The sequence below is a fragment of the Gossypium hirsutum genome, chromosome D05 (assembly GCF_007990345.1).
Source record: "Gossypium hirsutum isolate 1008001.06 chromosome D05, Gossypium_hirsutum_v2.1, whole genome shotgun sequence".
In the NCBI taxonomy this organism is placed as follows: Eukaryota; Viridiplantae; Streptophyta; class Magnoliopsida; order Malvales; family Malvaceae; genus Gossypium; species Gossypium hirsutum.
In genome coordinates, this window is record NC_053441.1 from 65,479,422 (window position 1) to 65,617,027 (window position 137,606).

The 137,606-nt window shown below is 33.5% G+C and overlaps 6 protein-coding genes and 1 long non-coding RNA gene across 17 annotated transcripts; 2 read left to right on the forward strand and 5 right to left on the reverse strand.

Annotated features, from left to right (window-relative positions):
- Nucleotides 1-8,479: 8,479 nt before the first annotated feature.
- LOC107931719 (receptor-like protein 9DC3) lies at nt 8,480-15,820 on the reverse strand. Its single transcript, XM_041092853.1, has 5 exons — nt 15,718-15,820; nt 14,885-15,064; nt 14,650-14,742; nt 10,099-12,006; nt 8,480-9,903 (listed from the first exon to the last, which is right to left on the reverse strand). The coding sequence occupies exons 1-5, from the start codon at nt 15,818-15,820 to the stop codon at nt 8,480-8,482; spliced, it is 3,708 nt and encodes a 1,235-aa protein (XP_040948787.1).
- Nucleotides 15,821-39,023: 23,203 nt separating this feature from the next.
- Nucleotides 39,024-44,982, forward strand: LOC107931700 (uncharacterized). The gene is made up of 2 exons (XR_001693291.2): nt 39,024-39,376; nt 44,748-44,982. It is a non-coding gene; the product is annotated as an uncharacterized lncRNA (long non-coding RNA).
- Nucleotides 44,983-46,352: 1,370 nt separating this feature from the next.
- On the reverse strand, nt 46,353-49,589 carry LOC107931720 (receptor-like protein 9DC3). The gene has a single exon (XM_041092854.1). The coding sequence runs from the start codon at nt 49,587-49,589 to the stop codon at nt 46,353-46,355; it is 3,237 nt and encodes a 1,078-aa protein (XP_040948788.1).
- An 8,928-nt stretch (nt 49,590-58,517) lies between these two features.
- LOC107931697 (receptor-like protein 33) lies at nt 58,518-94,066 on the reverse strand. 9 transcript variants are annotated; one of them, XR_005913219.1, is made up of 5 exons: nt 68,702-68,862; nt 68,511-68,581; nt 68,293-68,368; nt 59,968-61,659; nt 58,518-59,109 (listed from the first exon to the last, which is right to left on the reverse strand). XR_005913219.1 is itself a non-coding variant. In XM_041092554.1 (4 exons), the coding sequence occupies exon 4, from the start codon at nt 64,983-64,985 to the stop codon at nt 62,907-62,909; it is 2,079 nt and encodes a 692-aa protein (XP_040948488.1). In that variant the 5' UTR covers nt 64,986-66,067; nt 68,293-68,368; nt 68,511-68,581; nt 68,702-68,856; the 3' UTR covers nt 62,665-62,906. The 9 variants fall into 9 exon arrangements, 3 of the variants coding, with proteins under 3 accessions (XP_040948488.1, XP_040948489.1, XP_040948490.1); XR_005913221.1 differs by lacking the exon at nt 68,511-68,581 and having other exon boundaries at nt 68,702-68,871; XR_005913218.1 differs by lacking the exon at nt 59,968-61,659 and having other exon boundaries at nt 68,702-68,847.
- LOC107931723 (xylose isomerase-like) lies at nt 87,063-89,676 on the forward strand. Of its 3 annotated transcripts, XM_041092557.1 has the most exons (6): nt 87,063-87,153; nt 87,786-87,837; nt 88,010-88,054; nt 88,145-88,200; nt 88,885-89,400; nt 89,485-89,676. In XM_041092557.1, the coding sequence occupies exons 1-5, from the start codon at nt 87,130-87,132 to the stop codon at nt 89,056-89,058; spliced, it is 351 nt and encodes a 116-aa protein (XP_040948491.1). In that variant the 5' UTR covers nt 87,063-87,129; the 3' UTR covers nt 89,059-89,400; nt 89,485-89,676. The 3 variants fall into 3 exon arrangements, 1 of the variants encoding a protein (XP_040948491.1); XR_005913224.1 differs by lacking the exon at nt 87,063-87,153 and having other exon boundaries at nt 87,613-87,837; nt 89,136-89,400; XR_005913223.1 differs by lacking the exon at nt 87,063-87,153 and having other exon boundaries at nt 87,613-87,837; nt 89,203-89,400.
- LOC107931724 (receptor-like protein Cf-9 homolog) lies at nt 92,209-95,548 on the reverse strand. The gene is made up of 3 exons (XM_041092855.1): nt 95,150-95,548; nt 94,043-95,053; nt 92,209-93,474 (listed from the first exon to the last, which is right to left on the reverse strand). Exons 1-3 carry the CDS (start codon nt 95,546-95,548, stop codon nt 92,209-92,211), a joined length of 2,676 nt encoding a protein of 891 aa, XP_040948789.1.
- A 9,627-nt stretch (nt 95,549-105,175) lies between these two features.
- On the reverse strand, nt 105,176-108,804 carry LOC107931725 (receptor-like protein Cf-9). The gene has a single exon (XM_041092558.1). The coding sequence runs from the start codon at nt 108,723-108,725 to the stop codon at nt 105,456-105,458; it is 3,270 nt and encodes a 1,089-aa protein (XP_040948492.1). The 5' UTR covers nt 108,726-108,804; the 3' UTR covers nt 105,176-105,455.
- Between the last annotated feature and the right edge of the window lie 28,802 nt (nt 108,805-137,606).

The following is a 137,606-nucleotide window of genomic DNA, read 5'->3' on the forward strand; positions in this document are numbered from 1 at the left end:
TTCTTAGTATAATTGTTGGCATAATAATTATCTAAATATTTCTGATAATATTGTTATTAATATTATCGTCGCTTCCGCAACAATTGGTATCCGAGCCAAGGTTTTGTAGTATGCTCTGTGTTTGCAGCTTAGTCTAATCTTACACATCAGAAACATTTCCGAAAGCTTGTGGGTATTCTGCATTTGGTGGCTATTAAATAGAAGCTATGGAAAAAATGACAGAAGAAAAACCATCCATATCAACAACTTCCACTTCGTACATTTTGTCGAGGGTTGGAACTGCAAATACGGGATTTACAGTGGAAATTTTTGATGGAACAGGTCATTTCGGCATGTGGCAAAGTGAGCTTCTAGATGCCCTCTTTCAACAAGGTCTAGATATTGCCATTGAGGAAGAAAAACCAGAAGGGGTTGATGATAAAAAATGGAAGACCATCAACCGATTGTCATGTGGTACAATTCGATCATGTCTTTCCAGAGAGCAGAAGTATACATTCAGTAAAGAGACTTCTGCAAGTAAATTGTGGAAAGCATTGGAGGAGAAATTCCTGAAGAACAACAGTCAAAATAAGTTGCATATGAAGAAAAGACTGTTTCGTTTCAGTTATGTTCCTGGTACCACGATGAACGAGCACATTACCAATTTTAATCAGCTGGTGGCTGATTTGTTGAATTTGGATGTGACTTTTGAAGACGAAGACTTGGCGTTAATGTTGTTGGGATCGCTTCCAGAGGAGTTTGAGTACCTTGAAACTACTTTACTTCATGGAAAGTCGGAAGTAACTTTCAATGAAGTAACTGCTGCATTGTATAGCTATGAACTACGCCAAAAGGATAAGTTGAAAGGTTCAAGTGAAGCAGCAGTGGAAGCATTGGTATCAAGAGATCGTCAGGAAAGTCAGACTAAGGGGAAGAGAAGAAAGTCCAAAGGTCGAGTTGTTGCCAAAGATGAATGTTCTTTTTGCAAAGAAAAAGGACATTGGAAGAAAGATTGTCCAAAATTGAAGAAAAAAGGGAAGACTCCGCAAGATGCAAATGTTGCAGAATGCAATAGTGAAGCAGAGTCAGACTTTTCTCTTAGTATGACATCTTCAACATCACATGCAGATGAGTGGATCATGGATTCTGGTTGTTCCTATCATATGTGTCCCATTTGGGAATGGTTCTTTGAATTTCAAAAACTAGATGGATGGGTTGTTTACATGGGTAATGATAACACATGTAAAATAGTCGGGATAGGTTCAATTAAACTGAGGAGTCATGATGGATCTACTAGAATTTTGCGGGATGTACGATATGTCCCAAAGTTGAAGAAGAATCTCATCTCTTTGGGGTCGTTAGAATCTAAAGGCCTAGTTGTGACAATACGAGATGGAGTTCTTAAAGCAACTTCAGGAGCATTGGTGATGTTGAAAGGCATAAGAAAGAACAATCTGTATTACTACCAAGGTAGTACAGTGGTGGGGACAACAGCAGCAGCAATTTCGAGTACCAAGAAGGACGCTGAGGCAACACAGCTGTGGCATATGCGTTAGGGCCATGCTAGTGAAAAATCCTTGCAAACTCTAGCCAAACAAGGATTATTGAAAGGTACAAAGACTTGCAAACTTGAATTTTGTGAGCATTGTGTTCTGGGAAAACAACGAAGGGTGAAATTTGGCACTGGGATTCATAATACTAAAGGTATTCTGGATTATGTGCATTCTGATGTATGGGGACCGTCTAAGACTCCATCACTTGGAGGACGACGTTATTTTGTCACCTTTATTGATGATTTTTCCAGAAGAGTTTGGGTGTTTCCTATAAAGAACAAAGATGAGGTGCTTGAAGTTTTCCTTAAGTGGAAAACTAAAGTTAAAAATCAGACAGGAAGGAAAATTAAGGTTCTCCGATCAGACAACGTTGGAGAATATAAAAGTGATCCATTCCTGAAGATATGCCAAGATTGTGGCATAGTAAGGCACTTCACCGTAGGTGGAACACCGCAACAGAATGGGGTGGTAGAGCGTATGAATCGAACGCTTGTGGAGAAAGTTCGATGTATGTTATCTAATGCTGGATTAGATAGAAAGTTTTGGGCTGAGGCTGTGACGTACGCTCAACATCTCATCAATCATTTGCCATCATCTGCTATAAATGGCAAGACTCTTTTGGAGAAATGGTATGGAAAACCTGCTACTGATTATGACACCTTGCGTATTTTTGGTTCTATTGCATATTATCATGTGAAAGAATCAAAGTTAGATCCAAGAGCAAAGAAGGCTCTATTCATGGGCTTCAATGCTGGTGTTAAGGGATATCGTTTGTGGTGTCTAGAGGCAAAGAAGACAATAATTAGTAGGGATGTTACCTTTGAAGAATCTGCCATGTTGAATAAGGTAAATCCAGAAGGAGTGAGTAGTACTTCGCAGCAGGTGAAGTGTACTCCGCAGCAGGTGGAGTTTGAGCAGAGAGTGGTAATTCCAGCAGAAGGTACCACTAGTGATTCTTCATTGGCAGATGCAGAGTCAGATGAGGAAGAGGTTTCTACCCAAGAACCTCAACAGCAATTAGAGCCAATTGCAGTCAGAAGGCAGAGACGAGAAATTCAGAAACCTGCTCGTTTCACTGACAAGGTAGCTTATGCACTTCCAGTTGTTGATAATATTCCATCCACTTACACCGAAGCCATTCAAGGTTTAGAGAATAATAGATGGTTAGGTGCAATGGAAGAGGAAATGCAATCTCTAGAGAAAAACAAGACGTGGAAACTGGCACAACTACCAAAAGGGAAGAAGGCGATTGGTTACAAATTTGAAGACACTATTGAAGTTTGTGTTATGAGAAGATGTTCAAAGATGTGGAATATCGCCAAGGTGGAGATTTGTTGAATATTGGCAATATCCCACATTAGGAAAAGATAGAAAGGGAGGGGGTTTGGTTTGTTATATATAGAACCCTTCCCCCTTAGGTTTTATCATCCCAAAAATCCAAGTAGCTAATTGTAACTTGGTGTTGATCTTCTCTATTGTAATATTTCTAGAGGAAATATTAATTTGGTAGTGTCCGAGGACTTAAGCTAAATTGGCCGAACCTTGTTAAAACTCTGGTATTTTATTTCTTATTTGTTTGCTTATATTTAATAGCTTTATGTTGGTTATATTTATTTAGTTATTATTGCTATAAATATCTAAGTGAGTTCTGTCTAGTTGTTGGGTTTTAAGCGGGATCATTTGTGACCCCTCCAATTTAACTGGGAATTTTCTTAGTATAATTGTTGGCATAATAATTATCTAAATATTTCTGATAATATTGTTATTAATATTATCGCCGCTTCCGCAACTTAGAGACCAATTTTTAACAGTAGAAATGGATGGAACTTGTAACAGAAGGGCTGGTTTGCTTTTTAATCTAATTTACAGGGATTAATTTGTCCATTTTTTTAGTAAAGGGGTGAAATGCAATATGACTCCTAGTATAAGGGCCTCCATGGTACTTTTACCACTATGACATACTCTATAATGCTTGCCATCCTGATATTTAGTAGCACCCCTTGATAGCCTATATCGTATACAATGGTTAGTGTCCAACCTTTCACAAACAGGATCAACATACTGCATAGCCAAAAACAAAATAATTATGAACTTGCACAATAATAAGCTTGTAAGATTAACAGTAGAAGTAGTATTAAAAGTTAAGGATAGGCTGTTATATGAAAGGTCGAGAAGTTTTAGAGTTGGAAGGTTTGAGAACATGCGAAACTCTATGACACCACTAAGATTATTTGAGGATAAAACGAGGTGGGTAAGATTGAGAAGTTGGAATATTGAAGATGGAAGAGGACCTTGGAGTTTATTATTCTCTAACTCTATCGATTCTAGTGATTTGGATTGGAATTCTTTGATATGCCCACTGAATTGATTTTTAGAGAGATCTATTGTTTAACCACGTTATTTTTTTCAGTGACGGATCCAGAAATAAAACTTAGGGGGAGCAGGGGCGAAGTTAGAAAATTAGTTTGGGGTAACCGAAATTAAATTATATATTTTTATGATAGTAAAAATATAATTTCTTCGTTTTAATAGCCTATATCTTTATAATTTTTAGAGGATTAAATCAATTTTTTTATCATTTGGGGGGCAAAGTGCAATTTTACCATTATTAATTTAAAATTTTATAAATTATAAATGGCCTAAATGAAAAAAAATTCATTTTAGGGGGGCTACAGTTAATCATCGTAAAAAAAAAAAAAGAAAATCTATTTCATCCCCTCCCATATTCCCTTTTAAAAAAATCTACTCTAAATGAAACAAACCAATTCAAAATCCATTTAACATCCTAAATTCTAAAACTAATTTTAATATGAAGTCTCAATTAAATTCAAGCAATAAGGTTTTTTAATATAGTTTACACTACTAACTTCTATATGAAAACAACGACCATTTCCCATGATGTTTGCGGCTTACCAACAAATCCTTGCAGATTTTCAACGTAGAACAAAATCATGAAAAGAAAAAAAAAAAAAAAAACAACTCTGGTTGGAATTTGTTTGATATGGAAAACAGAAAACAAAACTTAAGTTTGTCAAAATTACCAACTCACTGCTGACAACATTTTTGTTGTAACCAAACATTTGGAAGAAAATAAACACAAGAGCACGCCGTTGACCTGTATTTCTTTTATTCTTCAATTCTATTTCATCTTTAAGCTGTAACCAATGATAATCAAATCTTGACTTGCATAAAAACCAAAGGAAAAAAAATGAATGCAGCAGAATTTTCTACTACAAATGAGTAGTAATTTACAGATAATAAAATTATCGAAAAACTATTGAGAGTCGAATTTCATATTAATTGTGGTATCCATGAACTAGAATGTATTAAAAAAGGGATATTGACCTTGGGACTACTTGCAATTATCGTAGAACCGACGGAGACATGAATCATATGTTAATTTCTTGTCCTAAAGGATGTTAATGCTAGGTCGACCATTGGAATTATATTAATGTAGTGTCTAACGTATCAATTGTTGAATGCTTCATGGTCCTTATGGAGCATTGTCCTTGAACTGGTTTAAAGGATGTGGCATCATTGGTGGGAGAGGAAGGAGATGGTCTAGAACAGCTCTGGTTTACATGGTTCAATCATCATAAACTCAGGTATTAGGAATTTAAGGGAGTGGCAAGATGCACAAGCTGTTGGCCCTCTGTATGGTGGCGTGAATAGCTTCAAATGAGATCATGACTATGGGAGGAGGGTAGTGTTGTTGGGTTGATGCATCATAGTTCGAAAGGAATGGGAATGATTGTTCAAAAAAGTGAGGGTTCTTTTATGAGGGCCCTTGCATTATCATCTTTTGAGTTTCTAGGTTGTGGAACTGTTGGCATTAAGACAGAGATTAAGGTGGGGGATCCAAAACTTTGAGAGTGAAGGGACAATCAATATGAACGCTAAAAAGGTTTCATTTGCGACTCAATGGAGGAAGATTGGTTGAATCATTCTCGAATGCGAGGATCTCCTACACAAACTTTAGGTCATCAAAATCCAATGGATTCAGCGCTCAAATAACATGGAAGCTCATAAAACTTGCTAAATGCTCTCTCTTTTATTTATGCTATGTTGCACCAACTTGTCTTTCTCGATTAGTTATTAATAAAAGATGAAGGTCTTATAAATAAGTGTGAGATATAAAATATAAATTAATGAGTAGGTTCAATAAAAAAAATTAGGAAAAATAATTGATCTAAGTCGAATTGTTTGAAAGATTTTTGGAACACAAATATACAAATTAAATAATCATAGTTACTCGAATAATATAAATTTTGTATTTGATTTATAATTATTTTAATATTTTTATGATGAAAACATTTTATATAAAATATTTTAAGAAAAATATATCAAATTGAGTAAATTGTCAGATAAGCCTAAAGATATTAGATTAGGAAAAGCGGTTACCTCATCTGGAATGGAACCTTCTAAAGAATTTTTAGATATTCCCAAGTATTCCAGCTGCATTAGGTTTAGAATTGATTGTTAGACACCATTTTTTTTAAAAAAATGGGGGTCGACTTGGATTTTAAAAATGAAAATAAATACAGCAGTCGTCACCAATCTTTTTTGATGAGGTGTGATCGGGTCACCTCAAAAAAAATTGTTGTTTTTAATAAACGATTTGGTTTTATTAAAACAACAATTTTGGTCCACAAAATTCAAAAAAATGGGTTCGGAAGTCGGTTACGTACGAGGAAAGATTAGCACCCTCATAACGCCCAAAAATTGGTACCTAGTTGATTAATTAGTGTCCTAATGTCGAAGATTGAAAATTTTGAAGAGTTTTAAAAATACGATCCTAAAAAAATTTCAAATAATATAGGTTGGAATTTAAGATGCTCTTGTTCCGAAAGAATATCACATCTAGCACGTTAGGATACGATACTCTAAACTCTCGGAACCAAAATCACCTTATGGTTTTCAAAACCCATACTTTGAAATTTTAAGAGGATATTTGGCTATTTGGTCAAACGAGAAATCGAAACCCAGCACGTTAGGGCACGTTTTCTCGAGTTTTCAAACGCAAAATATTGCTTTATTTAGAAAAATTTTCCTTTTTGAAGTAAAATTTTCAAATAATATGGGTTGGAATTTAAGATTCTCTTGTTCTGAAAGAATATCACATCCAGCACATTAGGATACGATACTTTAAACTCTCGAAACCCAAATCACCTTATGGTTTCCAAAACCCATACTTTAAAATTTTAAGAGGATATTTGGCTATTTGATCAAATGAGAAATCGAAACCCAGCATGTTAGGCCATGTTTTCTTGAATTTCCAAATGCAAAATATTGCCTTATTTAGAAAAATTTTCTTTTGATGTATAGTGTTAATATGCATAACGGAATAACAAATATGATAATGTAAATAAAAATAAGAGCAAAAACGAAAAATAATAAAGAACAAATCAATCATGTATATACAACAACAAGTAAATAAAAAACTAAAACATTAAAAAAAATATGGACATATAAATAAATGAACATCACGTAAAACAATAATAACAATAAAGAAAATAGATAAAAATTATAAAATATAAAAATATATGTGTATGTATATATATATATATAAAACAAAGTTTGAAATAAAAAGATACAAATAAGTAAATAATAATATTAATATATAATAAGACAAATATATTTAAAATTTAAATAAGTAAATAGAAATAGAAAAATAATAATAATAATAATAATAATAATAATAATAATGATGAATTCATTAATATTAATAATAAGGTAACCGGAATAACAAAAAAAGGGTAAATTGAATTTTAAAACAAAATTTGGGGTCAAATCACAAATGAATAAAAGAGAAAGGGGCAAACTGAGGACTAAATGAGCAATAATCCCTCACCCTCCAAAACGGCATCGTCCCAGCGAGGACTAAACTGAGATCGCGAAAAATTTAAGGGGTAAAATTTAAAAACAACTAAAAGTACTTGATTAAAAAACCATTAAAAAGCTGAAGGGCTAAAAGCGCAAATAACCCTTCCGCTACAAACACGCGGATCCTTCTAACGGGTAGGGTCAGCCGGATCGGGTAGCTTAAAACGACGTTGTTTTAGCGTTTTAAAGGGCTGAGCAAAACGATACCGTTTTGCTTCCCTATTTAAACCAAAATTTTTTTCAAAAAAATTAAATTTTTTTCTCTTCTTTTCAAAAAAATTTTCAAAAACACTCTCAATTCCTCTCCCCCTCTTCGGGCACCGGCCCAAGATCCTGCCATTGGCTACCACGCCGGCCGCCAGTCGCCAGCGCCGGCGCCGTGCATGGAGGAGGAGAGTCCAAAAATATCCTTTTTTTTCTCACATGTAGATCCTCGGCCTCCAAACACTCCGACGACGGCTACAAAGGTAAAAAGGCCTCTCATTTTTTATTTTTATAATGCTTCGAAATAAAAAAATAAAAAAATAAAGAAAAGGGAAAAAATCACCTTTAAAAAAAACTGATTCCTGTTTTTTATTTCTCTTTGTTTTTTTTTCCAAAAGAGAACCCCGTTAATTTTTCATCTTTTTTAACCCTTAAACCTACGTTGTTTATCAATAACCTTAAGCTTACATTGTTTATATGATGAAAAAAAAAATATTTATTAACTTTGCTAAGGTGCATACATATGCAATTTATTTAAATCTAAAAACTATAAAATATCTTAAAATTAAAACTAAAAGTTTTTAAACTATTTGATTGCTCCTTTCTCCTTTACTGAGCAGTAGCAAAGACAATCGAGACTAAATTGAAATCCATGAAAGAAGACATAAAACACCTCTATACAAAGTGTCACACTCAAACAAACCATTACAGATAGCACCAAATGCAATGAAAGACGGAGGAATTGGTACAATAACAAAGACAGACACATACCAATGCAACCCTTCACCATAGGCAAAACGGTCTACAAAACAAGAAATTATGAAAATGCAACACTAGTTCTTGAACATCATTTGCAGTAATTAGATCCTTCTTCGTCCACTGCTGCGATTGCCTTTCTTTGAATTTCTTCTTCGCCTCTTCTCATGTTGGTTTTCAACCAAATTCACCAACCATTTCGGCTTTCCAGTTTGGAAAACAACATATCCCACCAGCATTCCGAACACTACTCCGCATCCATAACCTATCAACACCACTTTCCATTCAAAAGCAATGTTTGATTTTGAGCCATCTTTTTCAAGCACATTTAGAGGTGCTGGCTCAATGATGTTGCAACCTTTCGAGACCGGAAATCCACATAGTCCCTTATTTCCTTCATATGAATCATTTCCAAATGTGTTGAATTGTTTTCCTTGAGGAATCTGACCATGGAGTTGATTTTCAGAAACATTTAAGGACGAAAGAAATGACAGATCTGCCAATCTATTTGGAATCGTCCCAGACAACCTGTTTGAAGATAGGTCCAACCATTCAAGACTTGTCAAACTCCCTATTGAGGAGGGGATATCACCATTAAGGTTATTATGAGAAAGGTTGAGCCCTTTCAGTAAGTTAAGCTTCCCAATAACCTTTGGAATACCCCCTTCAAACTGATTGTTTGATAGATCAATGATCATCCACATGGTGAAAATTTTCACCAATTCCCTATCTTGTCCTTTCATGACAATTCCAATGGAATAGGTATAGAAGCCACTACCTCGAGAATCATTCACCCCCATGTACGACACCGTACTACCAATCTTCTCTAGATTTATGATAGCCTTGAAGCTGTTGATGTATCTCACTGGTAGGGGTCCAGAAAAATAATTACTTGAGAGGTCAAAAATTTGGATTTTAGAGAAAAAAGGGCTAGACTTGGAGCTATTGACACGCAATGAACCATGCATATGATTTGACTTCAAAACAAGAACATGCAAAAATGGAAGACTTCCCAACCAATGAGGAAATGTATCATTGATCTTGTTGTTACCAAGATCTAGCACTTCCAGACCATTACAATTAAGGATGGATGGTGTCAAAGGCCCTTCTAACAGATTTCCATTTAAGTTGAAATTAGTTAGTTGGCATCCCTTTGCAAATGTTAGAGGAATCGTCCCATAGAACTCGTTCTTCTTCAGATTCAAGACTTGAAGGATGTTGCTCAGATTTCCAAAACATTGCGGAATTGTTCCACTCAAGTAATTGTGGGACAAATCAAGAATTTGAAGATAAGTGGCATTGCATATTAAAGAAGAGACCTCTCCATTGAAACTGTTATTTGAGATCAAAAAGACATTGATGGTCGAAGCTGGAATCGGAAGATTTCCACGGATCAAATTGGAGCTTAAGTCAAGAAATTCAATATTCTTCCATGGAAAGTGCTCAACTTCTGTCAAAGAGTTGTGAGATACGTTTAAGTAAGTCAAAGAGTCATTCCCCACCTCTTGCATCCACTGTGGAATCTTGCCTTCAATTTTGTTTTAAGAGAGGTCTAACATTTCCAAACTTTTAAGCCCTTTTAAAAACTGGGGGAATTCACTAAGATTGCAAGATGACAAAAATAAGCTTCTAAAATTAACAGTAGATGTAGTATTAGATGTTAAGTATAGGCTGTTAAATGAAAGGTCGAGATATTTTAGATTTGGAAGGTTTGAGAACATACGTAACTCTATGACACCACTTAGATTATTTGAGGATAAAACGAGCAAGGTAAGATTGAGAACTTGGAATATTGAAGATGGAAAAGGACCTTGGAGTTTATTATTGTTTAGATATAAATGTTCTAGTGATTTGGATTGGAATTCTTTGATATGCCCACTGAATTGATTTTGAGAGAGAATTATAACCTTTAAGGAGGGAGCAGTATACAACCATGACGGAAGTGTTCCATTGAGTAAATTGTCAGATAAGCCTAAATATATTAGATTAGGAAAAGTGGTTACCTCATCTGGAATGGATCCTTCTAAATAATTTTCAGATATTCCCAAGTATTCCAGCTGGGTTAGGTTTAGAATTGACAATGGAATTTGTCCACTCAATTGGTTCTGCGACAAGTCTAAATGAGTGAGTTGCAAGAGGTTCCTCAATGATCTTGGAATTTGTCCACTCAATTGGTTCTGCCACAAGTTTAAATCAGTGAGTTGCAAGAGGTTGCCCAATGATCTTGGAATTTGTCCACTCAATTGGTTCTGCGACAAGTCTAAATCAGTGAGTTGCAAGAGGTTCCCCAATGATCTTGGAATTTGTCCACTCAATTGGTTCTGCCACAAGCCTAAATCAGTGAGTTGCAAGAGGTTCCCCAATGATCTTGGAATTTGTCCACTCAATTGGTTCTGCCACAAGCCTAAATGAGTGAGTTGCAAGAGGTTCCCCAATGATCTTGGAATTTGTCCACTCAATTGGTTCTGCCACAAGCCTAAATGAGTGAGTTGCAAGAGGTTCCCCAATGATCTTGGAATTTGTCCACTCAATTGGTTCTCACACAAGTCTAAATAAGTGAGTTGCAAGAGGTTCCCCAATGATCTTGGAATTTGTCCACTCAATAGGTTCTGTGACAAGTCTAAATAAGCGAGTTGCAAGAGGTTCCCCAGTGATCTTGGAACCTGTCCTGATAAGTTGGAATGGGAGAGATCTAAAACCTTCAAGGACACAAGATTCCCCATCGAGTCAAGCAATCCTCCAAAAAAAATTGCGCCTTCAAGAATCAAGTACTCCAAAGATGATAAATTTGTGAATGAGACAGACAATCCTTGAAAGAAGGAATTTCCTGAGAGATCTAAGTACTTTAAGGCCTGTAGATTTTCAACTGAATCAATGAATTCTGTAGAGAAGGACACGGACGATAGATCCAAATGTTCAAGATTGCTGCTCCGATTGAACTTCAAAGGATCAAGATTGAGGTTTTGGTTGCCTCCCAAGTTGAGGAGATTGAGGTTTGGCAAATCAAAAATGTTTTTTGGGAATTTTCCTTGCAAATCACAAAAAGCAAGACTGAGAGACCTTAGAGAAGAGGATAGATTCATGAAGACATGAGCATTAACAGAAGACATGTCCATTCCATCCAAAAACAGATGTCTGACCTCGGTTAGGTTGTGAACAAGTCCCTCCAGAGCATGTTTGTCAATTGTTTGTGCATCAGCCCAACAGGAGAGATCAAGTGAAACCAATTTTGACAGGTGGGAGACTTGGGATGGGACTTCTCCTGCAAACCCTGTATTGGAAAGGTTGAGGTAGAATAGGCTTGTAAACCGACCGAACTCGGATGGAATTTTGGAAAGATTAAAATCATTGTAGGCAAGGTTGAGTTTTTGAAGGTGAGGAAGAAGGAAGAGAGTGGTATTGGAAGGGAAGTTGCCATATATCCAACTGCAGCTCAAGTCAAGGGCAATAACATGAGCATTTAGGTGGTCACAAGTGACCCCATCCCATGAGCAGCAATCTGTATCCTCCTTCCATGAATTTGTCTTGGGATAAGATTTAAGGCCAGCAAAATCATCGCAATAAAAAGAAGCATTCTCTCTTATGGAAAAAGAGTTCTTGAACTGGATTAGTGAAGAGCAGGAGTGAGATCCTGAAGAAGAAAAAGAAGCATAAAGATAGGGAAAGAAGAGGAATAGGCAGAGGAAGAGATAGGGGGCCATGTTATGTTTGTAGAGGAAGATGAAGGATAGGAATGGTATTTATAGGCAACAAAAAATACCACAGTGTTACAGTCTTTTTTTTTTACATTGAGAAGCTGTAGACATTAGATTTTCAAAATTTTTGTATTTTTCACAATCATCGACAACGACTTAGTCTTCTTTTTACCATATATTTTTCATTCTTAAAATTGGATATTAGATTTTCAAAATATTTGTATTTTTCACAATCATCAGCAAAATCTTGTATTTCGTTTGAACTGTCTAAACAACTAAAAAAATTAAGATTGATGAGAGTACAAAGTAGATTGACTTAGTCTTTTTTCTCATAACCCTTAAAGAATGTGTGTATCTATTCACTTGCAGGTCAACCAAAGCTAATTAATGTGGAAATTCTTTTTCACAACAAAATTGTACTCTATTCACTACGTTTGAGGAAGAAGACTGTTGGAAATTTAATCCACTGATTCCATAAAAACGTGTATACTTATATATATATATATGTATAACCTCATATAAAATCTGATAAATTTATTTGGGAATAGTTATTTTTCATTCGTTAATTATTTCTCTTTTAATCAAGTAAAAAAATTAAAACTAAAAAGACATTATGATTTATTTGGCATTTTTTAACTTCACAAATAAAACGTCATTTTAACTTTCTATTCTTTTTTTTATCTTTTTAGCCTTGAAACTTATATGGTTCGTTAAATCACTCATTGATGACATATTAACCTTTGAGTTAAACTCAAATTGCTCTTCTCTTTGTTATAAATTAAGAGTATAACTAATTTTGATAAAAATGGTTACTTTTCATTAACTCAGTTTAAAGGACTATAACACGTAAAGTTTGGTCTATTGCAGAATTCATATGTAATGTGGGACATTTTTTAACTTTACAAACAAAAATTCATTTGCGCCACAATGTACAATACTTCCACACCATCTGCAGTATTGCTACGTTTACTTGAGGGAAAACAAAGACATGAATGCTGGAAATTTTAACTAGTTTGTACCGTCAATAAAGCTACCTACCTAAAAGCCATTTAGGATATCAATTCCTGTAATTGGATTAATCTCATCGTTGCTGTAATCTTTTGACAGTGTAATCCAATCTTAAATATGTTACTCTGCAGTGCTATCGTAAATATTACTCTTAAAATTGTCGATAGATATATAGGTTTGGCACAAAATTAAGAATACACAAAGGCAGGATGAATCATTCCATGTTTGAACATCTGCAACATAAATGCATATGGCAAAAGGGCTCAAACCATACCATATGCAACTCAAACTTGAATAATTGAATCTTTGGTAATTCTACATGTATTTTTTTTTATGGTGAGCAGTATAATGTTTACTAAAAATTGAAATTCAAGAAAGAAGCCATACATAGTTGCACCATACAAGATGTTACACTCGAACTAAACCCTTACAAATAGTACAAAATGCAATGAAATACAGAGGAATTGGTACAATCATAAAGACAGACACATACCAATGCAACTTTTCACCATAGGAAAAACTTTCTGACAGACTACTAAACAAGAAAATATGAAGACACAGCAGAAAGGCTTTGTTGGTGCTGTAACTGGAACTAACAGATTCAGTGCAGACTTGTTAAGCAAGTCTCGAGACTTGCTAAGCAAACAAGAGAATTTGAGCAAAAGAAAGGAAGAAAAGCTAAGAAAAATGAAGAGGAAAATTGATGAACAAACTGAACTTCATTCATAAAATGCATAATGGCACAATGCCAATACATAAACCAAGCACTAAGCTTGTCAAAAACAGCAAATAATTACCTAAACATCACCTACCTCCACTAATGACATGGAAACTTGAAATTTTGGCTTGTAAACTTATACAAAGTTGTGTTTACAGCTCATACATAAGCTAATTTCATCAGTCAACAACCTAACTTAGTTAGAAATGAACTAAGATTACATTTCATTGACTAGGAATTACAAAATAAACAAAATAAGCTTGCATCAGCAGCTCCTGCATGACTTGGTCTTCATGGCCTGCATGCTGTCGAGTTTGCTGCATGCTGAACCAACTTCATCACTCCTCCTTGGTTTGCATGGAGCAAACACCTAGCTTCTTTCTTAGACATTCGAACCTTGTGACACTAAGGGCTTTGGTTAAAATGTCTGCAAGTTGATCCTCTGAATTACAGTGGATCAGCTTTACTTCCTGAGCTTGCTCCATTTCTCGAACAACATGCAACTTGATGCTGAAATGTTTTGTTCTTCCATGGAACACTGGATTTTTAGCAATTGCTACTGCAGATTGGTTGTCACAGAAGATCTCAGTAGCTTCCTCTTGATGCACATTCAAGTCAGCCAATATTTTCCTTAGCCATATGGCTTGGTTGACAGCACTTGCTGTTGCCACATACTCTGCTTCAGCAGTAGATTGAGCTACTAGACTTTGGTTCTTTGAGCTCCAGCAAAACATGGCTGAACCAAGGTTAAAAGCAGACCCTGAGGTGCTTTTCATGTCATCTATCGAGCCAGCCCAGTCACTATCAGTGTAGCCAACCAGCTTCAGATTTCCTTCTTTGCTGAACTTCAAACCATAGTTTAAAGTGCCTTTGACATATCTCAGCACTCTCTTTACAGCTTGGAAATGCTTCTCATTGCAGCAATGCAAGAACCTTAAGAGCAATCCTACAGCATACATGATGTCTGGTCTAGTGGCAGTCAAGTATAGCAAGCAACCAACTAGACTCCTGTAGGTTGTTTCACAAACTTTCTCAAAATCACCTTGGCTCGATAGTTTTTCTCCAATAGCAACAGGTGTTTTAGTTGCCTTGCTGTTTGGAGAACTTTGTCAGAATCTTTGTGGCAAAGCTTCTCTGGCTTAGAAATATCTCATTCTGTACTTGAGACACCTCCATTCCAAGAAAATAAGACATCTCCCCAAGATCAGACATTTCAAACACTTTCTGCATCTTGGTCTTGAAATCAGCCAACACTACTCGATCTCCTCCTGTCACCAGAAGGTCATCAACATACAGGGACACAATGAGTTGTATTTGTGTCCCTTGTTTCTTGACATACAGTGTTGGCTCACTCTTGCTTCGATCAAATCCTAGATCAGTCAAGTAGCCATCGATTCTGCTATACCAAGCCCTTGGAGCCTGTTTTAATCCATATAGGGCCTTCTTCAGTTTGTAGACCATATGCTCTCTGCCAGCTATTTCAAACCCTTGTGGTTGATCAACATAGATGTCTTCATTTAAGAAACCATTCAGAAAGGCTGATTTCACATCAAGTTGATGAATTTTCCATTCGAGCTGTGCTGCTAAGGCAATCAGCAGTCTAATGGTGTCGAGCCTGGCCACTGGTGCAAAGGTCTCCAGGTAGTCCAAGCCATACCTCTGACTGAACCCCTTGACAACTAGCCTTGCTTTCAGCTTGTTCAAGGTACAATCAGCATTCTGCTTGGCTTTGTACACCCATTTCACCCCAATCACCTTCCTTTTGACTGGCCTTTCAACCAATTCCCAGGTCTGGTTCTTCTCAATCATGCTGATCTCATCAGCCATTGCCTGCTTCCACCCTTGCTGAGCCTCAGCCTCTTCAAAGTTGCTTGGTTCAGCTATGGCTACATGAGCCCTTTCATAAATCTCAGCCAATGACCTTGTTCCTCTGACTGGTTCATCATCAATATCCATTTCAGGGACATTTTGGTCTGGCTCAGCTTGGTCTGCTGCAAGTTCTTCAGAAACTTCTTCAGGTTCATGTTTTTCCCAGTTCCAACATGACCTCTCATCAAATACCACATCCCTGCTTACTGACACTTTCTTTGTTGAAGGATCTAAAATCCTATAGCCCTTCTTAACAGTGCTATACCCCACCAAAACACCAGGTCTAGCCCTTTCAGACAATTTGTCCCTTTTAACAGCAGGTACATGTGCATAACAGATGCATCCAAAGACCTTCAGATGAGCCAGTGATGGCTTGAAGCTAAACCAGGCCTCGAATGGGGTCTTTTGATCTAAAGCCTTGGTTGGAAGTCTATTTTGAATGTATGTTGCAGTGTTAACTGCTTCTGCCCATAGTGCTTTAGGCAGATTCTTCTGAATCATCAAGCACCTGGCCATATCCATCAAACTCCTATTCTTCCTTTCACTTACACCATTCTGCTGAGGTGTATATGTGTTGGTAAGGTGATGTTTGATGCCTGCCTTATCACAGAAGGCTTGGAACTGAGCTGAGGTGTACTCAGTCCCATTATCAGACCTTATGGTCTTCACCTTGCAACCTGTTTCAGTCTCAGCAGCAGTTTTGAACTTCCAAAACACAGTGGCCACCTCTGATTTCTGTTTTAATAAGTAAATCCAGCAATATCTCGAGAAATCATCAATGAACAGTATGAAATACCTGTTTCCACTTAATGACTCAGTCTTCATAGGGCCACACACATCAGTATGCACCATTTGGAGTTTTTCAGAGGCTCTCCAGGCTTGATTCGAGGGAAATGAGAGTCTGGCATGCTTTCCTAGCTGACATACTTCACATACACCATCATGGTCCACTGAGTTGATGAAGTTTTCAGCCAGGTCTTCTCTGATCATTCGGACCATCGATATGAAGTTGGCATGTCCCAGTCTTTGATGCCACAGCTTGGATTCATCTGAAGTGGCTGTGTAGGCAATGTCTGACTTCTTTGTCCAGTCAACCACAAAGCTCTTATCAGCCATGGGGACTGCCATCAGTTTGGATCCACTTGGATCACTGATTTGGCACTGGTGATCTTTAAACACAACTGAATAACCTTTTTCCAGCAACTGAGCTATGCTGAGTAGGTTTCTGTCAATTTCAGGCACCAACAGCACGTTTGAAATCACTTTGGTACCTGTAAGGGTGCATATCAGCACATCACCCTTGCCTTCAGCTTGAATAAAATGACCATTTCCTATCTTGACTTTAGTTCTGCAGCTTCTGTCTAAAGACTTGAAGATTGCAGCATCAGGTGTCATGTGGTTGGTGCATCCACTGTCTAGGAGCCAACCAGATGAGGACCTTTCCTGAGCAGCTGAGCATGACACAGCAAAGACTTGCTCCTCCTGATCACTGTCCTCCTTAGCTACTCGAGCCTCAGCTTTCATCTGTTGAAACTAATTCTGCCTCGATTTGGTCTTACTCTTGTAGACTCTCTCAACATGACCCTTCTTCTTACAATGCTGACACACAGCATCTGGATTGAACCAGCATTTTTCTTCTGAATGACCAGCCTTTCTGCAGTGCTTGCAAGTCTGACCTTCTCTCCTTGCAGCATCATTCTTTGGCTTGTCTCTCCAGGCCTTCTTGCCTTTGTAGGCAGTATTTGTTCTTTCCTGAAAGGCACCTTCTTGGTGCTCCTCCAGTCTGCTTGCTCTCCTCTGCTCTTGAGCATATAGAGCATTGATCAACTCTGTCAGGGAGATGGTGGACAGATCCCTTGAGTCCTCGAGGGATGAGATTTTTGCCTCATACCTCTCAGGCAGAGTTGCTATAACCTTCTCCACTATCCTAGCTTCATTGAACTGCTCTCCAAGGAGCCTGATGCTGTTAACCATAGCCATAATCCTGTCAGAATATTGCTTGACAGTTTCTTCTTCCTTCATCTTCAAATTCTCGAAATCTCTCCTCAAGTTTAACAACTGTTGCTGCCTTGTCCTCTCTGTCCCTTGAAACTCTTCCTGCAACTTGTCCCAGGCCTGTTTTGGTGATTCACAGGCCATAATCCTTGTGAAAATCACATCAGACACTGAGTTTTGGATGCAAGACATAGCCTTGTGCCTCTTGGTCCTTTCATCAGCATGCTGCCTGATCTGAGCCACTGTTGGATTAGCTCTAAGTGGCTCTGGTTCAACATCAGAGTTGACCACCTCCCACAGATCGAAAGCCTGCAGGTAGGTCTTCATTTTGACCACCCATATGTGATAGCCTTCTCCATTAAAGACTTGAGGTGCAGCTGGTGAAAAGCTTGATGAAGCCATGGATTTGTGTAACAGATCCCTTAAGAAATAGGCTCTAGATACCAATTGTTGGTGCTGTAACTGGAACTAACAGATTCAGTGCAGACTTGTTAAGCAAGTCTCGAGACTTGCTAAGCAAACAAGAGAATTTGAGCAAAAGAAATGAAGAAAAGCTAAGAAAAATGAAGAGGAAAATTGATGAACAAACTGAACTTCATTCATAAAATGCATAATGGCACAATGCCAATACATAAACCAAGCACTAAGCTTGTCAAAAACAGCAAATAATTACCTAAACATCACCTACCTCCACTAATGACATGGAAACTTGAAATTTTGGCTTGTAAACTTATACAAAGTTGTGTTTACAGCTCATACATAAGCTAATTTCATCAGTCAACAACCTAACTTAGTTAGAAATGAACTAAGATTACATTTCATTGACTAGGAATTACAAAATAAACAAAATAAGTTTGCATCAGCAGCTCCTGCATGACTTGGTCTTCATGGCCTGCATGCTGTCGAGTTTGCTGCATGCTGAACCAACTTCATCAGGCTTTAACTTCATTTGCACCAACTATATCCTTCTTCATCCATTGATGCGATTGCTATATTTTGGTTTTCTTCTTCGCCTCTTCTCATGTTGGTCTTCAACCAAATTCACAAACCTTTTCGCTTCTTCTGAGCCACCATGGGTTCTCTGCATCACTCACCAACCTCATCAGATTCGCCGGGTGCCATTTGGCCATCTCAGGTCTCAAAATAGTATCAAAATGCACACTAATCATTTATTAATATAAAGAACAAAAACTAAATAAAAAAACAACAAAGATATCTAAATTGCTTGAAAATAAGCTTTTAAGTGTGATGGAGAGCCTCATTTAACATATCAATTTATAGTAGATCATAAACATAATTTGCGGAACATTGTTAAAATTTCAAATTTCTTTATTAGTTTTCTTTCAATATTCTGTACGGTACATTTGTAGTAATATATTGTGCAGATCATAGACTACATTGCTTTATTAATGTTCTATTGTTAATCTTTTATTATTATTATTATTATTATTAACACCACTTCCATTTTATCATATAATTTTTTTTCATAAAAATGAAGAGTTGATTTACCAAAAAATTGTATTTCATTTGAACTCCCTAAAGAAAGAAGTGATGAGATTAGAAAGTATATTGACTAGGTCTTGCTTCCTTTATATGTATGAATGTGGAATTTGGCATAATGCCAACTTATTTTCCACGCAGAAGAAAATGGTGCTCCATCCACTCTGTTTAACTTGACAAAATACAAGACATGTGATCCACCAATGAATGTTTGACTATCTCCATCTCACTTTTTATTAATCAAGGAATAAAAACTTAACATTTCAACATTTCATAAGCAAAAGCTAAAATATTGACCTTTGAACTACATAATAACATAAGTTAAAACAAAAGTTAAAACAGCCTTCAGTTCATCTACATTCCACATCAAATCTGCAAGCATCAAATATTGACCTTTGAACTCCATAATAACAACACCAATTTCTAACAATTCCAGAAGAATGTCCAGTAACTCCACACAAATTAACAACAATTTGCAGCATCCACTACATTCATATCAATTCCACACAAATTAAGACTGCTTGTTTATAAAGCTACCTACTGCAAATTTTGTATTGCTTGCAATGAATTGACCGTCATTTTCTATTACTTGCCACAAAATTGGAATTCTGATAAGTTTAATTTGGAATATGATCAATTTTGGTTAAATTGGAGTGAATATTACTATTTCTGTTTTAGCAATTAAAGCAACCTATATGTACCCTTTTACACTCTGCATTGTTCCATGTTTCAATTCATTACATCATTCCTTCAACTCTGCTATATATTATCACCGTCTCAACATAACCAAACCTTTTACTGCTAACTTGTAAAAAAATTATGAAAATACTGTCGAAACCATTTTTTTATTTGAAAAATGAGAGTCGACTTTAAGAAACAAAAATGAGAGTCGCTACCAATCTTTTTTGAGGTGTGATCATATGCGCAAGAAAATTTGCTCTCACTTACTCTCGAAATTTACAGTAGGGGCTTAGGCTACCAATAAATTCTCAATTAGATAATGAATCATCTACGAGCAACGATTCCAAACCACAATGAATCGAGAGCTCAAACTAGCTCTTCCTCTAACTCATAGAAGGCTCTAATGAATCCGAGGCTTCACACATGACAATCACACAATACTCACAATCAAATGACAGCCAAGGACCCAATTAAACTAACCAAAACACAAGCCTAAGCTACCTTCTCATGTAACCAAACCCTTTAGCATGATGAAATTAAAATGCAAATATATTGATCTACACTTAACATTTTCGCATGAAACAAGTTTCATTCATCCCCATATTCATCTATAACTAAACTCCAACCTTTAAACCACACAAAACTATACATTTCAAGGTATCGACATTTTTCGACAAGTTTTGGCTATAATAATGAAAATTCATTAAAACACGAGAAATCTTTAATAGAACTTAGAAGTAATTTTAGAAACCTTCTAATCAAGTTAAAACAAGTTGAAAAACACTTTTAAATCACATTTTTATCCACAATCTCAAATTCCACTATTAATGACCCAATTTTTGGGTTTTAATTAAAACATGTCAATTTTAAAATCTAAATAACATTAAAAATTAATGGTAAAGTAAATGGTTACTTTTGATGGGAGATTAATTGAGTTTTGACGTAAATTTGAAAAACGAAGAAGATGATGAAATCTATGGCATTTTTGAGTGTTTTTCTTAGAGATTTATGAAGGTAATTGACTTGGGAGTTATAAGAAATCAAAGTATTATTGTTTGGGAATAAAATAAATAAATTGAAAGATGAAGGGAATAGCAAAGGACGGCAATAGCAAACTTTGGAGAGTAACCATCGTGAAATAGCACTGGGATTGGGGTTTATTAGGTTCAATTTTAAAAATTGGTAAAACTTCAATCTAAGTGCTCACTATTTTAACTTTGTTATAAATTATTCCTTTTTTCTAAAATTTAGAAATTTAAAACTCATTTTCAGAAATTGACTCCATTCCCTAATAGCCATTGTAGAAAACATTATCAAATACTAACCTTAAGAAATTTGAGCGCATATAGGCTAAAATTCCTAAAATACACTCGAAATTCTTAGACCCTATTTTGGAGTGTTACACACATGGTCATGATTCATGTTGAATTAATCCATCATTCACCGTAATAAGACTTGTCATTGTAATAATTTATTTTGATACGTATTATTTTATGATGCATAAACATCATAAAATTTTCTATTATGCAATAATAGAATTAGTTAAATCATCTAATATCTAAAAAATTATTATTATTTTAATAAAATCATTCATCAAATTCCTGTTTTCAAATTTCATACATGAAATTAACAAATAAAGATAGCTCTAAATAGCAAAACATGGTAGGATGGTTTTGTTGTGCAAACTTAGGATTTCAATTCTCATCAAGGAACTTGCAAGCCTATTATAGTAGAAATGTTCTATCCAAATGATAAAGATGTTGATGCAACATTTTAGATTGCAAATTCCTTGATCACATTTGGAATCCTAAGTACAGGGACTTGCAAGCCTCTTAGCTCCAGGAACTTTAGATTGTACCTGTTCAAAACATTTTTCAAAGAAGGAACCATAGGCGTCTATTCTGGTTCATCTCATTGAATACATCAAATGGAGGATCAATACGCTGAAAAAGGGACAACGGAAAGAACTTTAGCCAATAACTTGAATTTTATAACTACTCCTATGCCAACCAGCAAACCATAACAACACAAATGTTTGTTCTGTTAAGGAACAATACACAGACATATTCACCTACCCTTGGTGCTGACAGAATATGCCCATTCACTTGGGTGAAATTAGAGTTGATATTAACCCCACAAGATTTCTGCACCATAATTACTGCTAAGTAAAACCTGCACATCAATTTTCATTCTTCACTAGAAACTGAATCTAGTTTTGTAAGTAAAAATTAGTTGTATTCATTGTTCACATAATTGATCTTTTGTTGTGGAAGTATTGTATTTCCGGTAATCCATTAAGTATTCAGTGTTTGATGCAATAGATTTGTATTTTATTATTTTATTTTGTGGAAGGATCCTTTATCTATTTTGTTTTTTACATTTCTGATAAGTTTACATTTTTCAGTAATTAACTTATGTTGTTTTTGCCAAACTTTGTAGCGTTTCACTTTTGGTAAAATTTCATCCTTGGTCCCTTTAAACTCCTTTTTGCTTTAATTTGATTGCTTTCTAGCGTTGCAAATTACATGACACTCTTCAAATGTCTTACTAAATTCTCACTTCTACGAGTGCTATGATAATCAAATAAAGTTCAATTCAATTTTAAGTTCCATACAACACTTACAAGGCTACAAAATGTGTCCTCAACCACAAACAATCCAAATTTGCAGAGAAACCACCCATTATATATAGGTTTGCCAATGAGATGGCAAGAAGACTGCTAGCTAGAAATTCATGCATCTTTGAATCACCAATTCAATTAATAAGCTTAACTAGAGGAAATAAGGACTTTACATCCACCAATTAAAGCAACCTATATGTACCCTTTTACAGTCTGCATTGTTCCATATTTCAATTCATTACATCATTCCTTCAATTCTGCTATATATTATTACCGTCTCCAGATAACCAAACCTTTTACTGCGAACTTGTAAAATAATTATGAAAATACAACAGAGATCATTGAGACATTGTTGAAGCTGGCTTGCATGAATGCCAAGCTGTCCGAGCCATGCAAGTCGCGGCTGAAGCTTATGCTGCTGTTTTGCTACTTTCAAATAGATATTTTATTACTCAGTTAGATATGAACTAAGTTTTTGATATGCTTGATGTACTTAGGTGCTGATAGATTGATAAATCAGCTTTACCAAGTGTACAAGCAATGTTTATAAAAGAATAATATTACATAACTAAACTAAATAACTAAATTAAATAATATTATAAAGTTAAGAGACCAAAACATAAATTTTCTAATAGATTAGTACTTGAGGTGTAGTTTACCTTATAATAAATAACTAAACTAAATTTGTGAATCAATTGCATAATTAAATTAAGATTTTCAAGCCTTTTGTGATTGGTATTGGACCAAACCAAACTTGAAAGGAGAAAAAGATTCATGAAACAATCCACTTTTAAAAGCCTTTCACTTTTCCCAAGTCCAATACACAAATTCACAAGATCCCACGCTTTCATTTATCCTCTTCAGAAAGCAAGGTCCACAACAAGAGATTAATTTAGATATTAATTATTTTATTTTAATGGGATATAATTTGATATTTTGTTTTTATTTTAACTAAGTGAGTTTAAATTAATGATATTTGTTATAATAATTAAGTTACACATTCGGGAAGGTTGATAATAATGTTCACACCATAGATGTTGTGAAGAGCCACTAAAAGTGACAATTTATCTATGCTGAAAAGGTGTTTGAATAGAGTATTGGACAACGTCCTACCTCAAGACTCAAAAGGGATGCCAATTTAAGATCCAAGGAAGCCTTTGACTTATCTCACTTGTGTAAGGAGCTACAGTTATCTCTTTACTATTAACAACATAATCATATTCTATAATTCACCTTTAAGCTGTCTTATTCACTTGCTTAGGTCAACTATACCAAATTCACCTTTAAAGCATTTTATTTCGCCAAACCAAAATTGTCATTTGCCATATAGGGATCGCCAAGCCTGTAAAAGCCAAAATCTTTTCAAAGATTTGCCTCGTTTAGCTCGATTCTTCAATTTATCTTCTCAATCTCAATTATTAACGTTGTCTCTCCAACTTGCCTCCTCAAATTTAATCATCAAACGTGCATTACGTGCTCACCATACTACAAGAACATAAACTTATTTATTTTCAAGAGGATCACTTTATAAATTTTCATCAATTAGGGAAAAATTATTATACCTCTATAACTATATTTTAAAATATGGCGATATTTCAAGATACCACCTATCACATTTCAATAAAACTCGTTATATTTCTACCACCATCATAATTAAGTAATAGGGCATCATTCTATATGGACACACATTAAGCTCATTTCCTTTTATGTAAAGTCCTCTACATAACTTAAAAGGGATGGAAAACATAGAGCAAAACTCTATATATCCATTCTCTCCTAAAGCTTTCAACTCACTCTTAACAATACTACCACTACCATGTGAATCACCCTTAACTGTTAACCTTTTAAAAATAACTACTCTGTTAATGCCATGTAGCTATTTTGATTAATGATTTCGTTTAATTTGTTTTCCTCCTGACTTGGAAATGTCGACTTGACAACAAAATGAAATTTGCGCATGACACCTTAATTTTGTGGTTGGTTTTGTTGGAATATTTTCAAATATTTATAGTATCCCAATAACTATAAATGAATGGGTGTAATTAATCAAAAGATAAAACTTTTGGTCATTGGTCAAAAGTTATATCATTTGATTTTTTAAAAAAGAATTATAACTATTCAAAAAATATTATTTGAATAGTTACAAAATTAAATGAATAATTATTATTATTTATTTATTCATAAAGACACCTATTGAAAGATGTCTCTATGAAGAGACATGAAAATTCCTATAAATAGGAATAGGATGTCATTTGGAAATCATATCAACAAATTCTAATATTATTTCTTCTCTTCCTTCATTTTCTAATATTATTAGATTATTCTATAAAGTATTGCTGCAGAAATCCTTTGTAGAAATTGAGTTTTTGTTATACATTACTCAGTGCATAGTGGACTATTCTCGTCAGTGCAAAACGCAAATAGTCATTGGCTTCATTGTATCCTCGAGGTTAATTTGCTTGGAACTCGTTTGCACACTGAAGATAAGTGGGGGCGAATATAACCTTAAAGATAGTGGCTTGATACACGCCTTGGAGCCTGTCCTATTTCTTCTTTTTCTTTTCGAGTTCCGATCGTGTGTTCAAGTTTTTTTCTTACCGGAGTTTTGTACTAACAATTTTAAGGTTATATTTCATGATGACTACCACAACACATGAAAGTGGAACACTAAGGGAGTTGGCTTCCAACTTTGTTAAACTTGATCGTTTTGATGGTGGCAATTTTCGACGATGGCAGAAAAAGATGCACTTTTTGTTATCAACTTTGAATATTGCTTATGTTTTGGATACTCCAAGACCTGAAGAGAATGAAAATGAATCTGTTGCTTCAACCCGAGAAAGACAAAAATGGGACAATGCTGATTACATGTGCATGGGCCACATATTGAATGGTTTATCTGATGGTTTGTTCGACACCTACCAAAACGACGTCACCGCTAAAGAATTATGGGACAAATTGGAGGCAAGATACATGACCGAAGATGTTACAAGTAAGAGATTTCTTGTCAGTCGTTTCAATAATTATCAAATGGTTGATGGTCGTTCTGTTATGGAACAATTTCGTGATATTGAAAAGATGCTGAATCAATTTAAGCAATATGATATGAAAATGGATGAAATGATTGTGGTATCCTCCATAATAGACAAACTTCCTCCATCTTGGAAAGACTTTAAAAGAAGTCTAAAACATAAGAAAGAGGAAATATCTCTTGAGGCTTTGGCAAATCATCTTCGTATTGAAGAAGAGTATCAAAAACAAGACCAGAACCTAAATTCTGAAAATGCCGAAGTACATGTTATGGAGGAAGTACAGACTACTAAACCATTCAAGAGAAAGTTCAATCAGACTGATAGAGCACCTAAGTTCAAAAAGAAACAAAAGGGCTCATGCTATCATTGTGGAAAGCCGGGACATTTCAAGAATGAATGTCGATTTTTAAAGAAGAAATCATCTTCTAAGGCTGATAATAACGAAAAGTTCGTTGCAATGATATCTGAAATTAATATGGCACAAGATGATAATATATGGTGGATTGATACCGGAGCAACCAAACATGTGTGCAAAGACAAAAGCATGTTCACAAAGTTCACACAATGTGAAAATGACAATGTCTTGTACATGGGAAATTCTTCCACCGCAACAATTAAAGGCAAAGGGTCTGTTGAACTACAATTCACTTCTGGAAAGGTTTTAACCTTAAATGATGTATATTATGTACCAAAAGTTAGGAAAAATTTAGTGTCTGGAAGTCTGTTGAATAAGTTTGGTTTCAAACTTGTTTTTGAGGCAGATAAGTTTATTTTGTCTAAGGGAGGAATTTTTGTGGGAAAAGGGTATATGTATGAAAGCATGTTCAAACTTAATATTATTAATAAGAATAAAAATACTATTTCTGCTTATATGGTTGAATCATTTTGTTTGTGGCATTATAGATTAGGTCATTTGAATTATAGAAAATTGAATGACATGTATAAATTAGATTTAATTCCTGTTTTTAATAATAATATTGAAAAAAGCAATACCTGTATGTTGACTAAAATTACAAGAAATCATTTCCCTAAGGTTAAAAGGAAAACAAAATTGCTTGATTTGATACATAGTGATTTATGTGACTTGCATAATACTCCTACATTAGGTGGAAAGAAATATTTTGTTACTTTTATTGATGATTGTTCTAGATATTGTTATGTATATTTATTGCATTCAAAAGATGAAGCGCTTGATAAATTTAAAGTTTATAAATCTGAAGTTGAACTTCAGTGTGAATCATTTATCAAGTGCTTAAGATCGGATAGAGGTAGAGAATACTATAATCCAAGTTATTTTGAACTCACTGGAATTGTCCATCAAGTTTCAGCCCCTTACACACCACAACAAAATGGTGTAGCTGAAAGGAAAAATAGAGTCTTGATTGAAATGGTAAATTCAATGTTATCATATTCAGGTCTTGGACAGGGTTTTTGGGGAGAAGCTGTTCTAACAGCTTGTCATATATTGAATAAAGTTCCTAATAAAGAAACTAAAATAACCCCCTATGAACAATGGAAGAAAAGGAAACCAAACTTTAATTATTTAAAGGTTTGGGGTTGTAGAGCTTGGGGTTGTAGAGCTATTGTAAAAGTTCCAACACCTAAACGTAAAAAGTTAGGTGAAAGAGGAATTGAATGCATATTTATAGGTTATGCACATAATAGCAAGGCATATAGGTTCATAGTAATTGAACCAAATGATTCAATTTCAATTAATACGGTTATTGAATCAAGAGATGCTATTTTTGATGAAAATAGATTTAATTCTATATCAAGACAATTACAACCACAACAATTGATTCATTCTTCAAATGAGAATGAGATTCCATTGAAACGAATTGATAATAATGATGAATCTTGTCAAGAATTAAGAAGAAGTAAGAGGATTAAAAAGGTCAAAGATTTTGGACCAGATTTCATTATGTTTCTTGTAGAAGGAAAAGGTGAAAGTATATGCAATAAGATACCTTATTGTTATAATACCGAATCTGATCCTATTACATTTGAAGAAGCAGTGAAATCTCAAGACTCTGCTTTTTGGAAAGAAGCAATAAATGATGAAATGGATTCAATAATGGGAAATCAAACTTGGATCTTAGTTGATCTTCCACCAGGTTCCAAACCAATAGGTTGTAAATGGATCTTCAAAAAGAAAATGAAGGTCGATGGAACCATTGATAAATTTAAAGCAAGGTTGGTAGCAAAAGGTTTTACACAAAGACAAGGTATTGATTCCTTTGATACCTATGCTCCAGTAGCAAGAATTGCTACAATTAGACTATTAATATCACTTACCTCTATATATAATTTGGTTGTTCACCAAATGGATGTTAAAACTGCATTTTTAAATGGTGAATTGGAAGAGGAAGTGTACATGGAGCAACCGGAAGGATTTGTTGTTCCAGGACAAGAGCATAAGGTATGTAAGCTTGTTAAATCTTTATATGGGCTTAAACAAGCACCAAAACAATGGCACCAAAAGTTTGACAAGGTTGTTTTAGCTAATGGCTATAAAATAAATGAATCCGATAAGTGCATATATAGTAAATTTGATAATGGAAAGGGTGTTATAATTTGCTTATATGTAGATGACATGCTCATTTTTGGCACGGATTTGGAATAAATAGAAAACACAAAGAAATTCTTGTCAAACAACTTTGCTATGAAGGATATGGGTGTAGCAGATGTTATTCTTGGGATTAAAATAACCCGAGATGAAAGCACTATAGCTTTATCACAATCACATTACATTGAAAATGTGCTTAAAAAGTTTGATCTTTTCAACTGTATACCAGCATCTACACCCATGGATCCTCAATTAAAATTAGTATCTAATGCTGGTAGGAAAATTGATCAATTGAAATATGCAAGTCTAATTGGTTGTCTTATGTACATAATGACTTGTACAAGACCAGATATTGCATATGCTATTGGAAAATTGAGTAGATACACAAGTAATCCAAGTAGTTTGCATTGTCAAGCTTTAAATAGAGTACTTAGGTACTTAAAGAAAACTATTAACTATGGATTGTGTTATAATGGATATCCTCCAGTTTTAGAAGGGTATTCGGATGCTAGTTGGATTACAAGTTTGGAAGATCATGCATCTACTAGTGGGTGGATCTTCATTCTTGGTGGAGGAGTCATTTCTTGGGGTTCCAAGAAACAAACATGTATTACTGATTCCACCATGGCAGCAGAATTTATTGCATTAGCCGCTGCATCTAAAGAAGCAGAATGGTTAAGAAATTTGCTTTATGATGTACCTTTATGGCTTAAGCCAATTTCACCTATTTCTATCCGTTGTGATAGTGAGGCTACTCTAGCAAAGGCATATAGCCAAGTATATAATGGAAAGTCTAGACACATTGGATTAAGACATAGTTATGTCTGACAATTAATCTCTGATGGAGTGATCACTATTAATTATGTGAGGTCAAGTGAAAATTTGGCAGATCCTTTGACAAAAAGTCTTGCTAGAGATGCAGTAAAAAGGACCTCAAAAGGGATGGGACTCAAGCCTATTAATTAGAGTCACCCATTATGGAAACTCGACTCAACGCTTGGTATAACGTCAAGTCTTGAGTTCAATGAGACAAAGTACATTATTAGTATGTGACTGTTAGCACTATAAATAAATCCATCCTAAGATTAAAGTGCTAGGTACCCGTAATGATAAGGGAAGGATGAGTAATGTACTCTTAATGGACCCATAACATAAATATGTTAAAGTGTTATAATTACGGGAACACTTTTGATGGGATCTACCTATGTGAGTGGAAGTGTGGCCGCTTCTAGGAGCTTAAGGGCTTGGCTCTGACAGCACTCATGAAAAGAGGACATAGACACATGGCTATAATAGTGTCCCTAGATACTATGCATTGACTGATGTTGAAATCATTGTGTGAGATGTGTTCAGTTAATCAAATGGAATAGTTGGTTCAAAGCTTAGTCTACCATACAATTTCGATTAACTTTAACATGTTTTCACTAAGTGAAGGTTCAATCGTAAGACACCTTTATTTATGCAAATTGATTTCCAAGAATATCAAAATCTAAATATTTTGAAAATGGGGGAGATTGTTGGAATATTTCAAATATTTATAGTATCCCAATAACTATAAATGAATGGGTGTAATTAATCAAAAGATAAAACTTTTGGTCATTGGTCAAAAGTTATATCATTTGATTTTTAAAAAAGAATTATAACTATTCAAAAAATATTATTTGAATAGTTACAAAATTAAATGAATAATTATTATTATTTATTTATTCATAAAGACACCTATTGAAAGATGTCTCTATGAAGAGACATGAAAATTCCTATAAATAGGAATAGGATTTCATTTGGAAATCATATCAACAAATTCTAATATTATTTCTTCTCTTCCTTCATTTTCTAATATTATTAGATTATTCTATAAAGTATTGCTGCAGAAATCCTTTGTAGAAATTGAGTTTTTGTTATACATTACTCAGTGCATAGTGGACTATTCTCGTCAGTGCAAAACGCAAATAGTCATTGGCTTCATTGTATCCTCGAGGTTAATTTGCTTGGAACTCGTTTGCACACTGAAGATAAGTGGGGGCGAATATAACCTTAAAGATAGTGGCTTGATACACGCCTTGGAGCCTGTCCTATTTCTTCTTTTTCTTTTCGAGTTCCGATCGTGTGTTCAAGTTTTTTTCTTACCGGAGTTTTGTACTAACAGGTTTGACGGTCATCTTGAAGCATATATAAAATTAAATGATTGAATTATTGAAATCATGAAATAAAATAATTATGAAATCAGAATTTAAGGTTAGAGGTTATTTTTAGAAATTTAACTTTTTAATTAATTAATTTAGCACAAATTTTATACAAGTCATGAACTTAATTTCATCAAATTATATTATCCAACTTTTACTGTTAATAAATTAAGCGGTAAAAAAAAACACATGTCTTGATATAAAATATCAAAATTGATTATATTGAAGGTGGTACAAATAATTGCAAGAAATTGTAATTATTAGGTAGTGATTATAACCTCTCATGATAAATTTTGAAAATAATTAATGTTAATTATTCACGTAATTCTTCTAATTTTCAATTATTTCCTTAAAAATTAAAAAGTAACAAAAATATATATATAAATTATAATGGTTAAGAAAATATGTCATAAATATGTAATTATAAGTAATTACATCAAAATTTAATTACTACTGCTTTCTAAACACCCCTAAAATTTAAATATAATCATTTCTTTGTTTAAATATGCTAAAGATTTCTATACTCTTTTAAAATTTAAATTTTAGTCTCCATGCTTTAATTTTGAGACATTGAGTTCTTATAGTTTTTTATTTAAAAATCTTGGTTTCTCCATCTAATTTTGCCATTAAAATTAATGGTGTCAACGGTAAAATAAATTTTTAACCCTCAACATATATTGTGCAGATCATAGACTAAATTGCTTTATTAGTTTTCTATTGTTAATCTTATTATTATTATTATTATTATTATTGTTAACACCACTTCCATTTTAACAACACCAATTTCTAACCATTGCAGAAGAATGTCTAGTCATTCCACACAAATTAACAACAATTTGCAGCATCCACTACATTCATATGAATTCCACACAAATTAAGACTGCAAATTCTAACTTGTTTATACCCTCAATGAAGTTACCTACTGCAGATTTTGTATTGCTTGGAATGAATTGACTGTCATTTTCTACTACTTGCCACAAAATTTTGTATTGCTTTAAATTCAAACAGGAAGAAGAAAACATGAAAAGATGATGAGATGAGCATGAAGATTGCTATAAATTTGATCCACCAATTAATAAGCTAACTAAAGGAAATAAGGACATTTGATCCACCAATTAATGTTTGAATTCACTATAGTACTATGCTTTTTACTGTCAAAATCTTGGATGCAGAGATTATTGGGACTAAAAAATGAGAGTCATGAAAGAAGACATAAATAGTTGAACCATACAAAATGTTACATTTAAAACAAACCCTTACAAATACTACGTAATGCAATGAAATATAGATGAATTGTTACAATAACAAAGACAGATGCATGGCAATGCAACCTTTCACCATAGGAAAAAATTTGGACAGACTTCAAAACAAGAAATTATGAAGATACAACGTACACACTTGAACATCATTTCCACTAACTAGATCCTTCTTCGTCCATTGCTGCGACTGCCATCCTTTCACTTTCTTCTTCGCTTCTTCTCATGTTGGATTTCAACCAAATTCACCAACCATTTCGGCTTACCAATTTGGAAAACAACATATCCCACGACCATTCCAAACACTACTCCGCATCCATAACCTATCAACACCAATTTCCAACCAAAAGAGATGTTTGATTTTGAACCATCATGCATCATTTACTTTGCAAACAATTTCACAAGTAACCAATCATCATCTTTATTCAGTCCTACGTATCAGTTGTAGTAGTTCAACCACTTCTTATCATTAAAACATGCCATACATACACTAAGGGTATTAAAAACATCAATCAAACCTAGAAATAGGCCCAGTTGCAAAATTTCTAAAACTGTTACATAGGTATTGATACTGTCCTAGGGCTATCCATATTTTTTTTAAGTGGTATTGATATCACATGGAAAATCAATACTAAACTAGCATTCTATCTCTCACCAAATATCAAAACATAAAAAATTATTGGTACCTTTCGCAAGGTATCAATAAACTTACCCGAAGTATTGATTCCTGGGCTGAAGTATCGATACCAAATACATATTTTGTTTCCCTGTACCTTCGAAAATGCAAAGATACCCTTTTTAGAAAATAAAATATCGATACCTCCACTACAGGCTATAAAATCTTAGCATACTCCAACATTAAAACCATTCAAACTTAATCCCAAACAACATGCTTCATTCACATAGTTAAAGAACAGTGTAATCGAATGTTAAATATGTTACTCTGCAATGCCGTTGTAAATATGACTGTTAAATTTGTTGATAGCTATACTGGTTTGGCACAAAATTAAGAATACACAGGCAGGTTGAACTATTCCATGTATGAACCTTTGCAACATAAATGCAGATGGCACAAAGACGCAAACCATACCTTATGTTCTTGAATTCTCATCATCACATGCTTATAAATGCAACTCAAGCTTACCTAATTGAATCTTTTGGTAATTCAAAATGTATTTTTTTTTGTAGTGAGCAGTACAAGGACATTAGATCCACCAATTTCTGTTTGAATTCATTACGTCATTCAGCTCTGCTATGTACTATTATTTCCAAAAATCTTGAAAGGAGACATCCTCCAATTTAAAAACAAGAAATGAGAAAGAATGGCAGTGAATAAATAAGGAAAAACCATGTATATTCAGAACCACAATAAAACAAATATTTTATATGTATTTTCTCAATCGTATTAGTGAAATGCTATAAATTTTGTAACAATTTTTTACTAAATATAAAATATTAAAGTTAATACATATGGTGATATTGGATATACAGAGAAGACCCAAGCATGAAGTTTGAGCGGGTCCTTGTACTCTGCAATCTTGTGGTAAATCCTTGAACTACATTTATGAATACTAAAATATTAATTACCTCACTAATTGATGAATCCTGAAAGTGCTCTTACGTTTTCTTATAAAAGAACAAAGATTACCTTGAATATTTGAATTCATTACATCATTGAGCTCTGCCATGTTTTATTACTATGACCATATAACTTCATCCTTTAAGCTTGTACAGCTAATTGTCGATTCACTTCACATGCTCTTTTATCCTTTCATGGTCGGTCCAACTTAATCTACAAGCAATGAGGAAATTCGGGGACAATTACAGCACAATTCCGCACAAAATAACAACAATCTGTAGTATTGATTACGTTGACTTGAGAAATAGAGAGGAAAAAAAAACATGCTTGTCTGTACCGTCAATGAAGCTACCATATGAATGCATTCCATGAAGCATAAGCAAACATATGTACGAGTACCCAATTTAAGTTCAACTTTAAGATAGATTAATTAGTTTATATGTAGCAATTTTACAGCTGAAAATTTTCTGAACATTAGAATTGTCCAACATATCTACAATGCTATTTGTACATTTTTTTATCAGTAACTACTGCTAAAATAATTTCCTGTAAGGCGAGATTACGGTTAATTTAAATTAGCTTAAGTTCGATTTCTCAACATGAAAAAAACATAACAAAATCCCTCTTATAACATGCCCTTCGCACATTGAAGTATTGACTATGCTTAGTGGAATAATGTAGAGATACAACCCCCAATTGCATCTTCATTAAAGCCTACTTATAGGAAAGTAGGGACATGGGATCCACCAATTGTACCTTAGCTGCTGCCCTTATTTCACGTCAATGCAAGACTACTGTTGTCAGACAAACTTAATCAACAAACCGTGAGAAAATTTCCGGTCGACATTTACACCACAATATACAATAATAAAAATTTTGCTCATAATGTTTACGCAATTTGATCATAATTCCAAAAATTTATATATTCTTTTAATTTGATGTAATTCTAAAAATTATAATAAAAATGAAGTTCGAGCTAAGAAAAGCTCTTCTAATAAGGTTCAAGTGACAAGGGGGAGTGCCCACTACTTTGGACACTACCCATCACGGGAGGGTGAAAATAAGATTCACAGTTACTAGAGAGATTGAATCCCTTGCAGGATCCAAGAAATATAAAGGCAAGGTTCTTGTTGTAGTAAAATCTAGCAAGAAAAGAAAGATTTTGTTGGACGATTCCTCGCTTCTGAGACAAGTTCGAATTCATCATCCAAGAGCGCACCTCTTTGTGTCATGCTACAGCCTTAAACAAAGCATCCTAATGTTCTTGTTCTGCTGCAAAAAAGAACAAAAGGATGAAACAAGTTGGGGTGCCAAAATTTTTTTCTGATGCAACTACATCAACAAGAAAGCAGGAAGAAAGAATCCTGGACTAGAAAAAGAAACTTTTCCTGGATCCGGACTGCTCCAATTCCATATCTTGTCCTTTCATAACAATTCCAATGGAATAGATATAGAAGGCACTACCTCTATGGCCATACACCCCCATGTACGACACTGTACTACCGATCTTCTCTAGATTTATGATAGCCTTGAAGCTGTTGATGTATCTCACTGGTAGGGGTCCAGAAAAATAATTACTTGAGAGGTCAAAATTTTGGATTTTAGAGAAAAAAAGGGATAGACTTGGAGCTATGGTCATGCAAGGAACCATGCATTTGATTTAACTTTAGTACAAGAACTTATAGCTGTGGAAGTGATACATGATGGGATGAAATTTATTAAATTTCAATCACCAACGCTGTCAATTTTCAAGCTTGAGAAATCAGCAGACTTGCGACGACTTGTTGTGTGGTATCCTGGAATTTTTGGGTTGAGATTTCAATGAAGTTGGAAGATCTGTCTCTTAGCTTCGAAACGTATTTTGAATCACTCAATTTTGAGTTCGGGAGCTCAAGTTATGACCATTTTAGTGAAGGCTGCGCAAGCAGAATTTTTGAACGGGATTATGACGGGAATTACAAATTTCGGGCTTTTAATTCGAGTTTAAATCATATTTGGTTCGGTTGTAGGTTTAATTTTTATTATATATGAGACCAATATTGTATTAATCAGCTCTTATTATTCTATTATTAGTTTGTTCTAAATTTTTTTATAATTATTAAGTATTTTAAGTTATTTAGGAGTTTTATGTTAACAAGAAAGTTTAATTTAAAACTATTTTTTGTTTAGATTAAATTAGAGTTCTAGTATACTTAAAAATTTTATTTAGATTTATTTAGCTAGACTATATATAGGCCTTTTCATTGTACACAATTCATTATTATTCTATTTCTCTTAGAGTTAATAAATTCTCTCTAGATTTTTCTTTTCAAGAATTTCTCTTAAGTTTCTTTTAGAAGAGTTTTAACAATCTTTTTAGATTGTGGAGATCATCTTCAAACTTTTTTTTACCAAGATTTCTATCCTGGAGGGGAAATTAGAGTTGTTTGAAATGGGTTGTAGATTCTTTGTGTTTGCAAGGCTTCTTAAGACTACATGTCACGTTCTATCTTTCTATTTATCTTGGAAGAGAAATTAGAACTGCTTGAAGGGGGTTTTGGATTCTTCGTGTTTCTAAAGCTTTTTAGGACTTCTATACGTCACATTCTATCTTTCTATTTATTTTCTTTATTCATTTCCTTATTGTTCTAATATTTGATTTATTTTTTTATTCTAGTTATTTATTTTAATTGTTTTATCTGATTTCGATTTGATTTCGTTTTAGGTTGTGTCAAAATCTAAATTTCTTTCCAAACGTGTAGAGCCCTAAGTCAAATTCACGACTTTGACAAACTTTACGATCCTCTTCTGTGTTCATCCGTCTCATTTTTTATCAGGAAGACTTCCCAGCCAATGAGGAAATGTACCATTGATCTTGTTGTTACCAAGATCTAGCTTAGCACTTTCAGTCCTTTACAATTAAGGATGGTGTCAAAGGCCCTTCTAACAGATTTCCATTTAAGTTGAAATTACTCAATTGGAATCCCTTTGCAAATGTTAGAGGAATCGTCCCATAAAACTTGTTCTTCTTCAGATTCATGAATTCAAGGATGTTGCTCAAATCTCCAAAACATTGTGAAATTGTTCCACTCAAATTATTGTGGGACAAATCAAGAATTCGAAGAGAACTGGCATTGCATATTAAAGAAGAGACCTCTCCATTGAAACTATTATTTCAGATCAGAAAGACTCCGATCGTCGAAGCTGGAATCAAAAGATTTCCACTGATCAAATTGGAGCTTAAGTCAAGAAATGCAATATTCTTCCATTGAGTAGATTGTCAATTAAGATTAAAGATATTAGATTAGGAAAAGCAGCTACTTCATCTGGAATTGAACTTTCTAATGAATTTCTAGCTATTTCCAAGTATTCAAGTTGCGTTAGGTTTAAAATTGACAATGAAATTTGTCCACTCAATTCGTTCGATGACAAGTCTAAAAAATTCAAGGACACAAGATTCCCCATCGAGTCAGGCAATATCCTCCGCAAATATTTGCTTCTGAAATAATCAAGAACTCTAACGATGATAAATTTGTGATTGAGACAGAGAATCTTTGAAAGAAAGAATTACCTGATAGATCTAAGTACTTTAAGGCCTGTAGATTATCAACTGAATTAATGAATTCGGTGGAGAAGGACATCCACGACAGACCCAAATGTTCAAGATTGCTACTCCGATTGAACTTCAAAAGATCAAGATTCAGGTTTTGGTTGCCTCCCAAGTTGAGGAAATTTAGGTTTGGCAAATCAAAAATGTTTTTTGGGAATTTTCCTTGCAAATCACAACCAGAAAGACTGAGAGACCTTAGAGAAGAGGATAGATTCGTGAAGACATGAGGATTAATAGAAGACATGTTGATTTCATCCAAAAACAGATGTCTGACCTCGGTCAGGTTGTGAACAAGTCCCTCGACAGCATGTTTGTCAATTGTTTGTTCATCAGCCTAATAGGAGAGATTAAGTGAAACCAATTTTGATAGGTGGGAGACTTGGGATGGGATTTGTCCTACAAAACTTGTATGAGAAAGGTTGAGATATACTAGGCTTGTAAAAAAATTTAAACTTTAATCGGTTAGCATTAAATATGTCATTTTCTATTAACTGCAAGAAAACTATCCTGTAAACTGCATCTTCTTCTTTAGATGAAATTTTGTAAAAAAAAAAAATTTGACATTATCACTTATATGGTCCTTCAATTTTTTTTTAAAAAGTCATTTTAACTCTCCATTTAATTTTTCGCCTCTTTGAGCTTTTAAATTTGCGTTATTTATCAAATCATCCCAAAATAGATGAAAAAGTTAACATTTGTTAATTCTATTGACGAGACATACATATCGATATCAAATAAACAATTAATTGATTTTTAAATTTTAAAAATTTTAAAAATAAAACATATATTAAAGTTTTCTAAGAAATGAGGAAATTGGAACCATGTACAGAAGAATGTCCAATAATATAAACGCAACATTTTAGTTATTGTCTACTGTCCAATAATGCCATGTGTATTAGTACAAACATTCATTAAACCTAATTTAATTTTAGCCCTTAATTTAATTTTTCATCTTTATTAGCCCTTAAACCTACATTATTTATCAAATAACCCTTAAACTTACATTGTTTATCAGATGAAAAAATTAACATCTATTAACTTTGCTAACGTGCATACATATGCAACTTCTTATTTAAATCTAAAAAATCTAAAAATAATTAAATATGTATAAATCTAAAAATATCTTAAAATTAAAACTAATTTTTTTTAAACTAATGCAAATTTTTAGTATTTAAAAAATCTTAAAATTTTCAAATTACATTCCATTAGTTTTCCACCGTTGAAGAACACCTTCAATCACATCAACAATTTCATTCTGTTTTGCCTAGAAATTGTTTTGCAAATTTATTTTGTTTTATTTATTTCTAAACCCATATTTCTTTGCTATAACTCCAATTATTAGATTGTTTAGGGTTTTGAGTAACTTTTGGTTTTAAAATTTTAGATGTTTTAAATCTAAATACGAAGTGCTCTTCTTCTTCTCCAAACCCACAATTTTTTTCTGCCAAATTTCAACTCAAGGTTTTACTTTCAGCTATAAATAAAACATATATTATATTTATAATAATCTAAGAATAGTAGAGTCGACGCCAATCTACATGAAAAAGGAGGGAAAAAAAACAGGCAAAAAAAGATAATATGAAGTGAGCATAAATCAATAAAGCAAATGAAAAACGAGTAGAATTAAAGTGAATGGGTATTTAATATTTTTTGTGAAAGTTCAAAGACTGATTATTTATGAGATTCGATGTGGAAAAATTAGTGGGAATTTTTTTTTCTTGCACAAATTGATTTTTTATATAAAATTTGTATTTATTTTTAATATTTTTAAATTTAGTTACAATTATTTTTATGAAAATTTGAAAATATAAAAATACTTTTTGAACTATAATTCAAGGATCAAATTAGCTATTAATCATTTGAATAAATAAAACATACACATGGGCTAATTAATTAATCGACAAGCAATGTTGGACATTTTCATAATGCCAAATTTCACTTCAGATTTAGTTACCCATAATCATATTTGGAGTTGATCAGATGTTTCCCCTCAACATTAGTGTATAGGATTTCACAAGTGAAGAGAGTAGGGGTTGCCCTTTCAGCCTTTTGGACTAGGTCAAAACATATTCAGACTTTGATACAAGGATACATGCAGCACTAGCATTCATGATTGAATAGCATAGCTTTTAGATATGGATAGACTATGGATTGTAGGATCATCATCATAAGTTGCAAACTCAATTGAATTGCAATTGTATGATTCATACCTTTACTTAGAGGTGAAACTGTTTTGCTTTACTTAGAAGCTGTATTCGGTTTCATATGCATTTAGGTTCAATTTTTTTTAAAGAAAAGAGTTGAGTTGGATAATTTCCGGAAGTTTTTTATTTGTCCTTTAGACTATTAGATGAAAACGTATTGCTGTACTTAGTATTGTTGTAGATATTATTATTATTTTGAATGCCATTTTCATATATGTCATATATGCAGAAGTTAAACACGTTGCAGCCGATTTGGCAGTGCATGAATCACAAAGCATAGGTGAAATTGAAACCGCAGATGAAACTGAAAAACCGGCTATGAAAAGGAAGAAGTCGTCATCTAAAGAAAAGGAGGGAATAAAGAAGTTGAAATCCAAGAAAAGAAGCAAAAATCAAGAACATGACATTGCTGCAGCAGATGATGCATAGATAAAATTATTTACTTGCACTGAAATGCTGAGGTTTCAGAACTCAAATATATACACTATGATACGGATGGCATGGTGAAGGTGTTGTTCCAATAGGGTCGGAAGCGTGTAAATTATTGTACTAAAAAATCACACAAAGTTCAATTCCTAGGGAAGAGAGGTGGATCACATGGATCTCTTAAATACCAAGTCTTTCCTTAGACAGAATATCCCTTCTATAGTAATTTAATAGCACAATTAAATACTACTATTATACCCTCAAATATTGAAAGAAAAATAGGACAAGAAAGAACACAAGAGATTTAACGAGGTTCGGTAAATTATACCTACGTCCTCGGGCACTAACACCAGATGATAACTTTACTATCTCCAAAGTATTACAAACAAATAGAATTCCTTAAGAATTCTCAAATGGGAGAAGAGAGAAAACTAAGAGAGAAAGATTGGTTGGGATGGTTGAAATGAGAAATGGTTAGGCCTATTTATAGTTGAGGTTCAGGGACTAACTTGCAAATGGCCTAAAAAATTAGGGACCAAAATTGCAATTATCCCATTCAACTTTAAACAACTTGCCTATCACTTTTTTTTTCTTTCGGTGCCACTTGCACCTCCCATTTTTGACTTTTCAACCCCTTTTTAATTTGACTTATCAACAATCTCCACCTTGAAGATTTGATTAGGATAATCACATCTTCACACACTTCCTTCAACTCCCCAAATTCGATAAAGCTATCTTTTGTAGTGCCTCCAAATACGCTCTCGAGCGCCATACACCTAAAGGTGCTCAAATTCTCAGGATGTTAATCAAGTTCAAACAATGATTAAACTTGATTGTTGTTACCACCTTGGTCATCATATCTGCGGGATTATCTGCTGTTGGAATCTTCTGAAGTAGAATTTTTCCTTTTTCAAAGACTTCCCGCACAAAGTGATATCTTACGTCGATATGCTTGGTTCTTGAATGATAGACTTGATTTTTCGCTAAATGAATAGCACTCTGACTGTCACAATATAGACTAATGTGACTTTGAACAACTCCCAAGTCTTTCAATAATCTATTAAGCCAAATAGCCTCCTTAACAGCTTCTGTAATTGCCATATATTCTGCCTCTATAGTAGACACAGCTACTGTAGACTGTAAGGTAGACTTCCAACTCACTGGGGCTTTCGCAAGAGTAAACAGATACCCCGTAGTTGAACGACGTTTATCTAAATCACCAGCAAAGCCGGAATCAACATATCCAACTACAAACTGACCAAGTGCTTCATCCTGTTCAAAAATTAAACAACATCTACGGTTTTTCGAAGATACCGTAGAATCTATTTCACAGCTTGCCAATGTCCTTTTCCAGGATCATGCATATACCTGCTCACAACTCCAACAGCTTGTGAAATGTCAGGCCTCGTACACACCATCGCATACATCAAACTCCCAACTGCATTAGCATATGGGACTTTCGCCATATATTCTCTTTCATCTTCAGTCTTCAGAGATAATTGAGCACTAAGTTTCAAATGAGAAGCAAGTGGGGTACTTACATGTTTTGTGTTTTCATTTACACCAAAACATTGTAATACCTTTTTCAGATATTGCTTCTGATTTAAACAGAGCTTGCCTCTCGGTCTATCTCTACTTATCTCCATGCCGAGAATCTTCTTGGCCTCACCTAGATCTTTCATCTCGAACTCTTGATTCAACTGAGCCTTCAGCTTATCTATCTCATTTTGGCTCTTTGAAGCGATTAACATATCATCAACATACAAGAGTAGATAAATGAAAGATCCGTCATGCAGCTTCTGCAAATATACACAATTGTCATATTTGCTTCTTGTGTACTTCTGCATTCTCATAAAGCTATCAAATCGCTTGTACCACTGCCTCGGGGATTGCTTCAATCCATAGAGCGATTTGTTCAGCTTACAAACCCAATTTCTACCACCAGCATCTGTGTATCCTTCGGGCTGAGTCATATAGATCTCCTCTTCTAACTCACCATGCAAGAAAGCCGTCTTAACATCAAGTTGAGCTAGCTCCAAATTCAACTGTGCTACCAAGGCCAACAAAATTCTAATGGAGGAATGCTTCACAACAGGGGAAAATACATCATTGTAGTCAATTCCCTCCTTCTGAGCGTAGCCTTTAGCTACCAATCTTGCCTTGTAGCGAATATCCTTCTTGCTAGGAGATCCATCTTTCTTTGCGAATACCCACTTGCATCCGATTGCCATTTTAGCTTTCGGTAATTGCGCCAACTCCCAAGTATTGTTCTTCCGGAGAGACTGTATTTCTTCATCCATGGCGCTTTTCCATTTATCACTTTCTAAGCTTTGTATTGCTTCTTGATAAGTGATAGGAATATCATCAACAACGGGAAGGGCGTAGGCCACCATATCAGTAAATCGAGCAGGTTTACGAATTTCTCTCCGCGGCCTTGCAACTGCAACTGGTTCTGGTGTACTTAGTGGTTCTTGGGTCAGAACCTCTTCAACCTCTAATTCCTCCATTGTGGCTGGAGAATTAGACTTATTAACTGGGCAAATCCCCATCTGCTCAAACTCCACCTGTTTTGGAGTACACTCCACCTGCTGTGGAGTATTGCTCATCTGAATATCTTTATCTGCTACCTTTTTCAATGTGGCAGATTCATCAAAGGTAACATCTCTGCTACAGATCATTTTCTTTGTGCTTAAGCACCAAAGACGAAATCCCTTCACTCCAGAAGTGATTCCCATAAAGAGAGCTTTCTTTGCCCTCGGATCTAACTTTGACTCCTTCACATGGTAATATGCAGTGGATCCAAACACATGTAAGGAATCATAATCTGTAGCCGGTTTTTCAGACCATACCTCCATAGGAGTTTTTCTTTCTAATGCAGATGATGGCAAACGATTAACAAGATGGCCAGCGTATGTCACAGCCTCAGCCCAAAATTGCTTGCCCAACCCAGCATTGGACAACATACATCGAACTTTCTCCAGCAATGTTCGATTCATACGCTCTGCCACTCCATTCTGTTGTGGTGTATCCCTAACTGTGAAGTGTCGAACAATACCATACTCTTGGCACACATCGAAGAACGGATCACTTTTATATTCCCCTCCATTGTCCGTCCTAAGCCGTTTGATTTTCTTGCCAGTCTGGTTTTTGATCATAGTTTTCCATTTAAGAAAAACTCCAAGCACTTCATCTTTAGTTTTCATGGTATACACCCAAACTCTTCTGGAAAAGTCATCAACAAAAGTAACAAAGTAGTGTTTTCCTCCCAACGAAGGTGTTTTGGAAGGCCCCCACACATCTGAGTGAATATATTCCAAAATACCTTTTGTATTATGGATAGCAGTGCCGAATTTCACTCTCTTTTGCTTTCCCAGAACACAGTGCTCACAAAATTTTAATTTGCAAGCCTTTGCACCTTTCAACAATCCTTGCTTTGCCAGAATTTGCAAGGATTTTTCGCTGGCATGTCCCAACTTCATATGCCACAACTGCATTGAGTCCAAGTCTTTGTTACCGGAAGCTGCAGCGACTGCTCCAATAACTGTACTACCTTGGTAGTAATACAAGTTATTTTTCCTGATGCCCTTCAATATCACAAGTGCGCCAGATGTCACTTTCAAAATCCTATCTCTCATAGTAACAACTGAACCATTGGATTCCAAGGCTCCCAATGAGATGAGATTTTTCTTCAAACTGGGCACGTACCGAACATCAGTCAGAACTCTGGTTGATCCATCTTGATTCTTTAATTGGATTGAACCTATCCCAACAGTTTTACAGGCATTGTCATTGCCCATATAAACAACTCCTCCATTTAGTTCTACTAAATCAGAGAACCACTCCCGGTTAGAGGACATATGATAGGTACAACCCGAATCCAATATCCACTCATCTGAATGGAACGACGATGATGATGCAACCAGTGATAGTTCAGAGTCACTAGTATCATGCTTAGCAACACAAGCATCTACAGCAGCTTTTCCCTTATTCTTCAGCTTTGGACAATTTTTCTTCCAGTGGCCTTTCTCATGACAAAAAGCACATTCATCATTCCCGAGTCTGGACTTTGACTTTGATCTCCCCTTTTGAGTTTTCTTCCGAGTGTATGAACGACCTCGGACTACTAAAGCTTCTGTATCTCTGATTGAGTTTTTCTGTTTGTCCTTCTTTCTCTGTTCATAACTGTATAAGGCCGCACAGACTTCGCTCAGAGATATATCACTCCTGCCATGAAGTAGAGTAGTTTCTAGGAACTCAAACTCCTCAGGAAGTGACCCCAACAGCATCAAAGTCAAATCTTCATCTTTGAATGTCTCATCCATATTCAGCAAATCAGTGACTAACTGATTAAATTTGGTGATGTGATCATTCATTGTGGTACTTGGGACGTATGTGAAGCGAAACAGTCTTTTCTTCAAATGGAGCTTATTTTGACTGTTTTTCTTCAAAAAATTTTCTTCAAGTGCCACCCACAACTTATTTGCAGAAGTCTCCTTTGAAAAAGCATACCTCTGCTCTCGAGAAAGGCATGATCGAATTGTGCCACATGCCAACCGATTGATCGCCTTCCAATCTTTCTCCTGTACATCATCTAGTTTCTCTTCATCAATGGTAATGTCTAGACCCTGCTGAAAAAGGGCATCTAGAACCTCACTTTGCCACATACCAAAATGGCCCGTGCCATCAAAGATCTCCACGGCCAATCTTGCATTTGCAATTGTCGGTCTTGTCCACATGGACGATGTTGAAACTCCTACACCGACCGTTTTCTCCATAATCTTTCAATATACCTAAGGAAATCTTTTCTGATGTGGAAGATCAGTTCAAACTGCAACCACAGAGCATACTACAATTAACCTTCGGCTCTTGATACCACTTGTTGTTCCAATAGGGTCGGAAGCGTGTAAATTATTGTACTAAAAAATCACACAAAGTTTAATTCCCAGGGAAGAGAGGTGGATCACATGGATCTCTTAAATACCAAGTCTTTCCTTAGACAGAATATCCCTTCTATAGTAATTTAATAGCACAATTAAATACTACTATTATACCCTCAAATATTGAAAGAAAAATAGGACAAGAAAGAACACAAGAGATTTAACGAGGTTCGGTAAATTATACCTACGTCCTCGGGCACTAACACCAGATGATAACTTTACTATCTCCAAAGTATTACAAACAAATAGAATTCCTTAAGAATTCTCAAATGGGAGAAGAGAGAAAACTAAGAGAGAAAGATTGGTTAGGATGGTTGAAATGAGAAATGGTTAGGCCTATTTATAGTTGAGGTTCAGGGACTAACTTGCAAATGGCCTAAAAAATTAGGGACCAAAATTGCAATTATCCCATTCAACTTTAAACAACTTGCCTATCACTTTTTTTTTCTTTCGGTGCCACTTGCACCTCCCATTTTTGACTTTTCAACCCCTTTTTAATTTGACTTATCAACAGAAGGAGCATGGGGAAGATGGTTTAAAACTTTAGCAAAGGATGTGTTGGTCTATGGCTGTTTTGATAGAAAATATACCAATGATGAAAAAACTGGACCAGACAAGCCTGTTCGATCGGGATCCAATAGGTGTGATGTTTCAATTTTATGAATGTAACTGAAAATTTTAAGAACCAGTGACAACTGTTAACTTCATAAAAACGTGGATGTATTGGAATTTTGTTTACTTCTTTCTTTTTAGGTCTGATTTACTGCCAGTTTCTTTGCAATTTACTAATTATTAAAAATTTAGAAATGCCACTTAGGGGTCGGAATAAAGGTGGTAAAAAAATGAAAAATGGAAACAACATAGCTGCTAAGTACTCAAAAGAGATGGACAAAGTTAAAAATTATACATTCTGTGATCTGTTAAATCGATTCCAAATTTATTAAAAACATGACTTGATGCCCAAATCAACAGTGATTGTAACTCTAAGCTAATTTTACCTTTTTAACAGGTAAAATCAAGATTCAGAACACATTATAGGGCCAATCGAGATGCACTCCAACAATCATTATTGGTTTAGCAGTCAAAATGAATGCTTTAATAGTAAGTTCAGAATACTACAATCTTCACAGATCACAATAAAACTCACAGACACTTGGAATGGAAAGAAACGAAAAGCAGCTAGCTCCAACTGAAGCTGCTTTACTGCAATGTAGCTTTGTCTTTCTTCTCCGACAAATACCTAAACAACATTAGGATGATAGTATGTTAGTTAGATCAAGCGGAAAAACGTGACAACCAAATATGTAACTGAAAGCAACTCCAAATATTGAAATTTTAATTATCCGGTCTATGAACTCCAAATATTTGAAATTTTTATTCATAAAAATGAATAGTTGATTTACCAAAAATTTGTATTTCATTTGAACTTCCTAAAGAATGAAGAAGTGAAATAAATAGAATTGATGAGATTACAAAGTATATTGACTTGGTCTTGCTTCCTTTATATGTATGAATGTGAAAATTGGCATAACGCCAACTTATTTTCCACGCAGAAGAAGAATGGTGCTCTATTCACTCCCTTTACTATGTCAAAATACAAGAGATGTGATCCACCAATGAATGCTTGGATTCAATTTCAATGTGGAAATTGAGGTTTGACTATCTCCATCTCACTTTTTATTAATCAAGGAATATAAACTTACTATTTAAACATTTCATAAGCAAAAGCTAAAATAATATTTGTCACATCCCACATGTTCATGTATAGCTTAGAAGACAAAAGTTAAACAACCTTCAGTTCAACAACATTCCACGTCAAATCTGCAAGCATAAATTGACATAAATTGAGACATTTTATTCTCCTTTCTCCTTTACTGAGCAGTAGCAAAGATTATCGAGACTAAATTGAAAGTCATGAAAGAAGACATAAACAACAACACCATACAAAATGTTACACTCAAACAAACCATTACAGATAGTACGAAATGCAATGAAAGACAGGAATTAGTACAATAATTAAGATATACACATACCAATGCAACCCTTCACCATAGGCAAAACGGTCTACAGAACAAGAAATTATGAAAATACAGCACTAATTCTTGAACATCATTTGCAGTAATTAGATCCTTCTTCGTCTATTGCTTCGATTGCCTTTCTTTGACTTTCTTCTTCGCCTCTTCTCTTGTTGGTATTCAACCAAATTCACCAACCATTTCGGCTTACCAGTTTGGAAAACAACATATCCCACGGACATGCCGAACACCACTCCGCATCCATAACCTATCAACACCACTTTCCAACCAAAAGCAATGTTTGATTTTGAGACATCTTTTTCAAGCACATTTGGAGGTGCTGCCTCAATGATGTTGCAACCTTTCGAGACTGGAAACCCACATAGTCCCTTATTCCCTTCATATGAATCATTTCCAAATGTGTTGAATTGTTTTCCTTGAGGAATCTGGCCATAGAGTTGATTTTCAGAAACACTGAAGGACGAAAGAAATGGCAGATCTGCCAATCTATTTGGAATCATCCCAGACAACCTGTTTGAAGATAGGTCCAACCATTCAAGACTTGTCAAATTCCCTATTGAGGTGGGGATACCACCATTAAGGTTATTATGAGAAAGGTTGAGCCCTTTCAGTAAGTTGAGCTTCCCAATAACCTTTGGAATACCCCCTTCAAACTGATTGTTTGATAGATCAATGATCATCCACATGGTGAAAATTTTCACCAATTCCCTCTCCTGTCCTTTCATAACAATTCCAATGGAATAGGTATAGAAGCCACTACCTCTCTGAGCATACACCCCCATGTACGACATTGTACTCCCAATCTTCTCTAGATTTATGATAGCCTTGAAGCTGTTGATGTATCTCACTGGTAGGGGTCCAGAAAAATAATTACTTGAGAGGTCAAAAATTTGGATATTAGAGAAAAAAGGGCTAGACTTGGAGCTATTGACACGCAAAGAACCATGCATATGATTTGACTTCAATACAAGAACTTGCAAATATGGAAGACTTCCCAACCAATGAGGAAATGTATCATTGATCTTGTTGTTACCAAGATCTAGCACTTCCAGACCTCTACAATTAAGGATGGATGGTATCAAAGGCCCTTCTAACAAATTACCATTTAAGTTGAAATTACTCAATTGGCATCCCTCTGCAAATGTTGGAGGAATCGTCCCATTAAACTTGTTCTTCTTCAGATTCAAGTATTCAAGGCTGTTGCTCAAATTTCCAAAACATTGCGGAATTGTTCCACTCAAGTTATTGTGGGACAAATCAAGAATTTGAAGAAAAGTGACATTGCATATTAAAGAGGAGACCTCTCCATTGAAACTATTATTTGAGATCAGAAGGACATTGATGGTCGAAGCTGGAATCAGAAGATTTCCACGGATCAAATTGGAGCTTAAGTCAAGAACTTCAATATTCTTCCATGGAAAGTGCTCAACTTCTGTCAAAGAGTTGTGAGATACGTTTAAGTAAGTCAAAGAGTCATTCCCCACCTCTTGCATCCACTGTGGAATCTTGCCTTCAATTTTGTTGTAAGAGAGGTCTAAGCTTTCCAAAGTTTTAAGCCCTTTTAAAAATTGGGGGAATTCACTAAGATTGCAAGATGACAAAAATAAGCTTCTAAGATTAACAGTAGAAGTAGTATTAGATGTGAAGGATAGGCTGTTATATGAAAGGTCGACCTGTTTTAGATTTGGAAGGTTTGAGAACATGCGAAACTCTATGACACCACTAAGATTATTTGAGGATAAACTAAGTTGGGTAAGATTGAGAAGTTGGAATATTGAAGATGGAAGAGGACCTCGGAGTTTATTATTCTCTAACTCTATCAATTCTAGTGATTTGGATTGGAATTCTTTGATATGCCCACTGAATTGATTTTGAGAGAGATATATTGTCTTCAAGGAAGGAGCAGTATACAACCATGACGGAAGTGTTCCATTGAGTAAATTGTCAGATAAGCCTAAATATATTAGATTAGGAAAAGCGGTTACCTCATCTGGAATGGAACCTTCTAAAGAATTTTCAGTTATTTCCAAGTATTCAAGCTGCTTTAGGTTTAGAATTGATAATGGAATTTGTCCACTCAATTGGTTCTGCGAGAAGAATAAATCAGTGAGTTGCAAGAGGTTCCCCAATGATCTTGGAATTTGCCCGCTCAATTGGTTCTGCCACAAGCCTAAATGAGAGAGTTGCAAGAGGTTCCCCAATGATCTTGGAATTTGTCCACTCAATTGGTTCTGCGACAAGTCTAAATGAGAGAGTTGCAAGAGGTTCCCCAGTGATCTTGGAACCGGTCCTGATAAGTTGGAAAAGGAGAGATCTAAAAACTTCAAGGACACAAGATTCCCCATCGAGTCAGGCAATCCTCCAAAAAAATTTGCGCGTGTAATAATCAAGTACTCCAAAGATGATAAATTTGTGATTGAGACAGACAATCCTTGAAAGAAAGAATTCTGTGATAGATCTAAGTACTTTAAGGCCTGTAGATTATCAACTGAATCAATAAATTCTGTAGAGAAGGACATGGACGAAAGATCCAAATGTTCAAGATTGCTGCTCCGATTCAACTTCAAAGGATCGAGATTGAGGTTTTGGTTGTCTCCCAAGTTGAGGAGATTGAGGTTTGGCAAATCAAAAATGTTTTTTGGGAATTTTCCTTGCAAATCACAACCACCAAGACTGAGAGACCTTAGAGAAGAGGATAGATTCATGAAGACATAAGCATTAACAGAAGACATGTCCATTCCATCCAAAAACAGATGTCTGACCTCGGTTAGGTTGTGAACAAATCCCTCCAGAGCATGTTTGTCAATTGTTTGTGCATTAGCCCAACAGGAGAGATCAAGTGAAACCAATTTTGACAGGTGGGAGACTTGGGATGGGACTTCTCCTACAAACCATGTATAAGAAAGGTTGAGGTAGAATAGGCTTGTAAACCGACCGAACTCGGATGGAATTTTGGAAAGATTAAAATCATTGTAGGCAAGGTTGAGTTTTTGAAGGTGAGGAAGAAGGAAGAGAGTGGTATTGGAAGGGAAGTTGCCTTGTAGCCAACTGCAGCTCAAGTCAAGGGCAATAACATGAGCATTTAGGTGGTCACAAGTGACCCCATCCCATGAGCAGCAATCTGTACCCTCCTTCCAGGAATTTGTCTTGGGATAAGATTTATGACCAGCAATCTCATTGCAATAAGAAGAAGCATCCTGTGTTATGGAAAAAGAGTCCTTAAACTGGATTAGTGAAGAGCAGGAGTGAGATCCTGAAGAAGAAAAAGAAACATAAAGATGGGGAAAGGAGAGGAATAGGCAGAGAAAGAGATAGGAGGCCATGTTATGTTTGTAGAGGAAGATGAAGGATAGGAATGGTATTTGTAGGCAACAAATAATACCACAACATGGGTGTTACAGTCTTTTTTTTCTTTTACATTGAAAAGCTATGGATATTAGATTTTCAAAATTTTTGTATTTTTCACCATCATCAACAACCACTTACTCTTCTTTTTACCATATATTTTTCATTCTTAAAATTGGATGCTTCTTTTTAACAAAATATTGTATTTCATTTGAACTCCCAAAACAACTAAAAAAATTAAGATTGATGAGATTACAAAGTAGATTGACTTAGTCTTCTTCCCTATAACACGCAAAGAATGTGTGTGTCTATTCACTTGCCTGTCAACCAAAGCTAATTAATGTGGAAATTCTTTTCCACACAAAAGAACAAGATTGTGCACTATTCACTATGTTTGAGGAAGAAGACTGCTGAAATTTTAATCCACCGATTTCATAAAAACGTGTATATTTATATATACATATTTGTAACCTCATAATTCAAATGGTTACTTTCATTAACACAGTTTAAAGGACTAAAACACATAAAGTTTGGTCTATTGCAAAATTCAACACATATATGGGAATTTTTGTATTTCCACAATCATCATGTTGTTAGTGATCAACAACTACTTCCTTTTTACCATATATTTTTCATTCATAAAATTGATTTTTTTTACCAAAGAAGTAAAATAATTAATATTCATGATATTACAAAGTCTTCTTCCTTATAACATGTCAAAGTTGGTCCCAAATAATTTTCCACACAAAAGAATAAAGAGGAAGAAGACTGCTACAAATTTAACTATCAATTGTCTATTTACTATACTTTTAACTCCACAAAAAACGACTAAGATTATCAATTGTCTATTGACTACATATTAGAATATATCCCATACCTTGCCCATACCTTTCCCATACCTACCCATACCTTGGAAAGGTCAAAGTTATGGGCACCAAATATTTATTTAGTGTTGGGCATGGGATAATAGCAATTTTTGGTCCCTAAGTGAATAGGGACTTTGCAAGGTGGCCCTTGAATCTCAACTATAAATAGGCCAACCATTGCTCATTCTCATCATCCCACATTTGCCATTCTCTACTTAAGGCATTGTTCTCTCTCCCTATTTGTAAAGTTTCACTTGTATTTGGAGTGAAATATATTTGGTAGTGCCCGAGGACGTAGGCAAGATTTGTCGAACCTCGTTAAAATTCTGGTGTTCTTTACTATTTATTGTTCATATTTTGTGAGTGTGATTGTAGTGATTTATTGTGCTATTAAATTACGATAGAGGGATATTCTGGCTAGGAAAGACTTGGTACTTAAGTGATCCTCGTGATTCACCTCTCTTTCCTGGGAATTGAACTTAGTGTGATTTTTTAGTACAATAATTTTACTCTTTCACACGCTTCCGCGCAACAATTGGTATCAGAGCAAGGTTCGTACTTGGGGAATACGACCGTTTACGGCACTATTCACGTATACGGCACTATTCACGTATACAGTACTATTCACGTATACGGCACTATTCACGTATACAGTACTGTTCACGTATACAGTAGTTGGGATTGAGGAGAAAAATGGCAGCAGCATCGTCATCAGCAAGGACTACTGTGACAAATGCAAAATTTGAAGTAGAGAAATTTGACGGTACCAATAATTTTGGTATGTGGCAGTGTGAGATCCTGGATGTCTTATGTCAGCAAGAGCTGGATATAGCCCTTGAAGAAAAACCTGACAAGATGGATGACAAGGAGTGGGCCAAGATCAATAGACAGGCGTGTGGTACAATCCGCCTATGTTTGGCCAAAGAGCAGAAGTACTCCGTCATGAGGGAGACATCAGCGAAGAAGCTGTGGGATACACTGGAAGAAAAGTTTCTAACGAAAAGTCTTGAAAATAGGCTTTATATGAAAAAGAAACTTTATCGATTCACGTATGCACCCGGTATGTCGATGAATGACCATGTGAACTCATTCAATAAAATTTTAGCAGACTTGCTAAATTTGGATGAGAAATTTGAAGATGAAGACAAGGCATTATTATTGTTGAATTCCCTTCCTGATGAATATGATCATCTTACCACCACATTGCTTCATGGGAAGGACACGATCACATTTGATGCAGTCTGTAGTGCGTTGTATAGATCTGAGACTCGAAAGAAAGATAAAAGAGATCACAGAGATACAACCGCAGAAGTCTTAACAGTAAGAGGTCGTTCACACAGCAGCAAACCTGGTAGAAGGGGTAAGTCCAAAGGGAGACCCGCCAAAGATGAATGTGCCTTTTGTCGTGAGAAAGGGCATTGGAAAAAGAATTGTCCTAAGTTACAAAAGGGCAAGTCTATTTCTAATGCATGTGTAGCGGAGCATGATGAGGAGTCAGACTTTAGCTTGGTTGGCATGGCAATGGCATGTCAAACGGATGAATGGATATTGGATTCGGGATGTACTTACCATATGTGTCTTAATAAGGACTGGTTTTCTAGTCTTGAAGAACTAGAAGGTGGAGTTGTTTTTATGGGCAATGATAGTGCCTGTAAGACAATGGGTGTAGGTACAATCAAATTGAAGAACCATGACGGCTCAATCCAAGTTCTGACAGATGTTCGCTATGTACCCAGCTTGAAGAAAAATCTCATCTCATTAGGGGCCCTAGAATCTAAAGGGTTCACAATCACTTTGAGAGATGGATTACTAAAGGTAGTAGCTGGGGTATTGACGGTGATGAAAGGCACTAGAAGAAATAACTTGTACTATTTAAATGGAAGTACAGTTATTGGATCAACATCAACAGCTTCTGCGAAAGATGCAGATTCAGAGGCTACCAGGTTATGGCATAGGCGATTGGGACATGCTGGTGAAAAAGCTTTGCAGACTTTAGAGAAGCAAGGCTTGTTGAAAGGTGCAAATTCTTGCAAATTGGAATTCTGTGAACATTGTGTTCTGGGCAAGCAGACGAGGGTAAAATTTGGTTCAGCAATTCACAATACGAAAGGAATTCTGGACTATGTTCACAGTGATGTGTGGGGACCTACCAAAGTGGCTTCTTTGGGAGGTATGCACTATTTTGTCACTTTTCTTGATGATTATTCAAGAAAAGTATGGGTGTATCTAATGAAAAGAAAAAGTGAAGTTTTGGATGCATTTCTGAAATGGAAGAAGATGGTGGAGACTCAGACAGGTCGAAAGGTCAAACGACTTCGATCAGATAATGGTACTGAGTACAAAAATGATCCATTTCTACAAGTATGTCAAGATGAGGGCATTGTGCGACACTTCACTGTTCGAGATACACCACAGCAGAATGGGGTGGCAGAACGCATGAATCGGACTATACTGGAGAAAGTTCGATGTATGTTGTCCAATGCTGGATTGGGCAAGGAATTTTGGGCTGAGGCAGTTACATATGCGTGCCATCTAATTAACCGATTGCCATCAGCTGCAATAAATGGAAAAACTCCGATGGAGATGTGGACTGGTAAACCTGCTACTGATTATGATTCTTTACATGTTTTTGGTTCCACTGCATATTATCATGTAAAAGAATCTAAGTTAGACCCAAGAGCAAAGAAAGCATTATTCATGGGTATAACTGGTGGTGTAAAAGGATACCGTCTCTGGTGTCCTGATACAAGGAAGATTGTTTTCAGTAGAGATGTAACTTTTGATGAATCAACCATGATGAAGAACGAGGATTCACAAAAGGATGACAAAACCAGTAGTACTTTGCAGCAGGTGGAGTTTGAAAAGGTTAATGATGATCCAGCTAATATTGAAAGAACAAATGATGAAGAAGTTTCGACCCAAGAACTTCTACAGCAACAAGATTCAATTGCATATAGGAGGCCAAGAAGAGAGATTCGTAAGCCTGCTCGCTTTGACGATATGGTGGCCTATGCACTTCCAATTGCAGAAGATGATGTTCCTTCCACTTACACAGAAGCAATAAGTAACTCTGATGGTGTAAAGTGGAAGCAAGCTATGAATGAAGAAATGCAGTCTCTTCATAAAAATAGGACTTGGGAGTTGGTGAGACTGCCCAAGGAAAAGAAGGCAATTGGATGCAAATGGGTATATGCAAAGAAGGAAGGATTTCCTGGTAAAAATAAAATTCGATACAAGGCTAGATTGGTAGCAAAGGGTTACGCTCAGAAAGAAGGAATAGACTACAATGAAGTGTTTTCTCCAGTTGTGAAGCATTCGTCTATTCGGATTTTGCTAGCCTTGGTTGCGCAATATGATCTTGAACTAGTTCAGCTTGATGTGAAGACCGCGTTTTTACACGGTGATTTGGAAGAGGAAATCTATATGACTCAGCCAGATGGATTCAAGGTTGCTGGAAAAGAATTGTGTGAAGATAAGATTATCCTAATCAAATCTTCAAGGTGGAGATTATTAGAATATATCCCATACCTTGCCCATACCTTTCCCATACCTACCCATACCTTGGAAAGGTCAAAGTTATGGGCACCAAATATTTATTTAGTGTTGGGCATGGGATAATAGCAATTTTTGGTCCCTAAGTGAATAGGGACTTTGCAAGGTGGCCCTTGAATCTCAACTATAAATAGGCCAACCATTGCTCATTCTCATCATCCCACATTTGCCATTCTCTACTTAAGGCATTGTTCTCTCTCCCTATTTGTAAAGTTTCACTTGTATTTGGAGTGAAATATATTTGGTAGTGCCCGAGGACGTAGGCAAGATTTGTCGAACCTCGTTAAAATTCTGGTGTTCTTTACTATTTATTGTTCATATTTTGTGAGTGTGATTGTAGTGATTTATTGTGCTATTAAATTACGATAGAGGGATATTCTGGCTAGGAAAGACTTGGTACTTAAGTGATCCTCGTGATTCACCTCTCTTTCCTGGGAATTGAACTTAGTGTGATTTTTTAGTACAATAATTTTACTCTTTCACACGCTTCCGCGCAACACTACACTTTAACTCGACAAAAAAAGACTTAAAACTAAGACTATCAATTGTCTATTGACTATACTTTAACTCCGCAAAAAAGGACTAAGACTAAGACTATCAATTTTCTATTGACTTCACACTTGCTGTTGCTTCCTCCTATCTCTCTCACCCAAACTTAATTTACAAGCAATGTGGAAATTTTGGACATTTGCGCCATAATGTACAATACTTGCACACCATTTGCAGTATTGATTACGTTTACTTGAGGGAAAACAAAGACATGAATGGTGGAAATTTTAACTAGTTTGTACCGTCAATGAAGCTACGTACCTAAAAGCCATTTAGGATATCAATTCCTGTAATTGGATTAATCTCATCGTTGCTGCAATCTTTTGACAGTGTAATCCAATCTTAAATATGTTACTCTGCAATGCTGTTGTAAATATGACTCTTAAATCTGTCGATAGATATATAGGTTTGGCACAAAATTAAGATGGCACAAAGGCAGGTTGAATTATTCCATGTTTGAACATCTGCAACATAAATGCATATGGCAAAAGGGCTCAAACCATACCTTATGTTCATGAATTCTCATCATCACGTGTTTATAAATGCAACTCAAACTTGAATAATTGAATCTTTTGTAATTCTACATGTATTTTTTTTATGGTGAGCAGTATAAAGTTTACTAAAAATTGAAATTCAAGAAAGAAGACATACATAGTTGCACCATACAAGATGTTACACTTGAACTAAACCCTTACAAATAGTACGAAATGCAATGAAATACAGAGGAATTGGTACAATCATAAACACAGACACATACCAATGCAACTTTTCACCATAGGAAAAACTTTCTGACAGACTACTAAACAAGAAATTATGAAGACACAGCACAAATGCTTTAACTTCATTTGCACCAACTAGATCCTTCTTCATCCACTGATGCGATTGCTATATTTTGGCTTTCTTGTTCGCCTCTTCTCATGTTGGTCTTCAACCAAATTCACGAACCTTTTCACCTTGCCGGTTTGGAAAGCAACACATCCCATGGCCATTCCAAACACTACCCCGCATCCATAACCTATCAACACCACTTTCCAACCAAAAGCAATGTTTGCTTTTGAGCCATCCTTTTCCAGCACATTTGGAGGTGCATGGTGTCTCATTGATGCTGCAACCACTTGAAGCGCAAAATGCTGAAAATGAGCTAGATTTGGACTTAGGAAAACATGTTTTCATTTATTTCTTTACATTCCTCTTACTTTACTTCAATTCGAAACTACATATAACACAAGTTCCTATTGAATTGAATTAACTAATTAATTGAGTAAAATTAATTTTGTGCTACTTTTCTGTTATTGGCTATATCGAAAGTGTAAAACCTTATTTTTTAGTCTTGGTTCTTATAGTTAGCACAGAAGTAGACATGTGTCTTCCATTAAGGGTGCAATTTTACTTTAATCTTCCAGAAGTTCAAAAAGCTTTCCAAGGGAATCGAACCAACTTGTCATATAAATGGAAGGGTTGTTTCATGTAAGTTTTCCCCTAAAATTTGAGACAAAATGAACTTTTTTTTCTAATATGTTCATAAAAATATCTTTTAGAAATTATTTTAAATTCAAGTTTTAAGACTCGTGGTCAGATTTTCTCTCTCTATATTGTCACTTATGACTTAGAAACAAAGACCACAGACAGTGGAAACAACAAGAAGGCCATAGCCAACCAACAAAACACGACAAAGACCCAGATACATAAAAAAATACACACATGAATTCCAACAATTGAATAACCCCAACTTCAACAATAATTCCTATATTTGTATTGCTTTAAATTCAAACAAGAAATAGGGGAAAATTTTACATGGAAAGAAATTTTGCTAATTAAATTTCCCACGTCTTTACTCAAAGTTGGATCTAAATTAAATTTAGAAAAAGAAAAGAGGTTTAAGGGTGCAAAAAGCCCTCAAACTTTTTCAAAAATAGCTACTAAACCCCTGTTTTGTTTTTTTTTTACACTTATTTGGGTACTTGAGCTTTCAAAATACATAAACAATGACCCTCAAACCTTTCCAAAAAAAGCAATTAAGCCCCTACTTTTATTAAAAATTAGAAAAAAATTAAAATCAATAAAATCAATAATATTATTAAATTTTATAAAAAATTAAAATATTAAAAATTTATTAAAAATATAAAAAATTGTAAAATTTTATAAAAAATTTTAAAAATTATAAAATATATAGAAATACAAAAAATTTTAAAATTTTAAAAAGTCATAAGAAAATTATACAAAATGTAAAGAAATACAAATTTTGTAAAAAAAATATTATAAAAATTATTGTACCAAAAGAAATATTATAATGACTTTAATTGAAAAAACTAGAGGTCGTTAACTTTAACGATCAATAGTTAAAGTTAATTGTTAAAAGGACTTATTGATGGATTTTATATTTTTTATGATTTTTATAAAATTTTACAATTTTTTATTTTTTGACTATTTTTCTAAAAAATTTTCTAATTTATAATAATTTATTAATTTTTTATTAAAATTTAATAATTTTTTCTAAATTTTAATTTTTATGATTTTTTTTCTAATTTTTAATAAGAGTAGGGACTTAATTGCTTTTTTTGAAAAAAATTAAGGCCTTTTTGATGCATTATGAAAGTTCAAGTACCCAATTGAGTGGGAAAAAAACAGGGGCCTAATTCTTTTTTGAAAAAAATTAAGATCTTTTTTATACATTATGAAAGTTCAAGTACTCAATTGAGTGGGAAAAAAATAGGGGTTTAATTACTTTTTCTGAAGAGGTTTGAGGTATTTTTGATACATCTTAAAAGTTTAAGTGCTCAATTGAGTATAAAAAAAAGGAGGGACTTAATTTTTGTTTCTATAAAAAAATTTAAAAAATTTTTACGTCCTTAAGCCAATAAAAAATGTATTAAATTTGATTATAATTTCAATATATTTGTCCCCATTAATTTTGTCTTTAAAAATTGTGTGTTTGATAGTGAAATGATTCATCATCCTCCACTAGTATGAAAGCAGGTACTTCCATAAAGAAATTACTAAGGAGATGGGCTCCACCAATTTTACCAAAACTCACATCAACATTGTTTAGTGGTCCCTCAATTTCACATCAGTGCATTCAATTTCAAAATAGATTAGTTAGTGTGGTTCAAATACCAAGACTACAATATCTATTCACTTCACTTCGTCTTGCTTCCTATTACCGTCAACCAAACCTGATCGACTAGCAGTCAGGAAATTTCAGTCATTTGCAGCATAATGTACAAGAATTCCACTCCCACAAAATAATTTACAATATGGACTAACACTCCTTTTGTTTCACTAAAAATAATTTTTAGAAAATAATTTTGGTTTCTGAAAAAGTTAATATTTTTTTGTGTTTGAATAAATTAGTGTAAAATATTTTTTTGTGTTTGACAAATTTTGATAAAAATATTTCATAAAAATTATTTTCAATTAAATAAACATATATTTGAAATTTTGTTACGTTTTCATTGTTTACTTGAGTTTATTTCATAAAGCTTATTTATATTTTAATTAATCATGTTTTAGTTTTAATTAATCTTAATTTACTTAATTAAGCTTAATTATTAATTTCGTACATTAGAGAATGTAAATTTATGTTTAATTAAGATGAAAGTGATAAATATTTATTTTGAATACTATTTGGATGAGTAAGTTGAAAAATGATTTAATTTGATAAAATTGAAGTCAGGACCAAAATGAAGTAAGGGTTTGAGTGGTGAAATATGAAATATTGATGTAGTAACTAAATTATATGATTATGAAATATGAAAATTTAGAAAGTTGAGCATAAAATAGTAAAGATGATCAACTAACTCGAGAAAAAGATGATGAGATGAGCATGAAGATTGCTATAAATTTGATCCACCAATTAATGTTTGAATTCACTATATATAGTACTATGTCCATAGAACTATGCTTTTTACTGGCAAAATCTTGGATGTTGAGACTAAAAAATGAAAGTCAGGAAAGAAGACATAAATAGTTGAACCATACAAAATGTACATTTTGTAATGCAATGAAATATAGATGAATTGTTACAATAATAAAGACAGATGCATTGCAATGCAACCATAGGAAAAAAATTGATATTCAATACAAGAAATTATGAAGATACAACATGAACACTTGAACATCATTTCCACTAACTAGATCCTTCTTTGACTTTCTTCTTCACTTCTTCTCATGTTGGATTTCAACCAAATTCACCAACCATTTCGGCTTACCAATTTGGAAAACAACATATCCCACGACCATTCGAAACACTACTCCGCATCCATAACCTATCAACACCAATTTCCAACCAAAAGAGATGTTTGATTTTGAACCATCTTTTTCAAGCACATTTGGAGGTGGTGGCTCAATGATGTTGCAACCTTTTGAGACCGGAAATCCACATAATCCCTTGTTTCCTTCATATGAATTATTTCCAAATGTGTTGAACTGTTCGCCTTGAGGAATCTGCCCATGGAGTTGATTTTCAGAAACATTGAAGGACGAAAAGAATGCCAGATCTGCCAATCTATTTGGAATCGTCCCAGACAATCACCTGTTTGAAAATAGGTCCAACCATTCAAGACTTGTCAAATTCCCTATTGAGGTGCGGATACCACCATTATAAACACTGTCATATGCCATGAATAACATACCTACATATTTACTGTCACATGGCATGAAAAATACACTCTCATATTCACTTTCACATCAGTCATCATAAGCTTATAACATATGTCATAGCAATCTCATAAACTTCCTCTCACTTACTCTCGGAATTTAGAGTAGGGGTTTAGGCTACCACTAAATTCTTAATTACACAATGAATCATCTACGAGCAACGATTCCAAACCACAATGAATCAAGAGCTCGAACTAGCTCTTCATCTAATTCGTAGAAGGCTCTAATGAATCCGAGGCTTCACACATGACAATCACACAATACTCACAGTCAAATGACAGCCAAGGACCCACTTAAACTAACCAAAACACAGGCCTAAGCTACCTTCTCATGTAGCCAAACCCTTTAGCATGATGAACTTAAAATGCAAATATATCGATCTACACTTAACATTTTCGCATGAAACAAGTTTCATCCATCCCCATATTCATCTATAACTAAACTCCAACCTTTAAACCACATAGACATTTTTTGACAAGTTTTGACCATAATAATGAAAATTCATTAAAACACGGGAAATCCTTGATGAAACTTAGAAGTAATTTTAGAAACCTTCTAATTAAGTTAAAACAAGTTGAAAAACACTTTTAAATCACATTTTTATCCACAATCTCGAATTCCACCATTAATGACCCAATTTTTGGGTTTTAATTAAAACATGCAATTTCATAACTAAAAACTCAATTTTAAAGTCTAGATAACAGTAAAAACTAATGGGAAAGTAAATGGTTACCTTTGATTGAAGATTAAAGGAGTTTTGACGTAAATTTGAAAAACCAACAATTGAAGAAGATGATGAAATCTATGGCGTTTGTGTTTTTTCTTGGAGATTTATGAAAGTAATTGACTTGAGAATTATAAGAAATCAAAGTATTATGGTTTAATAAATTGAAAGGTGATCAAGGGAATAGAAAATGACGGCAATAGCAAACTTTGGAGAGTAACTATCGTGAAATAACTGGGAATGGGTTTTATTAAGTTCAATTTTAAAAGTTGGTAAAATCAATAAAAGTGCTCATTATTTTAACTTTGTTACAAAACAGTTCTTTTTATAAAATTTAGGTATTTAAAACTCATTTTCAGAAATTAACTCAATTCTCTAATAGCCATTGCCGAACAAATTATCGAATACCAAGCTTACGCTAAAATTCCTAAAATACATTCGAAACTCTTGACTCTATTTTGGAGTGTTACCCACATGGTCATGATTTATGTTGAATCCATCATTCACCATGATAAGACTTGCCGTTGTAATAATTTATTTTGATATGTATTATTTTATGATGCATAAACATCATAAAATTTTCTATTATGCAATAATATAATTAGTTAAATCATCTAATATCTAAAAAATAATTATTATTTTCATAAAATCATTTATCAATTGAATTTTTGTTTTCAAATTTCATACATGAAATTAACAAATAAAGATAGCTCTAAATAGCACAACCCAATATGTGTAACAAGTATTTTTATTAATCCATTTGGAATGTTAAGGTTTGCTGGAGCAAATGAATTGATTAATGCTTGAACTTTCCCAAACACTTTTTATAGTTTTGTTGTATGCATTTTGTATAGTTAGTATATTTGAATATATTAGATACATAGTCTAAAACAATGTCAATCGTATTATATAAATAATTTAAAAAAAAAAAGATGGAGTGATACATTTACGTAGTGCTTATGAATATAATGTTGGATTAAAATCCTTAATAATGTTTGGTATTACAATTATCTTAATAATTTTGTTTCTGTTTTTGTTGATTATTCTTCTGAAGTCATACTTTGTTGTCAATGACAGTACCTGCACCCTAAAAAAATTACCAGCTTTAACGACTACAAGAGTTGTCCTGCCTGACATTTATTAAAAAATCACCGGGAAGCACATTGTCAGGAGATCTTTGCTGGGAAAAACTTGGTAGGATGGTTTTTTTGTGCAAACTTAGGATTTCATTTCTCATCAAGGAACTTGCAAGCCTATTATAGTAGAAATGTTTTATCCAAATGATAAAGATGTTGATGCAACATTTTAGATTGCAAATTCCTTCATCACATTCGGAATCCTAACTTTAGATTGTACCTGTTCAAAACATTTTTTCAAAGAAGGAAACATAGGTGAAAGGCCTCTATTCTGGTTCATCTCATTGAATACATCAAATGGAGGATCAATATACGCTGAAATAGGATCAAATCCCTTGCAATGATGTTTGCATCACAACAGCTCATCTTTCAATCCTAGATGGCTCCGCCAATTTTTTGAAAGCATACATAAACTGTTAAAGAAATAAATGGATAAAACAACTACAGGATAGAAGGCTGAAAAATTACAAAGGGCAATGACCTTATTGTTAAAATTCCAACGTCCGTTCCTTGGAAAGATATCTTCACCATTGCCCACTCAAGAGAACTCAAATAGCAGCAAGATCTAGTATAAAATGTAACTCTCAACAACACACACAAATGTTTGTTCTATCAAGGAACAATACACAGACATATTCACCTACCCTTGGTCCTGGCAGAATATGCCCATTCACTTGGGCATGACACATAATTTTGGGCGTGACACAATGACTTAGAAACTAAATCTATTCTTGTAAGTAAAATTGTGTGTGTGTGTAAGTGTCCTCAACCACAAACAATCCAAATTTCCAGAGAAACCACCCATTATATATAGGTTTGCCAATGAGATGGCAAGCAGACTGCTGGCTAGAAATTCATGCATCTTTGAATCACCAATTCAATTAATAAGCTTAACTAGAGGAAATAAGGACTTTACATCCACTAATTAAAGCAACCTATATGTACCCTTTTACAGTCCGCATTGTTCCATGTTTCCATTCATTACATCATTCCTTCAACTCTGCTATATATTATTACCTTCTCCAGATAACCAAACTTTTTACTGCTAACTTGTAAAAAAATTAAGAGAATACAACAGAGATCATTGAGACATTGCTGAAGTTGGCTTGCATGCAGACCAAGAAGCAGACCAACCTGTCCGAGCCATGCAAGTTGCAGCTGAAGCTTATGCTGCTGTTTTGTTACTTTCAAATAGATATTTTATTACTTAGTTAGATATGAACTAAGTTGTTGATATGCTTGATGTAATTAGGTGCTGATAGATTGATAAATCAGCTTTACCAAGTGTACAAGCAATGTTTATCAAGTTACTAAGCCACTTAGTGGAGTTAGGTATGTGTTTAGGTAACATTTTCTTATTTTTGACCAGCTGATTGCTTGGTATATGTAATGGAATTGTGCCTTCATTTGGTCTTCACTTAAGCATTTTCATTCACAAAGCTCTTGCTGTTTTTGTTTTGTTTGTTGAGCAAGATATCAATGCTTTATGCTTAAGTTTTTCTCAAAATTTCTCATTCTGTTTTCTTAGTTCCTACAGACATTTTGTTCTCCTTTCTCCTTCACTGAGCAGTAGCAAAGATTATTGAGACTAAATTGAAATCCATGAAAGAAGACATAAACAACACCACCATACAAAACGTCACACTCAAACAAACCATTACAGATAGTACGAAATGCAATGAAAGACAGAGGAATTGGTACAATACTAAAGACAGCCAGATACCAATGCAACCCTGCACCATAGGCAAAACGGTCTATAAACAAGAAATTATGAAAAATACAACACTAATTCTTGAACATCATTTGCAGTAATTAGATCCTTCTTCGTCTACTGCTGCGATTGCCTTTCTTTGACTTTCTTCTTCGCCTCTTCTCATGTTGGTTTTCAACCAAATTCACCAACCATTTCGGCTTTCCAGTTTGGAAAACAACATATCCCACGAACATTCCGAACACAACTCCGCATCCATAACCTATCAACACCACTTTCCAACCAAAAGCAATGTTTGATTTTGAGCCATCTTTTTCAAGCACATTTGGAGGTGCTGGCTCAATGATGTTGCAACCTTTCGAGACTGGAAACCCACACAGTCCCTTATTTCCTTCATACGAATCATTTCCAAATGTGTTGAATTGTTTGCCTTGAGGAATCTGACCATGGAGTTGATTTTCAGAAACGTTGAAGGACGAAAGAAATGGCAGATCTGCCAATCTATTTGGAATCGTCCCAGACAACCTGTTTGAAGATAGGTCCAACCATTCAAGAATTGTCAAATTCCCTATTGAGGTGGGGATATCACCATTAAGGTTATTATGAGAAAGGTTGAGCCCTTTCAGTAAGTTAAGCTTCCCAATAACCTTTGGAATACCCCCTTCAAACTGATTGTTTGATAGATCAATGATCATCCACATGGTGAAATTTTTCAGCAAATCCCTATCTTGTCCTTTCATAACAATTCCAATGGAATAGGTATAGAAGCCACTACCTCTAGGATCAGTCACCCCCATGTACGACCCTGTACTAGCAATCTTCTCTAGATTTATGATAGCCTTGAAGCTGTTGATGTATCTCACTGGTAGGGGTCCAGAAAAATAATTACTTGAGAGATCAAAAATTTGGATTTTAGAGAAAAAAGGGCTAGACTTGGAGCTATTGACACATAAGGAACCATGCATATGATTTGACTTCAACACAAGAACTTGTAGCTGTGGAAGACTTCCCAACCAATGAGGAAATGTATCATTGATCTTGTTGTTACCAAGATCTAGCACTTCCAGATCATTACAATTAAGGATGGATGGTGTCAAATGCCCTTCTAACAGATTTCCATTTAACTTCAAATTACTCAATCGGCATCCCCCTGCAAATGTTAGAGGAATCGTCCCATAGAACTTGTTCTTCTTCAGATTCAAGAATTGAAGCCTGTAGCTGAAATTTCCAAAACATTTCGGAATTGTTCCACTGAAGTAATTGTGGGACAAATCAAGAATTTGAAGATAACTGGCATTGCATATTAAAGAAGAGACCTCTCCATTGAAACTATTATTTGAGATCAGAAAGACTCTGATCGTCGAAGCTGGAATCGGAAGATTTCCACCGATCAAATTGGAGCTTAAGTCAAGAAATTCAATATTTTTCCATGGAAAGTGCTCAACTTCTGTCAAAGAGTTGTGAGATACGTTTAAGTAAGTCAAAGAGCCATTCCCCACCTCTTGCATCCACTGTGGAATCTTGCCTTCAATTTTGTTGCAAGAGAGGTCTAAGCTTTCCAAACTTTTAAGCCCTTTTAAAAATTGGGGGAATTCAATAAGATTGCAAGATGACAAAATCAACCTTGTAAGATTAACAGTAGAAGTAGTATTAGATGTGAAGGATAGGCTGTTATTTGAAAGGTCGAGATATTTTAGATTTGGAAGGTTTGAGAAAATACGAAACTCTATGACACCACTAAGATTATTTGAGGATAAAACGAGGTGGGTAAGATTGAGAAGTTGGGATATTGAGGATGGAAGAGGACCTTGGAGTTTATTATTCTCTAAGCGTATCAATTCCAGTGAGTTGGATTGGAATTCTTTGATACGCCCACTGAATTGATTTTGAGAGAGAATTATAACCTTTAAGGAGGGAGCAGTATACAACCATGACGGAAGTGTTCCACTGAGTAAATTATCATATAAGTATAAATATATTAGATTAGGAAAAGCGGTTACCTCATCTGCAATGGAACCTTCTAAAGAAATTTCAGATATTCTCAAGTATTCCAGCTGCGTTAGGTTTAGAATTGACAATGAAATTTGTCCACTCAAATGGTTCTGCGAGAAGTCTAAATGAGTGACTTGCAAGAGGTTTCCCAATGATATTGGAATTTGTCCACTCAATTGGTTCTGCATGAAGTCTAAATGAGAGAGTTGCGAGAGGTTCCCCAATGATCTTGGAATTTATCCACTCAATTGGTTCTGCGAGAAGTCTAAATGAGTGAGTTGCAAGAGGTTCCCCAATGATCTTGGAATTTGTCCACTCAATTGATTCACCGAAAAGTCTAAATAAGTGAGTTGCAAGAGATTCCCCAGTGATCTTGGAACCGGTCCTGATAAGTTGGACCTGGAGAGATCTAAAATCTTCAAGGACACAAGATTCCCCATCGAGTCAGGCAATCCTCCAAAAAATTTTGCGTCTCTAGTAATCAAGTACTCCAAAGATGATAAATTTGTGATTGAGACAGACAATCCTTGAAAGAAAGAAGTTCGTGATAGATCTAAGTACTTTAAGGCCTGTAGATTATCAATTGAATCAATGAATTCTGTAGAGACGGACTTCCCCGACAGATCCAAATGTTCAAGATTGCTGCTCCGATTCAACTTCAAAGGATCAAGATTGAGGTTTTGGTTGCCTCCCAAGTTGAGGAGATTGAGGTTTGGCAAATCAAAAATGCTTTTTGGGAATTTTCCTTGCAAATCACAATAAGCAAGACTGAGAGACCTTAGAGAAGAGGATAGATTCATGAAGACATGAGCATTAACAGAAGACATGTCCATTCCATCCAGAAACAGATGTCTGACCTCGGTTAGGTTGTGAACAAGTCCCTCCAGAGCATGTTTGTCTCCTACAAACCTTGTATTGGAAAGGTTGAGGTAGAATAGGCTTGTAAACCGACCGAACTCGGATGGAATTTTGGAAAGATTAAAATGATTGTAGGCAAGGTTGAGTTTTTGAAGGTGAGGAAGAAGGAAGAGAGTGGTGTTGGAAGGGAAGTTGCCATATAGCCAACTGCAGCTCAAGTCAAGGGCAATAACATGAGCATTTAGGTGGTCACAAGTGACCCCATCCCATGAGCAGCAATCTGTGCCCTCCTTCCATGAATCTGTCTTGGGGTAAGATTTAAGGCCAGCAAAATCATCGCAATCCAAAGAAGCATCCTCTGTTATGGAAAAGGAGTCCTTAAACTGGATTAGTGAAGAGCAGGAGTGAGATCCTGAAGAAGAAAAAGAAGCATAAAGATGGGAAAAGAAGAGGAATAGGCAGAGAAAGAGATAGGAGGCCATGTTATGTTTGTAGAGGAAGATGAAGGATAGGAATGGTATTTATAGGCAACAAATAATACCACAATATTGGTGTTACAGTCTTTTTTTTCTTTTACATTGAAAAGCTATTGATATTAGATTTTCAAAATTTTTGTATTTTTCACAATCAACAACCACTTAGTCTTCTTTTTACCATATATTTTTCATTCTTAAAATTAGATATTAGATTTTCAAAATATTTGTATTTTTCACAATCATCAGCAAAATATTGTATTTCATTTGAACTCCCTAAATAACTAAAAAAATTAAGATTGATGATATTACAAATTAGATTGACTTAGTATTTTTTCTTATAACATGTAAAGAATGTGTGTATCTATTCACTTGCAGGTCAACCAAAGCTAATTAATGTGGAAATTCTTTTTCACACGAAAGAACAAAATTGTGCTCTATTCACTACGTTTGAGGAAGAAGACTGTTGGAAATTTAACCCACCGATTCCATAAAAACGTGCATACTTATATAAGTATTTATGTCAATTATTTAAGTCAATTGTGTCCACGGAATTTATGTCAATTATTTAAGTTATTTAATTTATGTAAGTTATGTAAGTAATTTAATTTATGCAAGTTTATGTAAGTTATCTAAGTTATTTAATTTATGTAAGTTATGTAAGTTATTTAGTTTATGTAAGTTATTTAACTTATGCAAGTTTATGTAAGTTATGTAAGTCCACGGAATTTATGTAAATTATTTAAGTAATTTAATTTATGTAAGTTATGTAAATTATTTAATTTATGCAAGTTTATGTAAGTTATGTAAGTTATTTAATTTATGTAAGTTATGTAACTTAATACACATATATTTTATTTCTCCCAAATTTAGAACACTTATTTAGAAAACGAAGTAAATTTAATACTAATAAATTTTAATACAAATAAATTTAGAAAACTTATTTAGAAAACTTATAAATTTAGAAAACTTATATACATATTAAAACAATATTTACAATTATTTTGAAAACTTACAAATTTTATAGTAATAATTAAGTTTTAAATATAGGTTATATACCCATACCATATATGGGGTGATATATTAAAAATATTGGTTTTAATAGATATTAAATTATCATTTACAAATCTTTTTTAATTTTAAAATGTTACTATTACAAAAAATGAAATATAGGTTAAAATGCCCATATTAATGTATGTAATATATAAAAAGAATATAAATTTAAATATTTACGATATAATATTTCTGTCTAATATTTTAATATTTACGATATAGTATTGCAAAACGAAATATATTGCGTTTTTGGCACGATTGATTGCTAGGAAACAAACAAAGAGTATATATATGACCAGCAACAAAATGATACATGATAAATTAATAGTTTTGTGATACTATAATGTAAGACCAGCAACAAAATCGTAATATAAATAAATACAGTATTATGAAATCATAAAATAGAAATTGGAAGATATAACCATCAAATATTCACATTATATTTGCATTTCAACCTCTGCATTTCAAACATATTCAATATCAGCAGAAAAGGAAAACAATTCTCGGTTGCTTCTAAACAAACATTGCTGACTTTAATGGCCTTATTCTGTAATTACAACAGAAAACATGACTTTGAAGGGTAAATACTACTATAATTGCAGCTTTTGACATACAAAGTTAAGAACAGCTAGCTGCTGCTAACAACTTAGGCATCCATGTTTCATTGTCCTTCAATGAAAGGGATTAGGGACAAAAAAACAATTATGGGGTTTGAATTTTAATCAATAATTACATCACCATCATTTAACCCGTAGCTTTTCTCATCACCTTCTCCCCACTTCAAAATGATTGTCCAAACACAATCCATAACGTTATCAATGTCTTCAAAATTTTGAAGCGTGTATAATGTAAACGAACCGAACAGAAAAACCTTTTTGGACATACACAATCCATAACATTTTCCAGCTATGAAACAGGATTGAAGGTATTCAATCATAAATTATTTTATTTCATCAAAAGCATTTCCCTATTTTAAGCATTAATATTAATTTTATTAGGTATGTAAAAATTACATATTTAAAATATATGTCAGACCACATAAACAATTAGATTTAAGACCCAGAAAACATTTAACATACCGAATAATGCAAGAAATAGAAAACGAACTTACCTTAACTGCAATGAACAGCAGACGACTTCACTCGTAGAAAATAAGAGCAACAATTGGAATGCCCAAGTTGAATGGCCTACAGATAGCAACAGAAGCAACACAGAATTTAAAGAGAAAGGAAATTTGTGCGATCATTAGAGAAAGAAAAAATCAAACAGAAAAATGAATAGCCATATACGTATTCAACGAATAAATTAGGGATTTGGAAAGATTTTTACCAGTCAGCCCAGACGAGAAGCAATATTCGATCGAAAAGAGGGGAAATCGTCGTTGAAGGGGTGAATGGTCTCTGGAATTTAAAGAGAAAGGAAAAACAAAGCGGGCATTATAGAAAGAAGAAATCGAACATAAAAATGAACAGCCATATACGGAGTCAACGGAGAAATTAGGGATTTGGAAAGTTTTTTACCAGTCAGCCCAGACGAGAACTGATATTCAACCGAGAAGAGGGGAAATCGCCGTTGAAAAGGTGAAAGGTCTAGGGATTTGCAGGAGAGAAGAAAGATGGAGGGAGAGTCGGGGTGGGGGAGTATTAGAATTGGAACAACAGACACTATTAAGTAAAACGACGACGTTTAAATTCCAATTTTTGTGGCGCTAATTAAAAAACACCACTAATTGCATAACATTTCAGAAAAACCCTAAATTCCTGGAGATAAACTGCGCCGATTTGAAAGAATTTAATAGTTACTAGTGGCGTTTTTGGTAAAAACGCTGTTATTGCCTACATACTGTGGCGCTTTATATAAAAACGCCACTAATCTTCCCATCTTTTTACAATTTTAAATTTAATTTTTACATAATTCATATCAATTTTAAATACCTAATTTTTGTAGATTTAAGTAATATAAATTTTAATATAATAAAATTAATATTATGTTTTGATCAATTATATAATAAATTATTTAATATGTAAATTAAAAAATACTAATTATTCTAAACCCTAAACTCTCAATACCATTAACCAAAAAACCTTAAACCACTTACTCTAAAACCCTAAACCCTTTAACACTTAAACCCTAAACCTTAGCCCCAACCCCTAAACCCCAATCCCTGAACCCATAATCCCTAGTCCACAAACCTTAAAACCAGCCCTTATACCTTAACCCCTAAACCCCTATCCCTTAATCTCCAACCTCTAAACCTTAAACTCAAACCATTAAACCAAGTACCCTTAACCCTTCACCCTTCACCCTTGTCCCTTAAACCCTATACCGTAAACATGAACTAACAACCCTAACCCATCGAGACCCTTAACCTTAAACCCCAACACTTGAACCACAAATCGTACACAAACCATAATCTTTAAACCCTAAACCTATAAACCCTAAACCTTAACTCATAAAACATAAACTATAAACCCTAAACCCCTAACCCTTAACCATTAACCCGTAACACCTATACATTAAACCCCAACCCTTAAACCATGGCCCGTAAATCGTAATCCCTAAACCTCTAACTTATATCTGTTAGGAAACCCTAAATCACAAGACATAAACTATAAACCCTAAACTCCTAACCCTTAAAATCAAACCCTTAAACAATAAACCATTATCCTTACACCTCTAATGCCTCTAATGCTCAACAAAAAAAGAGGTTGTGTTGCTCAATTTTTGCGGCGTTTCCAAATAAGCGCCGCTAATGTCCATATACCTCAACAGAAAATGACATCATTTTGCTTAACTTTTTAGCAAAGCGAAGGAATAAAACGCTGACGTTTTAATCAACATCTATAGGTCAAGCCGGAACGATGCGTTTTGGTCAAAACAATTGCGGCGTTTTCTTGTACACGCTGCTAATGGCGCTATATCTCAAGACGAAAAGTTATGTTTCGGTTTAAAACGATGTGTTTTGGTTAAGATTTATTCACGGCGCTTTGTATAATGCGCCACTAATGATGTACTTTAGCGGCGTTTTAGTATAGCGCCACTAATTCTAAAATACCTCAACCAAAAACGACGCGTTTTGGTTAAGATTTTTTGCGGCGCTTTGAATAATGCGCCGCTAATGGTGTTCTTTAGCGGCATTTATCCTTAAGCGCCACTAAATCTATAAAATACCTCAACCCAAAACGATACGTTTTGGTTAAGATTTTTTGCGGCGCTTTGAATAATGCGCCGCTAGTGGTGTGCTTTAGCGGCATTTATCCGTAAGCGCCACTAATTCTAATATACCTCAACTCAAAACGATGCGTTTCGGTTAAGATTTTTTGCGGCGCTTTGTATGATGCGCCGCTAATGGTGTGCTTTAGCGGCTTTTTTACTGAAGCGCCACTAATTCTAAAATACATCAACCCAGAACGATGCGTTTTGGTTAAGATTTTTTGCGGCGCTTTGTATGATGCGCCGCTAATGGTCTACTTTAGCGGCGTTTTTACTTAAGCGCCACTAATTCTAAAATACCTCAACCCAGAACGATGCGTTTTGGTTATGATTTTTTGCGGCGCTCTGTATAATACGCCACTAATGGTGTGCTTTAGCGGCATTTATCCATAAGCGCCGCTAATTCTAATATACCTCAACCCAAAACGATGCGTTTCGGTTAAGATTTTTTGCGGCGCTTTGTATGATGCGCCGCTAATGGTGTACTTTAGCGGCATTTTGCCTTAAGCGCCACTAATTCTAAAATACCTCAATCCAGAATGATCTGTTTTGGTTAAGATTTTTGCGGCGCTTTGTATAATGTGCCGCTAATGGTGTGCTTTAGCGGCGTTTGTCGAAGGTCACCGCTAATGCTGGATTTTTAGCGGCGTTTGTTGTTAAAACGCCACAAAAAATACCGCTAAAACCCTATCCTGGTGTAGTGATATATATATATAACCTCATAGTTCAAATCTAAAATCTTATTTATTATAAATTCTGATAAATTTATTTGGAAATAGTTATTTTTCATTCGTTAATTATTTGTCATTCAAATCTAAAATCTTATTATAAAATCTTATTTATTATAAATTCTCTTTTAATCAAGTAAAAAATTAAAACTAAAAAGACATAATGATTTGTTTGGCATTTTTTAACTTTACAAATAAAAAGTCATTTTAACTTTCCATTTTCTTTTTATCTCTTTTAGCCTTGAAACTTATATGGTTCGTTAAATCACCCATTGATGACATATTAACCTTTGAGTTAAACTCAAATTGCTCTTTCCTTTGTTATAAATTAAGAGTATAACTAATTTTGATAAGAATGATTACTTTTCATTAACTAAATTTAAAGGACTATAACACGTAAAGTTTAGTCTATTGCAGAATTACATGCAATGCAGGACATTTACATGTGCAGAATTCAACACATATATGGGAATTTTTGTATTTCCACAATCAACAACTACTTCCTTTTTACCATATATTTTTTATTCATAAAATTGATTACTTTTTTTTAACCAAAGAAGTAAAATAATTAACATTCTTGAGATTACAAAGTCTTCTTCCTCATAACACGTCAAGTTTGGCCCCAAATAATTTTCCACACAAAAGAATAAGACTAAGACTAAGACCATCAATTGTCTATTGACTTCACACTTGGTGTTGCTTCCTCCTATCTCTCTCACCCAAACTTAATTTACAAGCAATGTGGAAATTTTGGACATTTGGGCCACAATGTACAATACTTCCACACCATTGACTATGTTTACTTGAGGGAAAACAAATACATGAATACTGGAAATTTTAACAAGTTTGTACCGTCAATGAAGCTACGTACCTAAAAGCCATTTAGGATATCAATTCCTGTAATTGGATTAATCTCATTGTTGCTGCAATCTTTTGACAGTGTAATCAAATCTTAAATATGTTACTCTGCAGTGCTATTGTAAATATTACTCTTAAAATTGTCGATACATATATAGGTTTGGCACAAAATTAAGAATACACAAAGGCAGGATGAATTATTCCATGTTTGAACATATGCAACATAAATGCATATGGCAAAAGGGCTCAAACCATACCTTATGTTCATGAATTCTCATCATCACATGTTTATAAATGCAACTCAAACTTGAATAATTGAATATTTTGTAATTCTACATGTATTTTTTTTTATGGTGAGCAGTATAATGTTTACTAAAAATTGAAATTCAAGAAAGAAGACATACATAGTTGCACCATACAAGATGTTACACTCGAACTAAACCCTTACAGATATATAGTACGAAATGCAATGAAATACAGAGGAATTGGTACAATCATAAAAACAGACACATACAATGCAACTTTTCACCATAGGAAAAACTTTCTGACAGACTACTAACAAGAAATTATGAAGACACAGCAGAAATGCTTTAACTTCATTTGAACCAACTAGATCCTTCTTCATCCATTGATGCGATTGCTATATTTTGGCTTTCTTCTTCGCCTCTTCTCATGTTGGTCTTCAGCCAAATTCACGAACCTTTTCGCCTTACCGGTTTGGAAAACAACACAATATCCCATGGCCATTCCACATGTTGGAAAAGGATTACCCCTACGGTTATATTTTGTCTCCTCTCATCAATGATATTGCGATACCCAAAGTTTGGTATCGCGAGATCCACAACAGTCTTGGGGATCCTTGGGAGTTTTGGGTATCGCGATATCTTATGTCCGGTATCATGATAACACTGTTGATGGCTCAATCTTCCTTGTTTTTAACATTGTTATGGGTATTATGACTTTCATGCTTTTATATGCGATACCCTCTTTCTAGGTGACATTTTTGCTCCTTCCGGGCCACCATGGGCTCTCTGCATCACCCACCAACGTCATTAGATTCCCCGGGTGCCATTTGGCCATCTCAGGTCTCAAAATAGCATCAAAATGCACAATAATAATTTATTAATATAAAGAACTAAAACAAAATAAAAATGCAACAAAGATATCTAAATTGCTCGAAAATAAACTTTTAAGTGTGATAGAGAGTCTAATTTTACATATCAATTTACAGTAAATCATAAATATTATTTGCGGAACTTGTTAAAATTTCAGATTTCTTTATTAGTTTTCTTTCAATATTTTGTACGGTACATTTGTAGTAATATATTGTTTGCTTTATTAGTTTTCTATTGTTAATCTTGTTATTATTATTATTAACACTACTTCCTTTTTACCATATAATTTTTATTCATAAAAATGAATAGTAGAAATAATAGTGTCATTCATATTATCAAGTAATAATATAAATTTTTATATGATTAATTTCTGTATATTATATAATTCAGTTTTGTTACCTTTGGATTTCTGACAAGTTTAATTTGGAATATGACTAATTTTGGTTAAATTGGAGTGAATATTAATTTTATAATTTTATATTATAATTTCAATACTGGTCATAATAGTGTCATTCATATTATCAAGTAATCATATAAATTTTTATATGATTAATTTTTATCTGGACATAATAGTTTTGTTACCTTGGAATTCTGATAAGTTTATTTTAGAATATTGACTATACTTTTAACTCCACAAGAAGGGCTAAGACTATCAATTGTCTATTGACTACACTTTAACTCAACAAAAAAAGACTAGGACTATCAATGGTCTATTGACTTCACACTTGATGTTGCTTCCTCCTATCTCTCTCACCCAAACTTAATTTACAAGCAATGTGGAAATTTTGTACATTTGGGCCACAATGTACAATACTTCCACACCATTTGCAGTATTGACTACGTTTACTTAAGGGAAAACAAAGACATGAATGCTGGAAATTTTAACTAGTTTGTACCGTCAACAAAGCTACGTACCTAAAAGCCATTTAAGGAGGAAACCTAGTGATTTGGATTGAAATTCTTTGATATGCCCACAGAATTGATTTTGAGAGAGAGATATTGCCTTTAAGGAGGGAGCAGTATACAATCATGACGGAAGCGTTCCATTGAGTAAATTGTCAAATAAGTATAAATATATTAGATTAGGAAAAGCAGCTACCTCATCTGGAATGAAACCTTCTAATGAATTTTGAGCCATATTCAAGTATTCAATCTGTGTTAGGTTCAGAACTGACGATGGAATTGGTTCTGGTAAGTTGGAATAGGTGAGATCCAAAAACTTCAAGGACACAATATTCCCTATCCGGTCAGGCAATCCTCCAAAATAGTTTGCCATTACAATGATCAAGTGCTCCAGAGAAGATAAATTAGTGATTGAGATAGACAATCCTTGAATGAACGAATTTTCTGATAGGTCTAAGAACTTTAAGGCCTGTAGATTTGTGATTTGTGATTCACAAATCCTACTTTATTCATTGAGTTATTCACAAACAGGGCGGATGATTTGTGATTCAATAGATAATCATATTCAATCCTACTTTATTCATTGAGTTATTCATTGAACACCATTTTCTCTCCCTATATCCTTCTTCTTCCATTGTTGCCATTCTTTGTCTTCGGCTTTCTACTTCGCCTCTTCTCAATATCATCTTCAACCAAACTCACAATCCACTTTGGCTTACCAGTTTGGAAACCAACATATCCGAAAGCCGATCCAAACACTACTTCACATCCAAAACCTAACAACACCACTTTCCTCCCAAAACCAATGTTTGATTTTGAGCCATGGATATTAGATTTACAAAATTTTTGTATTTTTCACAATCATCAACAACCACTTAATCTTCTTTTTTACCATGTATTTCTCATTCTTAAAATTGGATACACTTTTTTTACTAAAATTTTGTATTTCATTTGAACTCCTTAAAACAACTGAGAAAATTAAAATTGATGAGATTACAAAGTAGATTGACTTAGTCTTCTTCCTTATAATACGTAAACAATGTGAGTGTCTATTCACTTAGTATGTATGGCAGAAGAATGTCCAATAATTCCACACAAATTAACAACAATGTAAACGCAACATTTTAGTTATTGTCTATTGTCCAATAATGCCATGTGTATTAGTACAAACATTCCCATTTCACTTTTTTTATATTTTCCCAAAAACTCATTTCACTCTTAACTTTATAATAAAAAAAAGCTATTTTAGCCCTTAATTTAATTTTTCATCATTTTTAGCCCTTAAACCTACATTGTTTATCAAATAACCCTTAAACTTACACGGTTTATCAGATGAAAAAATTGATATCTATTAACTTTGCTAACGTGCATACATATGCAACTTCATTTAAATCTAAAAAATATAAAAATAAATAAATATGTATAAATCTAAAAATATCTTAAAATTAAAACTAAAGCTTTTAAACTAATGCAATTTTTTATTATTTAAAAAATCTTAAAATTTTCAAATTAAATTCCATTTGTTTTCCACTGTTGAATCTTCAATCACATCAACAACTTCATGCTGTTTTGCATAGAAATTGTTTTACAAGTTTATTTTGTTTTATTTATTTCTAAACCCATATTTCTTTTCTATAACTCCAATTATTACATTGTTTAAGGTTTTGAGTAACTTTCGGTTTTAGAATTTTAGATTTTTTAAATTTAAATATGAAGTGCTTTTCTTCTTCTCCAAACCCACACTTTTTTCTACCAAATTTCAACTCAAGGTTTTACTTTTAGCTATAAATAAAACATATATTATATTTATAATGATCTAGCAATAGTAGAGTCGATGCCGATCTACATGAAAAAGGAGGGAAAAAAAATAGGCAAAGAAAGATAATATGAAGAGAGCATAAATCAATAAAGCAAATAAATCCTAGCCACAGTGATAATTAACTTAACTAACTACTATTGGAACCAAGAAAAACTAAAAGAAAACATGAAAACTAGAGTTATGGAGAATAAAACAAAAACTCTAAAAATAAAGAGAAAAATTGAAAACCATGAAATGTTAAGTGTGCCTTTTGTTCAGCCAATTTTTTGCTCTTTCCAACAAATTACAGATCTAAAAATAGTGACCAAATTGTCCTTGATCGTCTAATTTTGGTTAAGAGACATGTTGAAAAAGGATTACCCCTACGGTTATATTTTGTCTCCTCTCATCAATGATATCACGATACCCAAAGTTTGGTATCGCGATATCCACAACAGTCTTGGGAATCCTTGGGAGTTTTGGGTATCGCGATACCTTATGACCGATATCACGATAACACTGTTGATGGCTCAATCTTCCTTGTTTTTAACATTGTTATGGGTATTACGACTTTCATACTTTGATATGTGATACCCTCTTTCTAGATGACAATTTCTGTATATTATATAAATCAGTTTTGTTACCTTGGACTTCTGATAAGTTTATTTTGGAATATGATTAATTTTGGTTAAATTGGAGTGAATATTACTTTAGCAATTAAAGCAACCTATATGTACCCTTTTTCAGTCTGCATTGTTCCTTGTTTCAATTCTTTACATCATTCCTTCAACTCTGCTATATATTATCACCGTCTCCAGATAACCAAACCTTTTACTGCTAACTTGTAAAAAAATTATGAAAATACAACAGAGATTATTGAGACATTGTTGAAGTTGGCTTGCATGCAGTAGACATTGTTAATCTTATTATTATTAACTCATGAACCCATGGTTACACATCCAACAGAGGTGAGAGAGGTTAAGAATAGCCATGAGCCATCTACTCATGGTCCTGTTGTTGAGGATGCCTCTGAAACTGCACAAGCTTTCGGCCCGAATTCCCATGAGACTGTTACAATTGATGAAGTAGGTGACGATTCAATTGCGCAGCCAAGGTGGCAGAATGATAACTCTAACAACCAGCATGTTACACCCAGCGCTCCTGCCTTTGATAATTTGCTAGACTATGGCGATGACATTGAAGAACAAATGATTCAAGCTGCCATTGAGGCCTCTAAGCGGGATGCTGAGGGAAGTTTTAGAAAAAGGACGCTTCCAGTTTGATAGTGTTGTGGTGCCCTTCATTCTCGTAGTTGCTGTAAATGCTTGTTTTACAGATTGCCTTTTTCATGTTTGAAGTGTTAAAGTGTTGCAAATTGAAGTATTTAAATGTTGTAAATTGAAGTGTTTTATTGCTGGAAATTGGATGGTATAATGACATACTAGAATGTCATATGGATTATAAACTAACGAAATCATGTAACTTTTTGTTAATATATGAATATTATATTTGGATGTGAAATATAATTCTCACGTTATTTATTACTTCTAATATTTTTTTTATTGTAGAATAATTAAATTATTTGTTTCATTAATGATATTTTAGCACATTAAATATGTATTGCAGTTTAAAAATAATAAAGTAGATTATATATTATTTTTATAGTATTTTGTATTATGATTTTAGTAAATTCATATAATAATTATATTAAGAATTTTATTAAATTATATATTATTTTATTAAATTATATTTAACAATAATTATGTTAAAATATGGTTAAATTATTTATTATTTTTATTAAATTATTTTTAATAATAATCTTATTAAAATTTAATAACAATAACAATAATCATCTACCTAAAAAAAATTCTGCTAAGGGTATTCTAGTCAGTTTAGTTTTTTTTCTTATGCTATTACAACATCATTCCATTCAACCAAACACAAGAATAATATTACGGTTTTATTCCATTCTATTCAACCAAGTAATTGAATTACAAATTACAGCTTTATTCCATTACAGCTCTATTCCATTACAGTGAACTAACGTACCCTTAGTATGTATCGCTGTGAAGCAATATAGAAATTTGCACACAAAAGAACAAAATTGACATAATCACTTATAAGGTCCTTCAATTTTATTTTTTTTAAAAAGTCATTTTAACTTTCCATTTAATTTTTCGCCTTTTTGAGCTATTAAATTTACATTATTTATCAAATCATCTCAAAATAGATAAAAAAAATTAACATTTGTTAACTTTATTGACGAGACATACATATCGATATCATATAAACAATTAATTGATTTTTAAATTTTAAAAATTTAAAAAAATCATATATTAAAATGATACGAGTCACAAAAGCCCAAATTCTTGAAGGCGAGGCCCAATAAGCAAATTCCCAGCCCAATCAAGAAATCCATCCATACTTAGTTGAAAATCAGGCCAAATTGTCAAAGTGGCCCAAGTTGTAAAGTTTTATTTTTATTTTTATTTATTTATTTATTTATTTACTTAGTTTAAATTTTTATGTCAATATTCAGTCCAAGAGTCCCAGATAAAATGACCTTTGACCGAATTTCCATATTAAAATAATTAGGAGTTTTTTTTATTTTAGTTTTCTAATTAGATTAGGACTAGTTATAAGGCCTATTTAAAGGCATGGCTGTCCACCTTGTTAAACACTTATCATTATTATTAAAATTTCAGATTTGTTGAGAGCAGAATTTTCTTTGAGTTTTCTCCAAGATTTTTCTCTTGAGTTTTCTTTAGAAGTTGTTTTAACAATCTTGTGATTGTGGGAGCCATCTTCAACCTTCTTCTTGCCATTGATATTCTTTGGAGGGGAGATTAGAGCCGTTTGAAGGGAGTTGTGAGATCTTTCGAGATTTCAAGGCTTCTTAGGACTTATCTTTTAATTTCTTACTGTCAATTCTTTCTTTATTTCTACTTGTGCTGAATCATTATCTAATCTATTTTCTGTTCTTATTGTGTTTTCAGCCTTTTTCTATCTTAAGGAATCAGCCCAAAAATCCCCAATTTCTAGGGTTTTTCCATACTCTTTTTGGGTGAAATTAGATTGTCGAAATTTGGGGAAAACTATCTTGGTGTTCAATTGGGCAGAATCACAATCTCCTTGAGGGTTTCAAGAACCCTAACACTTATTTCTATTCTCAATTTGATTTTTTGCTGATTTGAGGATTTTATTTCAGATCTGAAAATTCAAAAATCTAATCTTTTAATTTTCTGTTTTGTTTCAGATCTAATTGTTTAGGGTTTTCGTAGGAGTTTCTCGTGACTTGGCAACTCGATCTTGGTCCGCGCGCAACCCCGTATCATTTGGTATCAGATTTTGGGCGTTTTGGGTGTTCTTGTTGATTTCTAAACTGATCTCTATTTTTTAAAGCATAAACGGCAGTTTTACCCAGAAAAATTGTTTAAAAAAATTCATTTGAGTGGGTAAACGTTGTCCGATTGATCTGAAATTTTACATACATATTTTTGGTACTGTGATTGAATATAAAAAAATTATTCCCGCAAAAAAATCAGTCAAAAAAGTCAAAAAAAATCAAAAAATACGAAATTCAATAAAAATTTAAAAAAAGATTTAGCGGGTTGAATTTGGTGCCCAAAATTTCCAGATAAAAAATTCAATATATAAGGACACTCCATATTTAATTTTGTGATTTTTGGAGATCGGGAACACCTCGAACGAAGTTGTCAAGTTACTCCGCAGTTTTTCGGGTTTTCTGTTTTCAGCAATTTTTATTGATTCTTAGCTGTAGGTTTTCATTTGTTTCCCTTTATTCTTCCTTTACGTTATCTAACACCTTCTTGTTTCTTGTGTTAGTAGGATTTAAACGTGTGCACAACTTCTTCCTCGGTGCAACACGAATCAATTGGTGTCTCGTCAGTTTTTAGCATCCTAGTGCAAATTAGGATTCTTTGGTAGTTTGGTTCACACTCTCTAATTGGTTGATATAAACTCTGATAAAGAACTCACAAGATTGAATTCGACCTCATTGAGAATTTGATTTTTTCTTTTTGAGTGATTAACGGTGAGGTTTGATAACTTTTATTTTTGAGTGTTGAGTGTTTTGCAGGTTTTAAAAAAAATGTCTACAGGTGATAATACTAGTGACATATTTAAAAAATTCCAACAACAGTTGGACGAACAGGCTGCTGCACTTCGAGCGTTGACTGCTACTATCAATGAGGTGCGGTTGAATCAAGAGCCTCAATATCGAGATCAAATTAAAGACGATGTGGATAACCAGCCTCCTGCTCATAGGCGCGCTCCTCGGCGTGTCCCTAGAACTGATTATGATCTTCATGATCGTGGACAACCCTCTTTGGCAAAACCAAAGAGCGAGCAGCAACGAGAACATCTCTTTCATACTCGCTGCCATGTACAAGGTAAGCTTTGTAGAGTTATTATTGATGGTGAAAGTTGCTCGAACGTAGCCAGCACGACGATGGTGGAAAAGCTTTGCTTAACCACTACCAAGCATCCACGACCTTATCAACTACAAGGGCTTAGCAACGAAAGCCAATTTAAGGTCACTCAACAAGTGCGCATCGCCTTTTCTATCGGTAAATATCAAGACGAAGTCGTGTGCGACGTAGTACCTATTCAAGCCTGCCATTTATTGCTAGGAGAACCATGGCAACTGGATCGAAAAGTCACTCACGATGGTCGTACCAATAGGTATTCTTTCCAGCATCAAGGAAAGAAACTTACCTTAGTGCCGCTCACTCCGGAACAAGTCCATGAGGACCAAATCAAACTGAGAAATTCTGTTAAAACAAGTGAGGAAAAAGAAAAAGAGAATGAAAAAGAGCAAAAAGAGATTGCGAGTGAAAAGGAATGTGAAACAGAAAAGAAATTTGAAAAAGAAGTTGAAGAAAGAAGAGAAAATGAGTTAGAAAAAGAAACAAAAGAAAAGACGAGGAAAGGCTAGTGAGGAATGTTTCCACTAACCAAGATATGAATTTTTCTTGTGTTGCTAATTTTCAGGTTCCTGAAAGATCGAAAGATAACTTTCAACTTCAATACCTCTCAAATGAAAGACGCTTTCATACGATCAACTTAGGCAAAGATGAAATCACACTACATGATCCCGAAGGTAAGCGAGGTAAGGAAATTTTAGAAACCGAGTCCATTGCAGATTTGAAAATTATTGATAAAACTTTTGGTGACTTAGTTCTTAAAAGATCCCCTCATTTTGATCCGATTAATTGTTACTCTTCGATTGTGGTTGATAAAGTCATTACGAAAAGAAGCGTGATTTGTTATTCTCTTGATTTACCTTGTGTAAAATCCTCGAATTTGTCCAAATCTGTTTTGGAGAATAAGGTAACGAAATTTTCCAAATTTGTTTTCAATTTATATTCGTGCCTTAAACAGTTTATGTGGTTGTACATGAAGTTTGAGTTCCATTTGACAAAGGTTAACTCAACAACGGAGATTCGACTACACTATGCCCCCGATGAGCGAAGGTTTGTTTTAAATGAAAAAGGTAAAATCGACCCTTATTCTTCTGCTTATCGAGGTAAGATGCTTGAAACCTTTGAAACACTTTTGTACTCCTCGGATAGTGATAAAGATCGTGTTGATGAACACTTAGATCGAAACGTGCTTGACTGTCCTATTTTATTTATTGATGATCTATCTGTTTTGATGGTTGATAAAAAGATTCTTGTTTTTGATAATGCATGTGTGAGTGAATCTATAGACCGTCGATTAATGCATGGTATGATTATGCAACTCTGTGAACCATGTGAATCTTTTCAAATACCTACTTGTGACGATTATGTTTACCATTTGATTTATTACTCGCAATTTATTCATGGTTTGTGGGAACAATGTGAGACGACTGAATGCCTTAAAACATGTCCATCTTTGTTTCAAATATTTGACGAGGCAGTGGTGAGTAAATTAGATTGTTTGCATGGTAATCTGAATCTGTCCATTCACATGGTTATACCTGTTCTGTTATGCTTATGATTGGACTACAAGCTTGTTTCCGTTGCTATTTACTATCTCATGGCTATTCTTTTCAGTGGACTCAATTGCCATTAGTCCCGTTCGATAGAGGAAAGTCGAGTTCATTTGATTTTTTAGATTCGAGGACGAATCTTTTTGAGGAAGGGGGGAATGATACGAGTCACAAAAGCCCAAATTCTTGAAGGCGAGGCCCAATAAGCAAATTCCCAGCCCAATCAAGAAATCCATCCATACTTAGTTGAAAATCAGGCCAAATTGTCAAAGTGGCCCAAGTTGTAAAGTTTTATTTTTATTTTTATTTATTTATTTATTTATTTACTTAGTTTAAATTTTTATGTCAATATTCAGTCCAAGAGTCCCAGATAAAATGACCTTTGACCGAATTTCCATATTAAAATAATTAGGAGTTTTTTTTATTTTAGTTTTCTAATTAGATTAGGACTAGTTATAAGGCCTATTTAATGGCATGGCTGTCCACCTTGTTAAACACTTATCATTATTATTAAAATTTCAGATTTGTTGAGAGCAGAATTTTCTTTGAGTTTTCTCCAAGATTTTTCTCTTGAGTTTTCTTTAGAAGTTGTTTTAACAATCTTGTGATTGTGGGAGCCATCTTCAACCTTCTTCTTGCCATTGATATTCTTTGGAGGGGAGATTAGAGCCGTTTGAAGGGAGTTGTGAGATCTTTCGAGATTTCAAGGCTTCTTAGGACTTATCTTTTAATTTCTTACTGTCAATTCTTTCTTTATTTCTACTTGTGCTGAATCATTATCTAATCTATTTTCTGTTCTTATTGTGTTTTCAACCTTTTTCTATCTTAAGGAATCAGCCCAAAAATCCCCAATTTCTAGGGTTTTTCCATACTCTTTTTGGGTGAAATTAGATTGTCGAAATTTGGGGAAAACTATCTTGGTGTTCAATTGGGCAGAATCACAATCTCCTTGAGGGTTTCAAGAACCCTAACACTTATTTCTATTCTCAATTTGATTTTTTGCTGATTTGGGGATTTTATTTTAGATCTGAAAATTCAAAAATCTAATCTTTTAATTTTCTGTTTTGTTTCAGATCTAATTGTTTAGGGTTTTCGTAGGAGTTTCTCGTGACTTGGCAACTCGATCTTGGTCCGCGCGCAACCCCGTATCATAAAATTTTCTAAGAAATGAGGAAATTTGGAAGCATTGCAGAAGAATGTACAATAATTCCACAGAAATTAACAACAATATAAACGCAATATTTTAGTTATTGTCTGCTGTCTAATAATGCCTATGTTGTTTATCAAATAACCTTAAACTTACATTGTTTATCAGATAAAAAAATTAATATCTATTAACTTTGCTAATGTGCATACATATGCAACTTCATTTAAATCTAAAAACTATAAAATATCTTAAAATTAAAGCTAAAATTTTTTAAACTAATGCAAATTTTTATTATTTGATTGCTTTCTAGCGTTGCAAATTACATAACACTCTTCAAATGTCTTATTAAATTCTCACTTTTATGAGTGCTACGATCATCAAATAAAATTCAATTCAATTTTAAGTTCCATATAACACTTACATGGCTACAAAAATGTGTCCTCAACCACAAACAATCCAAATTTGCAGAGAAACCACCCATTCTATATAGGTTTGACAATGAGATGGCAAGCAGACTGGTAGCTAGAAATTCATGCATCTTTGAATCACCAATTCAATTAATAAGCTTAACTAAAGGAAATAAGGACTTTACATCCACCAATTAAAGCAACCTATATGTACCCTTTTTATTAGAACAATGGCAGCAGCAACGATGAACAACTAAGAACATAAAAACAGCAAGCAAAACAATTGAAACAAAAGCAAAGAAGAAGTAACCGAATGGGGAGAGTAATTCTTTCATTCACACTTCAAAAATATAAAGAGTTACCTAAACTTGTAAATGCTCCCACCAATTTGGCAAGTTGCCAACTAAAATAATACAAGTTAAAAAGCTGAATTAAATCAGCTATTACATCCACTACACCAAAACAGGCTTTTAGCAGTGTTTTTAGTGGCGCTTGGATAAAAAACGCCGCTAAAAATCAAGCACTAGCAGCGCTTTGAAACAAACGCCGCTAAGGATCGAGTATTAGCGGCGTTTTCTAAAAAACGTCGCTAAAAATGAGCATTAGCGCCGTTTTCCAAAAAGCGCCACAAAAAACCTAAGCACAACTATGTTGTTTTTTGAGTTTTCGGGGCTTTAGCGGCGTTTTTGAAGAAGCGCCGCTAATGCTCTATTTTTAGCGGCGTTTTTAAAAAAGCGCCGCAAAAAATATTTTATCTGTCTACTTATTATTTAATTGGTTTATTTATATTAATTAAAATTAAAATTATTTTTAATTGAATATTCAAAATCTTCAGAAAAAAAAATGACACGTAGAAATAATTTGAAATATAAAACATAGAAAAATATTTGTTAAAAATGGAAAAATTAAAATACTATTATTTAAAATAATTTTTAAGTTGTTTGGGTACATTTCTAAGTGTTTTTTAATTTACATATTAAATAATTTCTTATACAGGTAATAAACATATCAAATTAGCAAGCTGTGCAGTTATTTCAGAATCATCAGTTTATAAATCAGAAGCCCATCTTTTAACTTCAATATTAGAAATATAGAGCAACTCCCTTTTCTTTACTTTTTTGTTACAAATAATTTTATAACTTCAATGTTGATGTACTGATGGTATTTCTGTCTCTAGATTTATGTCTTCTTTCCTGCAGAAGTAAAGGTTGGTGTTCCTATGGTAAAAACTGTGCAAAGCTTATGCAAGCAGATAATGTTTATAATGCTATTTTGGTCGTTCAAAGAGCTTTGACAGCCCCTACAAAAGCAGCGATAAATGAAATTAATTCATACTTCCACATGAAAGTTATTCCACTTAAGAGGTAGACTAATCTCTAAAATAAATATTATTTTTCCATCCTAGTTATAGAATTGCTAAATTCTGGATTGAAATCCATTTCTTTAAAGTACTGCTAGAATGATGTCCCTTGAAAGTGCTTGATTAATTTTGCTATTTATGTCTGATTCTTGTTAATACTTGTGATTCCAGCTGGCATGGATAACCGTAAGTAGTAGATCTTCATAAGCATTGGTTAATTCACAAAAGACTTGCAGTGCTTGAGTATATGAGGTTCCTATAAGTGAAATAAAAAATAGTATAACTATCCCAAAGTTTTAAGTGTCTATGACGTGTTTGATATTTATATATTAAATAATTTCTTATATAATCGTAAAAGAGATAGTATTAATTTTAAAATATTGAATTAATTATCATTATAGTTTAGGGTATATGGTTTAGGGGTTACTATTTTAAAGTTTAAGGATTATGGGTTTAGGGATTATTGTTTATGGTTTACGGTTTAAGGGTTGGGGTTTAAGGTTTAGGGATTTAGGATTTAGGGGTTAGAGGTTTAGGATTTATGTTTCATGATGCAAGGTTTAGGGGATAGGGTTTAAGAGTTTAGGGTTTAGATTAATTAGTATTTTTAATTTATATATTAAATAATTTCTTTTATAATTGTAAAAGAGATAATTTTAATTTTAATATATTAAAATTATAATTATAGTTTAAATTATTTAAGAGATAATAGGTAAACTTTATATATATTAAATGGTTCAGGATTTAAGGTTTACTTGAGATTTGTTAATGATGAAATTATAGGATGCCTCATGGCTGATTTGTGAATTGCTTTGTTGTAATGATGGCTACGGTTTAATCTTTTGGAGCAAAATGAGTTCAACGCTTACTGGTCAAATGTGTAATCTGTTGATTAACCATATTTCACCTTACTTTCAAAATGAGTTCAACGCTTACTTTCAAATTTTCTTGTGATGGTCTTCCACTTTCATTGTAATATCTGCAAGATATTTGCAGATGGAAAATTCCTCCAACAGAAGCTTTTATCTGATTCAAACACATGTACACCAAAGATACCTTTTATTAAAGACATTCATGGTGCTCCTCCGCATGGCTTTGTTGTTGAGCTTTCTGAAGTCATTGGAAGCTTTAGATCCCTTCACAAGATGGCACTCTTTTGGTGCAGGGTTGTTATCGAAGTAAGTGGATTATATGTTACTTCTATCCAAAATAACACAAATGGTCAATGTCAAAAGCAAACTTCACTGAGTTTACACTTTGGATCTTTTTGTCCCAATAAAAACTAGTATCAGAAACTCATGTTAGGCTGACAAGATGTTGATGATTGCTAACAAGTTGTCAATCGTTTAGGACTGGTTGAGATTTAGTGTTGCATTTTGGCATACATTTCGTGGAACAGGTGCCAATCCTTTTGGTGCACCCACAAAGTCTTGGGCATGGGAAGATGGTTCCAATTCCATTGCTATGGCCAAAAGAAGAAGTAAGATTGGTAGTGATTTCCTCCCTATCTGTGCTTATTGATTAATACTAGTCTGCAGGATGGTAACCTTCTTTGCTCCTCTTTGAAACGATTGCAGTGAGAGCCAACTTCGAATTCCTAAACAAGCTTGGAGTTGATAGGTGGTGTTTCCATGACAGGGACATTGCTCCTGATGGCAAAACGCTAAAGGTTGGATATTTTTCTTATTGACTCTTCAAGTTGCTTTTCATATCTAAATGCTTGAATATGAACTGGTTTTGACTAAACTCTCTTAACAGCCGTCCTCTCCCATTGGTTTTTTGACAATTGTTTATCGATCAATTTTTCTATTGTCTTCGTTGTAGGAAACTAATTCAAACTTGGATGAAGTTGTGGCACTTGCTAAAGAACTTCAGGTAATTTCTGAATTTGCAAAAAGTTTTAAATTGCTTGTCTCAAGTAGAGACCTATCCTCCTCTTTTTTCTTTTTCTTTCCCCCTTTTCTCAAAATTTTAAACCCTCTTGTTTGATACAAGACTAAGTTATATGTTTCCCGAATATCTTTGTTACTTGACTATGCAGGGGGACAAGATCCGTCCATTGTGGGGTACTGCTCAACTATTTATGCATCCTCGTTACATGCATGGTGCTGCTACAAGGTATCCTTACTTAAGTGATTTGCATATATCCCTAGATGAACTTAATTCTTACTTCTATGTTTGCTTTTCAGCTCTGAGTTGGGTGCTGCTCAAGTTAAGAAAGCTATGGAGGTGGGCTTTTACTTCCATATAACATTGAGGTTAAACTTATTGCATTTTGTGTTTAGATTACAGTTATGTTGGTCCTACGTCCGGCAATTGCTTTATATTTTGCTTTCTGTTCCTATAGGTGACACATTATCTCGGGGGAGAAAATTATGTATTTTGGGGTGGTCGTGAGGATACCAAACACTCTTGAACACAGACATGGAAAGAGAGCTTGATCATATGGTATATTTGTTAGTCATTTCTTACTTGGAAATCTGCTAAATAAAGTTTTTCAATGTCAGCTGTTAGTTTCATGTTACTTAAAATGTTTGCTCTATTTTATGCATTTTTCCTGATTAAACGTTCTTCTTCAAGTTTCCAATGTGGCGTCTTAGTTATTAGCTATGCAACTTCAATTATGTACTTTTGTTAGAACAATGGCAGCAGCAACAATGAACAACAAAGAGCATAAGCTCATGAAAACAGCAAGCAATACAATTGATAAGCAAAAAAAAAAAAAAAGTAACCGAATGAGGAAGTCATACTGCTTTCATTGTCTTTTCAAAATATAAAGGAGTTACAAAAATAACAAGTCAGTTACCTAAACATGTAACTGCTCCCACCAAATTTGGCAAGTTGCCAACTAAAATAATACAAGTCAAAAGCTGAAATAAATCAGCTATTACATCCATCATATTCATATCCTACTAACTCTAGAAATCAAGTTACATGTCAACTTGATAGCTTTACAAAAAGATCAAAATAAACAAAATGAAACAAGCTGCTTCTGGTCTTGCTTGAATGCGACTTTGCTGCTGTTGGTGTGCTTCATGGTTACTTGTTGCATTGCAGTCCATGCTCAACAATTTTGACAGGCAAGATTTCTTGAAGCTGCTGCTGCCTACAAGAAGAAGATTGGATTCAATGGTAATTTTGCATTATAACAATCTTAAGACTGTATGCTAGCTCCTTTTCCAGCAAATGTAGGTGGTAAGGAGGGGGACAAAAAAAATTATGCTATTCTGCGCCACAGGGTTGTCTTTCTGTAGTTATTTATTTATTTTTTCGTGGAATTCTGATGGAATATTCTTTGATTCAGGAACTCTACTGATTGAACCTAAGCCTCAAAACCTACCAAACATCAGTATGTTTCGACAATCCCTTCCTTTCTCAATTAGTAATAGCAGTCAAGTTCGCTGTTCTTTATATGAATTATTGCTTGATTTATTCCCAGGTATGACTGGGATGCTGCAACAACACTTAACTTCTTGCGTAAATATGGGCTGCTTGGTGAGTTCTAATGGATTCTTGGCTGGCATCTAACATTGCCTGCTAGACGATTTTTGATAACTGCTGCATAGCTAAATAAAGTATTATCTAAACTTGTGTATTTGAAGGGATTGGTTTCATGGTTAACTCTTGCCTGGTAAAACAATAACTGATTTCATGAACAAGACTGCATGCACTAGTTTAACACTCGTGTTTACACCTGTTCCACAAAGGATCTTTTTTTTCTCTTTAACACTCGTGTTAGGCTGCAAATCCTGGCTACACATATTACATTTTTTATTTTGTTCATATTGCATATGTTATTTTTAAATAAAAAATTATGTTATTTTTGTATGTGTCTTAAAATGCAAATCCAAGTTTTAAAATCGTAATTTTGACATGTAAAAATTTTAATATACTTTTAACAACGTAATAAAATAGTTGTCCTGACATCACTATCGAACTATTCTAGATGGCAGAAATGAGAGTTTAGTAGAGCCAAGTGGTAAAAGAATTGAATTATTAATTTCTCTTGAGGGGTTAGAATTAAAAAGAAAATAAACATCAAATTACAAGTTTACAATGCCTCTACCACCATCTTACCCCTATTGGATGCACAATATTATAAAGTAAAATATTTTGATTTACATTAGTATGTAATCTACATGTTGAATCCAACAATTTAATGTGTTATTCTACTGTCAGATAGTACCTGGGTTTAGGTTCCGTATCATACCAGTTCTTGGTACCATCCCTGCGATATTTGGACAGGTTATAGCCTCGTATGTTGTTACACAACTTGCAGGGTTGGATGTTCAAACAGAGCCAGTGGTATTACAATTTACAGTATTCTCTGTGCTGAAAACTATTGCAAGCTAATGAGCAATTTTTCCTTGAATATTTAGGCATTTTAATTGATGATTCATATATTAATATTTTTTGTTTGTTGCGAAAAGTTTCTTGATGGAAATTGGAGTAGCAAGAATATATAATATATGCTTTGCTTCTTCCACTGAGATGAAGGGTGGTTTTTGGATCAAATTGGATAAGACTTGGACAAAATAGTGGAAGAACATGACCTATCATACCAGATGGCTCAACTAAGTTGAGGAATACCAGATTGTCAGCGTTAGCATCCATTTCTTCATCTTCATTTCTAGAAGCATCAGAGGTTTCTTGAAGCTTTAAAGTTGTATGGTCGTGGCTGGCGCCAAATAGAAGGTAAGTGCACAATGAGTTGAACTGATTTACTTATCTTTGCCATGTTCACTGTGGTTTGAACAGTTTACTCTTATTTTCATGCAGAGCATGTAGGCACTAAATATGCAGTTCAAATTCGAAGCCATGCTCAAAAGTTTTTCTCTAAGGCTCATTGCTTTGAGTTCATTACAAGATTTCCTTGATTAAGTAAATGTAATATATCTTTTATTACCAAGATTTACTTGATTAAGAAAATGCATTGTATTTTTTAGGGTAAACTACACCTATGGTCACTTTTGTTTACCTTAGGTTACATTTCAGTCACTTATGTTTGAAATGTTACGTTTTAGTCACTTACGTTATCGTGTTGTAACATTTTAGTCACTGAGCCGTTAATTGTCGTTAATGGTGTAATGGTAAGCTGACGTGGCACGTTAAATCATCATTTCAAACAAAAACTTTAGGTTAAATTATACAATTGGTCCCCATAATTTTTCGTTTTGAGCAATTTAATTCTTTTATGTTCATTTAACTTTCTTTCTTTTTTTTTCCATTCTCTTCTGCTTCTCCCTCTGTTTTTCTACCTTCTTTATTTCTTTTAACATACCAGGAAGTCGAATTGGTAGTGAAGAAAGAAGCATGGTATGGGTTTATGGGTTTTGGTTATAGGGTTTTGGTTATAGGCAAATGATGACAGTCGACTTCCTACTTCTTTTTTCATTGCCAATTCGACTTCCTAATATGTTAAAAGAAATGAGAAAGGTATGAAAACAGAGGGAGAAACAAAAGAGAATGGAAAAAAAGAGGAAAGTTTAAAGAACATAAAAGAAAAAAAATTAAATTACTTAAAACGAAAAAAATATGGGGATCAATTGTATAATTTAACCCAAAATTTTGTTTGAAATGATGATTTAACGTGCCATGTCAGCTTACCGTTACACCATTAACGACGATTAATGGCTCAGTGACTAAAATGTTACAACATGATAACGTAAATGACTAAAACGTAACATTTCAAACATAAGTGACTAAAACGTAACCTAAGGTAAACAAAAGTGACCATGGGTATAGTTTACCCTATTTTTTATTACCTTGCAATGTGTATAGTCATATGCAGGTTCAACTAGTCAGTCTGTTTCTCATATGTATTATTTATTTTAGTTTTGATTCTAAATTTTTATTTTTACTTTAATATTTATGACAACTTGTGTTCTAACTTTTACATTTTAACTGTGTTATTAAATTATTTTAAATTCTAAAACTAAATTCATTAATTTTTATATTTAATTTTAAAGTTAAAATTTTCATAGAAAATTTAATTTAAATAATATTTTTTATTTATCCTTAAAAAGTATATTTAAAGTTCAAATTAAAAAATAAACATAATATAATATTTATCATAAAAATAAATATTATTTGATTAAAATAATTTTTTTAAAGGTTATGTTTTTAGCGGCGTTTTTGTGAGAAGCGCCGCTAAAGGTTTGTTCTTTAGCGGCGTTTGTGATAAAAGCGCCGCTAAACGTCAAGATCTTTAGCGGCGTTTGTGATAAAGCGCCGCTAAAGGTCAAGATCTTTAGTGGCGTTTGTGATAAAAGCACCGCTAAAAGTCATGATCTTTAGCGGCGTTTTTTCACATAAAAGCCGCTAAATTTAGCGGCGTTGTCTATAGCAGTACTTTTTGCGGCGCTTTTAGCTAATACTTTTAGTGGCGCATAAAAGTGCCGCTAAAGGCCTAAAAAACACTGCTAAAAGTCTATTTTGCTGTAGTGATCCATCATATTCAAAATCAAATCCTACTAACTTTAGCAATCAAGTTACCAACTTGATAGTATTACAAAAGAACAAAAGAAATAAGCAGCTTCTGGTCATGCTCGAATGCTGGTCTGCTTCATGGTTACTTGTTGCATTGCAGTCCATGCTCAACACTTTTACAGTCTGCATTGTTCCATGTTTCCATTCGTTACATCATTCCTTCAACTCTGCTATATATTATTACCGTCTCGAGATAACCAAACCTTTTACTACTAACTTGTAAAGAAATTATGAAAATACAACAGAGATCATTGAGACATTGTTGAAGTTGGCTTGCATGCAGACCAAGAAGCAGACCAAGCTGTCCGAGCCATGCAAGCTGCAGCTGAAGCTTATCCTGCTGTTGTGTTACTTTCAAATAGATATTTTATTACTTAGTTAGATATGAACTAAGTTGTTGATATGCTTGATGTAATTAGGTGCTGATAGATTGATAAATCAGCTTTACCAATGTACAAGCAATGTTTATCAAGTTACTAAGCCACTTAGTGGAGTTAGGTATGTGATTAGGTAACATTTTCTAATTTTTGACCAGCTGATTGCTTGGTATATGTAATGGCATTGTGCCTTCATTCAAATGTAATGAAATCTTTCAGAAAATTCTTCTTCATTTGGTCTTTACTTAAGCATTTTTATTCACAAAGCTCTTGCTGTTTTTGTTTTGTTTGTTGAGTAAGATATCAGTGCTTTATGCTTAAGTTTCTATCAAAATTTCTCATTCTATTTTCTTAGTTCCTACAGACATTTTGTTTTCCTTTCTCCTTTACTGAGCAGTAGCAAAGATTATTGAGACTAAATTGAAATCCATGAAAGAAGACATAAACAACACCACCATACAAAATGTCACACTCAAACAAACCATTACAGATAGTACGAAATGCAATGAAAGACAGAGGAATTGGTACAATAATAGACAGACACATACCAATGCAACCCTTCACCATAGGCAAAACGGTCTACAAAACAAGAAATTATGAAAATGCAACACTAATTCTTGAACATCATTTGCAGTAATTAGATCCTCCTTCGTCTACTGCTACGATTGCCTTCCTTTGACTTTCTTCTTCGCCTCTTCTCATGTTGGTTTTCAACCAAATTCACCAACCATTTCGGCTTTCCAGTTTGGAAAACAACATATCCCACGAATATTCCGAGCACTACTCCGCATCCATAACCTATCAACACCACTTTCCAACCAAAAGAAATGTTTGATTTTGAGCCATCTTTTTCAAGCACATTTGGAGGTGCTGGCTCAATGATGTTGAAACCTTTCGAGACCGGAAATCCACAAAGTTCCTTATTTCCTTCATACGAATCATTTCCAAATGTGTTGAATTGTTTGCCTTGAGGAATCTGACCATGGAGTTCATTTTCAGAAACATTTAAGGACGAAAGGAATGGCAGATCTGCCAATCTATTTGGAATCATCCCAGACAACCTGTTTGAAGATAGGTCCAACCATTCAAGACTTGTCAAATCCCCTACTGAGGTAGGGATACCACCATTAAGGTTATTATGAGAAAGGTTGAGCCCTTTCAGTAAGTTAAGCTTCCCAATAACCTTTGGAATCTCCCCTTCAAACTGATTGCTTGATAGATCAATGATCATCCACATAGTGAAAATTTTCACCAATTCCATATCTTGTCCTTTCATAACAATTCCAATGGAATAGGCATAGAAGCCACGACCTCCTAGATCATTCACCCCCATGTACGACACTGTACTACCAACCTTCTCTAGATTTATGATAGCCTTGAAGCTGTTGATGTATCTCACTGGTAGGGGTCCAGAAAAATAATTACTTGAGAGATCAAAAATTTGGATTTTAGAGAAAAAAGGGCTAGACTTGGAGTTATTGACACACAAGGAACCATGCAATTGATTTGACTTTAGTACAAGAACTTGTAGCTCTGGAAGACTTCCCAACCAATGAGGAAATGTATCATTGATGTCGTTGTTACCAAGATCTAGCACTTCCAGACCTTTACATGTAAGGATGGATGGTGTCAAAGGCCCTTCTAACAGATTTCCATTTAAGTTGAAATTACTCAATTGGCATCCCTTTGCAAATGTTGGAGGAATCGTCCCATAAAACTTGTTCTTCTTCAGATTCAAGAATTGTAGGCTGTCGCTCAATCTTCCAAAACATTGCGGAATTGTTCCACTCAAGTTATTGTGGGACAAATCAAGAATTTGAAGAGAAGTGACATTGCAGATTAAAGAAGAGACCTCTCCATTGAAACTATTATTTGAGATCAGAAAACACTTTGATCGTCGAAGCTGGAATCGGAAGATTTCCACGGATCAAATTGGAGCTTAAGTCAAGAATTGCAATATTCTTCCATGGAAATCGCTCAACTTCTGTCAAAGAGTTATGAGATACATTTAAGTAACTCAAAGAGTCATTCCCCAGCTCTTGCATCCACTGTGGAATCTTGCCTTCAATTCCGTTGTAAGAGAGGTCTAAACTTTCCAAACTTGTAAGCCCTTTTAAAAATTGGGGGAATTCACTAAGATTGCAAGATGACAAAAATAAGCTTGTAAGATTAGCAGTAGAAGTAGTACTAGATGTTAAGGATAGGCTGTTATATGAAAGGCCGAGATGTTTGAGATTTGGAAGGTTTGAGAATATGCTAAACTCTATGACACCACTAAGATTATTTGAAGATAAGCTGAGGAAGGTAAGATTGAGAAGTTGGAATATTGAAGATGGAAAAGGACCTTGGAGTTTATTATTTTTTAGATTTAAATATTCTAAGGAGGGAGAAGTATACAACCATGACGGAAGTGTTCCATTGAGTAAATTGTTAGATAAGTATAAATATTTTAGATTAGGAAAAGCGGTTACCTCATCTGGAATGGAACCTTCTAATGAATTTTCTGTTATATCCAAGAATTCAAGGTGCGTTAGGTTTAGAATTGACAATGAAATTTGTCCACTCAATTGGTTCTGCGACAAGTCTAAATGAGTGAGTTGCAAGAGGTTCCCCAATGATCTTGGAATTGGTCCACTCAATTGGTTCTGCGACAAGTCTAAATGAGTGAGTTGCGAGTCTAAATGAGTGAGTTGCGATAGTTTTCCCAATGATCTTGGAATTTGTCCACTCAATTGGTTCTGTGACAAGTCTAAATGAGTAAGTTGCAAGAGGTTCCCCAATGATCTTGGAATTTGTCCACTCAATTGGTTCAGCGACAAGTCTAAATGAGTGAGTTGCAAAAGGTTCCCCAATGATCTTGGAATTTGTCCACTCAATTGGTTCTGCGACAAGTCTAAACGAGTGAGTTGCAAGAGGTTTCCCAGTGATCTTGGAACCGGTCCTAATAAGTTGGAATAGTAGAGAACTAAAAACTTCAAGGACACAAGATTCCCCATCGAGTCAGGCAATCCTCCAAAAATATTTGCGCCACTAATATCCAAGTACTCCAAAGATGATAAATTTGTGATTGAGACGGATATTCCTTGAAAGAAAGAATTTCCTGATAGGTCTAAGTACTTTAAGGCATGTAGATTATCAACTGAATCAATGAATTCTGTAGAGAAGGACATGGACGACAGATCCAAATGTTCAAGATTGCTGCTCCGATTCAACTTCAAAGGATCGAGATTGAGGTTTTGGTTGTCTCCCAAGTTGAGGAGATTGAGGTTTGGCAAATCAAAAATGTTTTTTGGGAATTTTCCTTGCAAATCACAACCACCAAGACTGAGAGACCTTAGAGAAGAGGATAGATTCATGAAGACATAAGCATTAACAGAAGACATGTCCATTCCATCCAAAAACAGATGTCTGACCTCGGTTAGGTTGTGAACAAATCCCTCCACAGCATGTTTGTCAATTGTAAATTGCTTATAGTCATAAATCTAACAGGAGAGATCAAGTGAAACCAATTTTGACAGGTGGGAGACTTGGGATGGGACCTCTCCTACAAATCTGGTATGAGAAAGGTTGAGATATACTAGACTTTCAAACCGACCAAACTCAGATGGAATTTTGGAAAGATTAAAATCATTGTAGGCAAGGTTGAGTTTTTGAAGGTGAGGAAGAAGGAAAAGAGTGGTATTGGAAGGGAAGTTGCCATATAGCCAACTGCAGCTCAAGTCAAGGGAAATAACATGAGCATTTAGGTGGTCACAAGTGACCCCATCCCATGAGCAGCAATCTGTACCCTCTTTCCATGAATTTGTCTTGGGATAAGATTTAAGGCCTGTAATATGATCGCAAGACAAAGAAGCATCCTCTGTTATGGAAAAAGAGTTCTTGAACTGGATCAGTGAAGAGCAGGAGTACTGAGATCCTGAAGAAGCATAATGATGGGGAAAGAAAAGGAGTAGGCAGAGAAAGAGATAGGAGGCCATGTTATGTTTGTCGAGGAAGATAAAGGATAGGAGTGGTATTTATAGGCGACAAATAAAGCTATGGATATTAGATTTTCAAAATTTTTGTATTTGTCACAATCATCAACAACCACTTCCTTTTCACCATATAACTAAAAAATTAAGATTGATGAGATTACAAAGTAGATTGACTTAGTCTTTTTTCTTATAACACGTAAAGAATGTGAGTGTCTATTCACTTGCTTGTCAACCAAAGCTAATTAATATGGAAATTATTTTGCAAACAAAAGAATAAAATTGTGCTCTATTCACTACGTTTGAGGAAGAAAACTGCTGGAAATTTAATACATCGATTCCATAAAAACATGTTTATTTCTATCTATATATATATATAACCTCATAATTCAAATCTAAAATCTCATTTGTTATAAATTCTAATAAATTTATTTGGGACTAGTTATTTTTTTAGGGTAAACTACAAAAATAGTCACTTTTGTTTAGCTCAGGTTACATTTTAGTCACTTATGTTTGAAATGTTATGTTTTAGTCACTTATGTTATTATTTTGTTACGAAGTGATCACTCTTCCATTAAGTTCCGTTATCTCCCCAACGGTAATCCTACGTGGCAGTCCAACTAGATTTTAAGTGACAACTTGGATTTCCTAATGGGATGAGAATATATTTTTATTTAAATAAATTTAATTAATTAAAAATTTTAAAATCTAAATCTTAGTTAAAAAACCGTTCATCTCCCCCTTTTTTTTAGTTTTCTTTTTCAGTTGACTAAGAAAGCTATTATCATCAGAATTTTTTATTCACCTACAAAAACAAAAGAGGATTCAATGAAGGGTCCAGGTATGTCTTCTTCACTGACAAATTTATGTTCTAAGACTTAAAATCAAGTGGTTGTTGACAAATTTATGTAATAAGATGAACTGCAATTACTACAACATGTGAAAAAATGATGTTCCAGTTAACATCCTAGAATGAAAAGCCAAAACAATTTGTTTTTGTAGGTGAATAAAAAATTCTGATGATAATAACTTTCTTAGCCACCTGAAAAAGAAAACTAAAAAAAAGGGGGAGATAAACGGTTTTTTAACTAAGATTTAGAGTTTAAAATTTTTAATTAATTAAATTTATTTAATTAAAAATCTATTCTCATCCCATTAGGAAATCCAAATTGGCACTTAAAATCTAGACGTAGGATTATCGTTAGGGAGATAACGGAACTTAACGGAAGAGTGATCACTTCGTAACAAAATAATAACATAAGTGACTAAAACGTAACATTTCAAACATAGGTGACTAAAATGTAACATGAGGCAAACAAAAGTGACTATTTTTGTAGTTTACCCTATTTTTTAATCAAGTAAAAAATTAAAATCTAAAACCTCATTATTTGTTGACGTGTTTACTTATATATATATATTTCTCTTTTAAAAAATTAAAACTAAAAAGATATAATAATTTATTTGGCATTTTTTAACTTTACAAACAAAAGTCATTTTAGCTTTTCGTTTTTTCTTTTTTTTTGTCTCTTTTAGCCTTGAAACTTGTATAGTTTGTTAAATCACCTAAAAAAATGATAAAAAAGTTAACATCTGTTAACTAACAAAACTAGCACCTACGTGGCTGATGTTGACCGTTAGTAGTTAATGGCAACACCTAAGTGGCTATTAACAGATACCACACCAACAATGTTTGTTGACGTGACGATGCCACATTATTAATAATTGCTGACATGGTAGTGCCACGCCATCGCCCATCAGTGACATATTAACCTTTGAGTTCAATTCAAATTTCTCTTTTCTTTGTTATAAATTAAGAATATAACTAATTTTGATGGGAATGGTAACTTTTCATTAACTCAATTTAAAAGACTATAACACGTAAAGTTTAGTCCTGTTGCTGTCCGTGTCAACCAAAGATAATCCACATCAATTTGAGACATTTACATTATACAGAATTCAACACATATATGGAAATTTTGCGGTATTGACTATTGAATATGCTCTAATCCACAAAAAAGACTAAGACTATCAGTTGTCTATTGACTTCGCTTGATGTTACTTCCTATCACTCTCACCCAAACTTAATTTACAAGGAACGTGGAGATTTCAGACATTTGCAGCACAATATACAATAATTCAACACAATTTGCAGTATTGACTAAAAGCCATTAAACATTCATTATTGATTGCAATTATAATTATAACATCATTAAAAGAAACATATCATTTTAATTTATTGCTTAAAAATTCAAAGCGAATGTGGAAATATTTCATGGGTTGGCACTAAATGTGTGTCATTTTCTATTAATTGCAAGAAAACTACTCGGGAAACTGCATTTTTATGGAAAATTTTTTGCTATAATGACTTATTTTACCCTCTAACTTTATTTAAAAGATTATTTTAGTCCTCTGTTTAATTTCAAATAGTTGCATAACAATGTCCAATAACTCCATACAAAATAACAACGATTTGCAATATCGACTACGTTTACTCGAGAGGTAGATAGATGTGCAGAGGGAAAAAAAAAAGACATGGTTGCTGGAAATTCTACCTTGTTTGTACAGTCGACTAAAGGCCATTAAGGATATCAATTCCTCTAATTAGATAATACCAAATGGGAGACCAATTAGGTTTACTCTTTAAACTTTTAGTCTCATAACACCATCATTGATTAGTGTCAAAAGTAACATATTTTAGCCTCATTCTTAGTACATTGTTGAGTGATTATGTGACATTAATTGTGAATTATATGCTTCTAATCCTTTATATTCATAATTTAATTCTTAATAGGGCGTTTGGGAGCAATAAAAGTTAAAAGCGGTGGAAATTAAAACTTTGGAGTATTCTGGAAGCTGTGCACATGCAACAAATTTTCAAACAGGCAATCCACATGGTCGTGTGGAGTCACACGTCTATGTGCCCAGGGTATGTCGACCTCAGGATCTGTGTACGCTGATGGCTGCAAGTTATGTTTTTTAGGGGATTTAGCACTTTAAGATTATATATATCGGGAAATAAGAATGGAAGCAAGAAGCTACAAGAGGAGAGCACAAAATTACTTTGAGAACACCAGTGAAGCCTATTTCCAAGCAATTTTCCATCAAGATTCAAGAGTCTTAAGTTGATTTTAAAGAGAGTTATCATGGATTTTTTTTATTGTAGTGATTATATTGTATTTTTTGTGTTTACTCTTACCATTAAGAACTGATTCTCTTAATACTTAGGGGAGATGAACCTTAGAATGGATTCTATTCTTTGATTTCTATTTTTATGCAATAAAATCTTAGTCTCTTTGTTTTCAATTATGAATGTTCTATTATTCTTGGGTTAATAATTCTAGAGTGTTAATTCATGTTTGATGAGCATAAGTCTGGGGTTGAATAAACCCTTCTTGTGATTAGATCTTACATAATTGAATGGAGTTGCATGCAATTCTATAAATAAAACGACATAAATCTACCAGATTAAAGTCAAATCTAATAGAAAGATCCATTAAGCAAACTAATGCAATAATAAGAGTTTTAATTAGAAAGAAATTCTAAATGTTGTATATCACAAACAAGAAATTCTAATTAGTGTAATTGGTATTATCAAATGATGACTTCAAATGTTGATCGTCCTCGACCACAAACTATCTAAGTTTGCAGTGTGAAAGCAGCTACTTCCATTACAGAAACCTTTCACTGTATATTGACTTGGTCTTATTTCCTATAACACCTCATGTTTGGTCCTAGATGGTGGAAGACAGTAGAGACTCGATACAACACACCATTTGCACCTGCAATTAAGCTTCTTTAAAAGGAAATGGGATCCACCAATTTTACCTAAACCCACATCAACATTGTTATTGGGCTTTTCATTTCCTGAAGCACCTAATATTTGTCTCAACGTGTTGACTGGTTCCTCAATTTCACATCAATGCATTCAATTTCAAAATAGATTAAGTTGTTTGGCTCAAATACCAAGACTGCCAACATCTATTGACTTCACTTGGTCCGGCTTCCTCTCACTGTCAACCAAACTTAATCGACAAGTAATAAGGAAATTTCAGTCATTTGCAGCGTAATGTACAGGAACTCCACGCCCACAAAATAATTTATAATATTTTGGATGGATGTTGCGTTTACTTACGACTAGTGTAAAAATAACGGTAGCGATGAGATTAGATATTGTAGCATGAGACCAAAAGTAAATTAAACACACGGCACCTCACTCAATCGCCTATCCGAATTCACCCTAAGTTTGATGTGCTGAGGAAAAAAAAGCATGAATGATGAAGAATTAAAGCCAATACTTGGTAAGTACCCTAAGTAGTTTACAAGTAAATATTTTTGCACTAATTATTCAGGCAAACCTTAGCCAATAAAAAATATATAATGATCTATTTGGTCCTTCAACTTTATAAAAAAGAATCATTTTAACTCAAGGGCATAATTAGAGGTTGACAAGGGCCTGCCTGAAATTACAATTTGGCCCTCTCTAAAATTGATAAAAATTTGATTTAATTATTTTAAAAATATAAAGATGTAGAGTATTAAAATGGTAAAATTACATTTTTACTATCATAAATATTATAATTTAATTTCGGCCCCCTAAAAAATTTTCTGGCTTCTCACATGTTTTAGCCCTTCATTTAATTTTTTATTTTTTTAGCCCTTTAATTTGTATTATTTGTCAAATCACCTCAAAATAGATAGAAAAGTTAATATTTATTAACTTTGTTAATGTGGCATCCACATGACAGTACATGTGTATGTAACGACAACAATCAATTAATTTTTTAAAACTTAAAAATATTTTTAATAATTTTTTGAATTTTAAAAATTAATTAATTATTGATGTGGCATTCATATGACAATCCACAAAAATTAATTAATAATTGAAAGTTGTGTTACATTAAAATTAGTTTGTTAGAATGGAATTCTAATAAATTTATTTGAGAATGATTAAAGTGGAGTCAATGTTACTTGGTTAACTATTTCTCTTTTAGCCAACTACAAAATTAAGTCCATTACAAAATTGTAGAGGGACTAAATCCCTAAAAATAAAATGTATAGAGATTAAACTTTAAATTTATAAAGAGTACAAGAAGTTTGACTATATTACAACTATTAAATTTTCCCTCTATAATTTAGTTAAAAATAAATAAATAATTATCTCAACGCGAAACGTGGATAATAAACATACTAGTTTAATGTATATTTTTGGTACACTTTTTTTTTTAGTAAGAGCATATCACCACCATGTCAGCAATTTTATGATGATGTGGTAGTGCCACATGTTACTATTTCTCTTTTAGCTAACTAGAAAATTAAAAATAGAAAAAAAGATGATCTCATTTCGAAAGACTATAAGACGTAAAGTTTGGTCCAACGTTGTTAACTTCTATTGACTTCAACTGCTTTTACTGTTTGTGTCAACCAAATTAGATAACCTGCAAGCAGTTTGGGACATCTGCATAATGCAAAATTCTACACAAATAATATGAAATTTTTGCAATATTTGACTGTATACATTTACTCGAGAAAACTGCGGTTAGGTGAGAAATTTTCACATTCATGCATTGAAGTTCGAGATACCTTTAGAATTTATTGAAAAATGGTAATTTTTAGAAAATTTGAGGCATATTTGTGATTGGTAAATGTGGAGAATTAAATTATAAAATTATGAGACATTTACAACGGTAATCTACTTGTGAATTGTGTTGAGAAAAATGAGAAGCATTAGTCTCATGCTAGTTGAGAATTAAGTGTGGAACTTGTATATATATATATGTAAATCAACTTAGTAGCTATTTAATAACTAAAGCTTGAAACTCTGTCTCGTGCGCAATTGGGGTGCAGATCTAAACCCATCGGGGTTGGGGCATACCCGCACGACATTGGTGACGCGAAATGTCCGGACCGATAGGGCCCAAGAATGGCATGCAGATATTTTAGCCCAATACAAAGATATTATACAAAATCTGTTTAAAAGGACAAATATATCAATTTGATTTGATTTGATTCAAATTGATTTAAAGGCTCCTCAAATTTGATTCAAATTTATCTCAGGATACACAACGAATTTTCAAATATTTCGGTGATAGAAGAAGACAATGTTTGTTCGTTGATCACTACATAGGCACTACTGCTGCGATTATTTTGTTGTTGTATCCTAAGAGACAAATGACTAACGCTTCTCCAAGTGTCATAAGAACAACCAAATCTGTCTTAAGAAAACTATGAAAACAGGTCTTAACATCTAATAAAACTCAATTCCCTTATTTGATTTTTTATTTTTTAAAGTCTTGTTTATTTAATTATTTTTAGATCTAATATTTTAAATAAATAAATATTTATTTTATTTTATTTAGATCTAGAGTTTTTACATAAATATAAATATTTGTTTATATTATTTGTTCAAATCTTGCATTTAATATTTATATTTATTCGGTAACGTATTTTTTCCAAAAAATTATCTTTATAGTGGATCCACTTTTTGAATTATATTAACACTGCAAATTATTCTGATGAATCTTACTGAGAATTGTTCTTTTGATGAAATTGTGGGTCAATGTTGTTTCGTAATTTCTCTTTTAACCCATATATATATATACACATCTCTATGCAATGCTATTGTATATATTATTGTTACTCAAATATGATGATAGATCTATCGGTTTGGGACATCCTATTATTTTACCTAGAAATTTTTAAATTAAAAAAAATAGTTACATGAAATTAAAAATGAGTGACATCCTCAATTAATATCAAGACTAGAGCATAAAAATTAAAAGAATATATCGTCCCTAAGTGTGTATAAATTAATAACACTTTAAAATTTTTAAGCAAATACCAGGCCCAAACTGTTAACCCATTACCTAAACTGTAACATCCTGATTTTGTGTCTAGTCGGAACAGTAGTTGAGAGACCACAAATTTGACATCAAAATATTTATTTTTTATTATTTTTATGTCTACAGTATGATACTAAAGTTGTGTGAAATTTTCATAAAGAAATTTCTTCGTTTGAGTACTCAATTTGATAAAAAGAACTAAATCGCATAAGGTACAAAACTTGAGGTCTAATTGATAAAGGCACTAAATAGTTATAGAATTGAAAAGTATGGTCACTTGATGGAAATTATACCAATAAAAAGCGAGGGGACAATGATGGACATGTAGTAGATGTTATTAAAAGGTTAAATTGATAAATAAGTTAATAGGATAATAAGACAAAATAGCAAAAGCTATCATCTTCATTTTTCTTCTTCTTCAACCGTAATAGAAAAAAAAATGGCAGGTTTCATTTGGCCAAGCTTTGGAGCTTGATAGGTGAGTGGTTTTTGCCCCGTTTTTAATGATTTCTATGTTTTTGGAGTTGTGGTAACTCGATTTAGCTATTTCGTACTTTCATTTTCAAAACTGTTAAAAGTTTGTAAATTTTGCCATGGTTGATAAAGTGTGTATTTTGATAACTGATGATAGAAAATACATCCTTTTTGTTAGATAAACAACATTTGTAAAGACCACAGACAGTGGAAACAACAAGAAGGCCATAGCCAACCAACAAAACACGAGAAAAACCCAGATACTCAAAAAAAAAAATACACATGGATTCCAACAATTGCATAACCCAACTTCAACACCAATTAGTTTTACTCAACTCTAATCTGTAATTACACTCATTGTTGAAATACCATTACAATAGATAAAGACATATAACTAAATTGGTCGAGGCAAAACATTACACACTTAAAAATTAGATATATGATAGAAATGCTTGAACATGGTGAAAATTCCAATAACCTTTGGAATCTCTCATTCAAACTTAATATTTGAGAGATCAATGATGGTCCACATGGTGAAAATTTTCATGAATTCCCTATCTTATATATCCTTTAATAACAATTCCAGTTGTTGAGATTTATGATAGCCCTAAAATTGTTGATGCATCTCACTGGTAGTGGTCCAGCAAAATAATTACTTTGAAAGTTTGGTCCAAGACTGTTAGCGTCTATTGACTTCAACTGCTCTTGCTTCCTCTTACTGTTAGTTTCAACCTAAGATTCTACAAGCAACCATGCAGAATTCCACACAAATAATATGAAAATTTTGCAGTATTGACTATATACATTTACTCGAGAAAAGGTTAGAAAATTTCACATTCATGCATTGAACATATATATATGTAGGAGTACCCAATTTCACAAGATCGATTAATTAGTTTGGGACAAAATTAAGAATATATAAATGCAGGTAAAAAAAATTAAAGTTTAAGTTCCATATGACTCTAAAATGCTTACAAATTGTGTGTGTTTAAGTGCCCTCAACCACAAACAATCCGTTTGGTCTTGCTTCCATGGAATTTCAATTTTTGTGCATATTTTTCAATAGTGATTGTTGCGAGATGACCGTTCATGCAGTACGCAAAGCTGGCGAACCCTTCAAGTTTGGTGAACTCTCTAAGATTGGTGAGCTACCACAAAGTGGTGACCTTATTACTTTGGCGAATTGGGGTTGCAAAACAAATGCAAACTAGGATTGTGGGAATAGATGTGAGCTCTTTAAAGATTAACCATGTAGCTGAGAAGCAACTGGATTTTAAGAGCTTGCATGCAAATTTTGTTTACAAATTATATTTTCCATTTTTAGAAGATTTAGAATTTATTAGTATAGAATATTTGACCAAGCGTGTTACAAAAAAGAATGAAGTTTAATTTTTGAAGAATAAGTTATGGATTTTTGAAGGAAGAATACAATGGTGAAAGAAATGAAGTTTTGAAGATGAAAAATATTAAGAGATGAAGATGAACAGATTCATAAATAGATGAATAAACATAAAAGGGACTAAATCAAAACTTGAATGGAATTTAAAGGCCTAAATTACAAACAAAAGAAAAAGGAAGGACCAACTGAAATGCACTGTAAAAGGATGAGGACCAGATAGGAAATTATTCCCTCCCCCAAAACGACACCGTTTCAGGTGTTCTTCCTTTTAAAACTGTCCAAGGACCAAATTGGGAGAAAAATGAAAGTTTGTGGCAAAATTTAAAATAAAGAAAATAGGATAGGACCTGATTGTAACTATCCTCAAACTAGTAAGGATAGCCATTTCGTCCAAAAAACGCGGATCCTAGGCGGTTCGGGTCGGGTCGAATCGGGTAATATTAAAACGACGCCGTTTTGGCGCCTGAAGTTTAGGCAAATCTACATTCCACGTCAAATCTGCAAGCATCAAATATTAACCTTTGAACTCCATAATAACAACACCAATTTCTAACAATTGCACAAGAATGTCCAATCATTCCACACAAATCAACAACAATTTGCAGCATCCACTTCATTCATATCAATTCCACACAAATTAAGACTGCAAATTCTAACTTGTTTATACCCTCAATGAAGCTACCTAAAAGATATGAATTCCACTGCAAATTTTGTATTGCTTGGAATGAATATTACTATTTCCATTTTAGCAATTAAAGCAGCCTATATGTACCCTTTTACAGTCTGCAATACTCTGCATTGTTCCATGCTTCAATTCATTATATCATTCCTTCAACTCTGCTATATATTATTACTTTCTCCATATAACCAAACCTTTTACTGCTAACTTGTAAAAAAATTATGAAAATACAACAGAGATCATTGAACCATTTTGTTCTCCTTTCTCTTTTACTGAGCAGTAGCAAAGATTATCGAGACTAGATTGAAAGTCATGAAAGAAGACATAAACAATACCATCATACAAAATGTTACACTCAAACAAACCATTACAGATAGTACGAAATGCAATGAAAGACAGAGGAATTGGTACGATAATAAAGACAGACACATACCAATGCAACCCTTCACCATAGGCAAAACGGTCTACAGAACAAGAAATTATGAAAATACAACACTAATTCTTCAACATCATTTGCAGTAATTAGATCCTTCTTCGTCTATTGCTTCGATTGCCTTTCTTTGACTTTCTTCTTCGCCTCTTCTCTTGTTGGTTTTCAACCAAATTCACCAACCATTTTGGCTTACCAGTTTGGAAAACAACATATCCCACGGACATTCCGAACACCACTCCGCATCCATAACCTATCAACACCACTTTCCAACCAAAAGCCATGTTTGATTTTGAGCCATCTTTTTCAAGCACATTCGGAAGTGCTGGCTCAATGATGTTGCAACCTTTCGAGACCGGAAACCCACATAGTCCATTATTCCCTTCATATGAATCATTTCCAAATGTGTTGAATTGTTTTCCTTGAGGGATCTGACCATGGAGTTGATTTTCAGAAACATTCAGGGACGAAAGAAATGTCAAATCTGCCAATCTATTTGGAATCGTCCCAGACAACCTGTTTGAAGATAGGTCCAACCATTCAAGACTTGTCAAATTCCCTACTGAGGTGGGGATTCCACCATTAAGGTTATTATGAGAAAGGTTGAGCCCTTTCAGTAAGTTAAGCTTCCCAATAACCTTTGGAATACCCCCTTCAAACTGATTGTTTGATAGATCAATGATCATCCACATGGTGAAAATTTTCACCAATTCCCTCTCCTGTCCTTTCATAACAATTCCAATGGAATAGGTATAGAAGCTACGACCTCCAAGATCATCCTCACCCATGTACGACACTGTACTACCAATCTTCTCTAGATTTATGATAGCCTTGAAGCTGTTGATGTATCTCACTGGTAGGGGTCCAGAAAAATAATTACTTGAGAGATCAAAAATTTGGATTTTAGATAAAAAAGGGATAGACTTGGAGCTATTGACACATAAGGAACCATGCATATGATTTGACTTCAATACAAGAACTTGTAGCTGTGGAAGACTTCCCAACCAATGAGGAAATGTATCATTGATCTTGTTGTTACCAAGATCTAGCACTTCCAGACCATTACAATTATGGATGGATGGTGTCAAAGGCCCTTCTAACAGATTTCCATTTAAGTTGAAATAAGTCAATTGGCATCGCTTTGCAAATGTTGGAGGAATCGTCCCATAAAACTTGTTCTTCTTCAGATTCAAGAATTCAAGGCTGTTGCTCAAATTTCCAAAACATTGCGGAATTGTTCCACTCAAGTTATTGTGGGACAAATCAAGAATTTCAAGAAAAGCGAAATTGCATATTAAAGAAGAGACCTCTCCATTGAAACTATTATTTGAGATCAGAAAGACATGGATCGCCGAAGCTGGAATCGGAAGATTTCCAAGGATCAGATTGGAGCTTAAGTCAAGAACTGCAATATTCTTCCATGGAAAGTGCTCAACTTCTGTCAAAGAGTTGTGAGATACATTTAAGTAAGTCAAAGAGCCATTCCCCACCTCTTGCATCCACTGTGGAATCTTGCCTTCAATTTTGTTGCAAGATAGGTCTAAGCTTTCCAAACTTTTAAGCCCTTTTAAAAATTGGGGGAATTCACTAAAATTAGATGTTAAGGATAGACTGTTATATGAAAGGTCGAGAAGTTTTAGATTTGGAAGGTTTGAGAACATGAGAAACTCTATGACACCACTAAGATTATTTGAGGATAAAACGAGGTGGGTAAGATTGAGAAGTTGGAATTTTGAAGATGGAAGAGGACCTTGGAGTTTATTGTTGTTTAGATATAAATATTCTAGTGATTTGGATTGGAATTCTTTGATATGCCCACTGAATTGATTTTGAGAGAGATATATATTGTTTAAAGAGGGAGCAGTATACAACCATGACGGAAGCGTTCCATTGAGTAAATTGTTAGTTAAGTCTAAGTATATGAGATTAGGAAGAGCGGTTACCTCATCTGGAATGGAACCTTCTAAAGAATTTTCAGATATTTTCAAGGATTCCAGCTGCGTTAGGTTTAGAATTGACAATGGAATTTGTCCACTCAATTTGTTGTGTGACAAGTCTAAATAAGTGAGTTGCGAAAGGTTCCCCAATGATCTTGGAATTTGTCCACTCAATTGGTTCTGCCACAAGTCTAAATGAGTGAGTTGCAAGAGGTTCCCCAATGATCCTGGAATTTTTCCACTCAATTGGTTCTGCGACAAGTCTAAATGAGTGAGTTGCAAAAGGTTCCCCAATGATCTTGGAATTTGTCCACTCAATTGGTTCAGCCACAAGTCTAAATGAGTGAGTTGCAAGAGGTTTCCCAGTGATCTTGGAACCGGTCCTGATAAGTTGGAATAGGAGAGATCTAAAACCTTCAAGGACACAAGATTCCCCATCGAGTCAGGCAATCCTCCAAAAACTTTTGCGTATGTAATAATTAAGTACTCCAAAGATGATAAATTTGTGATTGAGACAGACAATCCTTGAAAGAAAGAATTTCCTGATAGACCTAAGTACTTTAAGGCCTGTAGATTATCAACTGAATCAATGAATTCTGTAGAGGAGGAAATCCACGACAGATCCAAATGTTCAAGATTGCTGCTCCGATTGAACTTCAAAGGATCAAGATTTAGGTTTTGGTTGCCTGCCAAGTTGAGGAGATTGAGGTTTGGCAAATCAAAAATGTTTTTTGGGAATTTTCCTTGCAAATCACAACCAGCAAGACTGAGAGACCTTAGAGAAGAGGATAGATTCATGAAGACATGAGCATTAACATAAGACATGTCCATTCCACCCAAAAATAGATGTCTGACCTCGGTTAGGTTGTGAACAAGTCCCTCCAGAGCATGTTTGCCAATTGTAAATTGCCCATAGTCAAAAATCGAAGAGGAGAGATCAAGTGAAACTAATTTTGACAGGTGGGAGACTTGGGATGGGACTTCTCCTACAAACCCTGTACAAGAAAGGTTGAGGTATAATAGGCTTGTAAACCGACCGAACTCGGATGGAATTTTGGAAAGATTAAAATCATTGCAGGCAAGGTTGAGTTTTTGAAGGTGAGGAAGAAGGAAGAGAGTGGTATTGGAAGGGAAGTTGCCGTATAGCCAACTGCAGCTCAAGTCAAGGGCAATAACATGAGCATTTAGGTGGTCACAAGTGACCCCATCCCATGAGCAGCAATCTGTACCCTCCTTCCATGAATTTGTCTTGGGATGAGATTTAAGGCCAGCAATCTCATCGCAATACCAGGAAGCATCCTCTGTGATGGAAAAAGAGTCCTTAAATTGGATTAGTGAAGAGCAGGAGTGAGATCCTGAAGAAGAAAAAGAAGCATAAAGATGGGGAAAGAAGAGGAATAGGCAGAGAAAGAGATAGGGGGCCATGTTATGTTTGTAGAGGAAGAAGAAGGATAGGAATGGTATTTATAGGCAACAAATAATACCACAACATTGGTGTTACAGTCTTTTTTTTCTTTTACATTGAAAAGCTATGGACATTAGATTTTCAAAATATTTTGTATTTTTGACAATCATCAACAACCATATATTTTTCATTCTTGTATGGATATTAGATTTTTTTTTTTAGCAAAATCTTGTATTTCATTTGAACTCCCTAAACAACTAAAAAAATTAAGATTGATGAGATTACAAAGTAGATTGACTTAATCTTCTTTTGTATAACACGTAAAGAATGTGTGTGTCTATTCACTTACCTGTCAACCAAAGCTAATTAATGTGGAAATTCTTTTCCACACAAAAGAACAAAATTGTGCTTTATTCACTACGTTTGAGGAAGAAGACTGTTGAAAATTTAATCTACCGATTCCATAAAAAGTGTATACTTATATATATATATTTATAACCTCATAATTCAAATCTAAAATCTTATTTGTTATGAATTCTGATAAATTTATTTGGGAATAGTTATTTTTTATTCGTTAATTATTTCTCTTTTAATCAAGTAAAAAATTAAAACTAAAAAGACATAATGATTTATTTGGCATTTTTTAACTTTACAAATAAAAAGTCATTTTAACTTTTCATTAAATCACCCATTGATGACATAATAACCTTTGAGTTAAACTCAAGTTGCTCTTTCCTTTGTTATAAATTAAGAGTATAACTAATTTTTATAAGAATGGTTACTTTTCATTAACTCAGTTTAAAGGACTATAACACGTAAAATTTAGTGTAGTGCAGAATTCACATGCAATGCGAGACATTTACATTGCAGAATTCAACACATATATGGGAATTTTTGTATTTCCACAATCATCATGTTGTTAGTGATCAACAACTACTTCCTTTTTAACATTCATGAGATTACAAAGTCTTCTTCCTTATAACACGTCAAGTTTGGCCCCAAATAATTTTCCACACAAAAGAATAAGACTAAGACTAAGACCATCAATTGTCTATTGACTTCACACTTGCTGTTGCTTCCTCCTATCTCTCTCACCCAAACTTAATTTACAAGCAATGTGGAAATTTACAAGCAAGTTTGGTCAATATTCATTTATTTTTATTGCATAAAATTCAAGGCATGTGTTTTAAATAATTTTATCCAAAAAGCATCTTTTCCACAAAACTTTAATCGGTTGCCATTAAATATGTCATTTTCTATTAACTGCAAGAAAACTATCCGATAAACTTCATCTTTTTCTTTAGATGAAATTTTGTAAAAAAAATTTTGACATTATTACTTATATGGTCCTTCAATTTTATTTAAAAAAAAGTCATTTTAACTCTCAATTTAATATTTCGCCTCTTTTTGAGCTTTTAAATTTTCGTTATTTATCAAATCATCCCAGAATGGATGAAAAAATTAACATTTGTTAACTTTATTGACAAAACATACATATCGATATCATATAAACAATTAATTGATTTTTAAATTTTAAAAATTTTAAAAATAAAACATATATTAAAAATTTCTAAGAAATGAGGAAATTTGGAAGCATTGCAGAAGAATGTCCAATAATTCCAATCAAATTAACGCAACACTTCAGTTATCACTTATATGGTCCTTCAATTTTATCTTAAAAAAAATATTTTAACTCTCCATTTAATTTTTCGCCTCTTTAAGCTTTTAATTTACGTTATTTATCAAATCATCCAAACAAATTAACGCTGTACTAACCCATTTTGCCCGGCCCATAATTAACCAAATTAAAAAAAACCAAATATAAAATTTTAATAACAGTCCAATTTTATTACTACAAACCCAATAAGTTGCGGGCCCAAAACCCAAATGCACTACCTAATTACAAACCCAACTAAACCCTAACCCAATACAAACCCCAAAAGCCCAGCTTGCAGCCTACAACACTAAAAACAATAGAAACCCTAGCAACAGTTTCAGCCGCCGCAACAGTGGCCCAAGCGCTGTAGGCTGCCCTACGCGCGTGTCGAGCCTCCGCGCGCGTGCGCCTCCAAGCTGGCATGTACCTGCAACGAACAACAAATAGCAAGCAGCAAGAGAAGCAAAATAACAGATTGACAACTAAAAAATAAAAAGTTTTTGTATTTTTTATCTTCATTTTTGACTTATTTCAAACTCATATGTGTATATTGTTTATTTTAAAATTTTACACATATAACTCATTTTTTGTATTGATAATTTTAAATTTCCTTTTGTGTATTTTTTTATTTATTCTAAAACTTGTAATTACATTTTATTTGTGTTAATTTGCTTGCTTTTTTTAGTTTTTTTTATTAGCTTTTAAATATTAATTTTGATATTTACGTGTGATGTAAGATTATTGCTCTCATGTGTATTGTATTGCTTATTTGTATTAATTGATTATTTGTATTCATTAGTATACATTTTGGCTTACGAATTATCATTTCGCGTTACATTATCATTCCATCTTTTAAAAAAAAAGGGGATTACGTTTAATTTAAGCACTAAAATCGATTTATCCATAAGATAACACAATACTCGGCATTTGGGATCTTCGAGAAGATTGAGCCCTAACGTATTGGGTTCCAATTATCCTCGGGAATGCGATCACTACAGCAGAACAGGTTTTTAGCGGCGCTTTTTAACGCCACTAACTCCATTTCCTGCGCTTCTAGAAGCGCCACAAAAAATGCCACTAATGACAACGTCGCTAACTTTTGCGGCGCTTACATAAAAAACGCCGCTAAAGATCATCTTCTTTAGCGGCGCTTAGAAAAAAAACGCCGCTAACGATCATGTTCTTTAGCGGCGCTTAGAAAAAAACGCCGCTAAAGATCATGTTCTTTAGCGGCGCTTTGAAAAAAAGCCCCTAAAGATCATGTTCTTTAGCGGCGCTTAGAAAAAAAGCCCCTAAAGATCATGTTGTTTAGCGGCGCTTAGAAACAAACGCCGCTAAAGATCATGTTCTTTAGCGGCGCTTAGGAAAAAACGCCGCTAAAGATCATGTTCTTTAGCGGCGCTTCGGAAGAAAACGCCTCTAAAAGTAATGTTCTATAGCGGCGCTTGTTCAAAAACGCCGCTAAAAGTAGTGTTCTTTAGTGGCGCTTATTTCACAAACGCCACTGTTTTGATATGACTTTTAGCGGCGCTTTTTTAAAAAATGCCACTAATTTTGGGATTTTTTTAAAATAAAATTTTTTATTTTTTTCAGCCCTCCTGCAACAAAAAATCAAAAGCAACCAAATCTAAACTAACCAAAAACAATAAATTTATATAATATTTCAAATTAAATGACTAAAATAATATTAATTGATAAATAAAAGTGAATTCATACTTTTCTTTACAAAAGCGTTAAAAGTATTTATGCAACATACACTATGACAGCGGAAGTTGCGACTGCTTAAACATCGTCATCATAATTTGAAGCTGCTCTTGAAGTTCGTCGTACTTTTTTCTCTGCTCTGCTTCTCTCGATGCCGCATCTTTTTTCTTCATATTTCTTTTGAACCTCTGCTTCTATTGCTGCTTCTCTCGCTGCGGCCTCTGCTTCCCTCGCTGCCACCTCTACTTTAAGTTGCTGCTGAAGTTCTTCATATTTCCTTTGAACCTTAAATGTGGTCGCTTGCATCTGAGCCATCTGGTCTTTTAACCTCTGAACTTCAGCTTGAGATTGACTCCCCGAAGCCATGTATTGGTGCGAGCTGGATCCAAAATATTGGGTTGGGCTGATAAAAGATCCTTGAAATCGAACCCGACCATACTTTTCAGGACCCAAAACTTTAGTAATAATTCGGTTATCAATGTCTTCAAGATGAACCGAACTATCACTAGAAGCAATCGCTTCGTACTCCGTCTTTTTTTCCTTTAGTTTTTCCTAATAAATAAATCACATAGTTAGGAACGCAATATATAGTAAAAAAAACAAATGCAATATAACAATAGTCGCATTACATGCAATGAATTAAACCATTAGAAAATAAACACTATAAATAACTAAAACAAGTGAAATCGTATTAAGTAAACGTACCATAATTTCACCAGCTTCAGGAGTCATAGCAGATCCATCTTTCTTCTTATGTGTAATTTCAAAAAGTTGTAGGCGTCCAACTTTTTGACCGGACGACCGTTCCTACAATATAGTAGTAAAAATATTATTTAATAGAAAGTTATACATATTTGAGAATATTAAAAAATTAAAAATACCTCCGCCTCAGCTACACACGCAAAACTTCTCGACCCGGCTGTGTGAGTGAATTTTTGTTGCTGCCAGCTACTTTTTCCAACTCGTTCACGATCCTACGTTATAAAATTTTTAGTTCGTAAATAGTAAATACTATAAACCAAAATAATTACAATAGTTTGGAAGTACGTCGTACCTCGCCTTTTTGAGAATGCCAAAATCTAACCGCATCTTCCCATTGGTACCTCAACATACCCGGCGGGACATTTTGCAAATTCTCATCGAGGGTGGTTTTTGTCTTATAATAATTTTTCTTCAAAGTACTTTTATTGTCTCTCCATCTTTTTCCCAATGCCTTCTTTACATAAGCATCGGAGACCTCTAAAGCAAACCTCGCCTACAAAAAACACAAGTTAATAAAGTAAATATAAATGAAACTATTTCCCAAGCATTACAGATGACATTAACATTTTGTTACCTTAATATTATCGAGGGCTTGGTTTTTGTTGCTATCGGGCATTTGACGCCATGACTCGTAGTTGATAGGCAACATATTCAAATTTCATGCTAAAATGCCCATGTATCCTGCTAAAAGTTGAGCTTCTGATCCAACAGGCTGACCAAAACTGTTTCTACATACCTTGACACGCTCGACTGGATCTAACTCGTATAACTCTCTAAGTATCGTACGTCCTCGACCTCTACGCGTCCCACCATTTTCAGCTACAAATGGTATATTATAATATAAGAATTTGAAAAATAAATCAATTATAAGTCAACACGCATGGAATTAATGTAAGTTACTTTGAACTTCCGTAGGATCCTCGTGTGTAATCGGAACATTCGAATATCCAATTGCTGTCTGTTGTTCAGTTCTATTTGTTTCTGTCGAGTTTGGATCATTTTGAACAATGCTTTCCCTTATAATTTTTCTTCTAGGCATTTTATCTGCAATACACATAAAATGTAATTAAACTTAATAACTAATTACAACAATAACAGCACATATAATATAGTTAAGTTATATAATAAGACCAAGATTTAATACTAATGTAAGTTACATATAATTAAACAATCGTAAAATCTTACTACATCATTATTCGTAAATATCTTCATCCGTATCCTAACGAACCCATTGAAATTGTGCACTAGTACTAGGGATATTATCGTTTAAGTTTTGTTCTGGAAATGGCAAAGTTTCTGATCTGTCGTCGATGTTATCTCTACTTCCACTGCCCATGTCAAACAGGTCTCTAGGGATGTTACGGAGTACAACGTACCAACCCTCATCAGTTGGATCTTTTGAGTAAAAAACTTGTTTGACTTGACTTGAGAATACATACGGCTCATCTATCAGTTGTTGTCCTGTGTGAATCAATCGATCAAAGTTCACCATTGTAAAACCAAATTGATCTTGCTTGATTCCACGAGCTATATTAACATCGACCCAATCAGCTCGAAATAAGACAACTTTCCATTTGCCATAGTAATCCAACTCAATTATGTCAGTAATCTGTCCGAAATATTCCACATTTCCCTCGACAGGATTATTGTCCCTAGCGCTAGCATAACTTGTAATTGCAGAATTAACAACTATTCCACAATTTTGCGTTCTCCTCAACCTCTCACGATATTTTGTATGAAATCTGAATCCGTTGATGAGGAATGCACTATATCTTTTAACCACTCGATTTGGACCTTGGGTGAGCCATTTAACTTCGTCGTTTACGCTCTTTCCATTCCAAACCTATTGAATGGAAAGTAAACTAAGTAATTAAAAATGTTATAAGAAAGCATTATAATTTGTAAGCGAAAGCTCTAACCACATACCGTTTGGCTTAACCATTCATAAAAAGATTCTGTAAACAACTTATTGATATCTCGATGTTGTGTTCTTTGGGAGTGCAAACGAGATCTCAATATTTGTTTGTACTCACTATGTTAAAAAAAATGTGATCTTTGTTAGAAGATAAACAATTTTTAGTTTGATAAATATTTATGAAATTTGTAGAACATACTTCCTGTAAAGGTTCCAATGATTCGTGGTGAAACAGAACATATCGATGTGCTTGTACCCACGATAAATTATCTAATTCCGCAATTTCAACTTTGCCGATTGGTTGTCCAAAACTTTGGAACAAATAAGTATCGGCTAAGTCATAGTCCGTGAGTCCAGCATTCCTATTTGGTCTGTTCAACCTTGTTTCGACATCTTCCAAATATCTCGAGCAGAAGGTCATACATTCCTCTGCCAAGTAGCCTTCAGCAATCGATCCTTCTGGATATCGCTTGTTGCGGCAGTAAGACTTTAATTTGGATAGGAACCTAAACACAGTATACAACATTATCAAAAGTTGTAACTAAAGGCATAGAGGTGAATGAAGGAAAATTTTAAAAATAATTCTTTAAGACCTTTCTATGGGATACATCCATCGATAGTAAATGGGTCCGCCAAGAATTGCTTCGTACGGGAGATGAATTATCAAGTGAACCATAATGGTGAAGAAGAAAGGTGGGAAGATTTTCTTCATGTTGCATAAAGTCAAAGCGGCTCGATCATGTACCTTCTGAAGTTCTTGAACATCCGAAACTTTGCCACAAATGGCTTTCATTATGTTGGATAGTTCAATGATACAAGACGTCACCTTCTTGGACATACAACATCGTAGAGCAACTGGCATTAAATCTTGCACCAAGATGTGATAGTCATGTGATTTTAGCGAATATAATCTTCGATCTTTATATCCTTCAACACCATGCAAAACAGTTCTTTCTCCATCTTGGACATTGAGAAATTTGAAGGCGGCAACCGATATTTCCCATTCGGAAGTGGATTGGGATGTAGATCAGGCCGAATTCCCATTTGGACTAAACCAAGTCGACTCTGAAGATTATCTTTTGATTTTCCGTCAACGTTCAAAATTGTACCCACAATGTTCTCGCAGACATTTTTCTCAATGTGCATAACATCAAGATTGTGTCGTAAAAGCTGATGCTCCCAATAAGGAAACTCAAAAAAAATACTTCTTTTTTTCCACAAGTCCGCCTCATTAGGATCGTCCTCTTTGTCGGAGCTTTCATCGGCTTCATCATTTGATCTTCTGTTTCTCTGCGTGTTTGGCGGTTGGTTCATCTTCCCATAAATGAAATTCATATCTTCCAACATGAACAAGATTTCAGAGCCACTGGTCTGGGAAGGAGCTTCTCTGAACTCTTCAGTGCCGTCAAATATAGAACTCTGAAATCTAAATCTATGATTTTCCGGTAACCACCGACGATGCCCCATGTAAGAGAACTTCTTCCCATTGTACAACCATTGCGAGCATGTTTGTGCAGCACAACAAGGACACGCATAACGACCCTTAGTACTCCAACCAGATAAATTGGCATAAGCGGGAAAGTCATTAATGGTCCACATCAAAGCTGCACGTAAATTAAAGTTCTCCTTTCTCAGCACATCGTATGTCTCGACTCCAGCCCATAATTGTTTTAACTCTTCAATAAGTGGCTGTAAATAAATGTCGATATCATTCCCGGGCCCTTTCTCTCCAGGGATAATCATAGATAAGATAAGGGAAGATTACTTCATGCAAATCCACGGAGGCAGATTGTAAGGAACAAGCACTACTGGCCAAGTACTGTAGGCAGTGCTCATGATCTTGAAAGGATTAAATCCATCAGATGCTAGCCCAAGCCTCACACTCCTAGGATCACTTGCAAAGCTTGGAAATTTATTGTCAAATGCTTTCCAAGCTAAAGAATCTACCGAATGCCTTAGTAATCCATTATCGGTTCGTCCATCATGGTGCCACGTCATTGACTCTGCTATCTTCGACGACATGAAAAGCCTTTGAAGCCTTGGTATCAACGGAAAATACCACAAAATCTTAACTGGTTTCTTCCTCGACTGTGCATCATTTTCATCGTAGTTCCCATCTTCTGTGTTTCTATTTATCCAACGGGATTGGCCGCATACATGACAGCACTGTTGGTTTTTCCGATCGCCCCAATACAACATGCAATCATTTGGGCAACTATGGATTTTGTTGTACCCAAGGCCTAAATCTTTTATCATTTTCTTCATATCCTTGCATGACTGAGGGATTTTTACAAACGGAAACATCTCTCTCAAAAACTGTAATAGCATTGTCAACGAGTTTCCGGTCCACCCTCCCAAACATTTTAACTAAAAAAGACAAACACAGAAGGCCATTTTTGAAAATTTTGATCCCTCATACAGTTCTTCGTTCATGTCATTAAGTAGAGCGTAGAATTTCACCGCTTCTCCATTTGGCTCTTCATGAGGTACACTACTTCCCGGTTCGGTAAAAGCAGTTCCACCAATATTACAATCATCAGATGCCATAAAATCCCCTGGGAACGATTGCACACCATGATTGTGCATATTAAATGCATCCCGCAACATACCTTCCATGTCATCTCCTCTATCAGATTGATGGTAAACAGTACCAGGATAAGATACATCCATCGTTGAAGAGGAAGTACTTCTAGGGCATTCTCCATGAAAAAGCCATTGCTTATAACCCTTAACAAACCCATCAACAATTAGATGCTCGTATACAACCTCACGATAATGCCAGTTTATGTTGACACACTTCTTACATGGGCAAAGAATCATGTTCTCTTGGCTTGCATATTGAAATGCAAAATTTAGAAAACTCTGCACCCCATTTCGATAACCGTTGCTAACCCTTGACAAATTCATCCAAGACCGATCCATTTCTTAATTCTTGAAGTCTGACGTTGACAATAATTTGATCGGGTTAGTCAAAACGCCAGTTATAACTATAAATGAATTTTAGAAAGTTGTGATATGATATATTTTTATGTATTATGTAAGTTATGTAAGTTCTGTATTATGTATTATGTATGCCCCATGTAAGTAATTTAAGCTATGTAAGTAATGTATTATGTAAGTTGAGTACTACATAATTATGTGAGTTGTGTAAGTTATTTAATTTACTTAATTTATGTAAGTTATGTAAGATATTTAATTTATGTAAGTTATGTAAGATATTTAAGTTATGTAAGTTATGTAAGTTATTTAATTTATGTAAGTTATGTAAGATATTTAATTTATGTAAGTTATGTAAGACATTTAATTTAAATGTCATAACAGGGTTTAAAAAAATTGTTCGCTATTTTAATAATCACATACTGTGATGTGACATTTTTAATTACATGCAAACTATATATATGTCTTTTAATTATCTTATCAATCATTATTATTTTTCCCATATTATCTTTATTACTATCAATGCATCTTATCTACAATCTAAAATGTGGATATTAATTTTAAAAAATTAATAAAATTTAAGGTAAATAAATTATATAATTCAAGGTAAATAAAATTAATATTGGAATATTAATTCAAGGTAAATAAAATTTTATTAATTATATAAATTATATAAATTTAAGGTAAATAAAATTAATATCAGAATATTAATTCAAGGTAAATAAAATTAATAAATTTATATAAATTTAAGGTAAATAAAATTAATATCGGAATATTAATTCAAGGTAAATAAAATTAATAAAATTATATAAATTTAAGGTAAAATTTAAGGTAAATAAAATTAATATCGGAATATTAAACAAAAACCATTCAAACTTTATTTATCATTCAAAATATACGAATACATGCAAAATTTTGAATACAATAATATTAGATTAGAGATATGTACCTTATAATCGAGATTGAATTTTCATATACGGTTAAATTTGTTATCATTGTTAGAGATTAGAGATATGTATTAGATCAATAAAAAAGTATCGTGTCAGCTTTTCATCTCTCATTTAACAACAATTAATCGCATTTCGTGCTAAAGTATTTAATTTCAAAAAGTTTAGTAATTTCAAAATAGAACAAAGTTTAGTAATATATTTGGATACAATTATTTTCAAATTTGAGTACTTCTAAGTATTCAAAAGGATGAAAACCCAAATCTAAACATTTTGGACCAAAAGAAAAAATTTATTGTGGAATTCATTTTCCTAGTTAATAGAAAGTTACGAGCTGAGGGCATGGGCTGATTTGATTTAAAAACAGAAATAATTTTACCAAATTTTACACATTTTGGTAACAAAAACTTTATTCACAAAACTCAACAAGAATGACAGCAATTTGATACAACATGCAGTCATTTGGGTTCTCTTGAAATAAGCCATTACCTATAAGCTCAACTGTGTCATTACATAACAATGTTCAAAACACTCATACTTTACAATGAACCACTACCAATGGCTACTGCTATCAACAAACAAGGCTCATCTTTTTTTTAACAGTAGGCCGTATTTTTTTAACAACCATTTGCCTAAAGCTTCATGTTTTTTTAAAAACCACATCCCCTCAATTTGCAAGTTTTATCATAAAGCAAAGCAAAAATTTATCATAAAATGATGCTCAAATTATGCAAGTTATGAAAAACGATATTGCATAATGTAAGAACAAAAAGCAGAAAATTGATATTATACTTGATAACTTGTTATTAGAATCTAACCGCAGCTTCGAAAGTGGTCAAGTTTTCAATATTTGATGGGCTTTCACCTAGAAATATAAATAAATTGGTCAAAATAGCTCCATTCCATTGCTTTCTATCCAACCTAATTCTAAGCTTATTCTGACTAAATTTTAACAACACTAAATTCAAATGGAGGAAAAAATGCAAACATGTGAAAAGGCAGACACCAAGTTTTCTTGCTAACTTGACTTCAAATCCTTTTATTTTCAACTGCGTAACACATGTCCTGATGCGGTACTTTTGATTTTTAATAATTGCTGGTGTGCCCACATGAGCGGGAGCTGATTGGTGTGTTCAAATTTTAGACCAAAAAGAGTCTGTTATGATTTGATTAGAACAATGCATCATAATAATATACATAACACACATCTGGGGAGCAACATCTAGTTCATATCAAAAATTTTCTTTTCACTAAAATTAAAAATCTCATTGGCTTCCTGTAGGCTCTGCAGTGGCTGGCCAATTCGCCTTCAATCGTGCTCCCCACTTACAAGCTACCCCCTTTCTTCCAGCATGCAAAATCTAAATGCAAAATCATTTTTTACGGATACATAGCTTATCTGTTACATAATGCACACTTTAAAAGTAATTAAATTAAATTACAACAATTTAAAATATCGTAATTGGGGCAGGAAGAACAAGAAGCAAGCACGGACGGTTATTTTGCAGCAGAAGAATCATGTTGAGAAAACTTACTGATTGTTGCGGCAGAGGAAACCGACGGAGGAGAACCACAGAGGGATTTTGGGGGATAAGTCACGATTGGGGCTCTAAGTTTCGGTAAAATGTATGGGAAAAAAACGATGACGTTTTTCTATGACATTGAAATCATTTGCGGCGCTTAACAATAAGCGCCACTAATATCAGTACAAACGCAGCCGTTTAACACACTTTAGAGTAAAACTTGTGGCGCTTAGAGTAAAAACGCCACTAATAACACAGACAAAACGGCATCGTCATAAGATAACATTAAACATTTTTGCGGCGCTTCAGCTAAAGCGCCACTAATAAAAATAGGAAACGACGCCGTTTCCTCAGCTCGTAATAAATATTTGTGGCATTTTTAAAATGCGCCACTAAAAGAAAACAACAAAACGGCACCGTCTTCCTTACAGTTAAAGGAAATTTGTGGCGTTTCTTCGTAAAACACCGGTAATATATCACCTTTTGCGGCGATTTTCAAATGCGCCACTAATATCAAGGACAAAACGGCACCGTTATAAGATAACATTAAACATTTTTGCGGCGCTTTAGCTAAAGCGCCACTAATAAAAATAGGAAACGATGCCGTTTCCTCAGCTCGTAATAAATATTTGTGGCGTTTTTAAAATGCGCCACTAAAAGAAAACAACAAAACGGCACCGTCTTCATTACAGTTAAAGGAAATTTATGGCGTTTCTCCGTAAAACACCGGTAATATATCACCTTTTGCGTTGATTTTCAAATGCGCCACTAATAACAAGGACAAAATGGCATCGTTATAAGATAACATTAAACATTTTTGCGGCGCTTTAGCTAAAGCGCCACTAATAAAAATAGGAAACGACGCCGTTTCCTCAGCTCGTGATTTGTGAATTTGTGGCGTTTTTATAATGCGCCACTAAAAGAAAACAACAAAACGGCACCGTCTTCGTTACAGTTAAAGGTAATTTGTGGCGTTTCTTCGTAAAACGCCGGTAATATATCACTTTTAGCGGCATTTTTTAAATGCGCCACTAAAAGAAAACAACAAAACGGCACCGTCTTTGTCACAGTTAAAGGAAATTTGCGGCGTTTCTTCACAAAACGCCGGTAATATATGACCATTAGCGGCGTTTTTCTGAAGCGCCGCTAATGCCTTCTCCAAGATTGAATTCAATTTGATCCAAAATTAAAACAAAATTTATAAAATGAAATTATTAATTAATAAAAATTGGGAGAATAATGCATTTTTAAAAAATAAATTCATGTTCTAAAAAAAATTTTACATCAATATATTTTTATATTGAATAAATATAAATATTTATGTATGCAATATATAAATGAAAAATGATGTTAATTAATATATCAATAATTGTGTTAATATTTTACAATATTTAGATTAAACTAAAGTTCATGTATACAATTGAACATTAAACTGTTCTTCATGTACGCTTTTGGGATCTAACCCATTTTGATATATATATTTTTTGAATTAATATTTTATATTTATCTTATTTACATTTATATTCTAAAAATCTAACCCCTAAACCCAACAAACCAAACCCCAAAATCCGACCGTCAATATATATACCATAAACCTTAAATCTTAAATCCTAAACCCCAAATCTAAAACTCTAAACTCTAAACTTAAACCCTAAACCATAAACCTAAACCATATTTTTGGGAATTCGTGTGGCCAGTGTTAGTGTAGTACAAGACATATATTTTATATTATTATATTATATATATGGCTGTAGTACAAAATGGCATGAATCCGAGTAAAATCCAAATGTTATTCAATTTCCAAACTAAAACCCTAGCTAAAACCCTAAACTCAAACCTTAAACCCCAAACTCAATCTCTAACACATAAACACTTAACCCAAATTAATAAACAGTATATCATAAATCCTAAACCCTAAACCATAGATATTAAATCTTAAATTTTAAACCCTAAAACCTAAAATAAAACGATGGATTTTGCTCAACACTTTTTTGATGCGTTGAAACCCTAACCGTAACCCCTAAATCCCCTAACCCCTAACCCCTAAAGCATAACACCTAACCCCTAAACTTTAAATCCCAAACCCTAAATCCATACCCAAGACTACTCATTAAACTCTAAACCGTATACTATAGAGATAATTAATTCAATATTTTAAAATTAATACTATCTCTTTTACAATTATATAAGAAATTATTTAATATATAATCTAAAAAAATCAATAATGTATCCAAAAAAATTTAAAATTATTTTAAATAATAGTATTTTAATTTTTCCATTTTTAACGAATATTTTAAAATATTTTAAACCCCTAGCGGCGCTTCCCAAAAAACGCCGCTAAATCCCCAAAAAGCTCCGAAAACAGCACCGTTCGGCTAAGTTTTATTGCGGCACTTCCACAAAAACGCCGTTAAAGAAAGCATTAGCGGCGCTTCATTTAAAAACGCCGCTAAAGCCACTGAAAGTTAAGAAAACGGTGCCGTTGGGCAACCCCAACCATTAGCGGTGCTTCACTAAAAACGCCGCTAAGGCCTCAAAAGAGCTGAAAACGGTGCCGTTGGACATATGTTTTTTGCGGCGCTTCTCCAAAAACGCCGCTAAAGCCCTGAACATTAGCGGCGCTATCGTCAAAGCACCGCTAATTCCACGAAAGCTGGGAAAACGACACCGTTTGGCTTAGGTTTTTTAGCGGTGCTTCCACAAAAACGCCGCTAAATCCCAAAAACTACGGAAACAGCAGCATTTGTCTTAGGAAAATTAGTGGCGCTTGATTAAAAACGTCGCTAAATCCCCAAAAACTCAGAAACGGCGTTGTTTGGCTTTGGTTTTTGCGGTGCTTTCAGTAAAACGCCGCTAATTCTTATTTTCAGCGGCGTTTTTCGTTTTGCGCCGCTAATGATCTAACTTTAGCGGCGTTTTTCATCTAAACGCCGCTAAAACCGCCGCTAAAAGCCTATATTGGTGTAGTGGATACGTTGTGTCTTAACGTATTGGATATGACATGTTTGGATATGCAATATTTAATGTTTGGAATTTTAAGAAATTGTGTCCTAACGTATTAGGCTTCGATTTTTCATCCGACTTAAACAATTTAATATCTTTTTTAAACTTCATTGCATGAGTTTTTTTAAAAAATTAAAAGACAAGCTCATTTTCGAGGATGCGAAACATCACATCCTAACTGATTTGATGGGAAATTCTATCTCCCAAAATGAAGTGGGTCTTAGCACGCATTTTGATTTATACAAGTTTTTTTAAAATAAAAAGATCATATTTTTAATCTTTTCGAGTTTTTTATATTCGGCATTAAGACATTAATTAATCAACTAGGTACCAATTTTGGGCGTATCGAGGGTGCTAATCCTTCCTCGTGCGTAACCGGCTCCCGAACCCATTTTCTGGATTTTGTAGACCAAAATTTATTGTTTTAGTAAATTTAAACTTTTATTAAAATGATAAAATTATGAGGTGATTTGATCACACCTAAATAAAAAGATTGGTGGCGACTCTCATTTAAAAAAAAAAGTTGAAAACTTTTTTGTTATCAAAGAATGGTTTCGATAAACGCAACATTTTAGTATTGTCTACAGTCCAATAATGCCATGTGTATTAGTACAAACATTCTCATTTCACTTTTTTTTTTCATTTTCCCAAAAAAACTCATTTCACTCTTAGTTCTATAAAAAAAAAGTTAATTCAGCCCTTAAACTTACATTGTTTATCAGATAAAAAAATTAATATCTATTATCTTTGCTAACGTGCATACATATGCAACTTCATTTAAATATAAAAAATCTAAAAATAATTAAATATGTATAAATCTAAAAATATCTTAAAATTAATTAAAACTTAAAATTTTTAAACTAATGCAAATTTTAATTATTTAAAAAATCTTAAAATTTTCAATTTAAATTCCATTTGTTTTCCACCTTTGAAGAACACCTTCAATCACATCAACAACTTCATGCTATTTTGCCTAGAAATTATTTTGCAAAATTATTTTGTTTTATTTATGTCTAAACCCATATTTCTTTTCTGTAACTCCAATTATTAGATTGTTTAGGGTTTTGTGTAACTTTCGATTTTGGAATTTTAGAATTTTTAAATTTAAATACGAATCTCCAAACCCAAAATTTTTCTACCAAATTTCAACTCAAGGTTTTACTTTCAGCTATAAATAAAACATATATTATATTTATAATGACCTAAGAATAGTAGAGTCGACGCAAATCTACATGAAAAAGGAGGAAAAAAAAAAGGCAAAGAAAGATAATATGAAGAGAGCATAAATCAATAAAGCAAATGAAAAACAAAGTAGAATTAAAGTGAATGGGTATTTAATATTTTTTTTGTGAAAGTTCAAAGACTGAATATTTATAAGCTTGGATGTGGAAAAATTAGTTGGAATTTTTTTTTTCTTTCACCAATTTATTTTTTATATAAAATTTGTATTTATTTTTAAGATTTTTAAATTTTGTTACAATTATTTTATGAAAATTTGAAAATATAAAAATACTTTTTGAACTATAATTCAAGGATCAAATTAGCTATTAATCATAATGCCAAATTTCACTTCAGATTTAGTTACCCATAATCATATTTAAACAAATAAAAACACAACAATCACACAAAATAAGCATAATTAGAAAACATGAGAAAAATTAGAAGCTTGAAAACAATTACAATGGTAGCAAAGAAAATGTAAAAAAGACACTTAAAAATCAGATTTTTACTGATGAAGGGAATTGATTTATATTAAAACCAAGGATTAAACTGAAAATACAAAGAGTTGAAGGTACTAAACAAGCAAATAAATCCTAGCTTCAGTGATAATTAACTTAACTAACTACTATTGGAACCTAGACAAAATAAAAGAAAACATGAAAACTAGAGTTATGGAGAAGAAAACAAAAACTCTAAAAATAAAGAGAAAAATTGAAAACCATGAAATGTTAAGTGTGCCTTTTGTTCAGCCAATTTTTTGTCCTTTCTAGCAAATTACAGATCCAAAAATCATGACTGAATTGTCCTTAATCGCCTAATTTTGGTTAGGGGACAAGTTCGAAAAGGATTATCCCCACGGTTATATTTTGTCTCCTTTCATCAATGATATTACGATACCTCATAATTCAAATCTAAAATCTCATTTGTTATAAATTCTGATAAATTTCTTAGGAATTGCTATTTTTCATTAGTTAATTATTTCTCTTTTAATCGAGGAAAAAATTAAAACTAAAAAGAGATAATAATTTATTTGGCATTTTTTAACTTTACAAACAAAATACCATTTTAGCTTTTCATTTTTTTTAATCTCTTTTAGCCTTGAAATTTATATGGTTCGTTAAATCATAAAAAAAATGATGAAAAAGACAAACAAAACTAGCACCTATGTGGCTGATTTTAACCCTTAGTAGTTAATGGTAACACCTACGTAGTTGTTAATAGATACCACACCAACACTGTTTCTTGACGTGACAATGCCACATGGTCAATAATCGCTGACATGGTAGCACCACACCATCACCCATTGATGACATATTAACCTTTGAGTTAAACTCAAATTACTCTTTCCTTTGTTATAAATTAAGAGTGTAACTAATTTTGATAAGAATGGTAACTTTTCATTAACTTAGTTTAAAGGATTATAACACGCAAAGTTTAGTGTATTGCAAAATTCACATGCAAAGCGGGACACGTACATTATGCAGAATTCAACACATATATGAGAATTTTTGTATTTCCACAATCATCATGTTGTTAGTGATCAACAACTACTTCCTTTTTACCATATATTTTTCATTCATAAAACTGATTTTTTTTTACCAAAGAAGTGAAATAATTAACAATATTCATGAGATTAGAAATTCTTCTTCCTTATAATACGTCAAGTTTGGTCCCAAATAATTTTCCACACAAGAATAAAGAGGAAGAAGAATGCTACAAATTTAACTATCAATTGTTTATTGACTATACTTTTAACTCCACAAAAAGGGCTAAGACTATCCTGTCTATTGACTACACTTTAACTCGACAAAAAAAGACTAAGACTAAGACTATCAATTGTCTAATATTGACACCACACTTGCTGTTGCTTCCTCCAATCTCTCTCACCCAAACTTAATTTACAAGCAATGTGGAAATTTTGGACATTTGGGCCACAATGTACAATACTTCCACACCATTAATTTGCAGTATTGACTACGTTTACTTGAGGGAAAACAAAGACATGAATGCTGGAAATTTTAACTAGTTTGTACTGTCAATGAAGCTACGTACCTAAAAGCCATTTAGGATATCAATTCCTGTAATTGGATTAATCTCATGGTTGCTGCAATCTTTTGACAGTGTAATCCAATCTTAAATATGTTACTCTGCAATGCTATTGTAAATATGACTTTTAAATTTGTCGATAGATATATAGGTTTGGCACAAAATTAAGAATACACAAAGGCAGGTTGAATTATTCCATGTTTGAACATCTGCCACATAAATGCATATGGCAAAAGGGCTCAAACCATACCTTAAGGTCATGAATTCTCATCATCACGTTTTTATAAATGCAACTCAAACTTGAATAATTGAATTTTTTGTAATTCTACATGTATTTTTTTTATGGTGATCAACAATATAATGTTTACTAAAAATTGAAATTCAAGAAAGAAGACATAAATAGTTGCACCATACAAGATGTTACACTCGAACTAAACCCTTACAAATAGTACGAAATGCAATGAAATACAGAGGAATTGGTACAATCATTAAAACAGACACATACCAATGCAACTTTTCACAGTAGGAAAAACATTCTGATAGACTGCTAAACAAGAAATTATGAAGACACAGCAGAAATGCTTTAACTTCATTTGAACCAACTAGATCCTTCTTCATCCATTGATGCGAGTGCTATATTTTGGCTTTCTTCTTCGCCTCTTCTCATGTTGGTCTTCAGCCAAATTCACGAACCTTTTCGCCTTACCGGTTTGGAAAACAACACATCCCATGGTCATTCCACATGTTGGAAAAGGATTACCCCTACGGTTATATTTTGTCTCCTCTCATTAATGATATTGCGATACCCAAAGTTTGGTATCGCGATATCCACAATAGTCTTGGGGATCCTTGGGAGTTTTGGGTATCGCGATATCTTATGACCGGTATCATGATAACACTGTTGATGGCTCAATCTTCCTTGTTTTTAACATTGTTATGGGTATTACGAATTTCATGCTTTGATATGCGATACCCTCTTTCTAGGTGACATTTTCGCTCCTTCCGGGCCAGCGTGGGCTCTCTACATCACCCCTCCAACGTCATTAGATTCCCCGGGTGCCATTTGGCCATCTAAGGTCTCAAAATAGCATCAAAATGCACACTAATAATTTATTAATATAAAGAACTAAAACAAAATAAAAACGCAACAAAGATATCTAAATTGCTCGAAAATAAACTGTTAAGTGTGATGGAGAGTCTAATTTGGCATATCAATTTATAGCAAATCATAAACATTATTTGCGGAACTTGTTAAAATTTCAGATTTCTTTATTAGTTTTCTTTCAATATTTTGTATGGTACATTTGTAGTAATATATTACGCAGATCATAGGCTAAATTGCTTTATTAGTTTTCTGTTGTTGATCTTTTTTATTATTATTAACACTACTTCCTTTTTACCATATAATTTTTATTCATAAAAATGAATAGTTGATTTACTCAAAATTTGAGTTTCATTTGAACTCCCTAAAGAAAGAAGAATTGATGAGATTACAAAGTATATTGACTTGGTCTTGCTTCCTTTATATGTATGAATGTGGAATTTGGCATAATGCCAACTTATTTTCCACGCAGAAGAAAATGGTGCTCTATTCACTCCCTTTAACTTGAAATGTGATCCACCAATTAATGTTTGGATTCAATTTGAATGTGGACATTGACGTTTGACTATCTCCATCTCACTTTTAATTAATTAAGGAATATGAGTTAGAATTAATATTTGTTTATATATAGCTTATACGATAAAAGTTAAAACAGCCTTCAGTTCATCTACATTCCACGTCAAATCTGCAAGCATCAAATATTAACCTTTGAACTCCATAATAACAACACCAATTTCTAGCAATTGCAGAAGAATGTCCAATAATTGCACACAAATTAACAACAATTTGCAGCATCCACTACATTCATATGAATTCCACACAAATTAAGACTGGAAATTCTAACTTGTTTATGCCCTCAATGAAGCTACCTAAAAGATATGAATTCCACTGCCAATTTTGTATTGCTTGGAATGAATTGACTGTCATTTTCTATTAATTACTTGCCACAAAATTGGAATTCTGATAAGTTTAATTTGGAATATGATTAATTTTGGTTAAATTGGAGTGAATATTACTATTTCTGTTTTAGCAATTAAAGCAACCTATATGTACCCTTTTACACTCTGCATTGTTCCATGTTTCAATTCATTCCATCATTCCTTCAACTCTGCTATATATTATCACTGTCTCCACATAACCAAACCTTTTACTGCTAACTTGTCAAAAAATTATGAAAATACAACACAGATCATTGAGACATTGTTGAAGTTGGCTTGCATGCAGTAGACATTGTTAATCTTATTATTATTATTATTATTATTATTATTATTATTATTATTATTAACTCATGAACCAATGGTTACACATCCAACAGAGGTGAGAGAGGTTAAGAATAGCCATGAGCCATCTAGTCATGCTCCTGTTGTTGAGGATGCCTCTGAAACTGTACAAGCTCTCGGCCCGAATTCAAATCTAAAATCTCATTTGTTATAAATTCTGATAAATTTATTTGGGAATTCCTATTTTTCATTCGTTAATTATTTCTCTTTTAATCGAGTAAAAAATTAAAACTAAAAAGACATAATAATTTATTTGGCATTTTTTAACTTTACAAACAAAAAGTCATTTTAGCTTTCCATTTTTTTAATCTCTTTTGGCCTTGAAACTTATATGGTTTGTTAAATCACCCAAAAAAATGATCAAAAAGACTAACAAAACTAGCACCTACATGGCTGATGTTGACCCTCAATAATTAATGGCAACACCTACGCGGTTGTTAACAGATACTACACCAACATTGTTTGTTGACGTGACAATGCCACATGATCAATAATCGCCGACATGGTAGCGCCACGCCATCGCCCATTGGTGACATATTAACCTTTGAGTTAAACTCAAATTACTCGTTCCTTTGTTATAAATTAAGAGTATAACTAATTTTGATAAGAATGGTTACTTTTCATCAACTCAGTTTAAAGGACTATAACACGTAAAGTTTAGTCTATTGCAGGATTCACATGCAATGCGGGACATTTGCATTATACAAAATTCAACACATATATGAGATTTTTTGTATTTCCACAATCATCATGTTGTTAGTGATCAACAACTACTTCCTTTTTACCATATATTTTTCATTCATAAAATTGATTACTTTTTTTTACCAAAGAAGTAAAAATAATCAACATTCATGAGATCACAAAGTCTTCTTCCTTATAACTGGTCAAGTTTGGTCCCAAATTATTTTCCACACAAAAGAATAAAGAGGAAGAAGACTGCTACAGATTTAACTATCAATTGTCTATTGACTATACTTTTAACTCCACAAAAAGCTCTAAGACTATCAATTGTCTATTGACTACACACTTTAACTCGACAAAAAAAGACTAAGACTAAGACTGTCAATTGTCTATTGACTTCACACTTGCTGTTGCTTCCTCCTATCTCTCTCACCCAAACTTAATTTACAAGCAATGTGGAAATTTTGGACATTTGGGCCACAATGTACAATACTTCCACACCATTAATTTGCAGTATTGACTACGTTTACTTAAGGGAAAACAAAGACATGAATGCTGGAAATTTTAACTAGTTTGTACCGTCAATGAAGCTACGTACCTAAAAGCCATTTAAGGAGGAAACCTAGTGATTTGGATTGAAATTCTTTGATATGCCCACTGAATTGATTTTGAGAGACAGATATTGTCTTTAAGGAGGGAGCAGTATACAACCATGATGGAAGCGTTCCATAGAGTAAATTGTCAAATAAGTATAAATATATTAGATTAGGAAAAGCGGTTACCTCATCTGGAATGAAACCTTCTAATGAATTTTGAGCCATATTCAAGTATTCAATCTGTGTTAGGTTCAGAACTGACGATGGAATTGGTCCTGGTAAGTTGGAATAGGTGAGATCCAAAAACTTCAAGGATACAAGATTCCCTATCCAGTCAGGCAATCCTCCAAAATAGTTTGCCATTAAAATAATCAAGTGCTTCAGAGAAGATAAATTAGTGATTGAGATAGACAATCCTTGAATGAACGAATTTTCTGATAGGTCTAAGAACTTTAAGGCCTGTAGATTATCAACGGAATCAATCAATTCTGTAGAGAAGGACATCCTCGATAGATCCAAATGTTCAAGATTGCTGCTCCGATTGAACTTCAAAAGATCAAGACTGAGGTTTTGGTTGCGTCCCAAGTTGAGCAAATTGTCTTTTGGGAATTTTCCTTGCAAATGACAAGAACCAAGACTGAGAGACCTTAGAGAAGAGGACAAGTTCAAGAAGACATGAGGATTAATAGAAGACATGAGGTTTTGGTTACAGTCTGTGATTTGGTTATGGTACAAACTGTTACAGTCTATGGTTAAAGAGTGATTATCATTGGAAGAGTGATTTGGTTCTTTCTTTGAATTGCCGACATTGAAAACCTATGGATGAGATTTTTGAGTTTCCATTTTCAAAATTTTTGGATAATCATGAAACTAATTGATGTTTGAATTCAATTTCATCATTAACCCCAGCTATGTCCATATAACTTTTTATTAATTACTATTGTTTTGTAATTTTAAACATCATGAAACCTTAAACCATACCTTATTTTCATGATTTCTCATCATCACATGTTTATAAATGCAATTCAAACTTGACTAATTCAATCTTTTGTAATTCTAAATGTCTTTGTTGGACAACTCATTGAGTTGTTATCTGCAGGTTTAAGTATATGCTTGTAGCTCCCAACTGATTATGGTAAGGCATTGGAGCTCAAACAGGACGGATGATTTGTGATTCAATAGATAATCATATTCAATCCTACTTTATTCATTGAGTTATTCATTGAACACCATTTCCTCTCCCTATATCCTTCTTCTTCCATTGTTGCCATTCTTGGTCTTCGGCTTTCTACTTCGCCTCTTCCCAATATGATCTTCAACCAAACTCACAATCCACTTTGGCTAACCAGTTTGGAAAACAACATATCCGAAAGCCGATCCAAACACTACTTCACATCCATAACCTAACAACACCACTTTCCTCCCAAAACCAATGTTTGATTTTGAGCCATGGATATTGGATTTACAAAATTTTTGTATTTTTCACAATCATCAACAACCACTTAATCTTCTTTTTTACCATGTATTTCTCATTCTTAAAATTGGATACACTTTTTTTACTAAAATTTTGTATTTCATTTGAACTCCTTAAGACAACAGAGAAAATTAAAATTGAGGAGATTACAAAGTAGATTGACTTAATCTTCTTCCTTATTCTTATAACACGTAAACAATGTGAGTGTCTATTCACTTAGTATGTATGGCAGAAGAATGTCCAATAATTCCACACAAATTAACAACAATATAAACGCAACATTTTAGTTATTGTCTACTGTCCAATAATGCCATGTGTATTACTACAAACATTCCCATTTCACTCTTTTTATATTTTCCCAAAAACTCATTTCACTCTTAACTTCATAATAAAAAAAAAATCTATTTTAGCCCTTAATTTAATTTTTCGTCTTTTTTAGCCCTTAAATTTATATTGTTTATCAAATCACCCTTAAACTTACATTGTTTATCAGATGAAAAACTTGATATCTATTAACTTTGCTAACGTGCATACATATGCAACTTCATTTAAATCTAAAAAATCTAAAAATAATTAAATGTGTATAAATCTAAAAATATCTTAAAATTAAAATTAAAATTTTTTAAACTAATGCAATTTTTTATTATTTTAAAAATCTTAAAATTTTCAAATTAAATTCCATTTGTTTTCCATTGTTGAATCTTCAATCACATCAACAACTTCATGTTGTTTTGCATAGAAATTGTTTTGCAAATTTATTTTGTTTTATTTATTTCTAAACCCGTATTTCTTTTCTATAACTCCAATTATTAGATTGTTTAGGGTTTTGAGTAACTTTCGGTTTTGGAATTTTAGATTTTTTAAATTTAAATACGAAGTGCTCTTCTTCTTCTCCAAACCCACAATTTTTTCTGCCAAATTTCAACTCAAGGTTTTACTTTCAGTTATAAATAAAACATATATTATATTTATAATGATCTAAGAATAGTAGAGTCGACGCCGATCTACATGAAAAAGGAGGAAAAAAACACAGGCAAAGAAAGATAATATGAAGAGAGAATAAATCAATAAAGCAAATAAATCCTAGCTACAGTGATAATTAACTTAATTAACTACTATTGGAACCAAGAAAAACTAAAAGATGACATGAATTAAACCCTAGAGTTATGGAGAATTAAAAAAAAACTCTAAAAATAAAGAGAAAAATTTAAAACCATAATGTAGATTATATATTATTTTTATAGTATTATATATTATGATTTTAGTAAATTCATATAATAGTAATTTTATTAAGAATTTTATTAAATTAGATTTAATAATAATTATGTTAAAATATGGTTAAATTATTTATTATTTTTATTAAATTATTTTTAATAATAATCTTATTAAAATTTAATAACAATAACAATAATCATCTACTTAAAAAAAATTCTGCTAAGGGTATTTTAGTCATTTTAGTTTTTTTCCTTATGCTATTATAACATCATTCCATTCAACCAAATAGAAGAATACTATTACGTACGGTTCTATTTCATTCCATTTAGCCAAACAATTAAATTACAGATTATAGCTTTATTCCATTACAACTTTATTCAATTACAACTCTATTCCATTATAGTGAACCAAACGTACCCTAAGTATGTATGGCTGTCCTGCAATGTAGAAATCTGCACACAAAAGAACAAAATTGTGCACTACATAAAAATTCAAAGCATGTGTGGCCTATATTCATTTATTTCATTGCATAAAATTGAAGGCATGTATGTTGAATAATTTTAAAGCATATTTTCCACAAAACTTTAATTGGTTGCTATTAAATATGTCATTTTCTATTAACTGCAAGAAAACTATCCGGTAAACTGCATCTTCTATAGTCCTTCAATTTTTTTTTTAAAAGTCATTTTAACTCTCCATTTAATATTTTGCCTTTTTGAGCTTTCAAATTTGTATTATTATCAAATCATCCTAAAATGGATGAAAAAGTTAACATTTATTAACTTTATTGACAAGACATACATATCGATATCATATGAACAATTAATTGATTTTTAAATTTTATATTAAAATTTTGTAAGAAATGAGGAAATTTGGAAGCATTGCAGAAGAATGCCCAATAATTCCACACAGATTAACAACTCTATTGACTACACTACAGATTAATAAAATTTTATTTGCTGAGCTCAAAAAAAGAAAAAAGAAAAAATAGTTGCAATGTGTTTTTGGTGGTGAGTAGGAGATTGAAGAAGGAAATGGATGGAAAATTAAATTAACTAAAACAAAAGGCAAGTCTAGTTGTCCACTAAAACTTTTTCATTCTAAAGAAATAATATTTTACCAGTATCTTAAAATGGATAAAAAAATTAACATTTATTAACTTTATTGACGAGACATACATATCAATATCATATAAACAATTAATTGATTTTTAAATTTTAAAAATAAAACATATAGTAAAATTTTCTAAGCATTGCAGAAGAATTTCCAATAATTCCACACAAATTAACAGCAATATAAACGCATTAATTTTCACTTTTTTTTTCATTTTCCCAAAAACTCATTTCATTCTTAGCTTTATAAAAAAAATTATTTTAACCCTTAATTTAATTTTTCATCTTTTTTAGCCCTTAAACCTATGTTGTTTATCAATAACCTTAAACTTACATTGTTTATCAGATGAAAAAAATTAATATCTATTAATTTTACTAACGTGCATAAATATGCAACTTCGTTTAAATCTAAAAACTATAAAATATCTTACAATTAAAACTAAAATTTTTTAAACTAATGCAAATTTTTATTATTTGATTGTTTTCTAGCATTGCAAATTACATAAACTCTTCAAATGTCTTATTAAATTCTCACTTTTTCGAGTGCTATGATAATCAAATAAAATTCAATTCAATTTTAAGTTCCATATAACACTTACATGGCTACAAAATGTGTCCTCAACCACAAACAATCCAAATTTGCAGAGAAATCACCCATTATATATAGGTTTCCCAATGAGATGGCAAGCAGACTGCCAGCTAGAAATTCATGCATCTTTGAATCACCAATTCAATTAATAAGCTTAACTAGAGGAAATAAGGACTTTACATCCACCAATTAAAGCATCCTATATGTACCCTTTTACAGTCTGCATTGTTCCATGTTTCCATTCATTACATCATTCCTTCAACTTTGCTATATATTATTACCGTCTCCAGGTAACCAAACCTTTTACTGCAAAATTGTAAAAAAAATTATGAAAAATTGAGACATTGTTGAAGTTGGCTTGCATGCAGACCAAGAAGCAGACCAAGCTGTCCGAGCCATGCAAGTTGCAGCTGAAGCTTATGCTGCTGTTTTGTTACTTTCAAATAGATATTTTATTTCTTAGTTAGATATGAACTAAGTTGTTGATATGCTTGATGTAATTAGGTGCTGATAGATTGATAAATAAGCTTTACCAAGTGTACAAGCAATGTTTATCAAGTTACTAAGCCACTTAGTGGCCGGCGCGGTGGCCGATGACCGGCCGATGATCGGACTGGGGGGCCGGTGCCCGGAGGAGAAGGGAGAGTTTGAGAGATTTTTTTAAAGTTTTTTTTTTGTAAAGAATGGAAAAATGAGATTTTGTGAATTGATTTTGGCTTAAATAGCCAATTAAAACGGCGCCGTTTAAGGTCAGGGTTGACCCGAATCCGACCCGACCCAGCTTTAGGATCCGCATGTTTTCTATGGAGGGGCAAATTGTGTTTTTGACCCCTCCGCGTTTAAATGTTTTTGCAATTGAATTTTTTGTTATTTTTTAAATGTACCCTCTAATTTTTCTTTGATTTCAATTTAATCCTACTTGAACGACGCCGTTTTGAGGAGAAGGGGAAGTTGCCCTTTCAGCCCCTCTGAAATGTTAGCGTGTTCAATAGGGTCCTCCGATCTTCAATTATTTGCAGATTTGCCCCAAATTTTTTATTTATAGTTCAGATTAGTTTTTTTTATTATTTTCTTTATTTTTTATTTTACTTTTCATATTTAATTATTTTTTAAAATAAATGTATATATGTTTTTTATACATATTTATATATACATATGCATAGTTATTTTTTAATGAAATTATTTTTTTATTTATGTGTAATTACTTTTTATAATCTATATGTATATATTTATCTTTGTATATATATATGTATACCTATTAATATTTTTAACCAATTTCTTTTTATGTTTGTATATATGTATATATGAATATATTTATTTTTAAAATGCAAACGTATGTATTTTTTTCACATACTTTATAATCCATATTTTTTCTTTTATTTTCATAAATGCATCATGTATTATATATGTACAAGTTTCATAGCCCAAAATTTTATATGTAAATTATATGTATGTCTTTAAATTTCAATGTATATATTATGTGCCTTTTATTTTCATAAAAGTGCTCATTATTTTAACTTTGTTACAAAACAGTTCTTTTTATAAAATTTAGGTATTTAAAACTCATTTTCAGAAATTAACTCAATTCTCTAATAGCCATTGCCGAAAAAATTATCGAATACCTAGCTTACGAAATTTGAGCACATATAGGCTAAAATTCCTAAAATACATTCAAAACTTTTAGACTCTATTTTGGAGTGTTACACACATGGTCATGATTTATGTTGAATCCATCATTCACCATAATAAGACTTTTCGTTGTAATAATTTATTTTGATATGTATTATTTTATGATGCATAAACATCATAAAATTTTCTATTATGCAATAATATAATTAGTTAAATCATCTAATAAGTAAAAAAATAATTATTATTTTAATAAAATCATTCATCAAATTTTTTTTTTCAAATATCATACATGAAATTAACAAATAAAGATAGCTCTAGATAGCAAAACCCAATATATGTAAGTATTTTTATTAATCCATTTGGAACAAGATTTTGTTTTCTAATATGTTAAGGTTTGCTGGAGCAAATAAATTGATTAATGCTTTGAACTTTTGTGTAATGTTTGATATATTACACACATAGTCTGTTTTTGTTGATTGATGATTATAAAAATCATTATTCTTCTGAAGGCATACTTTGTTGTCAATGGCAGTACCTGCACCCTAAAAAAATCACCACCTTTAACGACTATTTTGGTTCATCTCATTGAATACATCAAATGGAGGATCAATACGCTGAAAAAGGGACAAGGGAAAGAACTTCAGCCAACCAGCAAACCATAACAGCATACATAAAAAAGAGGATGCTGACTTACAATTCCTTTCATTTCACCACAACCAATCAAATCCCTTGCAATGTTGTTTGGATCACAACAGCTCATCTTTCAATCCTAGATGGCTCCCCCAATTTTTTGAAAGCATACATAAACTGTTAAAGAGATAAATGGATAAAACAACTACAGGATAGAAGGCTGAAAAATTACAAAGGGCAATGACCTTACTGTTAAAATTCCAACGTCCATTCCTTGGAAAGTTATCTTCACCGTTGCCCACTCAAGAGAACTCAAATAGCAGCAAGATCTAGTATAAAATGTAACTCTCAACAACACACACAAATGTTTGTTCTATCAAGGAACAATACACAGACATATTCACCTACCCTTGGTGCTTGCAGAATATGCCCATTCACTTGGGTGAAATTAGAGTTGATATTAACCCCACAAGATTTCTGCACCATTATTACTGCTAAGTAAAACCTGCACATAAATTTTAGGAAAAGCAGATTGCAAAACTTACGGGGCCAAAGTGTAAATTTGGGAAAATTTGGAGTCAAAATGTAATTTTTGAAAAGTACAGGGTAAAAACGTAATTTTAGGAAAGTTAGGGGGTTAAAATGTAATTTTTAAAAATTTTAGGGGTCAAAATATAATTTTAAAAAATACGAAATTTGAGCGGGACAAAATTCAGTGATTACAACAATGACATAGAAACTAAATCTATTTTTGTAAGTAAAAATTAGTTGTATTCATTCTTCACATAATTGATCTTTTGTTGTGGAAGTATAATATTTCAGGTAATCCATTAAGTATTCAGTGTTTGATACAATAGATTTGCATTTCATTATTGTAT

Coding starts and splice junctions, on each gene's coding strand:
- LOC107931724 (XM_041092855.1), bottom strand. CDS start 95,548: ATGGCCTCCTATCTCTTTCTCTGCCTACTCCTTTTCTTTCCCCATCAT. Junction 95,054..95,149: donor TTGGTCGGTTTGAAAGTCTA/GTATATCTCAAC, acceptor CTCTCCTGTTAG/ATTTATGACTATAAGCAATT. Junction 93,475..94,042: donor AAGGTTCCATTCCAGATGAG/GTAACCGCTTTT, acceptor TTCCGATTCCAG/CTTCGACGATCAAAGTGTTT.
- LOC107931723 (XM_041092557.1), top strand. CDS start 87,130: ATGGAAAGAGAGCTTGATCATATG. Junction 87,838..88,009: donor GAAGAAGATTGGATTCAATG/GTAATTTTGCAT, acceptor TCTTTGATTCAG/GAACTCTACTGATTGAACCT. Junction 88,201..88,884: donor GCGTAAATATGGGCTGCTTG/GTGAGTTCTAAT, acceptor TTCTACTGTCAG/ATAGTACCTGGGTTTAGGTT.
- LOC107931719 (XM_041092853.1), bottom strand. CDS start 15,820: ATGAACCTGAAGAAGTTTCTGAAGAACTTGCAGCAGACCAAGCTGAGC. Junction 14,743..14,884: donor AAAGTTCTCCAAACAGCAAG/GCAACTAAAACA, acceptor TGTATGCTGTAG/GATTGCTCTTAAGGTTCTTG. Junction 9,904..10,098: donor AAGTGGTGTCATAGAGTTAC/GTATGTTCTCAA, acceptor ACAAAATTGAAG/GCAAGATTCCACAGTGGATG.
- LOC107931720 (XM_041092854.1), bottom strand. CDS start 49,589: ATGGCCTCCTATCTCTTTCTCTGCCTATTCCTCTCCTTTCCCCATCTT.
- LOC107931697 (XM_041092555.1), bottom strand. CDS start 64,985: ATGCAGAACCAATTGAGTGGACAAATTCCAATATCATTGGGAAACCTC.
- LOC107931725 (XM_041092558.1), bottom strand. CDS start 108,725: ATGGCCCCCTATCTCTTTCTCTGCCTATTCCTCTTCTTTCCCCATCTT.